Genomic DNA, 136,753 nt, shown 5'->3' on the forward strand with positions numbered 1-136,753 from the left:
AGAGATTTAATATTTCAGATATAATAAGAGAAACTTGCAGTCAGTGTTTATATTCAGCATTCATCTTATTACATTCGTATGTATTACCATATTCAAATATAAGTAATCTAATGAGCTGCTAGCAGAATTGTATAATAAAAGCCAAGAAATGTTGACAGTGTTCAGTAACTATATTCAGAATTGTCTATGTTTGCTGAAGATACATTAGAATTGTGTGCCAGAGCTAAGACTGGATAAAAATTTAAAAAAAGAATCTGCAAGTGTCTTGCCCCATCTACTAGCTGCTGCTCTACAGAGGGGATATACTGCCACGTTCATTGGCAGTTGCTCACATATGATGTGACACAAATGGATACAGAGTGGCCACTGAACAGAGAGCCTAGAGACTTTGTGGTGAACGAGTGGCATAGAAATGTGACTTCCCCTGTTGCCGTCAGATTGTGTGTTTCGGTTGAGTTGAAACCTGGCTTCACTTTCTGCAGGAACTCATAAAACCCTTGCTGGGTCAGCTGAAGCAACTGATAAGGATTCCACTCTCAGTTTTAACCCTTAACTTTTAGACATTTGCCTCTACAAAAATCTATTATGTGTTTTGGGATGCATGCATGCAAGTATAAAAACAATCGACAGCAGTGCAGATGCTTTCTTGCAAAAGTGAAAAGAAATGTGTACCATACCATGCCCCACGAATGAGCGGTTGGGAGGAGTGTGTTAGTGTGAACTGTGCCTGTTGGAATGACCTGTCAACACTATAGTCACAGCTTGCTGGTTCATGGTCGCTGCTCTCATTATCAACAAGCTTTCAGCATAGCAGCTTTTATCTGCAGCTCCAGTTCCGCTGTCACCCTGCTTCAGGTGTTAGACGGGAGCAAAGAACAGCTTCTCCAACACCACAGATTGCTCACTGAATAGACAAGTCTTGTTAAATCAAGCAGCAGCTGTGATACAACGCTAGAAAACACATGCATGCCATCATTTATTTAAAACTGCAAACATTTTTTTTGTTTGTTTTGGCCACTTGGGGGCACCAAAAATAGTTGTGAAGGCAATATTGGCATAATATTATTACAATTCATGGCAAACATGTTAGCAAACTGTTGATTATTTACACATTAGATATTAACATATACATACATATACACATTAACATATGGAGCCATGTTTCTGTCCATCTGGTCAATGTAAGCTTAATATTCATATTCCTTTAGCTCTATTTTTGATTTCTACCACCTCCTGAAGGAAATAACGGGTCGTTTGGCTAATATAAGCTCCATCATATTCACCAGCTAGTTTGTAACTGTTTTCGTCTGTCGTTTGGCGCTAGGATATTTGTTTATGTGATGAACTGACTCATGCAGGATACCGAAATACAATACCAAAGTAGGACCAAATGCTGGAGCCCCCTAGTGGCTATGATGTTCATAACAGGCCAAAATATTGCATTTGCCAAGCAGCAAAGCTTTCAAAGACATCATCCTCTGATGTGATAGTGTGTAGCGTTAGTAATTATAAACACTTTAAAAAAAGGAACCTAAAAAATTTGGCTATTTGTTTCAAAATGGCTTTCTCCTTCCTATCTGCTATGTGCCTGTTATGATTGTCAAAATCCCCTTCTCGATGGAAATAGGAACTACAGCCTCTAGACCGCAACCTAAAAGCTGAAATTTCAAGTTTTGATGAAGGCTTGGATCATGCAATAAGGCAGCTCTGCTAGTTTTTCCAGTGCACTGTCCATTTTAGTAGCAGTGGTCAACTCTGCATGCAAATGTTCCACCAAAACCAACCAAAATCATTATATTGAGTTTTAACTGTTGTTTAGCACCACCTGATACAACTGTGATTGGTTTAGAAAACATACAATATAACATTATTTTCCCGCTGTAGCAGAATAATAATGAGATGCTGGCAGACCATTCTACACAGCACTGTGTCAGTGATAGAGAATGGACTGGCTGTGTGAGAGGAATAGACCATTAAAGCCCTCATAGTAGATTTTGTAGTTAGATTTTGGGGCAATAAATAAATAAATGCTGACCTGATGGTGGCACCATAAAGAAGTTTATAATATCTTTGTGGAACCATGTAAACACATTCACTGCAAAGTTGCAAAAATATACTGTTGTGTATCAGAGTGATGGATGGATCAAACAAATGAAAGACAGACATTTTAGTCATTAATCCTGCACAGTCCAAAATAAATGAAAAACATTAAGCTTTAAAAGTGCTTAATATGGATGTGAAATCAAAAACTTTTCCACTCTGTGTGGTTTATCTTTAAACTTCTTTCTTTAAGCGTTTTTTTTTTTTTTTTCCGTTAATAAGCCACAGAGATAAAATGTGCCAAGTATACTTTGAATGTTATTTATGGACCCAGTGGGAACAGAGCTTCCAGAAAATCAGCAGTACTTCACAGGCTTCAGAAAGGAGCTTTTGATTGGAGATTCTCAAGTGCCTTCCTCCCCTTCTCCCCCCCTGCAGAGCGACTCATCTGTTCCTAATATTGCACACTTGTGCCTTGGAAACCTCTGTAACTAATGCATTATGCTAGTCCATCTGAAAAAATACTGGAGGCTTTATATGAGATCTATAGAAGAACAAACTCTGCAGATAAGTTTCAGGTAGAAAACATGTGAACGCTGATACTGGATGTAAGGGTTAGTTACTGTATTCACATTCTTCATTGGTGGCCAGAGATGTTACATGCTCCTTCAAGTTTAGTTCTTTTAAGAAAAGAACTGATAAAGAAATATGTTCTGGGGTGGACACTGTTTTTGTCATTAGTAAGTTTGAACTAACAGAGTTGCAGCAACTTATGTTAACACTCAGTCAAAACTGCCAAAACTACACTTGAATAATAAGGGATACTTGACACATTTTAAGAAAAATGTATTGATTTATGTTAATTAATCAAATAACAGAGCAACGCACCGTAGCTTCAGTCTGAATTCTTCTCTTCACATGAATGCAACATTATATGATGTTACAAGGTCAAATTTTTCTAATTAATTGATTTTTTTCAGAGACGGAAGAAGCACTCAGATCTTGTATTTAAGTAAAAGTACCAATACCACAGTATAGAAACAGCCTGTTGCCAGTAAAATTCATGCATTTAAATGATACTTCAGTGAAGTTACAAAAGTATTTGCATCCAGATCTACTTAAAACACCCAAAGTAAACGCACTCATTATGCAGAATGGTGTATTTCCATTGGGTTATTGTTAAAATACACTTCGTTCATCTTTAATAAGTGTCTGAATTTTCATTTTCTTTCCAGATGCAGAGACATTTAAGACAAGTTGTGTAGGAACTGGAGGTAAAAGTTGAGATATTTCAGCCATAATGAGCTGCTTTGTAAGTTTATCAGTTTTAATTCTGTTTTTCTTTCGGTTTTAGTACCTATATGGGAAATTCACTTTTTAGACAACTAATATAATTACAAGCTATCATAAATTATTCTTTGCAAACCAAACCATAAACAGCAATGATGTAATAGCAAAAACCTACTTGTTGATTCACGCATAACCTAAGGTGAAAAGGGCAGACTTCCTCACAATAATTATTATAACAACAGCAACATCTGCAGTATTGGCAACCGATATCACTAGTAATAGTGGAAATTATTATTTTTGTTTGGTGCAAAAGGGCAGTACAGTCACAATGGGTAAAGCCACAGAGTCTATAAAGTCAGTTTGCATGTTTCTGCCATAAAGATTTAATTAGCTACTGTATGTGACAGCAGATTTAGGTCAGATTTAGTTCCCAGACTTTGACTGAGTTCGTATAAGGTTGAGATTTTCTCTGCTTGTGCTATTTTGCTGTCGGGTAAATGTGGGTTCCACTGACCCACATCCTGTTTTTCACCTCCCAAAGAGAGAGTTCATAACAGGCAGCTGTGAGAAGCAAAACATTTATTGGCTTTTCTTCATCTACACATCTCCGTCTGTGATAAGGATCTTCCTCGCACCAGCAAACATTTTGCACATTGCAATCTCTGCTGTGGATCTGTTTCGTCTTTCTCCATTTGATTATCAATTGTGTTTAGCTGAAGAGTTGCTCATGTTGCACAATATGCCAGCAATCAATTGGGAGTGTCATGCCTGTATGCAATTAAGAGTTTACTTCAACCACACTGCTGTTGACACCTGCGTTGTGCAATTATTCCCAGTCCCAGATTCACATGTTTATGCCTGTGAGGATGTTGTGACGGTTGAGCTGCTGTTCTCTGTCATAACAGATCGACTGGGCCAGAGCTGTTGTTTGGTTCACACCATCTGTCAGTAGTGGAGGCAATCGCAGCCTCGTTGGTTCCCAGCCGCAAGTCCAACCTGTCCAAAAGGTCACCCTGAGACAGTTCCAAACAGCCTTTAAAGTTACTCATTCACTCAGGGTGCCGGAGCCACAAAACTCCAACTCCCCTCTGTGAAAAGAAGAATAAGTCACTGATGTTTGTAAGAAAAACAAACTGTACTATTGATGTATAAATCATTTTGGGGCTAGACTCAGTTTTGACAATATTACTGACTCCCGAGGGAGTTGCAGGCGCATGGGAAACCACAGCGAGATGGATAGTGTATTCCTTTTGTAAGAACATCATGTTTCAGTGCAACATGAAAAGACATCCCAAAGTGCAATAACTCATCTTTGCAGTTTCCCACATGGCCCTCATGTCTTTGACATAGTGAGGGAAGAGTGGTGATGATTACTAAATGGCCCGACTCCAAAGCCGTACACAAAGCACCCTCATCACACATGCTGAAACCTACGTCTCTCTGTTGCTTTACAACAAAGGCTTCAAGTAAGAGGGTTCAACAATGAAACCCAGGATCATTCTGCCCATGTCACTCACAGCACATTTTCTTTGCACTTCTTTTTTTTATCCAAAACCATTGGTGTTATTCTATATGTGAAAGAAGAAAAATGATTTTATCTTAAAGGCTTGAGGTTTGTTTTCTTGTTGAGTGTTGAAAATATTAATACTTTTATCTTTCTACATGCAAAATGAAGCCAGCACCCAATTAGCTTAACTTAGCATAAAGACAGGAAAAACAGCTAGTCAGCTGTAAAGTTTGGGAAATAGGCGTGTTTACTTTTTTGCTGAGGGTTAACAATTGAGTAGACAAATATGAAACTACAACTACTGGCAGCTAATTACATGGACTTTGCATGATAATTTTAAAAAACGTAAAAGAAAAAAATACATTTAACAACAAAAATGGGTTAAAAAAAAAAAACAAACAAACAAAAAAAAAAAACCAGAACTGCTTTCCTTTTATTTCAGGCTAAATCCAATATTTAAAAAAAAAAAATGCTAATTTTTAAATGGTATATGTAGAGTTAGAAACAAGATTTTTTTGGAAGGATAAATAAATCTATAAAATTACAGAAGATACTTGCAGTTTATTACTCAAAATTTGTCCTGTCATTTTAAAAATAGAAATTTTCTGTAAATTCATAGTTCTCCTACTGTAATTTTTCTTTTAACAGTTATATATAACATTATATGGTGATAATAACTGTTATTGAAAACTTTTCAGTGATTAAAAAAAACATTTTTATTAACCGATATGCCTTTCTGTAAAATACTAAAATAAAGTAAAAGTGTTTTTTTTTAAATAATCTCTAAATTATTCCAAGTTTGCCAATTCATTACATTGTCTCTTAATATCGCAAACAAACATAAACAAATGTTTGACAATTTCATCGACTGATAGCAATGCAATTTGAAGATGTACACGCATGTAAAAAAAAACTGTAAATCACATAATCTGGCGCATGTATGTTAAGATGTACACTCTTACAGCTTTTCATACACAAAAAAAGTAATGTCTTTTTAATGTCTAACGTCTTTTTATGGCATTTGTTTAATCAAAAAAACAACAATCAGACTGGAGGGAGGAGGTGACTGCATTCCAGTACAGAAAGCCACACACTGTAAAATATCATTTGTTTCAGCTGCCCTAAAATTCTAGTATACATAAAAATATATATGCTGGTTCTTTCATTACCGCTACATGTTGCCTCTCTTCATTTCAATGTAAGCCCCTGTCTTAATTTGCTTGATTTAAATGTATTAATTTCAGTTGTTTATTTCAGCTTAATTAAAATTTTCTGTTGTGTAAGAACCTTTGTCTTGCTTATTTTATTTCGTTTTTTTAAATCACCTTTATATGGCTGCAGGCTGTTAGCAGCTGCTTCCAGTCTTTACACTAAGCAAAGCTCACTGCCTGCTAGCTGTAGGTTCATATTTATTCAAGAGTTAAAATAACAGTATCGATTTTCTCATCTATGTCCCTGCAAGAATAAGTGTGTTTTGTAAAACATCAAGCTATTTCTGTAAATGAGAATCAGCTGGCAACGGTAAGCTTGTTTTCCTGCATGGGCATGTATCTTTCCTTGCTGTTTGACCTGCAGGTCTGGTGGGAGCATTTAAGTCCAGTCTGTCCTGATCCTTCACTCACAGTTTAGGTTGGAGGAGTGGGATTAACTCTTATCTCCGCTGGGATGTTGTCTGTCTTTTGGCTGGACCCAACATGGACTTGTTTAAGCCGCCCCTGTTGCCACTTCACGTTCACAAAACATTCCTGAGCAGACCAGTTCTGCAGATAGCATATCAGTTTTTTTTTTTTTTTTAACATGGTTCACCATGAAAATTCTAAAACTTCAGTCTGAGCTTCATGCTTTGCTCTGACTCCGACACAGCCCATAAAAACAACTGCTTATTTATTCTCACTCCATTTTGAGAGCAAACATTCCTCCGACTGAGGCAGACCAAACAAGCAACTCTCACAGTAATCAGCCAAACACATACAGACAGGTTGTTTATTCCCAGACTGAAATAATACATCACAAGCGGCAGGTTGGTCCAGAGGTCGAGGGGATGAGTGGAGCTCGCAGGTTGCTGGTTTGATTCTGAACACAATATTCTGGCGGAACACTTTCAAGGTATAACCCTGAACAAAGGATTTCATATGAACCTTCAGCTCTGAACTGAGAAATAACATATGGCCATATACACCTCAAGTGCATGAAAAAAATTCCAATTTCACTGCGAAAACTCACCAAAAAAACAGGTGCTGAAGTAAAACACCAGCCCTCGCTTTCATTTTTCATCCGTTCATTTTTCCACATCTGTTTAAACATTTCCTGACACACCATGTATTAAGTGTATTAAAAGTTATTTTTAAAAAAGAACAAGCCATGACCTCAGGAGTGCCTGCTAAGAAAAATACGTAATCACACAGTCGGACATGCTGTATATACACATTACCGGGATCTTTGAGGTGTTCTGCACAGCGAGTTTTTCTTCCACCCCATCTAAGCCATCCCATAACATCAGTGTAGGATTACCCACAAGCTCAGACTCTCTCTGTCACACTTTGTCCATGAAGTCTTTGATAAGCCCTTGTTTTTAGTTCTGGATAATGCACATATGGAAAGGTTTTATTGAGCATGGCATTGCATAAAACTGGATTTCCGAAAGAGGAGGCAACCAGTAGGAATGGGTATCTAATCAAGGCAGAGGTCAGGACAGACACACGATGTGTGTTTCTGCACTGAGGCTGTTCTTTCCCTCCACTGAGCACATCCACGTTGTGTCCACTGGAGTTTCATTTACAATTTAAATGCGTTCAGTACCAGACCCTCCTGCTGGGATTGAAAATGTGCTCAGATCAGTGTGTGAAAGTGGTAAAACAGTGTAATATCATGCTTTCTATCCATAAGGAGTGTGATGAGAGGTGTGTTCAAACACGAATCCCACGGTGGCACCTCAAATATTCATTTTCCTACCACAGTGATTGTCCCAACTTTTACCTGATCTCCTCCTCGCTCAGTGTGTTGTAACTTGAAAGTCTCACTTGGGGTTGTGCTGGTAATGCTCTCCCAAAGTTGCTTGTTTTTGCAAGTGTTGTGCATGTCTGAACACTCACTCACCAAGTTTTAAAAATCTAATATGTATATACAGGAATTTGGACATTTATCATCTAGACTATCTAGGACTTTCTGATATGCATGGCCATATAATTATCCCGATATAGTTTGCAGAATGCATAAAAATTGGAGATTGTGCATAAAAACAGGGCCTGCATTTGTAGGTCAAGATTATAACCTCTCATAGTAGTCTCTGAAAGTTGTGTTTGCAACTTTAAATGTAAATTCTGATGTTTTAGGTGGTTACAAGTAGTTAAACAAACTACTTTTGTGTAAAACTTTTATATTTCGACAGAAAAAAAAGGCCAAAGAAAACTTTCAGTTCACTCAAAGTTTATTGTAACTTGAAAGTCTCACTGGATGTTATGATGGTAATGTTCTCCAAAAGTTGCTTGTTTTTGCAAGTGTTGTGCATGCCTGAACATTTACTCGCCATGTTTTAAATAAGTAACATTTATGTATAAGAATTTGATCATTTATCATGTAGAAATATGAAGGATGGAGAGGAATGTGTAGCACTTCCTGATATGCATTGCATTACAATTACGCCTATATAGTAAGTGGAATGCATTAAATTCCAGATTGTGCATGAAAAGGGCCTGCATTTGTAGATCAAGTTTATAACCTCTCATAATAGTCTCTGAAAGTTTTATTCGTTCTATGCTGTGAGCAATAAATGTAAATTCTGATGTTTTAAGTGGCTATGTCGTTGTTTCTCAGATACTGCAGCTACAAGTAGTTAAACAAACTACTTCTGCATAAATATTAGAAATTTCGACAGAAAAAAAGGCCAAACAATTCATTTTCCCAAAGGCTATGCGCCGTTACTAAAGTAGTTACGGTAGAAAATCCATCCACACTTTCGCCCCGAGGAATGTTGCCTTCACGGACTCTCAGAAGTGTAGCTTTTAAGAGTTGATGTCACATGAAGGGAGTGTGATAGTTTGAATTTTAGTAGTTTTAATACAACGTATTATTTGAGTACGTAGTAGTGTAAAACTAAAATAGAATGAGTAATTAAAAACTACTCTCTTTTCAAAATGTCGCTTTTTTCTAATGTGTCCAAAACGCCTATAGCAACACTCAACCGTATCCAGATTTATTGTTCTTCATTTTACAGTTACATCGCAAGGGTGTTCTTGCATGACAGGATAACCAAAGCGTTTGTTTTTCAGGCTTGCAAACTTTCCGAACTTTAGAGGATAAAGTTTCGAGGCGCACCTGAAGGCACCAAAAGTCTCGGTCAATTAGTAGAGTTTAGACAGTGCGGAGAGCCTGTAGTCGGTCTCTGCGAGCGCACCACCAATGACCAGCTAAAAAACGCCCCACTGCTCCGACTCAGATCCGCGGGGGTGGGGAGTCCTCAAGTTTGAGTTCGGATTTTTTTTTTTCCCCCGGAAAACCATGGGATTCGAGCTGGACCGCTTCAAGGGGACCGTGGACCCGGATTTCAAGTGCAACTTGTGCAATAAAGTCCTGGAGGACCCGCTGACGACTCCGTGCGGTCACGTCTTCTGCTCGGGCTGCGTGCTGCCCTGGGTCGTCCAGCAGAGCAGCTGCCCCGTCAAATGCCAGCGGATCTCCACCAAGGAGCTGAACCACGTCCTGCCTCTGAAAAACCTCATCCTGAAGCTGGAGATCAAATGTGACAACCACGCGAGGGGCTGCGATGCGGTGGTGAAGCTGCAGCATCTGGCCGAGCACGCCGAGATGTGCGACTACTCCCCGGCCAAGTGCAGGAATAAAGGATGCAGCGAGGAGCTCAACCTGCGGGACGTGGATGCTCACATGCGGGAGACGTGCGACTACAGACCGGTGGGGATTTGCGAGAGCGGCTGCGGGCTGATGCTCACCCAGAGAGAGCAGAGACTGAACAGCCACTGCTGCCTGAGAGCCCTGAAGGCGCACAACAGCGCGCTGCACTGCAAGATCATCATCCTGGATAGAGAGTTCAAGAAGCAGACTATTAAAGCCAACAAGAGGGAGAAGTCACTCCTGGCGCAACTTTCCGCCGTGCACAGCGAGCTGCAGATGACAGCGCTGAAATATCAGAAGAAATTCACCGAGTACAGCGAGAGGATCGACTCCCTCACCAAGACTGTGGCTTTCTCGTGCAAGGTAAGCAACAAAGTTTCTGCTTTGAGGGAGGATAAGTAGCTCCTCTGTCTCTTGTGTGCAGTTTTTCACTTTGGCACAGGAGGAAAACTGTATTCTGCTTGTTTAAAGTGCTTTAAATGCAAGGAAAAGGATGAAATTACGCACGTATGACTTGCATCCGCTGGAACTGTTCTGACCTGTGCAAATGTTTCAGCTCCAACTTTATAGGCTGTTAAATATCTTCCTCAGCTTGCATTCTGGAGCTTAGTTTGTCACTTTTATTGGACCTCCATGTAGGCTGGGTTGCTACTTTTTTGCTTTGGTTCAAATTGCAGTTCAGAGTTATTGAGGATTTTTTTCTCAGTTTGGGAAGCGGAAGTTTTGAAGCGTTTTGCAGTCCAGAGGAGTTTGTTTCTTGTTTGTCTGCTTTGTTTTGAGATTTGGATGTCAGCTGTGCCTCTGGCCAGCTGGCAGTCAATGGGGGAGGGCCAAATATTTACTGCAGTTTTGTACACAACAAGAGCCAGGTTCCAGTTATATTGCCTCCTCACAGCATGCTTGTTTGAGGCTTTCTGTCATCGGATGTTCGCCCTTTCCCCGAGACAATCATAACAAATTAGAATCAAGACTGCATCAGAGTTGGAGCCACCAAAGTTGCACGAGCTAATCGCAGCCTCAACCGTGCCTCTGAAAATTTGTGCAAATGTGACATGCATTCCCTCCAGCCTGTAGCCATACAAGATGTAAAAGTACAGCTCGTTCTTTGGTTAACAGTGAATCTCAATCTGAGGGCAAATACAAGGCCCCTATTCAGGGACAAGCCCAGGAGCTGCTGGTGTTTGGATGTTTTATGGCTCAATTTTAAAAACCCAATGAGCAATTATCAGCATCATAAAGGATGCAGAAGTTCATAAGTTGGCTAATGAATTGAATTAGTGAATGATGGTGCACTGCTGCTGCTGTGATTAGCAGAGGGAGTGGTCAGATCCGGATCAGTGATGAGGTCTGTTCAAGAAAAGGAGGAATATGGGTTCATCAGTGTTGCATAAGGAAATGTAGATGAATGGAAACTTTTTTTTTCACCTTTGCACCTCTGAACTCTCTATTTCTGCCACAGAAGTTCATTACTAAATCATCTTGTTTAAGTGACACTTTCCTCTCTGTGTGTCTTTTATTTTCTCGTTTTTGCTGGGCAGTTTCATTTCGTTGTTGTGGACTCAGTTCCCAGCAAAAATGTGTTCCAGTAGACTGGGAAATTGCGCATCAAAAGCACCGATGCGAGGAAATCGTGAAATCGCTCATGCTGGTCTAAAGAAGCTTGCTGGGCCTGTTGCACAGCTAGTTATCGTAGTTCATTTGACAGAGGCATCCCAGGCCCACTCACTGAGATGTACTTACAGTGTGTCATTCCCAGTGTGGCTCTACTAACAGGAGGAATATGGTCCCCCACTTTAGGGTGCGCCTTGAACGTACATAAAAGACACTGGGAATTGTTTGGGAAATCATCCACATAAAAGAAACTCTGTGGATGATGCTGTGGTTGGCTAGAAAGCTTTTTTTTTTAAATCTAGAAAGGCTTTTTCATTGGATCCAGTGAAGCAGTGAACAGGATTGTTTGCTGAGAGAACCTCAATGCTCAGATGACAATATGAAACAGAGCTGCAGAAGTGGGATTAGCTGTCAGGGGGACGGAAGACTCGCACTCTCTCTGGGTCTCGCTGCTTTCTTGTGACGTCAGCATTCAGTTGTTTTTGAGTCTGATTGCATCTATGTCTTAATGGTTTCTCAGTGAGCCTGAAAAGCCCAGGTAATGACATGCATGATGAATCTGTTCCTTTGAATCCAAGCTTGGGAGCCAGCATTCCCCATACCACAGACGTGGAACAGCTAAATGGAGTGCATCCGTTACTGGGCGTGTTTCACAACTCAACGTGTCATTGGTGAAAAAGGTCTAATGCAGATTTGTTACGACATATTTTCTCCTCAAGTCACTGTCAAAGACTGAAAACAGGCCCATCATTCTGTGGGATTTCTGACGGGTAACCTACTTCAGTTTGTTTCTGAGTGTCCATCACTTCTCGGCTGAGGCTTCCGAAGCCAGATGGGGAATTTTTATGCCTTCTTTTAATAACCAGTCAGCAACTGTGAAGGGAGATGACCTGAGTGTGTGGAATAACTGACTAGAGCTTCCAATAATAGCACTTAATACTAAACTTCTTCTTTGAGCCAGGACAAGCAGTAAAACAAAGTAAAAACAAAAGATTCGCAGATCTCTCTCTCTCTCTCTCTCTCTGGTTCACTTCAGGACTGCTAGAAGTGCTGTCATATTTTCCATTCAGCCTCAGATCTCTGTTTTGAACCAAGCTCCTGTCTGGCTGCTATGGATGACAGTGTTTCTGCTTCTTGATGCGATGAACAGCATCTTTCAGAACCGCAAGACATCAAACTGATTTAGCTTCCGTTGAATTTGATTAAGATAATCATGGGCTCAGTCTGACTTGGCTAATTATGGACTAATATAAAGCATTAATCTGTATGATAATTTAACAGAATAATGTAGCCTATTAATGATTTTACACTGATGTATGTTAGTTGAATATGACAGAGATCACTTTAATAAAAGCCATGATGAAGTCTCTAAAAATGGCAGCTTCATTTTTTAAAAAAGAAATGCTTTAGACTTCTACTTCCTTTGTATATATGTCCCTTGGTTTTACTGTGCAGTTATCCTTTAAATGATTTAAAATCTTGAATCTTAACTAAAACAACCCATTTTGACTCTTGATCACATACCAATAGTCTAAATCAGCATTGCCTTATTTTGTTCTGCATTGCAATACCTTTGCTATAATTAGATCCACTAAGAGGTAGAAGGAGGGAAGGCAGCTTGATGGAGGACAGACTCGGAAAGTGTGACGGGTGCTGAGGTGAAGGCTCACCGTAAGGGTGCCAAGTCACCAGTGAGCAGCAGACTACAGTTTCACTGCCAGCATGCGTTCTTTCCTCAGTAACAAACTGCTCTGTTCTTTTTTCCATTATACCTAAACGTTTGTTTACTTGACGTACAGATGGTTGGCGAATTAAAGACATACCTCAATGAACGAATGGAGAAACATAATGAATGCAGATGCTTCCATACAGATGCACTGAATGGTACTGTTAAGTAATCTAGATCAAGCCATGCTCTGTGGCATGTATAGAAATGCTTAGCAGGGCCAGTTGATTCTGATTTTGTTAAAAGTGGGCAAGAGTGGTTGTTGTTGGGACACAGATGGCAGGAGCTTCAGTCACAAACACTGCTCAGCTGGCTGGAGTTTCAGTAGGAACAGTGACTGAAGTGACACCTGCATTTAGATCTATGCGAAAGATATCAGTTAACAGGGTGGAAAACAAGCAAAAACCTTTAGGCTAGAGAATAAAGCCAGTATTGATGTGACAAATACTGCAGTTCCTTGAATGAACACTTGAGGCTGGCTCCAAAAGAGAGTCAACCCCTACAAACCCTATTTTAAAATGCTCAACTTTGAAGCAGAAATGAAGATGTTTCCACCTTTGGCAAAGTGGTTTTGATTTGTATAGTAAATTTCCCCGTTCATGACAACTATACAGGAGGTAAACTTTTATGTAATATTTTAATTGGCCAGCAGTTACAATAAATCAGCTGCTGCCAAAGCCAATATATTGAGCTCCAAAACCATTGTTGGGGAAATTTCAGTGACGTTATGAAGGTTCTGTCCATCTCTATGTACAGTCTGTGTTTAGATATCATGGTTGCAAATGCACATTTCATGACTGTGATGCGTGTGCATTAGTCTAATATATGAGTAAAACAGAAGCAATCTCTCTTAGTGCAGGACTTCATCCGATTGCTACCAGTAACAGTCCACCAACAGTTCCATCGGAAGACATTACAGTTGGATTCCAGTGCATAAACCCCTCATTACAAAGATGAATGCACATTTGAGAGTTCAGTGGTGCAGAAATCATAGACACTGGTCTACGGAGACTTGGAAAAAAGTGATATGGTAAGATGAGTCATCTGTCCCCATATTTTTAACAAGTGGGTGAGGGCATGTGCAACATATACCCAGAGAATTATAAAGGGCTGAACGGTAGGCCACTGCTGAGAGAAGATCCAGTGGCTCTGTTATGTTGTGGGGGCAGTTGGCTTGTCTCCTCTGAGTGAAGGGTCAATGCAAATCTAAAGGAAATCCTACCTTTATGATGTGATGAAACATTTCTATCCTGATGAAAGTGATCTCTTCCAGAATGACAATGTTCCCATCCACTGGGGATGAGGGGTCAGTGAATTTGATAAGTATAAAAATGATGTGAGTCATGTGTTTTGGCCTTTACAGTCGCCAGGTCTCAACACAAATAAACACCTGTAGGAAGTTGTGGACCCACATGTTAGATGTTACTCTCCAACACTATCATCAAAACACTAAATAATGGAACATTTTCTGGAAGAATGGTGTTCAGTGCCTTCAGTAAATTTCTAGAAATTTGGAGAATAAGTGTCAAAGTGCTTAAAAAGTGTTCTGGTGGCATGTAATAGGCCCAATATCTTACTAAGACACTTTGTGTATTCTTGTCCTTTAATTTGTCACCTTCCTGTAACTCCCACCTGTTTCCAACATGTATGATCATGTTTCGTGTTTTTTGGTGGAAAGGACATTTTATTTTTTATCACCTAGCCACACCTGATGTTTTAGTAAATGCGCAGCCCCCTGAAGAGCCTTACTTCATCTCTTAGGGATTAGAGCTTTGCTAGAGTGTTCGCAGATGTTGGGGGCAGAAAAAAAAAAAACTCTCTAATTACTCTGAGTTCATTTTAATGGCTCTTGCAGATGAAATGTGAAAACACTTTTTAAAATCCATCTAATTTGTTCTGAGTCTTGTGGCAGGTTAAATGTAATTCAAGTGGATGCTGCTTCATAGCTTTTATTAGTCAAATGCAACTCAGTGTAATGCCCAACTGTCTTCCTGTTGACAGTGACGGCTGTAGTCGCTGTAATTCGGAAGCATGTGTCGCTAATGCTGCCGTGACATAGTGCAGGAGCGCACATTCCAGCATGGCCTGACATGCAGATGATGGTCTTTTTAGCCTATATGGCTGTCAGAAATACTGTACATGCCAGTAATATCTGCTTTATATTTAGTCGCTCTGTGTCACAGCATGCTGGAATGGCAGCTGAAATTATGTTACCTCATAACTCTCCTTAAAGTCCTGCTTTGAAAAAAATAGATTAAGGGCTGACTCTGCGAGTTTCCCAGAGGTTTTCATGTCATGTTGCCTCTCAGTAAGAGGTCTGCTGGTGTATTAATTTACAAAGGACAACAGCTTGTGAGAGAGAAGGGCTGTCGGCTCTTCTTTGACCAGGTCATTTCTGGCTGCTGAGTAGGTTAAGTCTCAGTGAATGGTGAAAGTTAGGGCTGGCGCTTCAAAGGCTTCATCTGATGGCATTTAATTCAAAATTAAACATAAAAATGGTCAACTTAACTTGTTTTCTATAGTCATTTAAGCAGATAATATATAATAAGTAATGTTACTTTAACAATGCAGATTCTTGTTGTTGAGGTCCTGTCAAGAATCTTTTTTTGAACAAGTAAGCTGAAGTTCAAAATTTTACTGCCACAATGGTGATAATGACAAATGGAATCCCACAGGTCAAGATGCAGAGCTTTTGAGATGACAACTTTAAAGAATAAATAGAATACAAAAAAATAAGTACACCCAAGTGTAATATCACTTAAATGTCAAATAATTAAAATTTGTAACATCTCCCAATGATTACTTTACTCTTTAGTTAAACAGTAGGGTGTTTGCTCTTATGTTTATTTAAAACTAACAGTTTATATTTACGATACTAAAAGACTAGCCCCAGAGGAAGAACTCAAAAGACAGTACATTACTTAGATTCAAATGTTTTATTTCTTCAGAACTTTGTATGTTCACTTTTATTTTTGATGACTGTGTTAGTCCTCCTCGGCATGGAGGATGCCAGTGTTGCACAAACTTATTTTGCCGTTCGGCTCCCTTACTCTTTAAAATACTCCAAAGGTGTTCTGTTGCATTCAAATCTGGCAACATACTTGACCAGGTCATCGTTTGCAATTTTTCCTTCTGTAAAAACTCTTGTATGATTCTGGCACTGCGCTTTGGATTGTTATCATGCTGGAATATTCTTCTTCTGCCAAGCTTCTACAGACTGAGAGTCAACTTTTCAGCCGGTATTTTGAGGTAGCCACTGGCATTCATGGCGCCACTTATAAATGTTATCTCCCCGACACCTTTTGCACTCATACAGCCCCATATCATCACACTCCCATATCTGTGCTTCACTGTCAGGACTATGCATTCACTGTGGCAGTCGTGGTCAGATTCATGCCAAACATGCAGGACCCCATCTGAGTCGGACAAATTTAACTTGGTCTCATCAGACTAAAGAATGTGCTTCTCTTTAGGAAAGTTTATTATTGCAGTTTTGTGCCAAAGAGTTGGCAAGAGTTTTTGTCTTGGATGCTGTTCATAGACGTTGATACTGTACAATGTTCTTTGCACTGTCTTAGCCGGGACACAAACTCAGATTTCTATTTATAACTCCTCTGCCAAATCCAAAGCACTGGCCCATCTGTTTTTCAGAGCTTGATTGTGCAAGTAGTGCACTGTCTGTGGCGTCATTTTAAGAGAAAAGCCACTGCGGCTGTGATTAGTGGTACTATGACTTGTTTCAGGCCCCTGATTAGTGCTGTAGATGTGTCTTGACTGATTTGGTGACTGATCTTGCTGTAGCTCTTTAATTTTTGTGAAGTCCTATAATCAAAGTTCTATGGAAAGTGTAGATTCATAATACTCAGATACACACACACCATTGATTGAAAACTGACAAAGTTGTGGTCTTTACATTAAATTTTATAATCATGTTCATGTAATGAGACTAATTGCAAATAACAGGTGAACTCAATTTTGTTTCAGTGATCACATATTCTCTAACTAGTGTGTCAGTAATCAGAGGTGTATTCACTTTTCTTACATAGAATTTCCACTTTATTTTCAATATTATCTTCATAAAATTTTTGTATTTGATTGTTTATGTTAGATAATAGTCTGTTTGTCAACTTAGAAGTGATGCGATCACTGAGAGGTGATAAAGTTTTAATAATTTTACATTTAAAGGACATCAACCAGGTTTGTCCTCACTTGTGTACTGTATCAAGTACGTCCACATTTAACTAGGAAATTTAAACAACTCTGCTGACCAGCTCTTTAAAATTTGAACTTGACACCTACTGAGCAATGTTTTCTGTTACCTACCCAAAAGACTTCGATATGACTTTTTAAAGTGGTGAGAGGTTGAGCTTGCTAACCGCAGAATCGGCCATAATTTAATTTTTGTTGTTTTGATGACAGCCCAGAACTTACAATAATTGGCTACAACCGAGTAGAATTTGCCAGCAGCAGTTGCAGAAAGTCAAATCAACAGCTGCATGTACAACCTGAAGTCTTACTGTTTCAATTCAGCTCTTGTGTTTTTGAAAGTTACTTTTTCAAATTGCAATTTTTTAATACAATCCAAACCTCGGAAGATGTGCAATGTGCCATTGAGCCAAATTTCGATGTTCAATCACCCCTTAATATGGAGAAAAGTGTTATTAACTTTTTGATACATCCCCTTTCATAATTCCATGTGTTTCAGCCCCCCTGCTAATATGGTCGCTAATCATTTTTTCAGCCTGATCTATTCTTCGTCTTTGAGTGCTCAGTTCAATCATACTGTCGCTCACCTGGAGTTAATAATGGATTATTAAGAATAATTATTCTGAACCTCCTGCCATCTCTTTGTTCACATGTCTTTCTTCTGTCTGTCTGTAGGAAGGCGAGACTAAAAGCGTGACGGTTGTCCTTCTTCGTGAGGGTGGATCTCTGGGTTTTAACATCATAGGAGGAAGGCCATGCGCGGTAGGTTGAAAGCCGAGCGTCTCGGAGGTTTCATCTCCCCCGGTGATCAGCCGAGTGTCATATGGCAAGCCAGGAATGAATAGCACATACTGGAAGCACCACAAGCTTCCTCTGTACTGACTGACACAGTTTAGACAGTCATGCATGTGTTTCTTAGTCTGTGGATAGATGGACCGCATCTAGCAAGTTTTATTGTGTTTATATATTGGTCTGGTTTAGCGGATTTGGCATTACAGATTAAAAAAACTATAATTACTTTTATGAGAGTTAAATCTGGGATTATGGCTTCGACCGCAGTTGTTTTGTCTCTAATTGAGGGGATTTTGGTGGTGAGGTAAACACAGAGGAGAGGAAAGGGTCTTTCATCCCAGCCTCAACCTTTCACAGCCACTTTTTTGCCTTCAGGCTCTGAAGCAAAAGTCATTAATGATGCCACACTCTCCGCTGAGTGAAGAGTTGAAAATATCCCAAGCTCTGTCTTCCATACATGGAGCTTCTTTCTGCAGCAGAGGTCCTATTGAAATGGTGCTCCCTGTATCTGTTTCAGCAGGACTGCGCTCCACTGTTACAGGCTTGTTTTTCCACAGCCACAGTGACGCACTTTTCTGTAGTGACATAGATTATCACCGTAAAACTTTTTATAGCAGGAAACTATAAAAAGATCTACACATGAAAAAAAAAAAAAGTGTGTTTTTTTTTTCAGCCGAGTCGACGGTCTCATAGATTTGCCACCTGCCTCGCCGTTGTGACAGAGCCATGCATCAAACTCAGCCGTACGACAGCAGAGATAATACTCGGCTTTGCTTTCCCAGCTAGCCTCAAATCAACAGTTGGTGTAAGAGGCTATTCATTAGACTGGAAATAGCTAATATCCCAGTAGACTTTGACACGTGTTTCATATGGCTGTCACACTGGTATGGCTTGGTAAGCGCAATCAGCTGCCAGGTTTTGTGGGCTAGTTTGTCTACAACTCATGAGACAGGGGTGGTGGTGAGGCAAAATGGGATTTACAGCAAAGCGTTGAAGTGTTAACACTGTACACGATGCCCCTGAAAAAAGGAAGCTACTTAATTAGCATCTGTGCCGTGACTTTCTTTAAGCATCCTATTAAATTGTACTCGTGTTGCAGAGCTCAGTGGGAGTGCAGAACACGTTTCATGCGGTTTTAAAGCGAGCGCTACGAGATCCGTTAACCCAGACTTAGCACAGACTCCGGGGTCATGTCCACAGCGTTAGATCCAGACTACTGCAGGTCGCTTCAGCACATCCACATGTCAACATTTAGGCCCCTTTTGTAGGCCGGGGTCATCCCTCTAGGCCTGGGAAGCATCTGAAGTTAAAGCTAAGCCATAAGTCCACACTCAAGGGTAGGGTTAAAGGGTCGGTTCACCCAAAACACAAAACGACACATTTTTCCACTTAACCTTGCTTTTGTCTAGCCTTCCAGATATTTTTGTTTTTTATGCACCCAGATTTAGAGACATCTGCCTTGAAATTGCTGTTTGCTGAGAAAACTGCAGACAGTGAAATCAGCGGATTATTCATTGCAGTCCTCTTTTAAATCTCCAGTGTTTTGAGCAGCATAAATTAAATGTCTCTCAGTTATAGGGATGTCAGTAAGCAGTTTTTTGTTATTTGGACGACTTTACTCTTAGACTTACAATAACTTTGGGTTTGTTTGCTGTCGGCAAACCATGTGAAAACCTACACAATGTTTCCAGGGTGTATTAAAGTACATTTTGCAACTTTTATTGAGAGATTTATTGAATGTTCTTTGTGTCATATTCTCCATATCAATCTGAGCAGTGTTGCGATTATTCTTCTTCAGAAAATAACAGTAATTTCTTCCACAGGATGACAATGACAGCACTTCAAATGAAGGGATCTTTGTGTCTAAGATCGTCGAGAAAGGTCCAGCAGACAAGGAGGAAGGCCTTCAAATCCACGACAGAATAATAGAGGTATGTGACCTACACTGTAGGGTTACAAGCGAAGGAGAAAAACAGAAAATTGATGCACTATAAAAGGCTGTCTGCACCATAAAGATGCGGGGAAACACAAAGCCATCACTCAATATTTATGTCGGTGACCTCTTGAGCTCTAGCTGAAAGCAGCAAATGTGACACATTGAATGCGAATTTGTATTTATTTCAGCTGCTGAATGTAAATCCTGCAGACAGCTAACATTTCAACATATATTTCTACCAATCAACACTCCGGCGAAGGGTTTGTTAAGTGGGGCATCACTGCAGATAGACCGAAGATAAATCTTTGGCTTTGATAGAGAGAGAGCCCTGTATTTGCTTCCTAGCTAACAAATCCCTCATGACAGAGCTGCCGTGTAGCATCCTCCTCTCGCCTTTAAACAGAATCTCGTGTGGAAAGGCCAGCTCACCCTGAGGTCAAACTTGAGGGATGCGTTGAAAAACTCGACATCACAAAGGTTGCTTTTATAGAACAGTTGTCAACCAGAATCTTACACAATGGCTGCATTGAAATGAGAGGTTTATGTGGATTGCAAGTGTGTATTACCGCGCGCCACAAGATGACAAATATGGTTTGTCGCAGGCTTTATTGTCAAACCTCAGCGAAATTGCCCCCTGAGCATTTTGACCAGCGCATTGCTCCCAGAGATGTTTGTGGAAAGTGTTTACAAGAAAAGAAGACTCCAACATCTGGACTGTGTTGATCGCTCTATCCTGTCATCCTTGCAGTCGGATGCTAAGTAGTGACTAAAAAATGCCACAAGTCCTCTGGCAGAAGCCTCATGCTATGGTTCTAAATGATGTGGTTGTAAATACAGCAACGCCATAACTAAGATGTTAGTTTTCAGTTATAATCTCCTCGAGCGTCTCTGCAGGTTTAGATTTGTCACGAGATTCCCTCACAAAGGGCAGGTTGAACCAGCAGTTCACTCAGATCTTGAGGTCAGAAAGGTACTCCAAGTGGCTGATGTGCACACAGAGATTAGCTCATATGTCGCAAGAACGTGTACAAGTGTGTCTGCATACATCTGCAATGGCTGCTTTTATGAGGTTGCGTGCGTGTGTTGGCCTGGGCGTGTGTGAGCTCAGGAAGGTTGGGGAATCATGTTAATGGGCCAGATGTTGCTGTATTTGGTTACTAAAGAAGGTATCTTGTGTAGGGTTTAATGCTGAGATAGCCATTCAGTCTTTATTGGCCTCGGAAAAAGAGGGTACAGATTTTGCTGTAGGACAATGCTGCACTTGTGTTTGTCTTGTTTTCAAGCTATTGTGAGTGAAGTCACGAAATCTCTCCAATGAGGAGAACACGGACGCGAAGAGCCTAAGGAGGTAGCAAAGCACCCTATTAAGTAACCTTTTCTTTTCAAGAGGTGAGGGATTAGCAGACAAAACCAAACAAAATAAAACATTCAACCATTGAAATGGAAATGTATAGACAGTTCAGAGTTGATATGACACATTGGTGCTTTTCATCGGAGGGGAAACTTGATCGCGGAGGTGGTTCATGTTTCGACTCCCTCTTCTTTGTTGACTGGTTGAAGCAAAAAAGTTCCATGTCATGGTTTTTCAGGTCCAAATATGAAATGCAACGTCATAACAGAGTTTTCAGTTGTGTGGGTTGCATCTTTAACCCCAGGTGGTCTGTGAACTCAGTAATTTACAGTGACAAATCAAAGGAAATCAATCCCAAACACCTAAGGGCAGTTTCATGTTCATGTTTTGAACTTGTGGTTGAAACCAGCAGCCTGCTGCTGTGCCCTATTTAGCGCCCTATGTGGGGCACGTTGCATCAGAAATGCAGAAACTTTGAAATCTGGTTTCTCATCACAACTCTCAGGAAGCACTGCGGTCCAGGCACATACAGTATGACATGGATGACTATTAGAATGTCATAGACATACTTTTAGCAAGCAGCTGATGATCTTTTCATTTACAAAACATAATAGTTAATTTCATGGTGCTTTTCAGAATGACTGCTCTAAGAATGTGTGTAAATCAAACAAGATGTGAGTCCTTTGGTGGGATTAAGGCTACAGCTTCTGATTGATTTCATTATCAGTCAATCTTTTTTCCAATTTATCTTTTAAACCATTCCTGATTGTGAACATCTTACAGTTCAAATGAGCTTTCTCAGACTTTTACACTTTACAAAATGCAGGAAGTCCTGAAAAGCAAATGTTTCTAATTTTTACTTGACAGTTTACCAAATTATGAACCAAAACCTTTCATTTTAAATGTCAGAAGCAATTCATTGAATAAACAATTAATTAAATTATTGTACCAGCACTAGTTGTCATAGTAACAGTCAATTAAACAAGTAGCTTTTCATTTCTTGTCCATTGGATCTGAGAAGTTTGCAACGTGTCGATTTATTATTGGTCAGGTTGATATATGATCAATTAAGCATTTTTCAGATTTTTTTTCAGTTTAGCAAATTTATAAATGTATTTTAAATATATTAATTTAAAAATGTGTTTTTATGGGATAAATGTTGAAAAAATGTATTTTAATTAAACATGTAAAACATACATGAACATGAACAAAGGCATTTCAACAAAGTTTTGTGTTGCAGTTTTATTCTTAATTTCGACACCAAGATTTTCATTTGTACTGCAAATGTGTTTTCACCCCCCCAGATATTAGTTATTAGTCTGCTTGATTGCTGATAATAAGGGTTATTGATGTAGTTACTTAGTTTGCACTTCAAATTATTTTTAATACCAACATTTCTTAACCTTGAATGAGCCACTTTTTGTCCACCATTTTTAGAGTTAGCCTCATTTTAAAGCTGCATTATTATTATTTATTTCTTGTTTTTGCATGCTTGGGGAGGCAGTGGAGCAACCCGAAAATACAATACAGACACTTTATCGCCTTATGAAGTTGCACTTGCTAAATCCAGCAGACATTAGGTTTCATTTGGAGTCATGTTTCTGGCCGTCTATTCAAGAATGTAAATGCAGTATTCACTCTCCTTTTAGCTCCACCATGTAGCTCTTTGGCTTCTAAGTGCTCTGCTGTGTATCTTAGCTTGTCCCGGTCTTTGTTTGGTGTTTGTTGCTGTGCATGCAGCTTTCAATGGGTTCATCAGAGCTCTTTCACCGCTAATAGCTGCCTACTGCAGCTGGAATCAAGGTAGCAGAAAGCAGAGCTGCCGGCTGGAAAACCCAACCAGCGGGCAACACAGAGCTCTTCAGGTTTTTGGTGGTAATTCTCAACGGTTGTAACTACAAATGACCCCGTTTCACATTGCACATAGTCATTTGATCCACTCTTCAAATGAAAAAAGTGATTAATGCAGCTTTTATAATAAAACCTGCGTCACTACCTTCATTTTCCATTACACTGGAAAGAAAAATATTTTTTCTAACACATGAAATCCGGTTTACAAGCCTTCAGAGGCGATAATTTTGACAGCCATTCACCAGCCATAGCATAACTCTGCTATGGAGATCGACTGCTCTGTAAAAGGGCAATCATATTACATGGAGCAGTGAAATGCTCGTTCACCTGAGGAGGCAGAAAACCACAGCACAGTCAACAGCCACGGAGCTCCTCGCTCTTCCCGTAGTAGAGGTGTTAGTTCCAGTAAGTCTATATGGATGTAACATGTACATGATGATCCACGGCTCGTCCTTCTATAACAGGCTCTTAGCGGGGGAGTGTGATAGCAGATGGCTGTCCTCGAACTGAGCTACAGGCTGCTATGAATCAGCACATGAATACCTCCTTGTTCAGACAGACATTTTTCTCATAAAAACCTCGAGTTGTGTTTGCTTTCGCTTGCCCCTCTGCAAGCTGAAAAATCTTAGCACTCTGGTCAGGATCTGCTCGTGTTTACGCCAGGATTTGATAAATAAGTCCGGATTCAGTCTCACAGTGGGATTGCTTCGCTCTGTAGACCCGGCTTATTCTCTAATCATATCATTAGATTACTCATTGATTGATTATTTACACGCTACTTAGTGAATGTGTACCATGTAAATGTAATCCCAGCATTTTGTCTTCAGTCTCGCTTCACATTGCTGGAACTCAGGCAGGAGTCGGTCGCTGCTGTGTATTTTCCTACAAAAGTGACCTTCCACTTTCTTCAAGCCTCTTTGCTTGTGCAACATGACTAAGCCAATGTCGCATTCCCAGAATGGCCTGAGCTCTCGGGGTGAAGGGGATGTTTTCTGTGTGGGCTTCTAAGTGTGAAAATAGGAAGAGAGCGGAGACGCCCGGGCTGCTGTTGTAAATGTCGCCTTGTAAATCCTCAGCAAACATTCTTAGGTCGCAGAGGGCGAACAGCAACAACTACTTTAAAATAAACTGACACTGGGACATGCCAGTCTCTATATGAGGTGTGTGTTCTTGCGTCAGAGGGGTGGCGAGCCAATAGGAATGTGTCCCAGGTAAGGCAAGGTAGATATAAATATACCAACTAGGTGTCAGTTGAATTGAAAAGTGAAGAAAAGAAGGCTGATGTTGGACAAAACAATCTTTTCATCCAGGGTTAGCTACTGCATACAACAAGATTTCTTACAGCGTGGACCAAAAATAGCTGTCATGTTTGTGCCAGCACAGTTTTGTAACAGATGATGCAAGTTGCATTAGCTGGTCATTTAACCCGTTTTAGATGCATGTTTTTTTTTCCACAATATGCTCAAGGAAATGCAAAACAGGCTGCCTTAAATACATGTCACCTTTATTATGTTTAACACAATCTGCTTCAGTGATCCGATGGGTTTTGGCCTTTGCAACTAAAGTTAACACCATCGTGGATGTTAAAAACGTCACGTCTATATTTAAAACATGCAGCTTTGACACTATTTAAGGTAGCACATCTGCAGGTCTTTACTTGTCACTTGCTGCATGAGTTGCGAGGTTACCCACAGTGCAGCACTAAACACCTCCAACCTCCCTGCGGTTCCTTAAGTATCAAGTCACAAGGCCTCAGACGGGATAAAACACAGCCAGATAGTGTTTGATTGACAGAAAGGTGAAGTGAACTGCATTGGAGGTGGGTCAAGCATGCATGCCAATGAGCCTCTGTTCCTTTTTGGTGTCAGGAGTCACTATTCAGGGCTATAAGGAGTGAGATATTTGCACAAAGCTGGGAGAAATTAGAAGAAAAGTGCTGCCTTTTGTCGTTTGCCCCCCTGTCGTTTTTTGTTTTGTTTTTTGTCAGGTTATTATTGGCATTTAGCCTTTATTGGATGGCAGCAGCAGACAGGAAATATGTGGAAAGAGAGAAGGGGAATGACCTGCGGAAAAGGTCTGACTGTCTGGGAATCAAACCGGGGACTTACTGCTGATGGCATTTGCGCCTATGTGGTATGTGCCCTACCCACTCGGCTATCAGGTCACCCATCCTGTCAGTTATTTTTTCCTTTTGGACATTCTAGGTTATGACAAAAACTCAGTTTCATTGTCGCCAACTCGCTAAATGTTTACCAATATTCTATCTATATGTAAAAGCGTTTTGTGCAGTGATGCTCTGAAGGGTATTCTTGTATTTTAACACAATAAACAGGCTTTAGCTCTGAGTGAAATCATATACCGATGATCATTGCTCTCTTTTATTAGGATATGTAATGTCATCTGACAGTCGTTTTCATGTTTTAAAGTGCCATTAGCATGTCATCGGCTCTCCTGGAGAATAAACGCTAGCTTATAACAGAATAGTGTAATTGTCTAGTCCCCACTGTCACTAATAAGTTGTCACAGCACATGGCATCCTCAGCAGGACATGTGCCAAAAGTTCCTGTGGCGTTATTTCTGACCCGCAGGGCTATGAGGAACAGACATAGAAGTTATTTCCCTAAGGGGGATCACATGTTGTTTGGCATTCTGAGGCAAGAAGCAGGTCTTTGTCAGGCCCTTTATTGGATTTTGGCCCCTGTGCAGGCAGCGTGTTTATTCCCCAGATGGGCAAGCTGAATGTGGCCCCGCTCTGTTGCTCTTGACTGGCCCTAGACAGGATGAATCCACCCCAGGCTAAGCGGGCCAATCCTAGCAGCGAGCCACATTCCTGTGCCCCGTGGTCCAGCAGAGGCAGAAGCAGGACATTAAATCAAATCTAACTTTAAAGAGTCCATAATCAGCTTCTGGTGGTAGCCGCTGCCCTATGCGGAGCTGGTTTTAAGAAGTGAGGACAAGCACATCTTTGTTTTCCGCATATGAGGTGGGGAGGGGGAGGGAAAAAAAAGATTTTTAAGATGTGGAGTCGTCTCAGTATAGAGATGGTGTGAGGTGAGCTTACGCCTTGCTCCAACCAGAAGGCTGCTTTTGTCTGTGTTTTCTTTATTGTATTTTCCACTCAGTTTTAAACAGCTTGTGTCCTCAAAGGCGAGCGGGTGCCTGATGATTTTTGTGGAGACATACAGTCTGGCCGTACTGTAGATGTGTTTGCTCTGCTCCAGCACGGTCCCAGTCGGCTCCTTCTTCATCAGAGCTGGTGGGTTAATTTATGGCTCCTAAAAGGTTTTAGAATGGACAGAAATAGACAGGCGTAATTAAGGCCAATTTTCCTGCCAGTCAATCACTGGCCATGTGTAAATGGATCAGCAACAATCGGCTCAGGTTGCTCTGCCAGCTGCTTCTCATGTCAGCCCCTGACCCCCGAGCACAGACTACCCACCGACTCCTAATTAACTACCCTCAATTAAGCCCTAATAGGCTGATTAACAGACCCTTAGTTGTGCTGTAATGGCCCGTCGTTTCCTCCCAGTGCCCCTCTGAAATGCATCCTGACTCTAGCATGTTAATCACCGCCCACTCTCTCTCCGTTTCTCTGTTCCTAACGCTGTCTTTCTGCTTGTCTTCCTCTCTCTTTAGCTTTGCAGAGACTAAAAGAAGGGTGTTTCCATCCATCAGATAATCACAGTTGGCTGTCACATGCACCGTTCCAAAGTTTCCGATGACATAGGACAGCATCTTCTTGTATAGTCAATTTAAGATTTACACGTGATTTTCTGGCGTCATAAATACACCAGAAATTACACAAAGCTATTAGTTGTGACAGTAAAGCTGCCCTGTTACAAATAGTCGCAATAATTACCAACCAAAGGCGCAACCCAAACACAATAATCCAGGTGTTTTTTGAGCACTTTCTGTTCGTGTTGGCTTAAAGGTTATTCAACTTTTAAGCTCTAGAGCACATTGCCTTTGGGATGAGAGTCAAGTTCTTAGATTAATTTGAGTAAAGAATGGTGAAAGAAATGATTTTCCTACACATGTCTGTTCACAGTATACTTTATATACTACATCATGTAACCAAATTGACAAAAAAAACTGTTCTCACACCAAGAAACTCCACCTGAGGGTGAGAGATCACACTTTAATAAGTACATCGCTGCTGCAGTCTTCAAGGCTTTTGTTCAGCTGCTCTAAAAATAGCACCACATGTCAGTGTTGCTCTTGAGATGATCACAGCAGGAATCTCACAAGGAACAAAAACCAAAAGCAGGAAACAGTGGCACAATCCTTAAAACCATCTGCCTAATGAAAGTGATGACAGTTTTTACCAGATTTATCCCTCATTGCAGAGACCACAGTTAAAACTTTGTGTTACTGCATTTAAGGAGTTGTAAATCTCGGTTTCTGCTGCAGAGGAGCCAGAAATCTTGAAGACTTTTACTCAGTTCTGTGTGAGCTTTTAGTACCAGTCAGCAGAAATGACTCGAAATGACAGTAAAATACGTCACCGTGGTAGTTTTTCAAATAAAACAAGAGTCCTTAACATTAGGCCTCTATAGAGGTACTATATTCCACTTAAAGCTGATAGATAGGGGCGTTATGACAAACATAAAAACTAAATGGGAGCTGGTGAGTGAGGGAAGGCTCCATGCAGGGAAATCAATTAAGTGGAGAAACAAGCTGCCAAGCCTCAGTGGTAGACTTACGAATAAATCACAAGATGTTGACATGCATGCAGCTTGTTTGTTGATTGTGAACATTTTGTTGAATAGAAGTTCAGTTGAACAACGCCTACAGTTGTGTCTCGCCTGACACAACAACCGGGACTTGGTGAGTCTGTTTTATGACCACCGCCAACAGCGTGATGATACACGATGGGACTTTCCTGTTTTATTACAAGGATTCCTTCTCTCTCGTGTTGGCAGCAGACACTGGCACATGCGTGTTTGTTTCTATGGAAATTGCTATATGCTGACAGTAATTTAAACATGGTTTGTGTGGCACTGTGTGATCCGGCATTGCTCCCTACAGCAGATTATAGGCTATAGGTTTCGCTCATCAATCATAATGCCAGAGTGCGCCTGTCTTCCTCTCATATGGAACCATTACAGTTGTTGCTCCAGTGACATGATGAAGTGGACTTCATTTCATTTCCCACAGCACTGCATGAATTTAATCTCAACTCGTTGTTAATCATGTCCAGTAGGATTGACTCTTTCTTTTAAAGAGTAGCAGCAGCGCAACAGAAAAGTTTAACAAACCCGAGTTTTTTATGCTTCCCTGTCCCTCCCTTATGGTCTCCCTATATTACATTCTGAAGCACTTTATCTTATCTTAGCTTCTGAAATCATTAAGCTTAATGGTTCCCCTGAACTTGAAAAGTGCAAGACTGGCCATCAACAAGGGCAGCTGGATAACAAAGAGGAGTCCAAGATCAGAGCTAATGATTTGAGCATTAATTCTAGCTGCTTGCTGGCCTTCAGGTACTTTGCATTCTTGGCGAGCTAAGGAGGACGTGCCTCTAGTCGCTGCCCTCGCTGTAGAGCAGGCAATGACGGTCACATCACACATGATGAATGTGGCGCGGCGAGCTACGCAGTGCATTCAGCAGTCTAGTACACTCTATCTCAGCTTAATGCAAATGAATCCTACCAACCCGGTGTGTCTGGCTCACTAAGCTGAGATTAAACTGCCAGTCTTGACATTTCAGATCAAATTTGATTAAATTTAGCTATTGCATTGGCTGTTTATTAAAGAATATGTTTTCAGAAGCATTTTTAACTGAAGAGGGTTGGTGGAATGTGCGTAAGCCACTGTGTTTTTGCAGCAAGATCCCCTCTGCTTGCTGTGTGATTCCCCCCTAACAGTTTCTAGCACCTGCATAATGCACTGCTTCTCCTGATTTAAAACCACTGCAGTTCCTATGTGTTTGCTGTACTGACTGAACATATTCCAAAGTGCATTGAGCATTTGCTTACATTGTAATTACATCAGTTCAATATTGGGCACATTTAGATGCTTGATAATACACTTTTCAAAAAAGCTTTCCCAAAAGTATCCCTTCTGTTAAAGCCCGACCTTCAGAACAAATCTGGAGTGATTCTAATCACTGCACACTGCAGCACTGTGGCCATGGCTGAGGCTGCTGCCAGCAGATGTTAGGTTTCATTTTGTGAGGCTCCGTTAGGACTTAACAGATGCAAAACACACAGGGTTGACGTCACCGTATATAATTGTCCCTCCTGTACATGACAGATGTTCAGTAATATCTGGGCTAATTGGAATACATCAACACATGTGGACTTGAATAAACTATTGCACATGTGCCTTAACTTAACGTACAGTAGTCCTGCGGTGCAAAAATTGATGGCACACCTGCTCTTTTTCAACTTTTAAGATGTTGAGACCTTCTCTGGATGGTAAATGATGCTAGGTGCTGGTAGTGGTTTCCAGTTTGGTTTAGTACAGCTGACCCATGACTGGATTGGCAGTGAGGGGAAGCTACTAAGGACAGTGTTATACTCTGCATGTCTTCAAGTGTGCAAATCTGTGCAAAGGTCCTTGTGAGGTAAATTTTGTCATCTCCCGAAGTCCACATGCATCCTAAATGTGTGTTTGCATGTCCATCATGCTACAAGGGCTTGGCATTAGCATGTATATGTGGACGGAGTCTACTACACAGGCTAGATAGCAGTATAACAACAAATATGCATCCATGGTGTCCACGGCTGTCCATGTTTGCATCTGCAGCAGAGTAGACCTCCTTTATCAAAATGTTTTCTTCACCCTACCAACTAATCCTGACAACACAACCCACTTTAGTGTCACCACCACTCCAATTCTCCCCAGCCTCACTTGAGAAGGTCTCGAGCTTTCATGCATTCACCAGCCAACTAGTGGAACTGGTGGCTGCTGCTGTGCTGCCTTTTCTCATGCAAATGTGTGCAAATAGACAACATTGTTCATCAGCGTGGTTCTCCATCTCTGTTACGCCGCTTTGCTTTGGCCTTTCTCTTGTTCCCCAGAGAGAGATGTTCCCTTTCAAGTGTTACCTCTCTGTCTCATTCAAGACTTCCTCTTTCCTTTTGACAAACAGCCTGGAGGAATGGTCAGAGCCGGCTCATTGAGCAAGCTTTTCAGGGACAGGAAGAAAAAGAGAGAGAGATGTTCTGCAGCCGCCTCCCTCAGACACCCCTGCTCATGTCTTATTTTTTTTCTTTTCCTCAAAGGATGAATTATTCTATAGTGGGAAGTACAGTGTGCTCTCTCCCTTCTTTCTCTGAGAAAACACAGGTGCTCTTCCCTGTGAAGTACACACTTCACTGTGTTCTAATTCCACCTGTGTATATGCAGTGATATATGCCACATGTTCTGTATCACTGAGTGCAAAAAAAATAAGTTTTTTCTCATTACTAAATGTTCGAGGGCTTAGCTTGAACAAAGCTGCTCTAAGTTTCCGTCACAGTATTCGGAGCCCATCTGTGAGTAGCTGCTCAGTAATGCACTTAAAAAAAGTGGAATTTCTGTATTTCAGCTTGGCCTTGCTGTTCTATTAATCTGTTTTATTAAAAGCACATGTTTAATAACTTGTCTCTTGTGTTCACACCAATCCAATGCGCATATTGTCCTCTCCTTAAAATGGTACACCTTGTACCTGGGGTTGAATAGGTTGTGTCCACAAATTCCTGTAGATTATGACATACGATAATGCTCAGACAGAGAAAATAACTGGCAGGCTCAGGAGAAGCCTGGGACCACCGGCTGAGAGCACAGAGCCCCGTGCCAAGGTCAACGCCGAGGTGTCAATAAAGATACCTTTACTCCTCACTAACAGAGGGGTGCTTTGATTAGAACCTCAGCAAGAATATGTAGCATTTAATCAGAAAGGTATGCCAGCAGACACACTGCGGCAGCCATTTTGTCTGCATCTTGGAGGGAGATCCAAGCAGATTTTTTCCCCTTCTTCGCTCCGTATTCTAGCCGAGCGCTGGTGTGATTGATATGTGCAGGTGGTAAAGGATATCCCCCTGGGTAAGAGTTCCCAGCTAAACTTGAAAGAGAATATTTTCCCCCTTTGCCATCTTATGAAAACAGTAGTCTCGAAGCAGAAAGTCGGAGCAGGCCAAGAAAGGAGAAAGAAGTATAATTTAACGTCTAATGTCTCTAACGTCATGCCTGTCGTGGCCGGACAATAGGCCTTTGTAAGTCCATTGTAGGGTCTTTTTAAACGTTCATAACACCATAAGCCCTGCTGCTGCCTTGGGCTTACTTTTGAAGACAGGGAAATTAAGCCTTTTGTCACTGCAGTTTCCACACTGCCATCTTCTGCGACAGTTTACCTTAAAAGTAAATGGTGGAAAGCTGAAAGTGCCAAGAGGAAAGATGGAAAATTATCGCAGGCTGAGGCAGGCAGTGTTTTCTTCTGCAGTGTAAAGAAGTAATCTGGTTTGTGTGCATCAGGGAGTCCACATAGACTACAAATTAACAAAGTGCAGTCTTGTACCTTGCAATAATAAGCTCTAATTTTCTTCCACCTACGTCACAGAATCAGTAGTTAGGCTCCAAAATGAGAATAATTTTGGGTCCATATGCAGAGGGCCTTTTTTTCTTCTCATGACTGTTAACCCGACTAACCCCTGTTAAATTCTGTCTAGCTCTGCTAAGCACAAGGTCACCACCATCTCCCAGACACGACCTGGATCTACACCAGATATCCATTTCTCTTTTGTTTTCCTATCACATGGCATCATCTAGCCTTAATCTGCCAGGACACGCACTTTTGGGTGATAACGGAATAAAAAAACAACAGAAAATATGAGAGCTCAGGAATCCAGCTACCTGAAGCAGGACTGATGCAGATAAAGCAGATTTGGGCCACAATATGGGGGAAAGGCAAGTTTGGCTCTGAAATCTCTTTGTTTAAGTTAAATTTGACATCATTCCTCAATTTCTTTGTTTGTTTATGCTTTAATTGCTACAGCGAAACTATGAATGTCCTAATTTTTCCTCTGAGATCATTAAGGAAAACCATCTGTAGTCTTTCGTAGACAGAGAGAGAGAGACTGTGAACAAACAAGGCTGGTTTTAACACTGTGGCCTCTCTGCTATATCAGGCCAACAGCTGCTGTCTCTCAGCAAAGGCATGCTGACTGCCGGGACTTGGCTTCCACACACACCAGATCTTACACAAGGCCCTTTATTTTTGGGCTTATGATTTAGAAAAAAGCCTCAGCTCTATAATGGACTTTACTAGAAGAAATAAAAACATTTATTCATGTTGGACGTGAACTCTTGAGCGTCTACACAAGCTATAGCGTTTGCTGTGATGCACGGCTGCTGTCTGCAGTCGAAGATTCAAAAGAGGTATCTGCAGGTAAAGGGTGTGCTCCATGATTCAAATTCCTTGAATTGGAGCCAAAGAAATGTAAGCCCTCTCCCAGCTGTCCCTTGGCACATCAAGACAAGGCCTTTATCTGATTTTTGGTGAGTTGGTGCTGTTTGAACAGCACGGCTTGAGCTCAGCCTGTTCTGAGAAAACAGTCTTGCACAATGTGGGGCGAATGCCGCTGGGATGGCCACCCAGGACAAACTCTCCAACATCTGCACCTTCTCTATCAACACTATTGCCTTCCTTATCTTTTTTGCTTCTGGATTTGATGTAAAAGTAATATTTTCAGACATTATCACTGTGTGCTAAACTTGCTGTGAAAATAAGAGCCGCATGTCTGACGGAGTTCTGTACATAAAGGTAAAATGAAAGCGCCTCTGTCTCATCTGGACCTCCTCCCAGTCCCTTACCTCCAAGTAGCCGACCAGCTCCTGCAGACAAACCACAACCACACCACATAATGCTGACATCCTCTCCTTCCCTCCAGAAAAGCATTTCGCCTCGTGTAAGAAACATTTCCACTTCCAGAACTCACATAATTCAAACAATAATTAGGAAACGTTCATGGCACTGACTCCGGCCCCCAAAGTTCACATTTCAGGTAGGGGTTAGAAAGAGAAGTGGTTCCAGACTGTTAATGTCTGTCACAGCAGAAGTCGAAACGCTGTGATTATTTTAGTGCAAAGGTCCAAATAAACCCTGTGTGGGTCACGACCTTACTGATCTGAACCAAATGTGCTGCACTTTGTGACCTTTGTTGAGAGATTTACTGTGCAGAGAGCAACAATAGACAGTTTTTTTTTTTTCCACAGTCGCTCTCCTCCTAAGCTCTTCTCTCTCAGAAAACATTACGAACAGGGCAGCTCACAAGCCTGGCTTTATCCGCTCTCCGGTTTATTTACACAACATCATTTGTCAGGTAGTCATCAGTCAGGTTTTTTTTTTTTTTAGACAAATACCCAAATCCTTTCTTGAGCCAACCTTTTTAAGGCTCCTTGAAAATGTGTCCAGACAAATGGCTTTCTCATCGATCACTCTCCATTTGCAAGTGCTAAATAAGTGGATGGAGTTTTCAGTCTCGCCCACAGCTGCATGGAACCAGCGGACATCAGCATGTATGTTACACATCCATTCATGTGGGCAAACACGCTTTATTGTCATGGGATTTCTTTGAAGAGCGAGCGATTCATCAAGTGGTGAAAGTCAACACTTTTCAAACATGTTCAAAGCATAGAGGACCTTGTCGATCGCGCTTCAGCTATCTCTGCGCCGTTTTACCGCCGAGCGATTTACATGGCCCTCGAAAAATCCAGTCAATATTTATGTAAGCGTGTACATTAGGGGGCAGGCTGACAGCTCTGATCAAACATCTCTTTCATCTATGACCTTCCTCTGACTCGACTCACAGAAGTCTGTACCCAGGCTGGGGGTAATCAGATGTCAGGCTGGGTGTTCGCCAGGGAATTGTTTCATACATGAGGCCCCACCAAGGCCTACCTATCCGACTGCCCTCGACTTTTCACTTCACCCTGACACACTGAAGTGACAGAAATTAAATTCCTGTCTTTGTTCACCACCTAACAAGGAGTGAAGGATGGGATGGGAATAGAAGGATGGTAGCAGGATCGAAGTGTTCTCATCCATTGTGGAGACATGCTTCTCCGGAGATTCTCAGCTGTGTTTTTCTGTGTGGCCATGAGATGCCTCTAAATCAATTATCCAGCCAGATCATGTGCTGCCTCACACACAATGTAGCTGTAAGTCGTATGCCTTGGCAGCTGACTTCAGTTCTTTTTCTGTGCTCCTGTAGCAATCCATTTATGTAACCATAATGTCTCTAAGAATAGCCAAGACGTGGCTCGGCAGGACTAGGAAAACAAATCTCCACCTTTTGTGTTGAGAAGAACATGCCAGCGCCATGAAGTCAAGGGGCTATAAAATGGCCACCGCTGGTACAGGTATGGAAAAGGCTGAACATAAGCAGGTCGTAGTTTTAGCTCATTCGCCAGGATCCCTTGTTTACAGACTAGGAACAGAATTAACTTCGCTATTAGAATCAGTGGAAATGCTTTCTCAGATGTTTTTGCGCTCATTTGTCTGGCAGTAAAAGCACAGAATCACTGTCATCCATGAACGGCTGCTGCGCTTTATGTCTCTCTCCATCCTGTTTGAGGCTCTCTTGGTGGTGTTTTGCGGACCATGAGTTAAATTACATGATGCAGAAACTCTAGGGGGCCAGACTGGAGACTCCACTCACTCAGCGGTGAGGGGCAGCAAAATAACTCTTCAAGAGAATCCTGTGCCATCGTGCTGAAATGACAAGTAGCCGCTTTTGACTTTGAAAGCCTCGCACTCACTCCCTCTCTCTTTCCCAGCCCTCAGTGTCTCTTTTACTGTTTTCTCAGATGGTTCTCTCCTCATCTTGAGCACACGTTTATTCTCTCTCTCTCTCTCCCCTCCCCAACCTCTGATTAATCAAGTATGACTCTCTGAGGAAAAAATGCAACATGGTGGTTTTGATGCTTCGATTCTTGTCGGTGTGTCCAAATATGGAATGTTTGCAGCTAAATATTAAGTCTGGACTCTGGTGGGGGGGGAAAGTGAGGGTCATCCCTTTGGAGCATTCATCATGAATGGTGTCTTTGTAACCTTACATCCATGCTAGTTCCTGCAAGTCACTTAAAATTACACGGTGCAACCATAGCAAGACCATAGGGTTGTAGTTTGACAGACACATGACATGCAAGTTAGAAAATACACCATGGTAATGAAGTTCAGGGTAGTGAGATTTTCCCAGCATGTGGCCATGAGCTTGCACCTCAGGAGTCTCCATAAACTTTACTGTTTTACTTTTTGTAACAACTCCAGAGGTTCAAGTGCCAAAAAGGAGCTTTATTTGGGGAGAGACGGCGTTCATGAGCTGCATATCATTTACATCCCTTAAACAGGGATTACAGTAATCTACCATCACCTGGTTGTAGTGTCACCCTGCCCACCTCCCCTGTTGTCGCGTCTCCAGAGGAAACCGTCGCACATGGCTTTCACAGCTGACTGAGCTGTTTGTCCAGCTCCTACACGGGAGAGTAAAAGTCAACACGCAAAGTAAAACTGCACCTCCCCACATCACCAGAACAGGAATCATCCAGCTGGAATCAGAGGAGGAACACTCGCCCACAAACACATGATTCACTTTAGTCAATTAGCCTGTTTGTTCAACAAAGCTTTTTATACCTCCTCAAAAATATCCTGCCTTTGTGCCGTTCATTCCAGAGCTTAATCTGTAAATCGTAAACAAGTGCGTCTTGAAGGCAAAAGCCCAGGACCCTAACAAAAGAATGAGGCCCGTCAGGAGAAAGTGATCAAGAAGCTCAAGGGGACAAAACTTGGAGCTAAAATCCAGGAGCACCTGAGGTGAATTATATTTATAGTATAAATATTCAGTCAAATGAAGTAAAGCACACAAAGCTTTATCTTTTTCTTTGATGCATAACATTCATACCCTGTATTTAAGCCACATAGAGTCAAGCTTTTGCTTTGGTGCCAAGCAAAGACGAAAATCTTCACGTCAAGCTTAATAACTCACTTGTCTTCATCTTAACCCCAAGTATGGAAATGCTGTGGCAAGGCATGCTTGAGGAATGCGTCGCTTAGATATTTGGTTTGGTGAAACTATAAAGAAGCCTGTGTGCCTGGTGCAGGTTTGTAAGATTTGTTGGTTTAGAATAAACACAACTTTCTCAGTGTGGGAAGTTGGACAGCACTGGGAGAGTCTTGTTTAATCTCTCCTCAGATAATGTTAATGACCTGCTTAAAAGGTTCTGCAGTGGAGCATCCTTTGTGCGCATGGGATATAAATACTTTTGGCAGATGCTTTTCATGCACTGAAAAATCGGAGAGAACGCTTTTTGCAAGCCAAGTTGTTAACTTGTTTGTCTTTGTAGAAATTCTTAAAGTAATGCTCAAGTTTTGGAAGTGGAAATGAGGAAATAAAATGAGATGTTACAACTCTTGTGGGTTGCATGGTGCTCGCTCAAGATGTTGGCTGTTTGTCAGGAGGAACAGGAACAGGTTTTTTTTTTTTAAGGTGCAACATTTCCGCTGTGAAAGCTCATGCTAAACGAGCGAGTTGTACACTGATTAGCAAGTGTGACATCATCGGCTTGTCAAGTCTGTACAAAGATTGTGTTGAGGTACTGAAAGGAGCTTTGTATACTGTAAAACAAGAAGGCACAAAGGAGGGGATGGTGTGTGTCTGGTCACCGTAGAGAAGGCTTGAGAAAACATTCCTGTATAGTTTCCCATCTGGAGCGGTGAAAAAAAAAAAAAACAGCTGCAGAACCATATTGGCGAAAGAAAATATGAAGGAGACAAAGCAGGGAGTGGAATTAAAAGTCTCCCAATGCTTGCTGCTTTATTCAAAAGCTGCAGTGTTTGGAGGCTGTGTGCTGGCACCCTGTCTGCTGGATTGCTCTGAGGGGCAGATCCCTCCAGTTCCGCTTATCTAAGCACATCCAGTCTGGTCCACTTTTTGACCCACTGCTCACTTTCAGCCCTGATGTTTCCTCTTTTGAGCTGGATGTGTGGTCCATTGTGAGTGTGGTAACCGGCTGGCAGTGCAGGGACCACCAAAGTGATGGAAGGGCCTCGTGACCTCTGTCAGCAGGTGTGCTCCAGAAACCGAATTTCACAATATTGAAATGCAATTTTTCTGTCTGTGTGCTTTAAGAAGTAGGTTTACATTATCAATCCGTACATTTACAGGTACACCGTGGAGTTTTCTTGTTCTTTCAGTCGACATTTTGTGTCAGATAGCTATCCAATAATCAATATCAAGGGTAGATGTGACCAAGAAACAGGAGACAAATTGTGCTTCTCTCACAAAGACATCCTATGTTTTGCATTAACCACATAAAAAAAAACTGATGCAATTACTAGGCCTAATAATGGATATTTACATGGATCTGTTTGGCTATGCATCAAAGTTAGTAACTTAAATTGCATGTTCTTTACTGTAGATAAGATATTTGAAATCTTAAAATGTTCTGTCTTGCTTTTTAGTGCTTTGTTATGTGTCTTATGGCAGTTGTCAAAATATAAATCTTACAGATGTTGTGTCACCCTCTCTTCAGCCGATAGACGTGGCTAAACTTTGAAGTATATACCCTTTTCATTTCATATGAGTGATTTGACTGATAAGATAATTCCAGACTCCGACTGCACAGTATTTTGCAATTTTGAGGGGGTCACTGACTGTCAGAGTAGGTGAACGTAGGGTCGTAACTTCTTGTCGTGACTCGTTGGAGATGCGGCAGACTACATTCTGGATTCCGTCCAGTCCTGGCTTCACATGTTTTGACATACAGCACATAGGAGGTGTGGAAAGGAGGTGGCAGGGAGCTGACTATACTGGTCTGTCTGACAGCACCAACAGCATTAGTTTTCTTTAGTTTCGCCATAGTTAAAGCTGTATACAGAGGAGGCTGCAACAGAAATTTCATGTTAGGCAGCTGAATGTGAAAAAAAATTGGCCTAATGTTGTGCAGGGTCCAGAATTAACACCCGGCAAGCATCAAGCAGCGAGTAGATTTTCCGTTAAGAGACTAAACAACGGAAGGCTATCTGTTGCACTGGTGGTAAGGCGTTTACACCAAAATAGTCGTATAAAAAAATTGTGTTGACTGGGAAGATTATGTGCTATATGGCTATAATATGTAGCTATTATTGTAAAAACTATGGACACTGGAATATATATATTAGCTCCAAAAAGTCCTACAAGAAAACAAATGAAGTGCCTATAATAAGTCCTGGACGGCAGGAACGGATGAACCCAGTTACACAATAACCATCCCTCAGGGACGCCGTAAGAAGTACGTGTTCTTGCAAGGAAACAGTGATAGTTGGTCAATGTCCTTGCATACTGTTGCCTGTGGACTAAAAGCTGTTTGTTTGAGAGCAAAAATGTGAGAGTAGAAGTTTCACGAGTGCTCAGAAACAGAGTACACCCAAGTAGGGGCTGTTTGGGAGAGAGGCGAAGGCTTTGACGGAAAACATTACAAAATCTGAATGTAAAATGAAGAAATAATTCTCTTCAACTGAATAAAGATTGGAAAGTAACTCTAGTTCATGGTCATTACAGAGCTGATATTGCTTTGTTAGAGTCTGCCAGAAGATGACCTAAAACACTGCATTAGTTGACCTCAGATAGCTGAGGTTTATTGTTTGTTGTTTCCTGTATTTTATAGGATGAATCCACTGCACAGGACAAGACTACAAATCATGTCATCTGGGTGTTTACTCATTTTCATATCGCAGCCCTGGTGAGCCAAAATTCCACAGGGTTCCTTGAAGCCACACTAGGGAATATTAAAAAGTCATTAAAGTAAACCCATCGTACCATATATCAAACTTGAGTCTGCAGACAAAAAAACGTGTCTCATCTCTGCTAATGGAGACATTGTAGATAATCTATGACATATCATGTTTAATTTCTAAGCCTGAAGGCATCTATACTGAATTTCCATAATAATGTCCATGCTTGTACATTTTGGTGGTTATTGGATCTTAATATGTCAGCAGTGAACTTGGCAAGGTTATTCTCATGCTCTGTGACAGATCTGCAGCCATATTCATTTTCTTCCAGCTCACATGCTGACTCATCCGGCCTCCTCGGCTCTGGATCGGAGCAGCTGGGAGGCTCACATGTCTCCAACACATTATTAATGTGTTTGAGCAGAGCAAGACTCACATTGCCAATAGAGAACTCAGTTATCACTGTGTCTATATCCTTGGTGTATCAGCTGGATCTCTTTATACTTTTGAGTAATGGGCCTGAGACTAATGGATACAGTGCAAGAAAAAAATCATGTTCTGTTGCCTATCCAAACATCAGTTTTCAAACTCAATATTGCTGCAGTCTGTTCGCATTTCATCAGTTTGATGTCAGTGGTTCTTGATGCGTTCGTGTGATATCAGGATCTGGAGTTTACATTTTTGGAAAAGAGACAGTTTGGCACCAAGAAAAAAGGAATCATATTTTTTACAAGATTCTTTAAAGAGATCTGTTTTCAGAAGTGCGTCCCATTTTTCTCCCCAATCTTATTTACAAGTGTGCGTCTCACTGCTTTCCGAGGATTTTAGCACCATAACAGCTGCTTTGGTTGCATTAATAGCTGCACACAAGAGAAAGTTTTTGCAGAAAAGAGAAAGAGAGAAGAGAAAGTTGTTTAAGTTTTACACTGATGGTTTGCCAGTTCTGGTAATTTACCCTCAAATTTAGTCTTATCTCACTTATGTCTTGGAGTTTTCCACATAGTAAAATATAATAAAGCAGGATAATCAAAGAAAATTGGGGCTGTTACTAGGTGCTGAGTGTGCATGTCACCCTGCATGCTCTCCCAAATCAAGTCATCAGTCCTGGACTCACATTGACGGCGGTGATGACACAGGCCCATATGACACCATACCAGCCTCTGATATGCTTTTTGTCCACAGAACAAGAGAGTGTCATTCCACACATTCCTGAGCCGAGCCTCTGTTCTCTCAGAATGACCTTCAACTTATCTCTCCATCAGAGCATGTCTAGGAGGGAGAGAGTAGTGGGAAAAGAGAGGAGGGGTTGGGGGGGATCTCACACAGAAACACACACTCATTCATGTACACACTCCAAGAACTGGTCTGGCTTGTTGGTGAGTGAAGAAAACTAACAGGATTGCCTCAGTGTTGTTCTGCTGGACCCTTTGTGTGTCTGTAACCGTGAGGAATTAAGGCTTCTTTGTGTGTGGTTTATGGCTGTATGCGTGTGTTCTTGTATTTCTGTATCTGCGAGAGCCAGTTTAAGCTGTTGACCTTTGGAGTTTTCGAAAATGAAGTCATTCTGGCCTGTTCCCATCTCTGGAAGGTTCTATTTTAGGATTAAGCATTGGGTTTACCGTTGAATGGGGATTTCTTTTGATTATTATTGTTTTCCAGCAATATTTCACAATTTTTAAGGTTATTGTCAACACCTATAAGCAATGTCTCACATCATGATGTAATATTAAGGTCCCAGAATGGTTGAGATGGCTCCTGTGGATGACTATCTCATCTTTCATCTGGTCTCTCTGGTCGCTCCAGGCTTCCCACACAGGAAGCCCACTTGAGAACTTGGTAGTCGTTGCCAAGATTGTCTCCCTACTAATATTGCAGCTCAGTCCCCTTCCAGTGGAAGAGGGTCCTGACAGTTACCGCATGTACTGTTGTCGATCAGATTCTGGTGGTTTTAGCGGCTCTGCACACTCACGCACACTTTGGGCTGGATAGGAAACAGTCCTGGCGTCCCTGCTTCAACCTCTCAACTTCAGGCTTCCACTTTTGTACTCAAAATGTCAGCTGCACTTTATTAAGCCATTTCGACCGAATAGGATCCAAGAACAGCACTAAATCTGTCACCCGTACGCGACGCATGCCAAGAAAGCATTGAGCTCTGTTGCTAGAATATTACCTCTTGTCACGGTAATGGAGTCATTTTGAGGATGTGAATCAAGGTGGAGAGACTGCTGCTGGACTTGCCTCTATGCATTTTGATTCAGCAATCTGATGCAGTAGCTGTTTTCCTGCGTGATATTGAACATGCCCTGCTTTTGCTCTGTGCTTTAGCAGATATCACATGATTTACTGCAGCTGGATTATCTGTTCCCAGTCAGAACAAAAGAGGAAAAAGCATTTTGACCATTTTCTGACAAAAAATTGAAATCAAAAAGCCCTGTAGGGATGTCAATTTTAGTGAGTCTGTTGGTCAGTCGGTCCACAACTTTGATCCGGTGGCTTTTCATCTCGTGCCACCAGCAGGCTAGAGTTCTCAAATAACCTGTGAAATGTCACAAACTGTACACAATTAATCTGTACCGCATTTTGTGTGGACATCCATTGTTACCAGGTGATGTATCCTACAGTCTTTGATTATTCCTAGACTTTTCTTACAGTTCTACCATGAGCTTAATAAATGTTGCTTAGAATAAACTTGATTCATGACACCTGAAGATGAACTGCGTCAACTTTACAAGATCCTTATTATTTAGTCAATACATTATGACCAAATAGTTGTTCAGCTGGTAATGTTCAGACACTCAACAGTGCTCGCCTTTTAGTGCTAGTAATTCAATTTCCCCCTGTCTAACAACTTAATAAAAGATGGTCAACATTATTTCTACCACTGCTGGGCCTAAATACAGCCTCACAGAGCTGCTGGCCTAGCTGGTAGTTCTCCTGCATAAATCAAATATAATGTTACATTTTTAGTAGAAATCAATAGCATATGAATTGTTGCATTAAAGAAAGATACAAGATAGTGAACATGCACTATAGTCTGGTAGGGTGAGTTAATGTAGGGCTGCAGTTAACAATTACTTTTCTGGGTGAAATATATAATATATGTACCAACAAGAAACGCTTCATCAATATCAGTAAAAAAAGTTATTCAATGGAATGTCCAATAGTTTCACTTTAGTGCACCAGATGCAAATAGCCTTGGAAGCACATAATGAAAACACAAAGTTGAGTCGCATGAGCAAACCCCAAGCGTTCTCCCTCCGTGGCTCATGAACAGTCAATCACATCCCTTAATAAAGGAGCTCCTTCACCCATTATTCCCTGTTGGCTTCCAAAAGGTCTCCTGAGGCGAGTTAGTTCATGGCTACTTGGGCTTCTTATCGTCCGTGCCTGCAGATCTTCCCTTCTGGAGGCTGCAGCCGATGGGGACGAGGTTGCCCCTGTGAGATGGATTTTACAGTCTAAAAGTATCCGTGATTCCCTGTCCTGAGAGACTTGATGTTGCATTGTGTGTGGAGGTTGTTGTGCCATCTGGAGATACTCCGTCCTGGCCAGCCTCTCTGACCCTTAACCTCAGTGCAGTGCAGCAGCTTCACCTCCAGATTTCACTTGCATTCTTTATTTAATGTGCATGAAGTTGACATAATTCCCTTATCCTTATTATTTTTTTATGTATATGTGCATCTGTATTTATTTGTATGTGTTGCTCATTGTTGTGTTGATACAGAATTCATTACCTGTGTACCTTAATAAATAGGCTAAATTGGTTAACTTCAATGTAAGGTGGTGTCTATCATGATCAGTTTTTAACCCAGCATTAATCTGGCACATATTTATACAAGAAATGGATTATTGGTTCATAGTATTGTCTATATAACCAAAAGAATTTTTTTCCGATGTTGGTACCTTTAATAAAGTCCAGTGTAGCTGCTACTAGTAACAAACAGCTGGCGAGGTGGGTTTTATCACATAGTGCTTAGCCTTGTCTTCTTGTTGTTTCACACCACGACTCTTGAGTGGCGGATTGAATTACTTCACCCTCCCAGCCACAGTATGGCTGGAAAAACAAAGTTCCCAAAGAACAATTTTGCTGTTATGAGTTCATATTACATTTATGTAGGGGATAAGAGCAGTTCAGTGGGGCGCTGTGAAATATGTAATAAAAAAAAGAGAACACCGTGCACTTATTATCCTGTACACATCATTAGCTGTGGAGTTTTCAGTGAAGCTTTAAGTGGCTGCTTACATCCATGAACTTTACTGCAACTAACGCTCTAAGTTACAGCATTGCTTCTTCCACACATGAAGTTTGCATGTGCGGCTATGCCTGCTTGTGACGATGTGTGTGTGTGTGTGTGTGTTGCTGTAAAGCCCTACAGACTTTTCACATAATTCCCTCTAATGGCCTCCGTAAAGGCCTGATAGCCAAACGTCACAGGGCTAATTGGAGAATGTGTGTCTTAGTAGTAAGCTGCAGCCAAGGTTGCAGGGTGTCATAACCCAGCTAATCAACATCAACTGCTTGCAAATTACCCACACATGCTGCCTAGTTAGTGTAGGGCGGGCGTGAGTTTGGTGCTGGAGATGGGGACAGCCTGAATAATGTGCCTTTTACCGGGCAGGAGTGTGAAATCCTTATCATTTAGTTTTGATTGGTAGCGCTGATCGTTTTCATTTTAATGCCATGTTATGAACCAGCCAGGCGTCTCAGGTGGCCTGTGGCAAGTACTGTCCCCAGAATCAAAACTAAACTTTCTGGAGAAACGGCATTCAATTTTTATGCACCACACATCTGGAGCAGACTCCCAGAAATCTTGCTCAAAGTCTCAGTTCTTTGAAAACAAGGCTGTCTGTTTGCTGCTGCCTTTGATTCAATACAATTCAGGATTAATTAGTCATATTTTGCACTAAACTCTGAATTTTTACACTCCCTTTTTATATTTTAGCTTTTTTTTTTAATCTTATCGATTTATGTGTTTTATTGTCTGATGTTTCTTTTATATCATGTCTTTATCCTGCCTTTTTTGTCTTTGTATTGGCATGTTGTTGAAAGGTGACGTACAAATAAACCTGCCTTGCCTTGCAGACTGATGTGTAATCAGTTAATGGATTTATTTCCTCAGAAATTCTTCCCACTTCTGCAAGATCTGCCGTAGTGCAAATAAAAACAGTTTTCTGCTCCTCTCAGTGGTGTAGCAGAACTAAAAAGAGGCCCACTGCCATTTAATATTATGCAGATATGAGTCCCAGTACACATAACTCATTTTTCTAAACCGTGAACAGCAAGTAGCTCTGAGCTCTCTGGGTGGTGCTCTGCCTACTGAAAGCTGCCCAGATGGCTCCGTCACTTTCACCAGAAAATCAGACTTGGAGGTGACTCAGCTCTCTAGTTCCAAACAAAGCTCAGCGTGGATTTTAGCACACTTTACACTGCTACTAGCTACCGATCCTGCTAGAGAGAGAGGTTTTGTTGTACAAGGCACAATGCTCAGTGGTGGACCTACTGAAAACCACACAGTCCCCAGACTGCTGCTCCACTGCTCTCCTAATTAGCTCCTCATAGTTTCAGTCATGATTTAGGTCCGAACCAAAAATCCCCCCAGTTCCCCCACCGGAGACCATAAATCTTCTTAAAGCCGACCCAGTCAGAGAGTGGGCAGCCCGCCGAGGTCCGTGTACTGTAGCCGTGTTCACGTCCACACAGATGAGCCATTCTAATTTCATTAGCAGACTACATACACAGCCTCTGTTTCCCTCGTCCACCTATCCGGCTGGAATCGGCATACCAGTGAAATATTGCGTCTTCGAAGGAGCGTCGCTGATTTAGAGTGGTTGTGCTTTAGGTAGTGTAGCAGGCAGCCATGTTAAACTTGGCAGGGCAGGTCTGTGCTGAGCTGTTCTGGGCTGGGGGAATGGCTGACTGAGTTAAAGCCTGCCTCAGCATCCAGCTGGAGCTGAGCTCATCCCTCTGGTCTGACTCAGGTCTAAGTGAAGAAGCAGATGATGTGTGTGTTTCGTGTGTGTGTGTGTGTGTGTGTGTGTGTGTGTGTGTGTGTGTGTGTGTGTGTGTGTGTGTGTGTGTGTGTGTGTGTGTGTGTGTGTGTGTGTGTGTGTGTGTGTGTGTGTGTGTGTGTGTGGGATTGGACTAGGGAGAGGTGTATTTACAGACATTAATATCTCTCTGTCCTGTGTGGTCACATTGTTGGAGTTAGACATCATCGGTCAGATTAGAGAGAGTGATGTTTAGTGGCTCTAGCAGTGACCTAAATCTCTTTTAGCATTTTTGTAACTGTTCTCTCAAATTATGCTCATAACTACAAGACAAAACTTCAGCTTCACTCAACTCTGTTGCCGCTTACAGACTGAAATATTGACTCTCTGGGTGCAAATCAATGATTCAACATCTCAGTATAAGTGATGAGCTCTCACCTTAAGACACTATTTTCTGCTTAAGTTCAATCAATCTTTCACATGAGACAGTTATCTTCTTCTGAGAAGAACATTAGCATTCATTTAAAGTCAGCTTTTTGTCCTTTGGAGAAATAGACGTCCAATATTCGCTCATGTTTTGGTCTCTACTGACTCCTGGGGGAAATATCTAACTGTTTAGCAACCAAGTGCACCAGTTGGTTGTTAATTTAGTTTGACTGTTGTGTGGTGGTTGGCAGGTACAGTGGGTTTATCCGAGCTTTTTGTTTAAAAACAGTTGCACGCTTCTGCTGGAATAGACTGATGAGAGACCAACCAACCAAAACCAAAAGAATGATCAACGGCTAAATAAGCATTAAAAATCCTGCACGCAGCTGCAGAGTTTGTGCTCTGTTAGTTTCTCACCTTTCACATTACACAAAGTCATTTGACCCATTATTGATATAAAAAATATTGATTAGCACAGCTCGGTGTTGGGAATGTCTGCTTCACTTGAACTGAGCTGCAAATAATGGACTGAATTTCCTTAATTAAGGCCGTCTCCTACACCAAGTCTGTGTGTTTTGCTGAAAAATGAGTCACTGTGACCACAAAGTGACAATTTAGAGGTAATGGTAATTGCAAAAACACAGTGTAAGAGCACATATTGAACAGTCAGTGAACTGAAATAACATAGCAACGCCCGTCTAAAGTTTAGCTGCTGTTTATACTAGACAAAGAGACGTGTAGCAACAAAACCCCTGAGTACTGAACTGAACAAGGCTGTGTTTTATTGATTATGAATTCGACATTTTATTTGAAAAACCGTTCTTTTAAAGGTTGCTTTAAAACATGACATGACATTTATGTGCCAAGTAGTGTGACGTCTGGGTGCTGTTCTGTTTTTGGTGGAGGCCCCTGGGGGGGGGACACCTCACGGTTTGTTCCCACCCACTAACAGGTGCCACTACTATTCTCAGTGTACGCTGCTCCATCATGACCAGTCTTGCATGTTACTGCGCAGCGCTCTATTAGTCCCTGGGTGTGTTTTTTGTCATCCTCAGACTTCAGTTATCTTCTAGGGATCCTGAAATTACTAGTGTGCGGCTGGTTCGCACGCTCTCAGCCTGGCATTGATACTCTCGCTTGGAAAGAGGAGCCATATATCAGCCTTTAATTTGGCATGAGAGAAACCGATCTGCTTTATCGCTGCGCTTGGACGGCACGAAGTGTCAAAGCAATCAGCGTTGGTGAAACTAATAGCATTGATGAGCACACAGCCGTGTAACTTCATCTCCAGCCTGCACATGCCTCCATGTGGATTTACGCTGATAACCACCTGCATAAACTGGTGCTGAGTGCATAAAAAACACATACATATCCAAGAGGCAGCGTGATGGCTCATAAACAGTCTGTATTAATAGCCGGCACTTTCAGATGTTGGTATTGCATTTGCACGGGGAGCAACCAGGAGGTATTCTGGGTAGTTTGCCTCCTAAAACACTGGCATGCTGTTCACTCCATGGTGCAGACATATAAACCTTCTTCTCTACCGCCCAGCTATATGTTTATCCTGGATTAGGTCATTTGTATCCTTACACCTTGGAGGCCTGCTTTTAGCAGCAAGACTTAAAGTGAGAGAAGCCTCTGTCTGAACGTTTGAAGTGTTTTCTCCTGCAGATTGCTGTACAGTGTGAGGCGCGCTGTGCGGTTGCACTCTCCCATCACGGCTCAGGTTCTACTTGCGCTGTTTGTTTATGTGATCCACATGAGTGACATGCTGCTCCCATCCAAACATCCTCGGTGTGACATGGGGTTTTAATTATGAGAAGTCGTAGCTGTCTTTTGTATGTGCGCACTGTTTTCCAACTGTGTGTGCGCCTTTCTGCTTACATTCATGCCTGCCTGTGTGAATGTGTGCGTTCATGTGTGTGTGGTTTACGCTTAAAGGTCCACATTCATCCAGTGAGGCCCAGTGGTGGCCAGGAGCTCGCCAAGCGTACAACAGAGCGCCTGTTGTGTGATTGGTCTGAAGCTGCGTCAGCTCCTTCAGGAGAGACGTTCAAAAATGCCTCGGTCAAGAATCCAATTTCTCTGTGCAACATTTAGTCCACCCTAAGCCTGGATTGTGATGATTCTGAGTCAATCAGAAGCAGTCTGAATGGCATTTGCACAGACTAGCCAACAGCCTGGAGCAAAACAGTAGTGCTTGTTTTTAAGGACTTTTTTCAGCTGTAAAAATAGCTATTATTATCTCAAAAAGCCTGTCCTTCCACTCATCCTGCTGCCACCAGGCCTGAGGACAACAAGGAACACAGCTGATTTACTGATTAAGTCTTCTGCCACTACTGTGATTGATTAGATTAAGGCGACATTTAATTTAAACTAGTTACATGTTTTGAAGTGGCTAAAAAAGCTGTTGTTCACCCGCATTTGTCATTGATTTCTCCTTTTTATTCGCTTTAACAAGAACGATTTATTGCAGCAGCGATGTTTGTTGTCACTGCCCGCTATGTTGTCAAGAAAGCTGAAGGTAATCTGAATAAATCTAATTATTTACACGCTGAAGATCACGCGGAAAGCGAGATGTTTTTAATCAGGTTGTGTTTACTCTGATAATGACCTTCCTTAGATGAAAGCACCAACATGGCAATCAAGGTAATTGCCTTGAAGATGAAGTACATAACTGCTCTCTATTTTTATTTTTTTATTTTTGGAAACGGCACGCTGAAAACATCACACCGTGGCAGGCAGCTTAATAGAATACACATTGTTTCATTTTGGCAGGGAAGTAACTTAATTTGAAGTCGAGAGAGTGCAGAATCATCAATATACTTACATTGAATTTGCAAACTTCCATCCACAACGTAAGCTTTGGCTGACACAAATAAAGTATGGCAAGATTTATAGTTTTTTTTTTCTACCATTTTTGTAGGAAACATGTCATAACTTTATCCGAAATGTCTGGCACCATGCTGCCGTGTCAGTCTTCTGCAGCTGTATCTTAATTTGGTCAGATTGCTCATAAGATGGCTGAACAAAGGCAGTAGGAAAATAAACATGGGAGCAAAAGCAAGGAAGCTGCCTGTGCTACTTTCCATTTTTAAGGCCAAGGGAAGATTGAGCACGCTGCAAGAAAAAAAAACCCTGACTTACAGTTGTAAAACAATTTATTTCTTTTTACAAAAGAAGAGAAAAGATCTCCCTTTAAGGGCACATTGAAAACTTATTTCAAGAACTTCTTTATGTAAAATGACATTTTCTTAATACAACAGGCTTCTTTTGCCTTGTTTCTAGCTCCCTCAGTGCTAGAAAATCCCCAAAATATGTGGCACTGGATTCTTCACGAGGGAATTATCTGACCTTCTCACAAAAATTTACAAAGTAATATTCTGTGAAATGGGACTGAATATGAAAATATTAACTCTAACACATTGTTGCAGTTGCCATCGCATGCCTGTTTTCCAAAAGGAAAAAAAAAATCATGCATTATTCAGCGAAATGTCGCCTCAATCCTTAATCAGATTAAGATCAAATGATTCGAATGCATGCAAAGAAGTCAGCACGTTTTACATGATGCCTCCAAATTTGCAGCTCCCACAGTTTTTCCATCTTTGTTGCTCTGCTTTTCTTTCTTTCTTTTTTTTTTTTTAACAAGAGCAGTTTTTCCCATTCTTCTTCCCCTCCAGGTCCCTCTAGGTTTGATTTATATTATATCTCCCAAATCCACAGCTCGCTACGATGGCATAACTCTTTATGATGGCTGGATTTGGACTAAAGCTGCTGTCAGAACAGGATATCTTGCTAATGTGTTGAGCAGGCCTTGTCCCGGCACAAGAGAGGAAGAGAGGGAGTGGGTAGAAAAGAGAAAGAGAGAAAGAAAGAGGAGCAAACAGAAGTTTGAAAACACAACGACGAAGTCAGGAGTGTGGAATCTGTCGGAGATGCTGATGATTTGATCTCGGTAGATTATTGCAGGGCATTCTGGCTGTTTCATCTTCCTCCCTCTATCCGTCTTTCTCTCTCTCTGAACCAGCAAACTGGCCTGACAGCCGTGCACAGCTGCACCCACAGCTGTGTGACGCTCTACAGCAGACCCTGCTCTTTATCAACTTGATTGGTCACATCTGGCATCATTACTTCCACCTTTGGGTTGTCCAGCGTGGAGCAGGAACGAGGGAACAGGGGGCAGTGTGTTGGTGGACAGGGGCAGGATAGGCTCTCGGAAGCCATGGAACTGGAGGCTTTAGCTAAAAGCAACATGGCTCTGTTTGTGTTTGCTGGCTGGGCCTCCCTGTTTGTTTTTACCCTCCGTGCCCTCGAGGTCTTCCAGCACACTGGGCTCGAGGTTTGTTGTCAGTGCAACACTATTTTCTTTGCTCAGAGGTATCTTTTCTTGGACCGGCATACACAGAGAGCTGAGGGGAAACTGCCAATTGGTGAGCTTGTGAAGTGATGAAAACACAGAGGCCACATTAGTCCTAGATATCCAGCAACCTTTGGATAGGAAGGGTCGAGTGTGGAACCTCGATGCCTTTGTGGTATCAGGAAAAATGTGTCTGTTGGAGCAGAGAGTTGGAAACTGCCAAGTACTGAAAGCTGGCATAAGAAGCCTGCTCAGATATTCATACTTTATTAGATTATTTTGTCAGACAGAAGCCAAGTTTTCATACAACTGCAGCATAAATTTGGGCTGAATTTCAAGACAGTCAACAAAAGAAAATACTAATTAATATGTGTTTCTAGCAACGATGCACTGAGATAAATAGTGGCTTTTCCACTCAGATGCCACTAAATCTTTGCAGAAGAAGAGGATGCAGTGAAATTATGCAGATAAGAGCACCAACAAAACCTCAAACGTATGCAAACATGACGGCCATATGGCATTTATTTCTCTCAAGCACGTAATCTGGGAAGTTTATCATCCTCTTATTGATCCATATCGACTGGATGTTTTCATTTTCTGCCACGTTTCTCTATCAAACCACCAACTCTTCCACCTCAGCCAGGCAGGAAGTGGTTTCACAATGTTTAATTGCTTTTATTTTCTATTTTACATATATATTTCAATATATTGCTTTTCAAAATCTTACATTTCATTTTTTTTAGTTCAGGTTTTTGTGCTTAAATTGATAAAGTGCATACAAACAGGATGGAAAGGAACTCAGTGTGACTTGTACAGCTGCCTGTGTTTGGACAACATTTAACATTTGGGAAGTTTGGTTTATTTTGTCAAACAAAAAGGGTTTGTAAAAATATGTTCATATTTAAATTAGATTCATTCATATTTGAACGTCTGGTTGCGTCCCAGTCCTTTTTAAATCTTTGATCAAATAGTTCTAGATTTAAATACTAATTTGGTCATTTTAATTTGCATCATCATTATAGTCTGACATTTACTGACACTGCAAAGTTTGCCTTTTTCACAGAAACACAACACATTATTATTCTTGACATAGCGCCTGGATGATTTATCCATCTAGCCCTAATTTTCTTTATTTGTCTGCTTTTGTTTGAGCATTTTGCATTTGAAAAGTTTTGCTTCATCTTTGAATAAACAAATGGTTTTTCTAGATAAATCCATTTAGATTTCTCAGTGTGAAATGTGAAGATTGTAGTTTTTGTTTTGATAATAAAAGTCAGCTATCTGATTAGTTTTGAACTTTTTCCAACTATATCTGCACCTGATGGTAACTTTTTGCTCTTGTGTTTTATAATTTGCCTTCAAAGTGCGAGAAATTAGAACTCGGAGTAACTCTTGAAAAGAAATTTAACACGAAACGCGGTACAAAAACAACAAAAGCAAGAGACTACTTGCTCTGTTTGTGTAGGAATTGACTTTCCTTTGACATAAGCCTCTGACATCTTTCGTTCTCCCTCCCACAAGAGTTTCTTCATTTTTGAGGAAACCTCGTCATACCTCACGCCCCTTTGAGACACAAAAGCTTTGTGTTCCATCATGTCCATCTCCTGTTTTCCCTCTTGTACCACTTGTAGATGAACCCGGCCCCCACAATGAAGTGCTGCTACCACCAGAGCACCGTGGAAGTCGCTGTCATTGTGATGCTGCCTAGAAGCAGTAAAAACAAAGCCAGTGACAAATAAGATCAAGCCTGTTGTACACATGCGGAGTAGCGTGTTACATGGAGGCTAAGTAACAAAGGGTTTTTAAGCCTCTGAACGCTGTGTAGCCAGAGCTAATTCCCTGCACATGTGCTGAGTAGTATCCCTCCGGCTCTGCAGCAGTGAAGGAGTTCTAGTGGAGATCCAGATGCAGATACAAGACTCTGAACTGAGCTGACCTCTGTGTGGCATAAGGATCAGCATCAGGGACTCGTGCCGTAATCACTGTGAAGGTGTTGCCAGCAGGGATAGTGCAGATTGCGTTGTATAAGGGTGAAAATAAGCCACCTACACAAGTGGTGACAACACATCAGCCATCATAGCCGATGCCTGATGTGCTGTCTTCTCTCTAAATCTCGTCTCTCTTTTCCCTCCTCCCCTCCCCCAGAGGAACCAGTTTCCTGCCATGCCTCCATGCTGAAATCAGATCCCAGCGTCGCTCAGGCCTTGTTTTTCTTGGCAAGGGCCGCACACAGACACTCACACAGAACTGAGGCTCCCAACCATTTCCACCCACTGTCGTTGCCTCTCGTTTTTCCCCCCTCGCTCCTTCTCTCCACCTCGTTTACATAAATTTACAAGGAAGCAAGGCCTTTATCTGCTTTCCCACTAAACCAGTTTTTACACCACTGGAGCCTAAACTGATAAAGCTGTGTGCAGAGACTCTGGTTGACTGTTGGAAAAGCTGTGATGAGGAAAGATGCTAGACTTGCATGTTTCTCCAGCCATTTTGGGGCTGTAATATGAGCCCAGCCCGTTCAGCCAGCACATATTTTAATGACATTTAAACATCTCCAGATGTAATTTGAAATAGGTCCAAACAAATGCCTCATGAGGCTTTTAAGATGATATTTTTCTCTCTGCAGCAGGCCCATGCATCATTCTTTAGAGATAACTTTTTCAGTGAATTTGCTCTCTTTTTCTGACGCTGAAAAACCCCAAAGCTCCTCAAAGGCTTGTCTTTGTCAAGCAGGGCAGCATTCCACTGAGTTCACGCACAGAAGTTTTTTTTTTCCCCTTCCTTCAGTTTGGAGCTTTACTATCCCCTCGGCTTGGCCCAAGTGAGTCTAACTTGACAGAATGTGAGTGATGCAAAGTAAGAGTATTGTTTTCCAGCGCAGTTCTGTGGCTTGTGGGAACAGGGTTGTAAAGAGGGTTTGAATGACAGAAGCGTGCACTCTGGTCAGTCTGCTCATTGTCGTCTGGTGTTTACATGCCTTTGGCCCTCACACTACTGCCATGGCCTGGGGCAGTTTAACTGCAAACCCATGAGTTAGTGCTGTCTGTTGAAAAGGTGCTCTGTTTCAGGGCCCAGCGGTGTGGAGGAGTGCTGAGTATGTGTGCCTTTCATGGATGGGTACACAAGGCTCGCATTCCCCCAGCCTGTCTGCTTGTGTTTGTGTGGTTATGTGTGTGTACACACATATGCATGGAGGGGGTTGCTACAACAACAAACTGGGCTCATCATGACATTAAACAGTCCCATATTTCAGGAACTGGAGCCTGCTGTTACACCACATTTGCACTTACAAGTGCATGCAAATCTACTGGGTAGTTAAAGAAAGCATCCTTCCCACAAGGACATGAAGTCCAGAATCCAAAGTCATTGATGGAAGATTAGCAATCTCAGGCTATTAGCTCCTCACCTCCCTCTGTCCTTCTCCCTTCTTACCTACAGCAGAGCACAAATGAAACCCAGATGCCAATCACACAGGCATTGTGAGTTACCGAATCAAAAAATGACCGTATGCTTGGATTTCCATCCGTTCCTCATGCGATGTTTTCCACTGAGGTGCTCGACAGGGAGGGAGGGTGAGGGGAGACAGACAGACAGAGGGAGTCGAGGCCGTCCTGTACTGCTCCACGTCACCACTCTACCCATCCAGCCGATGGAGTTATCACATAATTACAGCTGTTTAAATACATAGACAGGCCTTGTTATGTAGCCAGCATACACTGACCTCAGGCCCCCAACCCTCCCTCTACCTCACAATCACGTGTCGGCCCCTCTGCTCATTACACAAGTATACAGCTGAGCCTCCCTTTTTCGCTCTCTCTCTTTCTCTCTTCACTAATTTGATTATAGGCTCAGCGGATGTTACAGCTTGATTCTTGCACTTCACAATGTCTTGTTGTTGTAAAATGTTGTTGTTTTCCCGGCCTTCCCGTGGCTAGTAATTAGATGCGTGTGATGTGTGTGTACTGAAGTCGAAGGAGGTGGGGTTCGGGGATGCGACGGTGGGGATGAGGCAGGGTCTGTCTCTTCCTCCTCAGCTCCCACCCTAAAGCTAAGCACCCCCCCTAAAAAACCCCGTCCCAACCCCACCAGCCCGGGGTGTCTGTCTCTCAAGCCAAGGCCAAATTAAAAGCCTTTGCAACTTGCATTCACATTCAATTAAAAGCTCCCCTCTGCGGCTGCGGAGAAACAGCTGCAGAGACTCCACGCTGTCTGTTCTCCTCCCGTTGTTGTCGAGGAAGGTCGGAGGTTTACGCCCCCCCACCCACCTCCCCGACGTGCACACACACACACACACACACACACAAAAAAAAGACACACATTAGACACCGAGAGAAAACAGCTAAGATAGCACGAGGGCCAAAATTACATCCAAATGTTTACATGAGAGGCGGTGTCCCCGTTTCATCATCTCCTTATCACGCCGGCAAAATGAGGCACAATTACAGAAACGATAGTACAATGTGGGCAACAAGCAGGCAAGAAAGGGAAGTGAGTAATAGCTTGTAAACAGATACTCTCCGGGCTCCGTGTCCTTTGATGGGAAAAGATGTGTACCTCAAAAGATGTGAATGAGCCCGTCCGCAATTAAGAGTTATTTGCTGATTTGAATGCCGGTCAGACTTTCCACATCAGAGGAGCTGATAAGACATCTCACTATTATCATTACCTCTGCATGAACTGCTGCTTTGCATACAGCTGAAAGAGAAGGACTTGTTCATTGTAGTGCGACAAAGCTTTGCAGATTTTTTTTTTTTTTAAATTCTTTTTTTTTGCGTGTGTTGTCAGAGTGAAAACAAATCAAATCTGGCAAGAGAACCACCCTGTGTCTGTTTATATATACAGTGGAATTATACTTGGTGGTCTAGAACTTAAGACTATAATGTATACAGTATATTAGGATTTTGATTTGTAGGTGGGAAGAGGTCTTGCTGTTTAAAAGCATTAGTCCAAACGAGACAAGCACATGTTCATCAGCTGTATACACTCGCTGTCAGAGCATAATGCTGAATTAATCGCCTCTTTATTCCTGAGATCCGGCGTCCGTCAAGGCGAGTTTGATGTTGGGTGGTCGCATCTCCCTCGCGGAGAGGTGAGGAGAAAACAGTGATGCGGTCAGCGATGGCTTCCACAAGTTACTCGCCGGCTGGCTGCGAGGGCGAGGGCCGAGGCGTCGTGTCTGATCCAGCCTAAATTTAAACCTGTGGACAGACAAGTCTAGCCAGCGGCCAGCCTCATTCCAGCCACTGATCATCCATGGCATGGAGAGAGAGAGAGAGCCCCAAGCCTTTCAAGTCTGTCCTCCTACTCCTCTCACTCCCTCCTCTGCTCTCTTCATCTGTTTTCTCCCTTGCTTCTTCTTTGCACTCCTTTGAAATTATACTTTACAACTTCTCCAGCCTCCAGACCCTCCATAAGTGGGCGAAAACCTGTATATATTTGAGTACTTTGAGCATTGTTGAGGTGAGTTATAGTGCGCTGACGATTCATTTACTCTTCAATTTCCTCAGTATCGCCTTTTATGTTGCAAAGTAGTCCATTTTAAGTAATTATTCACAACATTTTCCTACAAATATATCTGCCTTCTGTCAGCTGCTGATGGATGTCACACAGCAGTGATTCAATTTGTACCAAAGCTGTTTTCCATTTGCTGTTATGAACACCTGGGAGGATGGGATGTCTCCTAGCAAAAAAAAAAAAAAAAAAAGGAGAAAAAAAAATACCTCAGGCGCACTGGAAGTGATGTGTTTTGTACTTTCAGCTGCAGCACAACTTGTTTGTTTGGAATACTAGTAAATAAAGTGTGAAGGGGCAGCAGTGATTGTCACCATGCCTGAAGAAAGAAAGAACAGACTGGTACGGAGAGAAAATCAGAAACAGACATGATGAGATGTACCACAAAAGCACAAACAAAGCATGTGAGCATTTTACAATAAATCCTTCCTCATTAACACATTATGGGCTTAGCTTGTTTCTGCCTTTTGAATGCAGAGTGGATTGAAACGCAGGTAGACAGGGACACATTGTACTGGACATTCTTGTTTGGGGTTATGATAATAGTGGTCTGTTGTTCAGGAAAATGTTGGCTCACTCTCCCTGATGCACTCGTGCAGCCGCTCCTTATCTCGTCTCTGAATGCATTGGCTCCTCAAATCATGTAATAGATGGGAGAGTTTAGACAGTCTCAGTGGAGGATTGGAAAATGTTCAAAAACGCAGATGTTCGCTGAAACAGTACTGCTATTATGCTACATTTGTCTACTTGGTTTTTATTGCTGCACTGAGAATCAGTCTGCCGTTTATGTGACAATGGAAAAAGAGATTTCAGTGCATGTGCCCATGTGCACCTCATACCCTCAAATGCAGCAGATTTGAGCAGAGTCCCACATGGCTTGTGCCTTTCAGGGCTGAGCTAAGCCGGCGAAGAAGCATCAGCCGGGAGCCAAACAGACCCCACAAGCCAGACAGCTCAGAGACAGACTAGATATGTTTCCATTCTGGCTCGGTCCACCTTCCTTTCCTCCTTCCTTCCTTCCTTCCTTTTATCCCTCTGTCTTTCCATCCTATCCTCTCTCTCTCTCTCTCTCTGTCTCTCTCCCTCATGCTTCATTCTTCTCCTCCCTGTAATCAGGGCCCTTTGAAGTGGGCCGAGGAGACGGATTAGAGTGGGACCTGCAGGGTCTTTGACCTGGGGTGAGCTTGGGACGAGTAATTAGACAGGGAATTAAGAGGAAGCCCAACCCCTCTGCTGTATTGTATGCCTGTTTTGGAGCCATGTTGTTACTCTGCACAGCTTTTATTTCAGTTTCTTTAAAAATAATTTGCAACAGTGGCTGTTTATTCTCAGTTTTTGCATCTTTTCTTTAACCCTCTAAACCAAAAAAAAACTCATCGGTGGGTTTGAAAGGCATGTTATTTCAGGAAAATTGCCAAAATTTCAACCCATCTGATTTTCATTTTGCCAGGAAGAACATCTTAATCTGAGCCTGAGATCGAGATATTTCATCAAAGCCACTTTTTTGCACAGGTCTCATTTGAAAATTTGCCAAAAGAACATTTGCTGGAACCGGATGCTATAAAAAATGACAAATTCTAGTCACCTCACTGCAACAGGGAAACCATTACCAACTTAACTGAGATCCATAATCACTTGACAAAAGTTCTAAAACTTTTTCTGATGAACTGCCAGTCGTCTTTATACAGAGCAGAGAGGAGACAAATATGAAAATAAAATATAAATGTAGTTTATAAAATGCACTTTTTTCCAGTATTGGTAACACATTTGGGCATTTGCTGAACATGAAATATTGAACATGTTGATTCCAGTTTTTTTTTGTAAAATTAATTATGGATGAAATCCCATTCATTTATCTTCATTTTATGATTGTTGGAATTATAACTTTCCTGTACTGCACAGAAATGATTTTGCACAGTCTTTCCACTTTTACCTATAGTTGTGCAGTTTCCATAGAGATGCAGAAGTTGATATTACAGTGGAAAAATTAGCCTAAAGTGAGTAAAATGTGACAAGAGCAAAAAACAGCCAGAAGCTGTTTGTTGGTTTAGAGGGTTAACTAAACCGATGTACACTCAGCAATCGGACATTGAAACCAAAAACATGCACAAATCCCATATTCTCTAAGGAGAAAATAACCAAACTTCAACAAAACATGACAGAATAAGCAACATTATCCAAAAGCAACATAGATCTATTGACAGCAGCGGTCAATGCAACAAGTTGTAAACCCAGCACTGACATTTTTATAAATGTGATATAGCAATACGGATATGAAATTGTGGCCACTTTGCAAATTTAGGCTCAGATTTCAGTCTTCTTTTGAATCTTGCTTGTGAGTCCAGCAGCTCCCGAGGATATCTGAAAATCTGGCTCTTTTGCAACTAAATTCTCCACCGAGTTCACTAGCAGCATAATATAATAATATGAGAGTCAGTAAGTCTGTCAACCAACTTTATACAGGGATGTATTTTGTGAAGAAACCTTGCATGTATTGATTTTGTTTTACAGTCTCCACATAATGCTAGATTTAAGTGACATGTTGTTTAGATTAGATTCAACTTCATTGTCATTGCACATGGTACAAGAACTAAGACAACAAAATGTAGATTAGCTACTAACCAGAAGTGTGAAAGCAGCAAATGCAATTTTTACACAGCATGGTATATACAGTATGTCACAGTATGAATAGGATTTACAGCAAGGACACACTAATATATGAAATGTATAGATATATGGATATATACAGGTTGAGATAAAAAGTGGTATGAGCAGTATAAACAGTGTAAACAGTATTAATGCTATGAGATATTTGCAGTGAAGATGGCCTGAAGATGGGAGGCACATGCAGTTTATACTCATGTTTAAAGGCCATTTCTGCAGTATAGGTATTAGTAACAGCAGAAAAAGTAAAAGCAGTGACTGTTTTAGCAGTAGCCCAAGCAAGAGTGGTGGTATGGTGGGACAGCGGTTACAACAATTAACAAAATTAATAGTAATGTCAACAAAACAACGGCAGTAACTGTAACAGCATCAATACTGCTTGACAGCGTATTTACTTGTGTGACTCGTGTACATTGGCCTGTGGTGTCTGTGTGTATGTGTTTGCTGAAGATAAGCGTTAACTGTGGAGAGAGAGGAATTATGCCCATCAGCGTAACCAGCTGAGACCAGGCACTGTGTTATTAAACAGAGACCGTCTAGTAGAGCGCCCACGTGGCCAAATATGGACATCCAGTCATTCTCCGTCTCCCCGAGGGAAGGAAGAAAGAACCCAAACCAGCCAACCAGCAAGTGACATGAACACTCTGTGCTGTAGAAATACCCTAAACACTCTCCATCTTTGTCTTTTCTTTTTTTTTTTGTCTCTGCAGGTAAGAAAGATCTCCTGTGCTTAAAATAATAAACCCTTGTGATTCACCAGGTAAGTAAAAATGTCATAATTTTAGACTCTATCCCGTTTCTCCTTCCTGACATCCCTTTTTTCCTGGGTCTATTTGGCGTCTGTGTAATATCCCCGGGGTACCTGTTGTTGTGACAGGCTCTTGACTTGAGCAGTGTTCGAAGATAATGTGTAAATTGTAATCTGGGAGCTCCCATTCCTTAGCCTGTGTCATACTAATAATGCCGCACGTCAGTCAAACGTGGCCTCTGATTGCAGGCGCAAGCTGATGCTATCTTCCCTCCTCCTCCTCCTACGCCACAAAAGAGCCACTTACTGACGGCAGTTCAGTGCCAGGAGGAGGAGTATCGGCTGTGTGATAATAGAGACTTAACCTGTATTGACTTGCTCGTTTGCATAATCCTTAAGCTAGTGCTAAAGAGTAACTTCCAGTGGGGAGTTTGTGATTATTACCAGTTAACAGTGCTGAGATCAACAGATGAGTGACTTTGGCTGCAAGATAGAAGAGAGCGAGGTGAGGGATTGAGTAGAAAGAAGAACCTTGATCTTTATGTTGTCCATCACACATACAAGGGAGTTTAGATAGAGGTATTCAGGACAGAAGAAATCTTTATCTGCAGCTCTCATTGTGCTCTTTAATCAAGAAACTTCATGTGAATGAGAAAAGTCATCTGTTGAACTTAGCTTTTGATGAAACAGTCAGCTATAAATGAAAAGGGAACATTGTGAGGAGGGTGTGTGAGGGGGACACGGTGGTTGTTGGAAGACCACTAAGAATCGCAGACTGAGACGCACCTCCCACACATTTGCACACTTCTCCGTAAACCCGTAACTCCTGCTTACATAACCCACCTGCCTTTCCTCCACCTCGGCCACATCCTGGGAGCAACAGGGAGCGGAGGAGGAGTGAACGACGAGGGGCTGTAAAAGATAAGAACGTTTACTCTAACGTTGTTGGAAAGTTGTAGACATCCTTATCGTGTAGAATGAGGAAAGTCAACAATGGGGGTTTTTCTGTTATCTGCTAGAGTTTCAAGGAAGAGACAAAGAAGAAGCAAACAAAGATTGCAATTATAAAAGAAGTGCATAGAATACATACATTTCCTCTTCAGTTAAGTTGTGTTTACAACAGCATTAGATCACCGCAGGACAGAAGTCAAACTGAATCAATTCCCAAATTGGCATACAAAGTGTTTGCGCAGCACAGAAGCGAAGCTGGTGAATAGACAAGGATGACGTAGTGGTGTGTAGTAAATCCCACTGTTGGTGTCTGCGCGAAACCTCAAGAGCAGAAGCAGAAATTACAGCTCTACTCCACTATAGCACGACTTTTCAACAGGAGTAGCAGCAGTGCACTTGTGCAGTTTAAGATTCAACATTTTGACCCCTGATCCCACCACATTTCAAACCCTGGGACATTCCTTCGTAACCAAATTCTGTTCTTGCATGGCCTGTGATGGCTGACGTCAACACTGTGTTGCCCATTTGGTCTGCCTTTCCTGAGAAGAAACAGCTGCGTCACCCAGAGACCACGCTGAGGGTGTATTTCGGTTCCTCGGTTACATAGAACATTTGAACTCGGTTCTCTCCAGCACCAGCCAACCCGACCGTTGGGACTGGAGGAACAGAGCGTGTTGTGCAGTCTCACATTCAACCTCATTTCCCTTCCAAACCTTCATCCACTTTAGCCAGACCACACATCCTTAAACGCTGATAGTTCTGCTGGCTTGCTCATATTCTCCTTTACACACAACCATGCAGTCACGACCTCAGATAGGGATCAGATTCAGCCTCGCTTGGCTGCTAACTACCCTCAATTGCATTTAGGGTTTACAACCGAGCAGAGCTTGAGGTACCCCTCAGTATTTATAAACAGTTATGATCGCATTTGCTCAATGAAATGATCTGAAATTAGTATTTTTCTGGAGGATCAACAGAAACACGGCTGTCGAGTCGATCAAATTTGCACTGCGTGTTCTAAACCCGTGCTCTTTGTGCGGTTTGATGTTGGCCTGGCCGCCAGTAAAAATGCAGAGTGGATGGGTTGAGCAGGAGGTTACGAAAAGCTGCAGCAGCCATGATAAAACATCATGTGGGCAGCTGCTAAGGAGCACAGCCTGGCTCTTCTACGACTGATAAATCCAGGCCTGTTTCGGGCTGCTTTGTGCAGAGAATGCGAGCGGCGAGCAAGGTCATGGTGGGATCAGTTAACGGAGATCCTGTTGTGACAGACTTTCAAAATTTGTTGTATCCTACGAGGAGCCTTGCATTGCAAATGCTAAGGCAGTGAGAAGACAGAAACAGATGGCTGAATTCATAAGACAAAACAATGTCCAACCTCACATTGGATTCTCAAAGTAGTAAATCACATTTGATGAATGAATTATTGTCCTCTTAATTGGTTTAGGCACAAGAATTGGTGTTGGGGAGCAGGTCAAGGCTCCATGCTGTTCACCATAAAAGCAGAGAGGCCATAGTGGGGGAGTGATTCACTGTTTGTTATCAGACACGAAGCAGGAAGGAGGGGTTGGTGTGCCGTGTGATGCAGAGAAAGGTGATAATGAGCCTTGCCTTACCCCTCCACACACAACCCTCCTCCCCAGCACTTCCATGCTATCAGTGCCATCTGCTGCTCTGATTGTGCTTCATTTCCAGTACCAGTGACTAACTTGTTGGCAGCCCTTCCTCTCTCCTCTGGGTTGTCTCTGTGAATAAGCATGTGTTCTTCATCAACCCCTCTCTCTCTCTTTGTACCCATTGTATTCCTTCTCAGTTTTTCTTCCGTTATTCTCTGTCTCTCAAAATCCCCTCAATCAGCACAGAGTCTGTGAAGATGCCGAGGCGGGGGGTGGGGGGGGGCAGTGTTCGCTGATCAGCTGATGACTTTCACAAGAGGTCAGAAGTACGGGGATTACAGCTCTGGCTCACGATGAGCGAGCAGCTCCAGCTCATCAGGGCGAATGATGGCAGCGTCTTGGCATCTGTGGATCTGGGGGGCCGTCAGTGTGAGATGACTGCAAGTTGTAACAGGCGGGCAGCATACTGACATTTACTGGCTCAAATGCCACTTTAGCCATCAAAACTGCCAAATTCAGCTTCTAGAGCCAGTGAAGCATCTCTAGTTAAAGCTTTTTGGAAATGAATATGGGGTCACTGACATTTATCTGGGAGAAGATCATTTGAAAATGAGCCAGGTTGTTGTAACTGAGAGATCCTGGGTTTAACAAGAGTGCCAACACAGCGAGCTGTGTAGCTTACGTTTAATTTAACCCCGTTGGGCTGCTGCACAGCTGGAGGGAGCGCTGTTCGCTGGATACAAATCCTCTGCTTGTGTAGACCCCCTCCAGAGCGACTCACACTCTGGGGTGCATTCCTGTCTTACACAGGGCAAGGATTGGTTGGAGAATCACCCTATTTAAAAGCCTTCAGCTGAACCCAGCTTTGGATCAGGTGGAGTTGCTCAGAGAGAAAAATGTGTTTGTGTGTATTCATGTTGTTGTCTGCCTTTATGGGAACCAGATGTCTTTACAGAGATGGAAAGTTGAACAAATTCACCCACACTAAAGTCTTTTCCTGTAGAACAGACCAATATTAGAGTTTAGAGCCTGATTCCAAGTTTTAAGGAGTAAAAAAATCCTGATATTGGCCAATATTCTTTACACATTTGTACATAAAAATGTTAGTTATATCGAAAAGGGAAAATTATGATGTCATTGTATATTTATTTTCCAGCAATTAGTCATTTTAACAAACTAGTTAGCGCCTTTTCATGAAGACACAACTTGACTTTCCACAACTGTCTGCTCAGCTGTGATATACATAGAGAGATGTTGTACAGAGAGTTGTACACAATCGAGTCAAAGCTACTCTGCTGGACCAACTATTTAATGGCATCATTGCTAAATTTCCCATTATCTTCATCTGCATTATGTTATCAATACATATATCTGCGATAGAACAATATCAGGCAATAATATTGATCTGGTTTTACTTTCCCACCCTCACTTCTGTTGGTGATCTTGTGGTCAAGACCTTAAGTTAAACAAATTTGACCATCGGTTTTCCACATAATATAACTGTGAATGCGTTCATAAATAGCATTAAACAGATAGTCTATCAACAAAACACTAGATCATTACCCATAATGCACCTGGGTAACATCTGTCAGTAGACTCCAGACACTCTTGTGCCTTTCAGATTTTACAGGCCCAGTTTGATTATGACTGAAAGCTTCCATTTTTACAGGTTGGCTAATACTTGTTATTCCCAGGTTCAGCTAGATTTGTAACATTTCAGATGGTCTTCAGAGTTGCAGTCATTGAGAATTATAGCAGCATTACAGCTACAGCATAGACGCGTGTGTGTGTGTGTGTGTGTGTGTGTGTGTGTGTGTGTGTGTGTGTGTGTGTGTGTGTGTGTGTGTGTGTGTGTGTGTGTGTGTGTGTGTGTGTGTGTGTGTGTGTGTGTGTGTGTGTGTGTGTGTGTGTGTGTGTGTGTGTGTGTGTGTGTGTGTGTGGACAGAGGATGACTGCAGTCAGTAGAGGATTCTCGCAAGGATAGATTCACAGTAATGTGTACGTGTTTGTGGGCTATACAGTACATTTTCAGGTGTATGTGGTTCAGTGTGTGTATGTGTGCTGTGCTGCTCCACAGGCTGCTTGTTAGTACAATGTCAGACATGTCCATCAGTGGCATCCCTCGGTGCTCAGCAGTCGAGCCCCAAGCCGCAGCTCTGACGCACATTTCACCTTTCTCATTGTGTTTAGCTCCTCACCCCCATCCTTCCCCCTCTCTCTGTGCTCCAGGCTACTTCTTTTCAATTATCTTCCCAGTTTCCCGTCTTCAGACTCCCCTTGCCCCATGTCTTCTTAACAGTACTTTTTGTAATGCTTATTTAATGTGTGTGAGCATGCACTGGGTGCATCTTTCCTGACCTTCACTTCATGCCTGCTTTGGTTTCTTTTTGCTGACAAAAATTGCAGCAAATCTTACACATCCAAACACTTTCTTTTTTTCCCCTGCATCACCCCCCTAAAGATAAGTGGTCTAAGCTGACCTTCTGTAACTAGAAAATTCAATGAAGAGTGAAGAAAGTTAAGAACAAGCCTTCCCTTGTCACCTTTGACTGTTTGGGAGGCTTTTGGTCCCCACATGAGGAATCAAATTCAATTAGTGGGTGTGAGGGCAGGAAGCCTGTAAAGGGCTGAGTGACATGAGGGGAAGAGAAATCAAGGCCGGATGGTTCTAATCCAGATCCTCCTTATCAGCGCTGACCCCTGGGAGGTTGTGTGTGTGGATCTTGATCCTCGAGGGGCTCCGTTTTGGGAGGTGGAGGGGGGTGCTGACTTTTATTGCCCCGTCTGATCAGACTTCAAAGGCGAAGCGGGAGTGGCGGTCATCCTTTCTTTCATTACCAGGAGCTTTTCTCCAATCTGCGAGGGCACACCTGACACTCCTTCTCTCTCTGAACCCTCACCGACTCTGCCCGCTTTCTTTCTCTCTCTTTTTTTTTCACCAGAGGGCCTAAAAGCTGTGTAATCTGGGTGTAAAGGAGCCTTAATCCTCAGCAGTCGGGTCGTGTACTCTTGCACCGCTACCTGAAGCCTGGATAAATTCCCGAGCTTGTTAATTTGTTAATCAGAGACGGGATAGAGGGAAGGCCTTGCAGGGATCAGAGGATGAGTCACAGTTGATGTTAGCTGTAGGGGAAGTTACTACCTCTGACCTGTACAGAGGGCAGACAGCCACATTTAGTCATGGATTACTCAAATGGAACGACATTTGGTTAAAATATTCCAAACCCTGCCGCTGTGCTAAGCTGTGAGATTAGTTTATTGGGCAACATTGGAAACATCACCTTGAGCTTTGGAAAGAATTTTATGGACTAAAAAATAAAGTTGGCTCTGCAAAACTCTAAAGATATTTGTGTGATTTGTTTTTTGCTCCTTGTAACACTGGACAGTCTTTGAACTACTCAGAGGAATGTTTGACAAAGGGCATCTTGTATCATTCACACAGAAGTTGTAACTCAGAGTTAAAGAGTAACCCGTAATTCGCAGCTATAGAGGCGCCTTCAAGAAAACAACAGCGCCCTGAGTGAGTTTCACTTGTTTTTCACTTCAGATCAAGGTTTGCATGCTGCAAAAAAGTAGCCGCTAATTGGCCAACATTGTAGGGTTTGTTAAGAGGTTTTTGTTATAGGAAGAGACAGACGGGCAGAAAAACATCAACAACAACATAAGTGCAAAAGCCGGGCGTACTCGTTAGGTCTGACTGTCGATGCTGCACTATGAACAGCTACATCTCTATCTCCTTCAAGGGATATGTTCTCTTCCTGAAGTTAGCTTGGGAGTATTCGAAGATGCATCTGCCATAAACCAACATGGAGCTTCGTTTAAGGCACTTGAGGTCACAGGCAGCAAAATCATGAGACAAAACTTGGAAAAGACTTTCTTTTCTCCTTCTTTTTTAATGTGATTCCACTGTAACAGGAAAATGAATTTCCACTAACTTCATTTTCAGCACCCTGGCTCTCCGTAGCATTGTAGCTGATTTGCCAAGGGCCTCTGGAACGGAGAATGTAACAAGAAGTGTTTGACTTCAGACTGCAGCGCTGCTGTGAACTGCGCTCCCTGCCCCGGGCCTTCTTTTCCTGGGAATCTGTGATAGATAAAGATCGATGTGAGGGTTGGAACCATGCTCTCCCCCCTCCTCCCCTCCAGCCCTCATGCCCCCATTTTCATCCTCCACCTCCTCATCTACCTCTTCTCCTCCCTTTCTCTAAATCTCTATTCATCTTCTCATGACCAGGAGTAATTACAGCAGCTCCTCGGCCTCACCGCCAAAATGAGCTGTTTACATTTGGCCACTTGCCTCTGGCTGGTGTGGCCAGCCTCTCATCCCCCATTGAGCCCAGCAGGAGCAGCCACACAGTCACCAAGTCTTCACCAGGCCAAGCTCACCCAGGCTCCCATCAGCTACTTGTGCTCCGCCCAGAACTCCACAGAGCTCCATCAGTCATGTTCGTCATCTAAGCCCTTTTCCTCCTCTTTCTAGTGGCAGCTCACTGCAGTTTGCATTTCCAGCCCAGCTGAGGGAAACCATTTAATTCGCTGAAGGTTTTAGTGTAAAGAGGCAGGTCTTAGAGTCAACAGTTCTACCACATGCTGTTTTCTTCAGTATTTTCTGTGCCTGAGGGTTGAAGCAGAATGAAAGAGCCCTACTCCCCTGTGCAACGTACAGAGACGGCGTGTTTGTTTACACACGGGCAACCAGGGAGTCCTGTTCAGAGCTACGGAGGCTGCACAGGACCCTTGCAGTCGAGCTGATGATGTGTTGTGTTGGGTGGAGCCGGTGGCCCCCGCCACTCTCGGGCCCCTGGACCCAGGTGCTTCCTGTCTGCCTGCTGGAAAAGTACGAAAGGGCCCGTGATGGGCCAGGTCAACCATGAGCCTTGTGCCGTTGCTGCTCCTGCAGTACCCCATGGGACGAGCAAAAGGGATTTAAACGTCCAACTGTTCTTTCTCTCTATTTTTCTGCTCTTCCAACTCTCAAGCTCTCTGCTGTTCTCTTGATCTTTTGCAATAAAAGAAAAGAATTTGTCACCGAAACCTGCCGAGGGAGTTAAATGTTAAACAGGGAGCTGTGCATTTCTCATCTTCCTGTGTGTGTTTCTCCATCTTCTCAGGTGTGGTTTGGCAAAACAAACAGATATCATACTTCCATACTAATTCAGCCTGACAGTGAATTGTTCTATGTTTGTTTCACATTTGTATTGTTCTCCAAAGGAGCCCTGGAGTTGTACTTCAGTAATAATTCCGAGACAAAGGAATATTTTGGCAGATATTTTCTCAAATGCGAAGAGATCTACAAGTTTTTAGTGCCAGCTGTGCCAGTTCCATAAAGTATTTATATGCTTCCTAAAATATGCATTTTATATGTAACTGGAGCTGTTGTCTGTTGAGAGAGTGCAGGTCGACCTGCTGGAGCTGCATGCTCCTTTAAATCTGAATAGAGGCTCAGTTCTATGAAGACTGTTCTTGACTCCCATCCAGCTGTCCTTGCCCTCATGTGCAAAACACCGGAGGGATGGAGCGACCCCTGGTGGCCTCCATGCGCACTTACACATTCAAAGCCATTTCAGACTTCAAAGCTGTGTGTCAGAAACGATAAGTCGCACTGAAAGGAGCATGTCACTGGTAGTTGCTGTGAATTTTTAGTCAGATTACTCTCTACCGCAGTTACATTCATTCTGTCCGTTTTACCAGCTGACTCACTTTTCCCCACCTGTCACGCTCATGTTTTATGTCTGACACAAAGGCATTTAACCAACAAGCTCTGATTTATGACTCCTCCGAAAGGTGTAATTTGAGGTTTCTGGTGGAAACTCAGGAAAAAAATCAAAACCTGAATGTCTCTGTGCTGTCAAATCACGCAGGGACCAGCCGGAGATGTGAATGTTTGCACCCTCTCCCCCGCTGACGCCCAGAGGTTCAGGCTTTTCAACCTGCGGTGAAGTGAAGAGGTGACAGAATACATTAGCAGCGGCTCTTCTTCTTCACCTCCTCCTGCTCTATAGTAGCGTGAGTCATCAGATGGGTCTGTGTGAGAGAGCTAAGTGAACAGGGGTAGTAATGGACAGCCCTGACAGCGGCATGAGAGTGCATTAGCCGCTCGTAAAAAGGAGCTGATGGCACTCGCTGGCAGGCTGTTCTCCTATTGTCAGGTGTTTCATTGGCCTCCTCCTGAGTGTATTGCCATGGCAATGGGTGCAGTTTAGGTGGTGTTTATTTCAGGCTACGGCAGCCTGCCCCGTCCGACGCCAGGAGTCTGCGTCTGCTGATAAGGCTGAGACTGGCTGGGAAGAGACGGGGACTCAAGGTTAATACCCACAGTCTGGGAGACGTTTGCTTTAGGGTGAAGTTGTGCAAGAGAAACTTTGTTCACGTTTGTCCAATGGAGCAACAAAGTACATTACTGTATTTCCCTACAGCCTTGTAAACTACTTTATGGCAGGGAATCATAAAAGTCAGGTAACAAATCATTCACAACATAAAACATGTTTTTTCCCACTTCCTTTTAGAGAATCAAAACGTAACAGGTTGTGTTTTTATGTCTACATAAACAGCCGATTGTTTTCGTCTAAAAATGGACGGAACACTGCTATGAGGTCCGATGGGTCACACCTGAGAGTCATCCAACACCTCAGTGTGAGCAGTAACCTGAGCAATGACTGGCCAAGGTCGGTCACAGTTCACGTTTGTCCCTGTCCCCGTCACTCGCCGCCCCACTGCCACGGCACTCTGTTCAGGACTTCAACCTCTGCAGCACCGCAGAGGGTCAGCCGGTTCTTTCGGCGTAAAGTGGGCTGCTGAATAACTCCGGTCGCTTTGGAACATTCAGCCGTGACCCACTTTTAAGTTGGGTTGCATACCACAACTTTTATAGACATGTATGTGACATACTGCAGAAAACATTGACATTTAACACTTTAATTTTCCACCTGAATGCGTCGAGGGATTTTTATTTGGTTCTGTGCCTGGTCTAGATGTGCAGATAGGCAGGGAGAGACGCTCCTGCAGCCAGCTGTGGAAACAGAAGATAGCGAGCGAGCCAGCGAGGAAGTGAAAGGGATTTGGTGTGCAGGATCTGCACAGCTCTGCGGAGATGGAAGTTTTCATTTCCTCAGGATAGCTGTGGCTGTTTGAACAGGTGGGCCATACCCCCCCCCCCCCCGGGGCTGTAAAGGCTCCAGCCCCTCTCATGTTGTCCAGTTTGCTGCTCTCTCTCCTCCTAGGCGTCGCATTCTTCAGTCTACAGCACAGCAGAGCCTCTAGAGCAGAGAAGCAGCCTCACACAGATCATTCTTCTCGACTCTCTGTGTGCAGGGAAGCTCAAACAGACTCTACACTAATGCTTTTCCAGTCGCCCTCCTGTCATTGCTGTTATTACTGCACCAAGCAGCTGGGCTAAGAGACATGGAAATGCTTGTTAAATGGGGGAAAGTGAGTATCTGAACACGCTGATTACAGAGGGTGAGGAGGAGGGGTGGGGGTAGTGTGTTTTGCTACTTGTTTTGTGTGTTTTCCCCACGGGCATGGATGCACCCAGACTGAGTCATGCTAGACTGGAGCCATGGCCCCGGCTCCCTAAGCTCCTCTTTCCCTGTTTTTCCTTTTCCCTCTCCTCCCACTGCCGACATAACCAGCTGGGCTCCCGAAGCATCCAAACACACACACATATATACACACACATGTTGGAGAGGTGCTTGATGGGGGGACAGAAGGGGGCAGGGAGGAGTGATGAAATGCCAGAAGGAGTAGGGGCTGGCGGTGTGAGGCCCACATTGAGATTGATGAGCTGCTGTAGAATCTAGCAGGTAAACACCAGTGTGGCTCCTCCTCCCCCGCAGGCGAGCACTCTGGGATTAGGCCACTTGTAGAAGCTGTTTCCACAAATTCTCAGTTTGCTAAAAGCCACACTCTGCCTCTTACCCTCACTTCATGCCTCCTAGTTCTGCTCTTTCGTTGTCCTCTGCCTCACTGGACGCTTGTGCAAATCATGTGTCTCATGAAAGCTAGATGGAAAGCTTTGGAGGTGAGGCTCCTCTGCAGCTCAGCATCACTGTGTTGACTCCCAGGCTTTTAAATATGACCAGTAGGTGGCGATGTGACTCTTTAGAAGTTCACTGACAGCTCTCTTTAATGAATCACTTCTCTTCCTTGCCCTTATTTGATCCCACACCCCTTCAGCAAAACAATATCTCGTTACCGCTGTGTGATTTTTAGGAAAGAAAAAAAGCCTGAGCGTTTCAAAAAATTTCCCACCTGCTTTCATTTTTTTCCCTTCTTTTTTTCAGCTGTCTACTTGTAATGAGAATCATGAATATGTATTTGGCGGCGGTGCGCATAGGATGCTTTGGTAATCTTTTCCTCAGCAGAGAGGATAAATGATGGTTTGGTTTTTCGGTGGAGAGCAACAGAAGAAGAAGAGGCCAGCTGTGTTTGGGGACAAATTACCCGCTGGATCTCTCACACTTCAGCACTCGCAGCACATTTTCACAGCGTAGCTTATACAGTTCACACATCTTCAGGTCAGCTGTATTGACAAGTTTCACTCTGAAAGAAGAAGTTCTTTGCTGTTTGGAGAATGAAGGTGGCTGCCTATACGGTAGGTTAAGAAAAACTTTTAGAATTCTAAGTATGAGGGCAAAAACAGAGAAAAAGACTGCTGTTGATGGGAGACGATGTGACTTAAGGTCAGGAGATTATGTCACTGTCACTGACTATTTCATGTACTTTCTCTCTGTCTTGCTCCCTGAGAATGATCTGATCTTGTGGATGTAACCCTGAGGTGGGTCTCCTTCTGTCCCTCCCAAAATTACAAGAACCTCTCAGTCAAATAGGAGTCGGTCAGGTGATCACAGCTCTCTAATGGTTGTTCGGTCTGAACTCACAACACTGGACAAGCTGTTCGTTATTTCCCCATCGCTTTTGGAATGGGAGTGAACGTGCACTCCTCTGTGTGTTTGTTCATGTGTATCATCACGGGTGGGTTCTACACTCCAAATCTCCTTGTTGCATGTGTTGGCAAAGGGCAGCGGCTTGGGGCAGATTTGTGATGTAATCAGGAGTTAATCTGTGCCCTGCTGCTTGCTGATCAGCCCCTAGAGGCATGGCATGGCAACCCATGCATGCATGCACCCCTGAAATACACCCACACACACACACACACACACACACACACGCGTTCTGTATATCTGCAGCTCTGGCATCCTTCAGCCCCTCTAACTCCCATCTGAACCACTAATCTCATTACCAAAGCGAGCGCACTGAGAGAGAGCAAAAGCTTCAAATTCACCTGAACCCTCGTACTCATTACACATCAAGAGCGGCATTAGAGTCCACTGGATGGAGGAAATGGCATTCTCGGCCCGGCTCAGGTTGCATAACATGACTGTGTGTGTAGCTGAGCTGGTTGAACGGTCACCAGAGCTGGAACTCTTAGTCAGGCGCCTAATGTAGAGAGAGTTAGACTGACTGGCCAATGAGCATCAGTTTTCAGTCTCACTTTAGGAGGAAAAACATCAGAATTAGCTTGTGTTTTTTGGCACATTTGGTGATATTTCAACATTTAAAGTGTTCCCCTGTTAATAGGAGAAGATTATCACAGATTAGTATGCAAATGAAAGAGTGGCGTGGGTGGTGTGACCTCAGAGGGTTGGCTTAGTTTATGTAATCTTTGTTCATGGAGCATTTTGATGTAAAATTCCATTCATTCTTCCATTCACTGTACAGCATTATATATGTACTTTGTAAAAAGCACTTTGATTCTGATTGATGTAAACCAATAACCTCTAGAAAGAAGTATTTAGCAACGGGACATCATCCCTTGAAGAGAGCCTCTGACACTTTTGGGATGCAGGTTGTCATGGAGACAGTGAGAAACAGGTTGCGTTTCCTTGGCGACTGGGGTCTTGCCCGGCGTGTGCATTAGCTTCATTGTTATTGTCCTCTCAGATGCTGCCTGGCTGACAGTCTCTTCTTCTCATACACAGATACAGACACACACACACACACACACACACACACACACACACACACACACACACACACACACACACACACACACACACACACACACACACACTATCCACAAAGGTGTTCTTAGAGGGAAATAGAAAAGGCTCACCAGTCTCATTACTGCTGCAACTCCTCATTTCCAGCCTCTATTAGGCTTCGTGGTTAAGTACATCATATATTCTCCTCAGCTCTTTTTTTTAAAAATTTGTCTGTCTTTCTTTACCTTCATCTGTCTTTTGAGACGCCGTCTTTAATGTCTTTCCCTGCTCACCTGTTTTCCCCATTAGGAGCCTCTGTGCGGTGAGGCGAACAGCATCAAAGCAGAGGCGTTACTGAGACACCATGTCAACCTGTGGCTCTCTGTCTTAGGAACGAGAGGGGGTATTGCCCTGGGATAGCTAATGATACCCCACTGGGACCTGGGAGGAGCAGGAGGGGAGTTGTAAATCCAATTATCCTATATTTTTCTGGTTTGTTTGATTTGATTTAGGCTTTTTTGAAGTTTATACTAGCTTGTCATTCTGTACACTTTGACATAAGGTTGTGCTTAAAGTTCTTTTTCTCTGTTAAAGAGCTACAGTACTTAGACTAAAAGAATTAAACTAGGTTTCGGTGTAAAACTTTCATGGTCTTGAAAGCTGCGTCAGAGGATTCTTTTCCCTGACAAATGTTCAGTTTTCCTGAAAAGACTCAAGGATACACCAACCCACTTATTTCTCTTTAGTTCCCACTTTAACTCTACTCAGGGTGTCTGCTAATACAAATACCTGTCTGATACTCGTGCTCTAAAACAGATAATGTTAAGTCTGTCTATCATACTGCATAGAATTCACTAGTATATTTTTTAGGTAAGGTAACAGCAGTTGTGCTCCCAACTGGATGAACTTAACTGATTGTACCAGAAATCTCTCTTTTAATAAAGATATTAACAAAGAAACTACACTGAAAATGAAATGGCTTGTGGTGCTAGATTTGCTTAATTTAGGTGCCAAAATTGATTTCCTGCATCCTTGAAGCTTTTATAACATTGAAGTTGACCTCAAAATATTCTTAGAATCCCAACTTGCTAACCGCTTGATCATTTTTCATCCCTGATATGCTAAATATTAAAAGGTTTGTAGACATGCACAGAATCTATGTATCTATACGTCACATTTCAGCTTACTCACTGGACCAGTTTCACTGAGATCTTGATTGTAATCACAATCTGGTAAGCTAGAATCTCCAACATTTAATAAGCCATCCTTAGGTCCAGGAGTTCTTTACATTCAGCTTTAGGTTTGTTAGGGTTATTCGTCGGTCTGTGTGATCTTCTGCCCGCGGCCGCTCGCTCCAGCTGGCAACACAGCCAGCCGTGACTGGCACATAATACCTCCTCACCTCCGCCACTCAGCTGCAAAAAATCAATCTTTTTGTTTTTTTTCTCTCCCCGGCCGAGGGACGTCCACTGGCTCGGAAGCGGTCTGAATGATGGTGTGTTGGCTGAGAGCGGTAGATAAGGAAGTAGTCAGCGGTGGACTGAGGAGGGAGTACTTTGTAGTGAGCGGCTTTGACAGAGATAGATGGGGCTGAAAGAGTGTGAACTTCAGTGAAAAGGAACGCTCACGCTCCTCTGGCAGCGAGTGGTGCATTTGGATACAGCAAACAGGGATGGTTTTAGCAACACTATCTTAAACTGCAGCAGGAGAAAAGAAAACGATTGTTGGTTAGTTGAGAGTTTGTGTCATCTGACATATTTTAAGACCTGCACTGTGCTGTAAATAACACTGAACGATCCCCCTGTATGCTTTTTAGTGCTGTGTAATGACATAAAGTTGCTCAGCCAACAATAATAGCCCTTCTTTAATTGCTGTTGTTGAGATTAGTCCTTCCCAACGCTCAGCTGTTGTGCCGTCTCAGTCAGCTGCTCTGCCTTTCTTATTGTTGTGAGGTTTTTTCAAGGCAGCGGGTGGGGGTCACCTGCTGGTGGGGAGGCTGCCCCTCCGTTGGAGACCTCTCACCTCGCTCGCCTCCTGGCAGACCGTCGGTGTCACAGCTTGACTGACAGGTACAAAGTAACCACTGTGTGCTCCGAGGTCCTAAACTCACCCCTGTCACTCAGCTGTTCTCAGGACAAAGCCGGGCCACCCCACCCGGCCGACCCGCCTCTTTGTGTCCTTATTGAATCACAGCACAAGTCGGTTCTGTGCACTCTCAAAGTAATTGAAAACATGTGATTAAAAAAGGGCAGGGATCTGCACCAGTGGACGAGACCACATCCAACAGGAGTGCCGGTCAGATGGAGCCTGTGAAAGATGATATCGGCATGTGGCATCCTCATTATGAGGACTTAAACGTCCCCTTTGTAGGTGTTAAGAGAGGAGCCGGGATCTTTTGAAGCGATTGAAGTGGATCGCGCCGACCTCGGAATGAAGTCATGTTCCACCGGTCGGCTGCAGATGGAGCGTAACCTTTAAAGGTGCCTCCTCACCCTTGGCTTTGTCATGGTGTTTGCTAGAATACAGAAAGGCTGTTATGCTTCTGCTTGCTACTGTACTGAGTGAAAGAGGGATACATCTCATTTTATATTCCCATTTTATATTCAGGACAGATTTTTTGCAGGAGATATTGATTCTTCATCTTGTAATTTGCAAATCCCCAGTCTAAAACACAAATAGTGCTCCTATTTTAGATGGTAAAACAATGTTTTCATGGTTTTCTTACAAAAGGTCAGTTCATTTTTGCCTGCATTTTTCTCTGCATATTCCTCATTTAAATTTATGGAACACATCGAGCATTCCAGTTTTCTAAGGCAAAAACTGACCATATGGGGATGTGCACAATTACATTTTTATGAATCAAAAAAGACATTTTTATGATGACAGGTATGTCAATTTTAGCATCTGTATTAGCTATTCAACGAGAATAGAAGAGAGACTATAAATCTGTGGACATTACCTTTAGAATTGCAATAAAAGGTCAATTAAGTAATTTTTCAAATAATAACGACAAACCATTCTTGGTTTATAATTATAATTATTTGAATATGTTTTGACTGTTCATACAAAACTAAATAATTGGCCACATTTTCTATTTCTCTACCAATTTATTAACTGAGGAAATACAAAAAAAAAGCAGATTTGTCAATAATGGAAGTTGTTCAGTTGAAGTATAATTGGGCGAAAACAAATTATTCTCATTAAAAATAATACCTTGATTATTTTTGTGTGATTTTTTCAGTCCGGGAAGCTTTAGAAAATGGTGAAATATGTCTATTGAAATTACACAAGCACCAAGTTGATGTTTTCAAATAGCTTTTTTCCAACCTACTGTGAAATGTTAAAATATAAATATACAAATTGTCAGGAGTGCAGGAGCTGGAAGTGGCAAGTATGTGCTAATTAAGTGACTAAAATGCTTATCTGATTATCATAGAGTTTGGAGATTTAGTTTTTTTTCATTATTTGGAGAGATTTTTTCTCAAACATCCACTTCACAGTAACTCATCCGTGTCATGTTTGATTGACGTGCTGTCTGCAGCAGCAGCAGCAAAAAAAAAAAAAAAAAGAAAAGTGGGACAAAGGCTACGTATCCCATTAATGGAGGGATGGGGTTATCCCTGGGCACTATTTCATGCATCTATATCTGTCTGCAGTGGCCCCCTTCTGTCACGCTGAAGGAAACCACCACAGGCAAAGATGATGTCTTGGTACCGGCACAAACTAAGGAGGCTAAGGTGCGTAATTGTTGCTTTCGGGGGAGTGTCCAACCTCATGAATGTGTGCTCTGTTCGCATTACTACCCTTGATTACCTTAATCCTTCGTCTGAACTCAGGCTTGTCACACACACCGAGGGATCTGAGGGGTCAAAGATCAAACCATCCCCCCTCTGCTCGCTCCCAAAATCACTGTCTCCTCATTAAACTCCAGCCTCCTCTCCATCTTTCTCCTCGCTGCCTCCTTTTCTCTTCATTTCCACCCCCAGTCTCTGCTCTCTATCATCTTCTGTCTGTTGCTGTTTTGTCTCTCTCTCTCTCTCCTCTGCTCATGTTAACAGAGAGAAGATGGTACTGTCCCCCTCTCTCCCCTTAATGGACTCTGTCCTTTCAGCATCACTGCAGCATTGTGTTCTGTAAAGGCAGCATTTGCAGGGTACTTCAGCGCAAATGAAGTTGGAACTGGATGGAAATTACAGCCTTCCTTAAAAGCATTCTTTTCTTCTCTACCATTTGGAAGTGGAATGGGGTGTAAATGGGGAGAAGCGGGTGGTGGCGGGGGTGGAAGGCTGAATTTGCAGTTTTGTGTTATTTTGAAACACATACACTCTCTTCTAAAGATGTTTTAGTGGAAACAGTGCTCAAGAAATTACATTTGGGTTGATGATGCTCAGAGCATCGAAGAGAAACCAGCACTTTGGGGCCATTTTCCAATTCCCAGTTAGATGTGAAATACACTGAGCCCACTGGTCGAATCAGAAATGAAATGTTTTCAAGCCGCAGCTCTTATTGACATTAGTATTTTCCTGTTTTCCTGGCAGCCAAGTGTGTCACCATAATTGCTGCGTATAATGTCTTTCATTTTTAAAAACATACAAGCCAACAAAAGGCTTCATTTTGATCCACTGAATTGTCTGACAGAGGTGCTAATAGCTTTGCTTATTTGGAAAATAAAAATAACGTCTTTTTGCAGTGACCATTCATAGATCCAATTTATTTCACAACCCTGCTTGCTGATTAATATATCGACACCCTAAATACTTGTATTTGCATTCGAAAGACCACTTTGCACGATCATATCCATGCATGTATTGACATCTGTCACAAATTAATTTTCCATTTGGGCTAATGGAATTAACATTTCCACTGTTAAAAGCCTCCCAGTTTTGGATAATGACAGCATTGTGCACACTTGGATTTTCCAGGGAGTTGATAATTAAATTTACTTTGGGCAAACCTGGTTTGTATTGTCATGAGCAGATGTGTCATGGGAAGCATTAGCAAGACGTTTATTGGGGAAAAGCAATTCATTACAGACTACTCATGACTATTTACATAATCAGTGATTGAGGATCCTGCAACATTCAACCTCAGTAGTCACAGTACTTTTCCTATCAGTGCTTTTTTTTTTTTTTTTTTTTTTACAAATTTACAGTGAGAAAGGTTATTGTCCCTGTTCAACATTGTGTTGAAATGTTTAACCTTGCTCATCTTACATGTCACAATCTGCAAACCCTTTCTTCCCCAAATTTAATTAAGATTACTTTAATTTGAAATCAGTTGCAGGCTGGGCTTTACAAGCTGTTATTTTTTTATCCCCAATCAGAACACTTCAGTCTTGTAATTTGTAATCTTTTAAACCCTGAGGCTGTGTGGATACGATAAAGGACAGATAAGTCAAATTCACCATATCAAATGTGTTGCTCCGAGACATTTTAACTTTCAAAGCGGCTGTGACTGAAAAAAGAAATCTTGTAGTTCATCTAATCCGAAAGGTCAGCCTTCATCATCAAACCAGATTGTCTCGGGTATCTTGTGGGATTTCTCACTTAATGATGGTATTCGGTGTACAACTTGTCATTTCACACCTCTTAAAATATCTAGAATGCTTAAAGAGACAGCGCTCATCTAAACCAAAATATCACCACTTACTGCATTCATATTTGAGCCTTCTAATATTTGGATTTACCTCAATATTTTTCCATAGCATTGGGAACATATTCTTGTACAGAAAAGAACAAAAATGTATTGGTCTCAGCTGTTTTTCTCTGTGATGGAGAGTGGAGATCTGTAAAATGGCTCAAAACTCCTACATCTTCTCTCTGTATTACCTCTTTTTATGCTTATTCAACCACATATGAAGTGCTAACCATCAGTTAAAGTGATGTTTAGAATGTGTCATCTGGCAGCCAGTGCAGCCTGACACATCTGAAGAGGAGTGGACGTCTCTCTTTGAAATTGCTCACTGGTTCAGCAAAACCACCAGGGAGGCTACGAATTGGTCTCCACTGCCCATAAGGCCTTTGGGGTCACTGCCTCGGCCTGACTAATGGGCCGGGGGTCAGGTAGGAAAGAGATTTACTGACTGGTCAAGACATCCAGTTAGCATCACTAGCAATTTCATCCAATTTCCTGAGGAGTGCTAAAGATGGGAATGTGTGTAAAACGTAGTATTTCCCCCTCCAGGGCGGTGGACTCATTTATCACAGCAGGCTCTGGGAGGTTAAACTCGGCTGTCCGTCTGGGTATTGAGACGTTTGAGTGATGTCAGCCAACATGTCAGTCACTTACCGCTCAATGACCTCAGCTCCCACTCAGTGCTTTTCATTTGGAAGAGCGCCGTAATGTAATGAGATTAGGCTAAAGGCTATAACTCAGTCTTTGGAACCTCTCACTCAAACAGGTTGACGTATTCCCTATTTCCTCTACAGGAACCAAACCAAATTTACCGTAACATGTTCACATTGCTAAGGGGTCTGCTATTATTTCCTTATTTCCTTTCTGCTGCTAAAATCTGCCATGCTCAAAAATCCTAAGTAAATACAAGTAAATGATGGGTTGCAGGTTCCTTTTTCAGCGTAGGAAGTGACATCAGTGGTGATCGGTGGAGCAAAGGTGTTGAACGCATGTGGAGATAAGACGTCATTTAATAGAAACTGTAATCAGCTGTAAGAACTAAAGATTCTCCCAAATAGTGTAAGCCATCCATCCATTAGCTGTACTGGCTTTACACTGCACAGGATTGTGTGGGGCTGGAGGCTTTTAGCAAGACATGAGGTTCACCCTGGACAGATTCCTTGACCATTACAGGTCTAACGCAGTGATGAACAACCATGCACGCAAACACTCACACCTACAACCAATTTCGAATCACCAATGCATGTCATTGGACTGTGAGAGGAAGCCAGAGCACTCAGAAAAAACCCTTGCAGATCCAGAAAGAACATCGAAACTCCAAATGGAAAGGATCCAGCCAACCACCAGGTTCAAACCCAGGGCTTTCTTGTTGTGAGATGTGAAGTGAGCATTTACCACATGACAAATACAGATAAAACTAAATTAAAGTATGGAAACCCATTAAACAATAAAATGAGTTAATGTGAATGAAATTAAAATCCAAGGGAACCTCTTGCCGAAGCATCGCAAGTAACAAAAGCACTGTGGGGTGAATGTCTGCCGATGAAGCTCTAAGAAAGTATTTAACTGATTCTTGGACAGCATCTAAAACCCTCTGTATTTCCTGACACTGGAGCCAGGGTTTGTGTTTGACAATTTTTGTAACTCTCCAAGAGCCAAATCTACTTATTTCATACTGAACCGAAATGTGAACACATGGCTTACCAGCCTACGACGTTTGTATAATTGGGAAAACTGGGCCCTTCATGTTAAACATAAAGATGATCCTGTTTGTCCGTCAGGAGTGCCTTCTGTTTCCATGGTGTTGGGCAGACCACAGAGCAGGTGTGACTCTAAAGTTGTTGGTAAGGTAAATGGACTGCACTTCTGTAGGTTTAATCTAAAGGGCTTTACAGTTTGCCTTTCATCAGCCATACAAGACACTGAACCTCACCATCGGGAGCAGTTAGCGTTCAGTGTCTTCAGAACACACTGGAACACAACAAAAGAGAGGCATCAGCAAACTTCTAGCCTGAAAGTAATGGACTGCCCTCTCCACTTCCTAGAGCTGAACTTTAACGTCTTTGGAGAAATCCTCAGCTCTAATGTTGTAAAGTGATCTTTAAAAAGCGAAAGGCTGTACAATCCACACAGAAAACCTGCAACATCTTTTGTCCAAGTCATCTGACTGTCTCTTTTGAATCTCAGTACAGAGCTTTTTCTTCTTCATAAGCTCCCAGCTCTGGCTGCTGTATGAGCGCTGTGTGCACCCACGCTTTCTCACTCTGCACCCAGTGTAGCTGGAGGCTTTTGTTGGTGACTTTGGCTGCCAACATGCTGGAGCAGCCAGGAGTGATGAAGGCTTGGGGAATTAGCTGGTGACAGGAACCCTGTGTGGACTGCAAAGTTGGCAGAGGCCTACAGGGAGCCTCAGAGCAGAGTCACATCATCATGAAGACCTGCTCTCTCAGTACAGGAGAGGGGATGAAATATGAACTCCTTTTAATATCCCACCTAATAACTGTGTTGACAAGCACCATGAGTTACCTTCTGCAGGAATGTCGTGGCATTTGGATAATTAGCGCGTAAATAGTGTTTTGTTATGCCTCGTCATCGCACGGCAGTGGAGACGTTTTTATAGTAGCAAAGGTTAGGTGATAATTTTACTAGCCTCATTATGGAGCTAAATACAGGTCTCTCATAGGTGGTGGCAGGTTGCAGGGAAGTCAGGCCAAAAGATTCACTGCAGGGGTTAGTTTCTCTGCACCAAGACCAATTAATTTACACTTAAATCCACCTTGGCCATGCCTGCATCCACTTGGCACTGCCTGTTTAGAAAGCCAGAAAGCTGCACTTTATACGCCTTTGTGTGTGATGTGAAAAATGTGACAAAAGTTTCTTCAGAAAAGTGGTGAATCTTTCCAGACGCTGGCAGAGACACACAGGTCCCACTCTGGTGAACACACTCAAAAACTGATAATTGCTTTTGTGCCGTAATGTTTGTGTAAACCACCTCAGTGGCTGCACTACAACAAATGCCTGAAGCCGTTGTGCCAAGCTTTGAAAAGAGAAGGTGATTTCATACAGCCTAGAGAAAATTATGTGCATTTTGCTATCAGGCTGTTGATAATGGGGAAAACAGCCCTGGGGAGCGGAACAAAGGAAAACAAAAATATCCACTGTCATATACGGGTGTTTGTGTGTGACAGAGGCGTTATCATAGCATTTTTGCATATCAGTCTTGTTAACGTCCCCTCGTACTTAAGTAATTACAGTGAAGAGATAGTGATGGCATTATTAGTTATTTGAGTCTCCAATTAAATTGTTTCGGGGACTGTCATTCCTGCTGGCTGGGGTCCCTGCTGGCACAGGATCTGGCTCGAGAAGTAAATAGGAGTACAAAGCTGACAGCTGTCTGATAAATTATGCACAGCCCAGTGTTTCAGAGGTGGATATACACACACACTCTATCTCGCAGCCACACACACACTGATCCTCCCATGCTCAGGCCCCAGTGGTACAGTTGAGAGGAACTGGAGACTCATTAAACTCCTCCACACATTTACTTTCTGTTTCTGCCCCGTTTCCTCCTCTGTGGGTTCTGTCCGTCTCGTGATTTTTGTCTTCTTCACACCTTCTTTTTGTTAGCGCTCGCTCCCTTTTTTGTCGCTCCTGTCTGGTCATCTGGCATCTCCATTAACACGGTGGCATTACAGCTCCCTTCTCCTCTCATATCCTCTACAGATTACAGGGCTGATATGAGGGGCTGAAGATACAGTCAAATAGAGGGGGACTAAGCTGTAGCCAGAATTAGTAGAAATCTTCCAGTCGCTGTCTGTCAGGGATCAAACCTGTTGACTGTTGCTTCAGAAAGAACCTGTTTATGTACAGTCCAGCGTAAGATTTTGCATGCACACACATTTTGCTTGCTTCCACTCTCTAAAAAAAGCATCCTTTGTTATTGAGTTCCAACCAAATGCTTCCTTATTGGTTAGCAAAACATACATAATAATGCTACGTATCGATCATTAACAGCAACTTTTGGGTTACAAGGTTGTAGAAAGCCTTTGTCTGTTGTTTATCCTCCTCGAAAAAGACATTTTGCTTTTGCAGGTTCATTTAGCATGTCCATTGAGTTCTGGGATGTGAACCAGCAATCCAGAGTTCCCTTTAGATTGTTGGTTTCAGTTCTCTGTTTAAAATTCACTAGGTCTTCACCTTACTTCGTGAAGTGCTATGAAATGGGCCACAGAACTTGTACACATTCTACAAACTCCCCAAACTACTCACTTCTACCGGGTCTTCTACCCTCTGTAGGGGCTGAAGGGCAATCAGACTGAAATCCATTTACTGACAACTTAATACCAACTGCAGTCATGATGGACTTATCATTAAAATGCTTTTTAATGGCCTATTAATGAAACACTGTGACATTTTTAACCACTTCTACCATTTTGAAGCGGAGTGGGTCCCTGTTGTGTTTGTCCTGGATTCACATTCATGCCCTTTACAAAGTAGTACCCTTTGCTTTCAGTAGCACTTTCAATGTCCTGAGGAGTCTCCACTCATGTTGGAAAAGGGAAAAATTTAAGCATCCTCCTGTTTATGTTAGTCAGCATTTGTGGTTTCTCGCCACAAAAGTATGAACAGTTAGGGACAGCGGAAAATCTTCTGACCTCAAGTAACATGGCATGAAGTGACGTGAATTCGGCCTCCGCTGCTTTACAATATGTAGACAGTTTAATTTTCCCTGTCACTCTATCGCTCCTCATCTTCCAGCCCTCCTCCCTCTGTGCTCCCCTCATCCTGCTGTCTGGACGGTGCATTAGAGTCGTATTAGAGGAGCTGGACATGGTGCTTTTCCCTCGTGTTATCACTCTCAGCCATCAGTGTCCAGTTTCTTTGCATGTTGCCACGTCGTCACCTTCTGCAGACTTTGTCTCCACGCCCTCGTAAGGCCACCTTTTATGAAATCCTGTCTCTGCTCTGATGATTGAGAGATAAGTGGCCTGGCATTTTGCCATATCGAACCTTGAAACACTGCAGTCAGGTTACAGACATTTCAGTGCATCTGCAGTGGTGCATCATGTGGACTGACAACCATCGGGGTCACATATACTGGATCCAGTTACTCAACTTAAACATATTTAATGCAGTGTTTGGCATTGAATAAGAATCTATTCAAAAAACTAATATGAAAGACAACAATTTAAAATTTTAGCTTCCCGGAGTTTCCTCTGGTTGGCCACCAGTTGGGTTCTTAATTGGTAAATTGTGTTTACGCTTAGATTTTAACTATATTTTTAAAAATTAGATGAAGCCCATTAATTATGAGCTTTAGGAAGTCTGGCAGGTGGATTAACGTACAGACATGAGAGTGGTATCGATCTGATCATCTCACTCTTGGCAAGAAGCTATACTTTTTGGCTGATTCTTCAATCGTTTTGGCTTTTCGTTAATTATAGACGACCAGCAGATCCTGGTTCTCAAATGTCAAGCTCCTTTTCTCCATTTTATATGTCAAGAAAATATTTCAAATCGTAATTATTCACAGTCCTGGTGGGAGCTGTAAGTTTAGTTTTTTTGCTTTAGTTGAAATTGTCCATCTCTGAAGTTATTTGAGGGGAATCAAGCAGCCCAGAGGGAGGGAACACGATGCATTATGGAGTTTTAAACCACACAGGGATGTTGTACGCTGCAGCGATCACCACCTGATCCCACTGTGGCTCTAGTCACGACTCTTAAACTGGCCCCAGTGGGACAACGACAGGAAACCTCCATGAATATGAATGATTCAACTGAGCATAGATCAAATGCACAGAATCCACACACTATGAAAGCACCACGGTGGTAATTGGGAGGGGATGTGTTAACCTCCAGCCCTCTTGTCTGCATAAAAAAACACCCAAATGTTGATGTTTATTGTAACAGACCGCATGACATTATTATTGTTTGGTCTCAGTCCCGCTGAGATGGGATCTTCTGATACTGTGTCACGTCTGGACACAGTAATGAATAAAAGCCGAAAGCATGTGTGTCTTTCTGCCGAGCCCCCGGACCAAACCACAGCGGGGCCGGAGGAGAGAGGTTTCTGTCACCGGAGAGGGCAAGAAATTTAATCAGCATCAGCAAAATTAAATCTCTGAACACATGTCAGACAGTGTGCAGACATTCACCTGCTGGCTGTGGAGGAACAGGTCCTCAGTTGACTTCCCTACTCTATATTTTACTGATCGTTTATTAACATGCAGTGTTTTTTCTGCTACAGCTGCCATAACCTTTAGTGCAGTTGACCATATCAGAGCCGCTGTCTCCGTTTTGACTTTGTGAATGGGATAATCTCAGTGTGAAAGAAAGATTAGCCCGGCAAGAGCGCCGGCTAAAACTCTGCACTGATCCCAGCCCCAGGCACTGCAGTACGGCTAATGTGAGCGTAGAATTAGTTTTCATGCTACGCTGGATGAAAGTTTGAGCCTATAGCACCCAGACAAGCAAAGCCCACAGTAATAATGAGTGACTGTTAAATTCACTCAGATACCTTCACAGTTCGCCCGAGGCAACTTTTTGTCTCCATCACTTTTCCTGCCTGCAGTATCTTGTTTTAAAATCTCTCTTTTTTTTTTTTTTTAGTTTGTCCAATATTCTGTGCTTGTCGAGGTTGTGGGAACAAAATGGATCTGAAGAAAAGCTTTGTTGCATTCGGAATGAATACAAACAGAGAGATTAAATGGGAAATTGAAATCTTATTAAGCAAAATCCCCTCCAAGTGTTCTTATGTAAATTAGAAATTAGGGGAGCTGAATGGAAATGGAAAAATTTTGATAAAATTGTAAAGAATAAAAGTTTGCTTGAGGCTGCTGGAATAAATAAATGAAGCCTTTTAACAAAATAATGTGGCAGTGTTTGTAGTAGAAAATTGCTAAATATGAAAACCTTTTTTAAAATGCTGCAGACACACTCACTCTAATGTGTTTTTTGCTTTTATGTAGTTGTGATGTGACTTTCTTTTATAAATTATGACATGTTGGTTGACATTAAAAAACAGATATTCAGCTTGATTTTTCGGCTTCACGTTGTCCTTGCTGTAGCATTTGAACAGAAATTTACATGAAATTTGCTTGACATTTGACTGGAAACCTTTTGCTCGTAATGCGGCAGTCTTGGAAGCTGTGAAAGCGCTGATAGATATGGATCAGAGGACACATCTGGCAGGAGGAAATACCACTATCACCAGCGTTCAGGGTTTCTCCCACAGGATCACTCCCTCCTCCTTCAATGAAATATATCCAGGTATGTGGCTGAGCACCGGGGACTTAATTGAAGCAATTCTTTCACAAAGACAAGAGGCGAACAAAGACATCATATCATGAAATCCTGCCGTGACTTCACCACTTTGTCCCATTGTCTACCTGTAGAAGTACAAAGCTTTCTATCTCTGAAGCCTGCAAACCAGCAGATTGTGACCAAAAGCTTTTGGTGCTGCCCATAATGGACATTTATCTCTGGTTGGCTGCGTGGTCCGAGAGCAAACAGCAGGACAGATGCCAGTTCTGGCTTATGGAGCCATCCCTGCTGTCGGACACCGTGAAGGACCCGGAGAACAGTATATCACTGGCTGCTCCGCTGGGTAAAGTTTGTCTGGCCACGCTGGAAAGGACCAGCATAAATATTTATCTGCTGTATTTGTTTTCTCTGGCTTTGGGCCTGTGTATTTGGAGAGAAATACATGAGGAAAGAATGCTCAATGTCTCTTGTTGGATTAGTATAGCAGAGGTCACCAAGTGCTAATTTAACCGGGACACAGAAAGAGGTTTGCTGTCGTGCAGCTGCAGGGCATAACTCTGCATGTATAAATCACAAATATGTCACCTTTAAACCGCTGTCACAGATGATGCCTTTCTTTGAATTTTCAATTTAAAGTCTGTAAGCGGTAACAAATAAGCTTCTGGAGCTCTTTAAAAGAAGCATATTTATCTTGTCAAGGAATTAAAAGCCTTTCCGTCATTCAGCTTGTTTCTACACAATGGGTCTAATGAGGCTTATTAATTAAGAAGTCTTCATCCAGCTCCTCTTCGGTGAAACCCCATTCAAGAGGAAGCCCCCCTTCATGAATAATCAATGAGCGGCTGCTTAATAAACATGAGGGGGGTGTATAAAGCCGAGCTCCAGCACCGGCCTCCAGAAAACTCAGCAGAAGGCTGGAGAGCGACGGAGAGGGAGGGAGCATGTGAGGCGAGAGGAGGAAAGAGGGGGGCAGTAGTGTGAGAGAGGGACGAGGCTGAGCAGAGAGACACAGCCACAAGCTGGGGGGAAGTCAATCCTGTCAGCCAAAGACACGGCGGACGTAGAGAGGGAAAGAAAAAAAAGCCCAAGATATCTGCTTCTTCTCTCTTCCTGTGTGAGTGGCTGAAGGGAAGAGCCTGGATGTTGTGATCTCCTCCACCATGGGATGCAGCCTCTGTACCCTGCAGAAGCCTGAGGAGCAATACAAACTACTCTATGAAGTCTGCCAGGTACTGTGACCTCTGAGCTTCCTCGACCCTCAGAAGGAGTTTTTTAAGGTTACTTTCAGGTTTTTTTTTTTTTTCCAAGCTCCATAGTCCATGTTAGTGTTTTCACAGACTTGTGGGAGTGCTGCTCAGTTTGTCTCTGGGGGTCACCGGCTCGGCTGAGAGGGACTAGAGTAAAGTGGAGTTGTTGCCGGCCGGAGCTCTCGCAGCTGAGCAGCCTGAACTCTGGCCGCAGGGGTCAGCGAGAGGTGGTGCGCTGTGCTTAAAGGAGGGGGTGATGGAGAGGTGACAGCTCTCTCAATGTGTCTGCTAGTGTGTGCCGACCGCTGCCCACCTCCTCATTGTCGACTGAATGCTGACTCAGAGCTTTCCGAGCTTTAACCCCTGTTTGACTTTCACCAAAGTTTATATTTAACACTCCGGTGCTTGTTTGGCACATTTTCTTCCCAGCAAAGAAAACAGAAGAGGCATGTTGTAGATGCATCATTAACACAGGAACACAGAACTTCTTCTACAGTTTAAAGTGGCTTCTAAGCAATAGTTGAGTACAATCTTGGTCATGTGCTGAAAGAATTTGTTAATTAGGCAAAAAATGAGTAAAAACATCCTGGTTCTAGTTTTAATAATTTGAAGGTATGCTGTTTTATTCTCTTTTATTTTGTTGTAAATGACATATTTAAGTTTGTTACTGTTTTTGTCACAAAACAAGGGAATCAAACTAGACTTTGGGGCTGAGATAGACATTTTTTGACAGTTGTACCACTCAGAAAAAGGACACTTTCATTGCTTAAAATGTTGATTAGTTGATTCAATCTTGATATTGAAAATGTTTTGTAAAACTGGAGTTTGCATGTTGGATTTATGTGGCAAAAATAAGTAAATCTTGAGTGATCTAGTAAGCAGCAAATCTTCTACTTTCCTTCCCCTGCCCTCACATGAACTCCATATGAACTCACCTTCTCCAAGTCTATTTCCAGAAATCATCAATCTTTCCGTATTGTCGCATAAATAAAGAAGATTTCCCATGTTGAAGTCAGAATGCAATTTAGCTGGATGTAATGTGTTCCTTCAGTGGAGAAATCGTTGGTATATCATTTGCTCTGTGACAGACGTGGCAGGCGCACCAGAACAAAACCTCCAGCATGTTGCCATTCTCTGTTCTTTGCAAGCTTTGCTGCAGTGTCAGCTTTAATTGAGACAACACACTCAGAGCGCCGGTTTATTCATCTGTGAGTGTTTGGATTCAAGTGCCAGTCTGGTCTAATGAGTGAAAACACTGACCCGTCTGACAGCAGACACTGTATGAGTCTGACAGTGTTGTGTGTCTTTGAGGACTGGTTTCTGTAACACGCTCAAATCTGTTTCTTTTTTTTTTTCTCCCTCCATCTTTTCATCCATAATGGACCCCAGCCAAGAGTTATCCTCCTATCACACCAAATTACATCTCCATTTACTGCACAGGGTGCCGGGTGGCTTGTGGCTGGTTTAAATGACTGTAATGATCAAGCTCTCTGTGGATCTCCCTCATTATTCTCCCCTTTAGAAAAAAAAAAAAAAAAAAAAAGCTCCCAGGGAAGATAACAGGGGGAGTCTGACATTGTGCCTCCAAATAGTTTGGCTTTGATCAAGTCTGTTCGAGACAAAAAGACTACAAAAGAGGGTTTTGGTTGTTTCAAAGAAAAGCTGGGTGTTGTGCAGCAGGATAATAAATTGATTATGGTTGTTAATATTGGGGTCAGAAAGCTTGCACTTCTCAACTCCCAACAAAAAACAGCCAAAATATGTTTTCTGGAAGATATCTGTCTCTTCTTTTGTTCTCTGCGCTCACAGTATCGTCTTGTCTGTTAGTTGCCAACTCTCTTCAACAACTTCTCTCTTATCGTTTTAGAGCAGTTTATCCAGTTAATCCATCTGTAAGACTGTGGGGAAAGTCAGTGAGCAGGGTTTAACATTACAGATCATTTGTCATTTTACTGCATTCCTTCATTTCACAGCAGAGAGAACACTTCTGGTGCACTGTGGCTCTATACTATATTGCATTTTAAATTCTGAGTAATACTGATGCTCTTGGAAGAGTCGAGTCGTGGCTTTGTTTTAATATTTCCCAGGATGTTTTTCAATAGTGGAAAGCTTAAAAAATGTCTTCTTTAGGGCTGCATTTTCATTAAAATGTCTGGAAACACTGTAAAATGTCCATATCCGTTTCCTTTAATGTTATGTATTTACTTACCAACAGTCCAAACCCCAAAGAGTTTCTTTTCATGTTCCATAAAGCAGAGAAAAGCAACTCGCAGATGAGAATTAATCAACTAATCAGTTATTTAGTCTTATTGGTCAAATAAAAAAAACAAACATCTAGTTTCATTGTGTATTGTTGGAAACATCAGACAGAGCTATAGAATGGAGACTGTGAAGTGACTGGATTGCTGGAATTACTCAACTAGAAGTTTCAAACTATGAAGTGTAATTTAGCCAGAATTGGTGAGCAGAGTTAGAATAGGGAGTTGCTCTGTCAGTTTGTCACATATTACACATTACACTGACACCCTTTGTATGTTTAATCATTACGTGTGTCCTACTAGAATGTGAATCACTGGCCTTAAACTTCTACTACAAGCATTAGTTAGTGATGGTAAAGTTCAGTCTTACTTTGTGTGATTGGGCAGACTAGCAGGCTTTCGAAAGGGCAGGGACACATTTATCTGGATAATTTTAATAAAAATACCATGATCCTGAAGTTTTATATAGGAATGTGCTAGAGACTGACCAAGCCTGACCCATTGGTACTGGCATAAATGTTGTGAACATAATGTAAAAAAAGATGCTTGAGATGGTTTTCTTACATAGTTTGTCCAGCAGAGCAGCTCCATTGTTTACTGCACTGTCTGCAGCACATGTAGCAGAGTATGTATCGGAGCTGAGCAGATGGTGATGAGGAGTCAAGCTTTTTCTTCACGTTCAATCCCCAACTAGTTTATGTAATACATTGTTGGAAAGTTAATAAAAATGACCCCAATCGTTTTCTTTTTTCAGTAAACTTGAACATATACATAAACAGTAGCGGCCAATATATCGCTAATAGAAGTTTGTACTCCTTGAAATTGGTATCAGCCATAAAAATTCAGTTTCTGTCTAGCTATAGTATGTAGCATGTCTTTTTTCTGGAAGTTAGTTTTGACAGTGTGTGGGTTATCTTGTATTAGAACTAGAAAATTGTGTGTTCAGATATCATCTTTGAGTACTGCTGTAACATAGTCATCCACATTTGTAGCTCAGGCGAATGTTTTCAGTCACTTTATGATATGTGTTTCGGACATACAGGTGTTTTGTCTGTCCACTTTAACCTTCCGGAGTTTCTGAGGACTTGTGTGACTTCTTTTGCCAGCACCGAGGAAATAAATTCATGACAACTTAAAAACAAGTTTATAGCTTCCCCGACATCTTTACTGCAGAAGTGAACCAGAGATAAAAATCTGTCAAACAGCCAAGAATTATGAGTGTCAGAGATGATGAGCTCCAGAAAACAGTCTGAAAAACTGTCAGGCTGTCAGAGAAAATGATTCAGACTACTTCAATATTGATTCAGTGATTCAGTACGACTCTTCTCCTTGGATTAATGGTATCTGGGGGAAAACTTCCTCAGTAGACGACAAGTGATTTTTTTTTTTTTTTTATGCTCAACAGCAGGTGCTGAGAAACAGGTCAACCTATATTTCAGAGAGATGTTTTCTCATATTGTCATCTCTGCAAAAGCAAAGTGCATGGGGATAGTAGCTTCATTTTTTCCCCTTTTTCGTACCCAAATCTTCATATTTTCTTTACAGTATCTAAAATGCATTGAAGTTTGGTCTCTGAATGATTTGTGTCAGCTGCATTGTGCCTCAGCAGCTCCATTGTCAGGCTGAGATAAGAGATCTGATCTCATGGTTTCAAGCTCATTTACCACCAACCATTAGGCGTCATTCCCAGTGAGGCGACCAGAAAGCGTTGTTGTTTGGTCACAGCACTCGAGCCATTCAATGAAATGAATATGTAACATTTTTTTCTGTTCCATGTTCCTCCGTGGCTGGTACAGTAGATAGTGATGAATGGAATTTCTGTGAGTAAAACTCTATCTTATACCTCTGGAAGGATTCTGGGAAGTATTTTTTTTTCTTCTCCTCACTGATAATACCGACAGATCCTTCTGATCGAAGAGCCTGACACAGCGCCTGCCCTGCTCTCATCATCTCTCCAAGGAGTTAATAATCCATGAACACTTGAAATCTTTCCAGTCCATTAAACACCTTAGCTGCAACTCCCATGTTGGAAGCATGAAAAATATGGTTCCATAAAAGTCAACAGACTGCGCATAATTTTTTCTTTACCTGGAGGCATTTTCTTTGGATTAGTAACACTCATTTGACTTGGTAACTTTCTGTTTGGGTAGAATTTATCAAGGGCTGCATACATTACTGTCTGCAATTTTTTGTTTACGGCGCAGAGTGTGAATAGAGCCGTGCTAGAGATCAAACATTGCTAAGGTCTACTAAACTTAGCCAACATAGCGTTTTAGATAAGTGTTTTCCATTTTTGTTATGATCATTAAAGGCCTGAGCTGCGGCTCCCTTTTAAACTTGACCCTCCTGACAGCGGTGAACCTCTCGGCCCTTTCTTCAAAGCTAAAGGTAAGCACCATGTGGAGATGTAAGCTCAGTTGCTTTTGTCAGGGACTTTAAGGTAGAGGCCTTGGAAACTCTGTTTGACAGTCCTAGGGCTCTTAATCTCTCCAGAGGCACTCTATAATGGCTGTGGCGCCGTGCTGTGGTTCATAGAAGACCCAGAGCTTAATTAGAGCCTCAGCACAAGCCAGCTATTGAGGCTCTGATCCATGCTGAACTGATCTGGACTATTGTTTGTCTGCTAAATCCTTTGCTTTCTTAGTTCTCTCTCTCTGTATCTCTCTCTGTCGATTATTTTCCCATCGTCTGTTCCCTGCAGAGCAACAGCATTTTAAACGATTGATCCGCTGAGCAATGGAAGTTTACAAATGAGCCCGCTGGAACATTTCCGATCCGAAGTGACACTGCCTAATTAGCCATATTTCTGATTCAACGCTGCGAAGATGTCACGCTCGGCTCAAGAAGCCAAGTTGTCAAAGCGCCAGATGGTCTCAGTGTGACATCCTGTGGACCAGGCAGACAGAGAAATGATATGGAAATATTTGTACAAGAAAGTTCTTCATCCAGGCAGTCATCTGCCTCTGTGTCCCGCTGTCAGAGACCCCCCAGTCATCAAAGCGAGCTCCCTAAAAATACAAGGGGTGAACCCGTCGAGATGCAGCTCGACCTGCTCGGCCTCAGCCTCCGTAATGAGGCTTGACACAGACGGCGTAGAGACAAAGCAGGGATCACCAGCTCCGATCGCAGCCACTGGAGCCTGACACTGTGTGTTTTTAATAATGGCTAAGATCGGCCCTGGTGCACCGTCACATCTGTTAAGCACTGGAGCAGGTGGCTGGCTGCCACAGGGGAGCACTCACAGCAGCCCATGTACTTACTGTCTGTCCAGAGGAAATGACAGAGAGGATCACAGGGACAACAGAGACATAACAAGATCCTGACAATACGGCAGGATGAAAACCATGAAAGAGCTTTGACATATTATTGACACATGTTGATGATGCAGCATAGAAGGACGTTGAATCAGTCAAAAGTTACATTTTCTCTGCCATTCTCTCCCCAGAATAAGATTTTCAGCTAAACTTATTGCATTAAGCATGTGGTGATTGGCATTTCTTTCACTTTTCCCAATTATCCTGATATCGTGCTCTTGTTGACTGATGTTTTCGTTGATCTGGGGAGGTATTTTATTTTGTTTGGTCATAATCCGTCAATAGCAAGTCACAAATCTGCCCTGCCAACATCAGGTTTAATTGAAATACAGTCTACTGCACAACCCTATTCTTGTTCAACAGTTTGTCCCACCAGTGGAAAGAGTTGTTCAAAAATAAAACACATTTTTGACATACTGAGCAAATCAGTGACTGATGCAGTAACTGTGCCTTTAAAATCTTTGGCTGTTTCTAAATTTGCATGATGTTAAAGCCATGTTACAAAATACCCTATTAGACAAAGACTTCCGCATCCATTTCTAAAGAAGCTGTTGCCACTCAACATATATCTGTATTACAATGTGAATTTGCTGCCATACAGCACTGCAGAGCCAGTGATTATACACTATAACACAGTATAAACTTCATTGTATATTTTTTTATATTAAATTATCCTTTTTTTCATTTTCACAACACATTGATAAATTTGAACCATTTAATCAAAATGCATTCAGTTAAATTACATTTAAATCAGCAGAAGCACTTATGAACGAGTTTAAATTGTTGTGGACAAACAATGATAAGTGACATGGTGTTACCTTGCCCTGAAAAGTCCTGGTCAAATTAGATTTATGTTTCCTTTAGTGCAGTGCAGAGATTGACCAATGTGTTTTTTCTTATACTGATAGTTTGGTAGCAGATAGTATAGTAAATATAACTATTACTATAACTGATATACATTGCCATTCAAAAGTTTGGGGTCACTTAGGAATGTCCTTATTTTTGAAAGAAAAGCATTTTTTTTTCACTGTAGATAACATAAAATTAACCAGAAATCCAGTGTAGACATTGTTAATGTGGTAAATGACTATTCCAGCTGGAAACGGCTGAGTTTTAATGGAATATCTCCATAGGGGTAGAGAGGAACATTTCCAGCAACCATCACTCCTGTGTTCTAACGCTACATTGTGTTAGCTAATAGTGTTGAAAGGCTCATTGATGATTAGAAAACCCTTGTGCAGTTATGTTAGCACATGGATAAAAGTGTGAGTTTTCATGGAAAACATGAAATTGTCTGGGTGACCCCAAACTTTTGAAAGGTTGCAGTGAAAATGAATATTATGGTGTAAAAAACACAAACTCCAACACAAGTCTTGGCTGAAATACCTTTGTCTGTTAGTTTATTTTACTGGAAGTCAGTCAAAAGAAATAATGATTCTGATAATTGGAAAACCTGATAGTCTCAGTAGGTACAGGATTAAGGGTTTGTTAATTTCAAAATAAGTCAGTGTTGTAAGTGAGGCTTTATTTGTTTATGTCCAGTATATACACACTGTACTGAATGAAACATGCACCTCATGTTGTCTATGTGCAATTATTAGATTCAACTTTAAATGATTAGGGATGATTATTTGTCATTATCCACCTCTTGTAGCAGAACGTTGACTTAGAGCTCCTCTACTGTTCCTTCATTAAATACATAGTTGTTGCATGAACTTGACTCTACTATGGACAACACCTGCATGGAAAAACTACAAATCCTCAGTGTTGACATCCAGGAAACTTTGGTTTGGCGTATTTAGTTTTTAGCTCCCTCCTCCTTTTAGCTGCTGTGTTTGATCACTGTAAGAGCAAACTTGACTTTGCTGACTTGGACAAACAGACTGGTGCTCAATGTGCTGTTAGCCTTGACGGGAAATCTCTGTGTGTGTTTATTGTGTTGGTCTAAGTCTGTGTGGCTGGACAGCCTGAGGTAGTGGTGTGAGATAAGGGTATTAATGAAGCATGACACAACCCCGGGGTTCAGCCCGATTGCTGATATTTTCTTCGTCGTGTACTATAACCGTGTTCTCATATCTGTGCTGAGGGGCAGATAATGATGTTCTTCACTCTCTGCTCAACTCAGCTTCAGGAGCACATGATGTAAAATGCACTTTTAGAGCCTTGTAGAGGCTTATTTATCACAAAATAGAATCACGTCTGACATTAATGTTGGGAGTTCTTGGGGTTAAAATATTATACGCGACACTTTTTTGTGTTTTCATCTCTTCATGTTGGATTTTTATTCCAAATCTTTGTTTGATTCAAGGTTTTTGCACGTTAATGGTGCTGCAGGATAGATTTTTTTTCTGAGCTCATGCAGACAAACTATGAAAGAGGTAATTTTTTAAAGAGCCTAAAAGTATAGGTCAGTTAAAGTTCATCAGCTCCTTCAGACACACTTCACACCTTCTTGGGGCTCATTAGACTTGAGAGAGGCAGCGGAAAAACATGCTGGAAGTGATTTGGGTTCTTAATTGATCAGCTGTGAATAACAAAATGTCCCATGCTCGAATCAGATTAGGCGAAAGTAAACAGCGGTGTCTCTTTCAGCCCGCATTAAGTTTTTAGCTGTTTGTTCTGTAATCCTCTGTTAAGCTCGCATGCTGCTGTAAATAAAGACTGCTGTGTTTTCGAGCCTCCCACCGCGGAGAGTTTTCTGTCGGGTCACTTAAAAGAACAGTATGAGCAAATGTTTTTAAAGACACACTTAAAAGCGCGCACTTCCACATAGAGAAATCATTGGCTGCTGCTTGAATTTTATTTCCTTCTTAATATAAGAATGGTTGAAAGTGAAAGAAAAGAGGGATTAACGGTGCTTTTCAAATAGAGTGACCTACATTCAGACTGCCACTCAAACGCCGTATAGGCCCCCCTGAAAATAAGCCTTCAAGTCTCGGTCTTGCTCTCCATCACGTCAGCGCTCTGCTCTGTTCCGAAATAGAGATTTTGAAGAGTTCGTCTAAGAAGTGTATCCGAGCAGAAAGAAGAGGCGAGCGCCCCGGCTTTAAAAATGCTTGTGTATAGAGTGAAGTTCCCAGGGTTTCCTCTAGCAGCCTCTGAAAGGCAGCCTTCGCCTGGCAGAGTTTCCACTCTGTTCACCTCAGCGCGTCTCCCCGAGGAGCTGAAACAGTGGCTCTTTAATGATGTTCCTCTCCTCTTTATTAAAGGATTACGTGGTGATTGAATGGCAATATCAAAGACTAATATTACCTTGACTTAATATCTTGCAAAGCCCTTTCTGTATGACAGTGATTAGAACAGGGGGGTAGGTTACTGGTGCAGGGGTGTCTTTGAAGGCAAATTTGGCCCTTAAATTTCTCAGTAGAGTGTTTCAGTGTTGCCATTATCCTTCTGCTGCTTGACTACGATCTTGTTAGGTGAACATTTCCCTCAAGCAGCAGTTGCCTAGTCTATCAAGCTTTAGATTTCTCAGAGTTGAAGCAGCATGCTGTTGTTTGGCTGGTGGAAGAAAACCAAAAATACAGGAGCAGAAGTGTGAGGAACTGACTAAACATTAACATTTGCCTGCACAAGCGTAACTGACTAGTGTGTTATTTACTTTCAAGGCCAGGGAGTGTTATTATGTTAGGCATCAATTTGTGTGGTCTCAGCTTCTGTTTAATGAAAGCCCTCTTCACAACAACATATGTGTTGTGTATTTGTTAGAAAAGTGGTCCTGGATGTTATCAGAGTGTCTGTGTACCACATTTATCAACTGAAACATAGTATTAGCAAAACAAACGCGCACTAGCTGTATGCTGCACTGTAATAACGCTGCTGTTTACCCATTTCCATAGCTTCTATTATACATTGATAAGCAGCTGATGGAGATGGTGCCTTTTGTGCTGGCATGTGTCAGCCTTTAGCCTCTGTGTTTTTGCATGAGACCATGAATTATCACTTTGGACTGTGGGAGGAAGCCAGAGCACTAAGATTAAACCCATCCAGGCAGATTGAGAACAGCCCACCAACAGATTCAAACACATTACCTTGTAGTTGTAACTCAGCAGTGCCGAGCAAGAATCAACTGATGTGGTTTTTAATTAAGGAGACCGATAACCAGTATTTGGATATGATATAACTTTGCAGCATTAGTGAAAATTTAAACAAGACAAAGCTTTGTTTACGAAGACAATTTTTCTGTTTCTCCACCAGTGTTTGTAGGCCTTGCTGACGACATGTGACCAGTCAGAATGGTGACTACAGATACAGGCAGCAGCATTAATACAGATTTTAAATGCGCTTATTTTATCATGATCGATGCAAACCGCTGTGCCACCTTTTATGTACCAAGAAAATCCGTCTTGAGATACTAGAAAAAAGTACATAAAATTGTACCAAATGGTAAACATGCTAGCACACCATCAGCAAACCTCCTATAATTTGCAAATGAACATTTGCCAAATGTCAGCTACAACCGTCTTCCAGGAAAGCTGTCTTTGGCAAACAATCAGAAGTGTTTTCCACTAATAGTAAGCGTGTCACCAGCAGGTAACTAGAAGGTTATCACTACCAGCAAACTGTGGTGGTAAACCACTGGTGCCCGCTTGTTATTGTCAGAATATTTCTGGAAGTTTGCCCCTGGTAGCAAAACATTAGCAACATTCTTTTGAGAGGTAGTCACTTTGCTGGAAGTCAACAGTAGCATGCTAGCTACAGTGGATAAAAATCAAGGATTGTCAAGCGAAAATACTGGTTTTTGGTTATTTCCTTCCTTTGTCTACTTGAAATCAAAAATCCTTTGTCTTAAAAAATATTTTAGGATTCTTTTTGCTTTTTTTTGCATGAAACCTGCCACTGTTGTTATTTTATAGGGCATATGGGGCAGATACACTGTAAAAAATATAGTGGTCAGGCCAAACAAGCAAATTTAGCTGACAGTTTAGGGCTGTCCTACTGTTAATATAGCACATCAAAATGATTTTAAAAGGCTAATTTCAGTCAGTGTAGTTAAGCCTGGTTAATGAAGCCCGTAAGTAGACATGGTGCTTGTATTTAGCTAGTATAAGATAACTCAAAGAAAGGCAAAATTGCTTTTCAAGACACAAGTGACATTTTGTTGATTTAGATTTTATCCATTTATGCAGAAATAAAATCAAGACCAACTATATTTAAAATCTAAATATAATGTCTTTAGACTTGGTTACATCTGCAGGTTTTGCAGTGTAGGAACAAAAAAGCTCGACAGGCAAAACAACAGCAACTAAGCAAGGCAGAGCTTAGCGAGCAGTCACTTTCATTTTATTTATCATTTTTATTACGATTTTCATTAGTTACTTTTACATTATCAGGATTCTCATAAATAATCAAGCTCAGTTTCAATGAGAGGATTAAATAAAGAATAAATGCAAAAAAAAAAAAAAAGTGAGGCTGTCTCACCACCATTATTATACAAAGATAAGCTTTTTTGGCAGCAGGCTAGCAATCACTGACACACACATAGACTCCTACATCAACATCTCAGTCCGGCTTGATTTGCACTCCAGAGAGGATACCGCACCTGTGCTCACAGCACAGCTCACCCCTGCTGCCCCTAATTATTACCCAGCAGGATGAAGACTGACATAGCTAACACATGGAGCGTCGAGGATAACTGAAGTCCTAAATTGTACTGAATCAATCCAAATCCAATGCAGGGATATAGGCTCCTCAAATCCACTGTTGCTTTAGAGGTCAAATGTGATATTTTAATTAAAGAAAAAAACAGGCCGCAAATAACATGGCCACAGCTGTGTAAATTCCTCACCAGACACCTCCACAGTGGACGTTTGATTTAGACCTAGTTAGTATTCCTTTAAGGAGGGCCTCGCTGTCCTCCTGTCATTAAAATGAATTTATCGGAGACCCCTCTTGGAAGATGCGCCGGAAGGTTGACAAGTAATTTCTGCGCGTCAGTCATCATTGTGTCAACACAAAGAACACCTCGAGTGTTCGGTGTTTGCAAAAGGCAAACCTCAGCCGTCCATTTCTGGTATTCAGAGCACTAAATCTGTTAACGTCTGGTTTCTTTGGCCGCGTTTTGTAAATTGAGTCGTCTGTTCCTCATAAGCAGCTGAACTGCGGCCGAGTTAAGGCTCAGGTTTTTACACGGCGTCGTCGGGGAGCTCAGCGGTGGCCAGGCATTGTGTATTGTGTCATTGGAGTGTTGTGTGTTTTTTCCCAGTGTGCTGCAAAGGGCCGCTCAGTGTCAGAGGTGAGCGACGTGAATGGAGGCCGTGGGACCCCCTCCACAGCTGGGAGGAGACTCCCTCCATTGAGAGCAGCGAGGCAGAATGCTCCAGGCTCGACAAGAAGGGGGCTAAAGGCTTTGTCTTTGGTTCACTGCCTTCTAGTAGCCCCGGGATTCCTGGCAACCAGGTTTGACTGTCGGAGCCGACATGCAGAGAGAAGAAAGCACAAAGGCGCTTGTATTCCTCAGCAACATCATGGCTCACTATGGGAAACAAAGATGGCTGTGGATGTGAGATCCCGTGGGGCTCATTCTGGATGCCAGAAATGTAGATGTTGCACATGAGCATAGTGGTTTTACATTTCTTGCTTGTTTTTTTTCAGCAGAGTTTCTTGCATTAGTATTCTGGGACATGATAACTCGCTTTTCTCAGTGTCAAATTATTCTGAGCAAACTGCACATAGATGAGCTTTTAATTTTTTGGCCAAGTTTTGATGTAGAAAAGTTTAAGTCCAGTGAGATGATCCAATTATCCAGCAGACCCGGGATTAGCATTAATCTGCTCTGGTTATTAGCGGGCACATAGCCTCTTCTGACTTCCCCATTAAGTTTCCTCCTTTTTACTGACTTATTTGTCCTTCCACTAAAGCACATGCACACAGGAGCTGGCTGCCTTTGGTTTTTCTGTATTTATAGAAATATGTGCTCAGTTTTCACATTGTACGGGTCAAAGTCAGGTTTTGTATATATACTGCCATCATTCCCTGGAGGTATTTTAATATTGCTGCTACTTCTGATGTGCAGGACCACAGCTAAGTCTGCAAACTACGCCATGAATTTGAATGAGATCATCGTAGCCGGAGGCAGGCGCAGCCAACCAGCCACGTGTTTATCAGAAAATTAATCCGCAAAAACGGACTTGCGTGTGTGTTAGATGTCAGGGGGAGGGAGAAGGGATGGTAAAGATTCATGACACGCCTAATGACCTGCAACACTACATGCTACAGCTAGACGGTAGCTCCATTCTGAGGAGGATGTGAGCATGTGTGTGTCTGCGGTGGAGAGGCAGGAGGAGGAAGCCTGTGAAATGAGAAGAGCCCCAGGCTGAGATCCTATCAAAGCTCTCAACACATCCAGGAATCACAAACCAACAAATGCCGTATGATGTGGAGATTGAAAGCAGAACAGCATCTCTGTGTAAACCCAGATAAAGCTGAGGGCCACTGTGGTGACCCAGGACGCAGTGTACATGATGTTAGTAAAGTTCAGAAGGTTACTGCTTGTTTTTGGTCTTCTGCTTCCTCTATGTTTTGTCTCTCATGAACTTCCTGTGACTTGATGGCATTCAGTCTGCAGCGAAACATCTCAATTTTAATCTGTATGTTCTGCTGTGACATTTTGGACAGCATAAATCTGTGTGCAGACTTAAGTCTCCTTTATTAAATTTTAAATCTCACTGGATCTTTTGACACATTCTGATGTGAGCAGGCACTTCAGATGGTCTGAGCTCATCCTTCATCAGCACACAGAGGCTTTAAGTGGCTCAACCACACTTAATTAGCCTCTTCTCTGTGACATGCCACGGCCTTTTGCTCAAATTAATCTTCTCAGGTTAACACTCAGCACCCGCTCCGCTGTCTGTGACAGGAGGTTGAATTCATCCTCTGCTGAGAAATTACTTAACTAAATGAGGGCTCCTTCATGCATCCACCGCTAACGACCTTGATTAATTAAAGAGAGTCTCTTCCTAATTAAGGTCTTATTCTACGTGGTCCAACTATGACCCTGTAAAACAAGCTGAGGCAGTAATGAGTCATTTCTCAAGCAGAACATCGCTTCTGAATTTGTGTTGCTTCATATGAGGGCGTAATCATCAGAGATAATGATTACATCAGTTTGGCATAATGAATATCCTCTTCACAGGGAGAGATCTAAACACAGAGAAATCTTCCATCTTCTGCATCGTTGACATGATTTTCTTCAAAAGACAGGAGATGCTGATTGGGTTGTGTGTGCTTCTTCTTCCAGGTCAATGGCAAGGACCTCTCCAAGGCCACCCACGACCAGGCGGTGGAGGCATTCCGCACTGCCAAGGAGCCCATCATGGTCCAGGTTCTGCGCCGGGCCCCTTACCCCAAACTGGTCGGCCCTACCGCTGACGCCCAGGTCTCAGACATCAGCACCCAGACTGACATCACCCTCCAGCACATCATGGCCCTTACCAAGCTGCCTCCCTCCTCGCCCCCCATGACGGAGCTGGAGGAGTATCTGCTTCCAGAGGAGTAAGTACCAACTCATGAAGAACTAGATGGCTGCAGATTCACGTTCAGTAAGTGCTCATGTCTCTTCCACCTCCTCCAGCAGATGGCTGTACAGTCTACTGTCTCAAGAGCAAATTAGATTCAATACTAAATCCTCCCTTCATCATGGGGAGAAGTGTTGCCATCATTTAACCTACACTCACCGTTTTAAATTGGGTGGACAAAATATTAGAACTGCCAAACAATTACACAAACTGCAGCCCACCAAATGGCCATAAAGTTGAAGCAACACCTCTCTGAAACCGTTTCAACAGAAACTGAACATTGTATCTTTCAACCATGTAGGACTTAGTGCTGGAAATACCTAAAAACAAACTGCATGTACCTACTTATTGTCATTTTAGTCAAGAGGGGGAAAAAAACTGCTACCAAAACCCCCTTCGGATGTCAGTCATCTATCATGACACTACCTAGTTGTGCACCCAAAATTGAACCTGGCTCACTTTTGCCACAATGCGGTTCCTTTGCAATGTTTACCATGCGTGTGTTGCAACCACAGATAAAGCCGGTGTTGCTGGGATAACTTTCCAGTCTGTCTTATAAAACACTGAGCAGTTTTTTTGGTGTCTCATAAGCCTTCAAACCAAACCAGACTTCCTGGAACATGTTTTGTCGTCTTAAAGGTTTCTGAAGCAACGTGTCCCCACCAGCACAGCCCCTTCCATTGTCTTGCTCTGAACAAAGCTGGACCAAATGCTTTTGAAATGGATTTGGAGGCCAAAAAAAATCCAGTCTCATCTGGCAGCAGCTGAGCACGCTGACATTAAGCTGCAAATGGCCTGGCTTTACTGGCAACCCGCTTGGTAGAAAGTTGTTCTTGCAAAGTTTTACATGCTACTAGGGAAAAAATGTATAACTTTTTAATTGCAGTATTGCTGTGGTAACAAAAAGGATTACTAATTCCACGAAGTTCACTTTAAAAAGAGAAGCTCCTTGAAATCTTTGGTGTCAGAACTTGAAGTGTTAAAAAGGTCACGTCAGTCTCAGACACAATCCGACCTTTCACCTGAATAGTTAATTAACAGAGGGAAGACTTATCTTGTTCTCCAGACTGCACCGCTGTGATCACACCAGACGAGTGTGAAGTTTGAAGGGAAAATGTCCCTGTCACTTGTGGGAGATGACGGCTCCTCCAGGGCACACAGCCATATTAAAATGATGGGTCTGTTCATCTGCATTTGCATATTCCCAAATTGCATCTCTTGTTTCTGTGTGTGTTTTAAACCCTGGAGCTTGCAGAGTCTGGCTACATTTTACACTCTGTGGCAGCAGCAGTTGCCCTTTAATGAATAAGAGTGATTTCTTTAATTGATTTCCGAGTCAAATTAATAACACTGCATGTTAATTCGCGATTAGCCTCCGGGTGTAGCTTCAATATATCTGATTCAAGAGTCATTTCTTCATTGGGTTCCTATTACATCCGCTCTGCTTCTCATTTTATTTCCAAACTCTGGGGCAAAATTAAATCCAGATTGACGAATGTGTTAGTACGTTTTGTCTCCGCTTTTAATGTGTGTGTGTGTTCAATTTGCATTCCACTCTTTAACAATTTATCTTATCCTCTTTTTCTTTTCCCAGGCACGCTCCTGGGCATGCGTACTTCGACCCCAATGATTTCCTGGAGGGCATACAACAGGACATTGAGCGTGAGGAGCTGGAATATGAGGTAAAACCGTAATCTCCGTTTTTACTTACCTGCCGTCTTCTCAATGAAGATGTACACTCAGATAGAACTCCATTATTGCTTCATAAGCAAACCTGAGGTCGCCTCAGTGTCTCCAAGCCAATGGTCACAAGTCCTGATATATCACTGTTATTGATGGAGCACTCGCCCTGCATACAGACACCGAGATGTAAGCCAGACAGGAATCGAGCTGCTGGTTTGTTCCAGCAGATGCACAACGGTGACATCATTACTTATTCGTGACAGCGCCTAATAAGTCTTCCTGTGCTCCTACGCAGTAGAGATGAGGCCCGGTGGATAATTAGATGGCACAGATAATAGGGCTGCGGTGATGAATCTGATGATGCTAATAATGGCTGGATGAGGCCATGATCAACCCTCTGTTGTGCACCTTCAGTGACCTTCAACAACTCCGACACCCCCTCCCATTAAACCTCACCCACCTACTGATATATTAATAATATTAATGGAGGAACTATGAGGTGTGCAGCAGAGAAACACTGACTGACCCCAATGTCCTTGAAGAGTGACTCTCCATCTTAGAAAGAAGTGTCTGACATGATGCTGGGATTCTCTGTTTGGGTCCTGATCAGTTTCAATTTATGCTTTGTTACAAAATTCACAATAATAAATTAGAGCAAATAGGATGCCTGACTACTAGTAGTGAACATGAGCAAGTTGGTTAGACTTGAATGTCCATATAGTGTTTTTTTTTCCCCAAACACTCGCATCTTTTATTTAGTTATTCCCCATGAGGAGTGTGTATGCAGAGCACTGAACACCACATCTTTTTAAGTGCAATGTGCTTCCTGTTGAAATACTGTGAAGTTTTCAGAATGCCGCTGGTGTCATCTTTGTGACTCTTCTGCAGGCAACTAATCATATGGCAGGCCTCATCACCCTGATAACCAAGAAAATGGAAGCGAAGCTTGTTCTGGCCGTGACTGTCTATCTCGAGCTGTATGATATGTCACACCGAAATTATGACAACCAGAGGCAAGGCTAGTCGATCATACAACAGAGGGGTGATATGCTGTCAAGATATTGTTGTCATAGAAACAAACTCATGAGCAGCATGTTTGATGAACTGCTCCCCGACACCCGGGCAACTTTTCTGCTGGAGAAAAACGTTATATGGACACACACATTTAGTTTTTCTGTGTGATTTGATTAGATATTTTGATTTGAAGCAAATTATGAGAATAATCAGGGTTTCTGGCAATTATACTTATTTGTAGTTTTTATTGCCGTAAGGTTTCCTTCCAACCAGCAGAGACTCCAGTTGCACCAACTGTTCCTCAGTTTAGCCTTAGAATAGTTGCAAGTGTAAGTGTTGATAAAGTTGAATTTTTTTGCATGTCTACCAAAGATGTACATTGCAATCTTGCTGTCACCCATTGGTTTGTTGACCACCATTGTGAAACCTTGAGAGTGTATTTTGGCAATCGACAGTTTGCTCTTTAGAAACCCGTAGTCCCGGCCTAAAACATACCTTAATGCATGATGTAAGTTATGGTCCCATTAACAGCAAAATAAACAAAGCATTCAAAAAGTTTTGAAGTTAGTAAATGAGACCCTGCACTTACTAGTAAAATGTTTACTGAAGTAACAGATTAAAGACAGAAAAAGGTCATTTTCTCATAGACTTCTATATGTAGGTACTTTGTACTTTCTACTGTGTTGGTTTTACTTTTCAGACTCAGAGGCTATGTCCATCTTTTATATAGTCATTGGATACCTTCCCCTCAAGCTGAACAGTGTGAATACTACAAATTCAAAATTATTTTTGGAAGTTTTGATCAAGTATGTGATGCTACAGTAAAACTACAAATGTTTCCCCGCAACGTATTTACCCAAAGTCCTCATGTTACTTATCCTGCAATGATGCAAGCTACATAAACCAAATAAACTGACTGTATATAAAATAGGGACAAAGTGAAGCCAACACAGAAGTGCCTTAAACCTGCATTCTCTCTAACATGCCACAGAGGGCGACTCCACTGTTTGCTAAAAGGAGTCTCACTGACAGAAGTCTATGAAAAAACAATTCCACTTCTCACTTGATTTGTTACCTCAGGAAAAGTTTTCTAAATAAGTTCATGGTCTTAATCACTAGTTTCATGACTTTTCAAATATAGCATGATGTTTATTTTGTAAATTATGGTCCCATTTAGAAAAAAAAAACACAATGAAGCACAATAAAGTACTGTATCACTGTGCGTTGTGTCCTTGGTTTCCCCGATCCGATCCACTGCTCTCTGGTTATGACTGGTTTCAAAAGACCAAGATGGCGACGACCAAATGCCAAAATCAAGGCTTCAAAATGGTAGTCCACAAACCAATGGTCATGATCAATACATTAGCCTTTCATCTATGCTTTGTTATGTCCTTTGGTTTTTGTACAGATATAACAGATGATTTGTAATGTGTTCATTCATGAGCTTTAAATGCGCTCTTACTTTTGGATAACTGTTCCTCCTTTCTTTATCTGCTGTCTCGTAGCTGTATATTCACAGAACAGACATTGGAATGGTATCTTCTCATCTAACTTTTGAGAATGTCCTCATTTAAGATGGTCTTTAATATTCAGCTGTGACCCAGTTTTTCGGGCTAAACCCTTTCAGAGCCTGTATTCTGCCCTGAAAGGCCAGGGCTGCTCATATCTTTATCCGTATCTATAAGATTACAGGTGTTGACAAGTGAAAAACGGCACTCTGCCCATCTGCAGTCCATTGCATCATCTCTCATTCTGTCAATAGCCCCAAATAAAGCCAATGGACTCCCTGCGTCCATCTGAAAGATTCATTACAGTGATTGATGGATCACTGTTGCCCTGTGATCCCATTTCGTAGTCAATGCGTTCAGTTTGTTCCAGAAACACATACTCTAGACACAAATACACAGCAATGTTCCTATCAGCTGTGGAAATATAAGTCATTTCAGGTGTATGAGATATGAATTTGTCTCTTACCAGGAGGTGGATTTGTACCGAGCCAACATCCAAGACAAGCTGGGCCTGACGATCTGTTACAGGACAGATGATGAGGATGAGGCTGGGATCTACATTAGTGAGGTATGTGTTGCAGGGTAGTGCCTAAATCTACTTAAACACAAAGAGAATAGCAACCGCTTGGCCTGTCACCAATGATAATGGTCACTTTGACTCATAAATGTAACACTTTCTTACCTTAGATTGATCCAAACAGCATTGCTGCAAAGGATGGCAGAATTAGAGAAGGTGACAAAATCATACAGGTAAGATCTGATTATGCTTCTCTGCAGTTCTGATCTCTTGAACTCATTTGATAACATAATAAATTACCAGCATTACAAACCAATCAGAATTTGGAAATTCAGTTGTTTAGGATTGTAGCATTTGATTGCTTCAAGATGTAGCTGTTAGTTTGAGTGATTGTAAGAACCGATTTTGAGTAGTTCATTATGTGTCCATCCAGATCAATGGGGTTGAGATCCAAAATCGAGAGGACGCCGTAGCACTGCTGACCAGCGAGAGCAACCAGAATATCTCTCTGTTGGTGGCCAGACCAGAGATCCAGGTAATGAGGATGTCATTATGGTTGTGAACTCAGTAAAGCTTAAAGACAACAAGATATTTCAACCTCATATGGTCACTTTTGGAACCAAATAAGATGTCCTTCAGAGTGAGCTCTGTTATTGAACCCAAAAATAAGATTCAATGGCAGATGTTACTTGTTTTTTGTGTTTTCTTGTTTTTTTCTCTTGTGGGGGGAGTTGAAGAAAAACTTGAGTATTTGCATCTAATGAGGCGTGTTCTTTCTCTCTCCGCTGCGTCTCAGCTGGACGAGGGCTGGATGGATGATGACAGGAACGACTTCCTGGATGACCTCCACATGGATATGCTGGAGCAGCAGCACCATCAGGCCATGCAGTTCACTGCCAGCATGCTGCAGCAGGTACACAGACATGCGCAGGCGTGCACAGCGTGAAGACACACAATCAATCAACACATATGTTCATCTATAGATTATTTTGGCCGAGGCAGTTCTGCTGAGGGTGACATCTGTTCAACGATTTTCAGTGTTTTTTTTCTATTAACAGAAACTGACTTTGATAATGAGAAGGTCAAGTTCATTGACAAGGCCTTGGTTATAAGTCCAGTTTCAATTAAAAGGTTTTATGAATAGCTGTTAATGACGTAGATTTAGTATTATTACCAGATAAATTATCTCATATAACTGTTTATTTGCTTCTAAATCTTAACCTGTTCTGTAGCAATGTACATTATCTCTACAAAAAAAAGACTTAACCCAAATATAAAAGCATCATATTTGGTGTGCAAGATTTTGTTGTTTCCTTTTGTATTTTAATGCAAATAGTTTACAGTCAGTAGCTGCATTTTGGACACATTCACCAAATCATCATCAGTCCAGTTGCACTGACATTTGTCATAAAAAAATTAAAAAACAAGACTTACACACCCTAGCATCCTGTGTTTTTAAACCATAAAGTATTTTTTCAATAATGCTGACTGTAATATTTTAGTGGATTCACTTTGTTGTCGGCTGTCTGTCTTGCAGAAGAAGCATGAGGAGGATGGAGGCACCACAGACACAGCCACGCTGCTCTCCAACCACCATGAGAAGGACAGCGGTGTCGGACGAACAGATGAGAGCACACGAAACGACGAGAGCTCGGAGCAGGAGAACCTCTGTGACGACCAGACCACGGCCTCCAACACGCTGGGCAGCTGCAGAAAGCTGACGTACAGTCAGGACACCCTCGGCAGCACCGACCTGCCCTTCAGCAGCGAGTCGTTCATGTCCACAGACTACGCCGACACCGACTTCCTGGGCATCCCGGCCGACGAGTGCGAGCGCTTCAGAGAACTGCTGGAGCTGAAGTGTCAGATGAGGAGCAGTGGAGCTCAGGGCCTGTGCTGCCAGGTCGGTGGGGCAGGAGGTCAGGACCAGGAGGGTGTGGACAAGGAGCTGGAACTGCTTAACGAGGAGTTGCGCACTATTGAGCTGGAGTGCCTGAATATCGTCCGTGCTCACAAGATGCAGCAGCTGAGGGAGCAGTGCCGTGAGTCCTGGATGCTCCACAACAGTGGATTCCGCAACTACAACACTAGCATAGATGCTCGCCGCCATGAGCTGTCAGACATCACAGAGCTGCCTGAGAAATCTGACAAGGACAGCTCCAGTGCGTACAACACTGGAGAGAGCTGCCGCAGCACCCCTCTCACTCTGGAACTGTCTCCAGATAACTCACTCCGCCGAGGCGCAGAGAACCAGGGTCCAGCTGGAACATCTGGTTCCACCAGCTCCAACGGCCGGATGCTGAAGCCTCTTCTGTCCCCTGTCCAGGAGGCTGGTGGCCCCAGCCGGGGCAGAGGCTCCTCCAAGGACCCAGATGGAGCACTACAGGCAGAGAGCAAGGACAGGAAGCTGGGAGAGTCCAGTAAGAATGGGCGTAGCTTTCCCCATTCACCTTACAAGCATGCTCACATCCCTGCCCACGCCCAGCACTACCAGAGCTACATGCAGCTGATCCAGCAGAAGTCAGCTGTTGAGTACGCCCAGAGTCAGATGAGTTTGGTCAGCATGTGCCGGGACCCCATTAGCCCCAGTGACCTGGAGCCCAAGATGGAGTGGAAGGTGAAGATCCGCAGCGACGGCACACGTTACATCACAAAGCGGCCTGTCCGGGACAAGCTGCTGAGAGAACGTGCCCTTCGAATCCACGAGGAGCGCAGCGGCATGACCACAGACGACGACGCCATAAGTGAGCTGAAGATGGGCCGCTATTGGAGCAAGGAAGAGAGGAAGCAGCATGCAGTTCGCGCCAAGGAGCAGAGGCAGCGCCGTGAGTTCATGAAACAGAGCCGAGCCGATTGTCTGAAAGATCTCTCCGGCGCGGAGGACAAAAAGGAGCCCAACATCATCGAACTCAGCCACAAAAAGATGATGAAAAAGAGGAATAAGAAAATATTTGACAACTGGATGACCATCCAGGAACTGCTGACCCACGGTACCAAGTCACCAGATGGCACAAGAGTTTACAACTCACTCCTGTCTGTGACCACAGTTTAAGTCCTGCTCTGAGTTCAGGTGGCAGGTCAGTGAGTGGACAGACTGTATTGGACTGTACATAGGACGCTACCAGCTGGGGTAGAGATTCCTGCCTCGTTCAATGTGGCAACATTGTGTAAATAGGAAATAAGCAAAGTCTTTTCTGGACGAACATTTAAATGATGGCTGGACGTGACATGAATCGGACATGGCTACTGTAGGAGGATGATTTTGAAAACATTTTACAATAACCTTTTCTACTATTGTGCTTGCTCTTTTGGATATTTTTGGAAACAAAAACACAATATTTGACTTTTTTGAAGGTTTTGAAAGTGTGTAAAGACTGAGTGCCATACATAAACAACCAGCATTTACACTATTTTACTTTATTTTGTTCGTACTATATATATATCTTATCAGTATTTTACTGTTACATATACTTAATGCTTTTATGGAAACAATGCTATTTTCCTGCAAGGTAGAACACGTAATCCTTTTCAAAAGGACTTTTGTAAATTAAGAAAATACAATTTTTGTATCAAATTCACTTTTTTAGTTTTAATTTCTCTCGAAAGGTGCTGATTTCCCAAAGTTAAACACTACCAGCGATGTACCATCTGTTACATAATGTAGAGATCATCATAACATGATATCATTGTGTGTGTTCGTATATTTAGAGAAAGATGCTTCTCACATTGTTGAAATTGAAATGTTTGTGTTTGTTCAAGCACAAATTGTAATCGCTTTTGTAGGGTTTCATGTATTGAACAGAATAACAGCGTAACAAATCCTTAGTTAGCCACACAATTTGATGTCCTGTAAAATGAGAGAAATAATAAATTATTGTTTTATATATGATGAGCTTTGAAATGTTGTTGGAATTTGTCATTTCTAAAAGAGGTTGGTAAAAATTTAACCACACGTGCAACGGAAAAATCTAGAAGAATTCTGCACGTAATGACACAAGTGTATTATATAGAGTAGATTCGTAGGTACAGTTGTTGCTAGACTTTGCACTGCAGGACACTGGCTTTATTTCTAACTTTTTGTATTTATAAAAGCATTGGAAATGTTTGTAGCTACAGTTACCGTAAGTTTAATCATTGGTAGAAGCCTTATCATTGACTCATTTGTTTGAAATATTGAGCATTTGCAAAGTTTTTTTTGATTATCCTTGGTTCATAGTGGATTACATTTAAATCACTTGTTAGTGACACAAAATGCAGCACAGCATCTCTGCTGGCTTTTTTGTAATAATACCTTTCTTTACAGTTCTACAGTTTCATTTAGCAGACACTTTTATACAAAGCGACGTACATCTGAGAGTAGATACAACAAATTAGCATTTTTCAAAACAAGGGTTTCCAAAGTGCTTTGACAGATGAGGCAAAAGCAGGATACCCAGGATGCTAAATGACATCAGTTAAGTTAAAACAAGAAGGCAACTGATACAGTCATGCAAAATGCAATATATCTCTATTAATAAATACAAATCAAATAATAGAAGCAGTAAAATCTTAATAAGCAATAAAAAGCGTAACAAGCAATAAAGACATTGCATTAAAGAAAGTCTGTAGTTGCCCATTTGAGGCTCTGACACTGCAAGCTGGCTCATATGGCATCAACATTTCTGCTATGTAACTGTGGGCCAGCCCATGGCGTGCATTAAAAGTGATCAGTAAGGTCTTAAGAATCAATTTGAAAATGAACTGCGGGCAAATGGAGAGAAGCCAAGACTGGGCTAATGTGATGTCTTTTAAAACCAGTAAGAAGCTGCACTGCTGCATTCTGAAGTAGTTTGAGGTCAGAGAGTGGTTTTTAGTTTGTGCCAGAAATAGTGGAGTTACAGTAGCCAAACAATGAGGAAATACAAAATACATGAATGACTTTAAGCAGGTCTTAGTGAGTCAGTTAGATTGTGGAGATGGTCCTTAACTGAAGAAGGTCAGGACTGGACATTTTTTTTCCCATCTGTGGTTCAAAGGTTACCTCTGAATCTAGTACATCCAAATTTCTGACAAGAGGCTTCAGGTTAACTGACTACAAAGCAAACTGTCCTCGCTGAACAGGGACTGAACAATATGATTGGTGACTGGAGTTAAGGAGGTCAGAAAAGGTTTCTGTCATCCAACATTTGACATGATTGAGAGAATCTAAAAAAAAAAAAGAATATCAGTGTGTCGTCTGCATAGCAATGAAAAACGTCATTGTGACATTGTGTATTTTAGCCGAGTGAAACCAAATAAATAGAAAATGAAACTGGACCTTAAATTGTACCCCGTGGTACGCCATGATTAATGTGATCTGTATAAGTTGACTAACAACCTTTGGCAACCGTGAGGGTGTTTGTGTAGGGCCAATAAGACAAAATGTGAAGTGTCTAATCCTCTATCTGCAAATGGGTGTTCACAAAAACGGCCTGTATTCCACAAATCATAGCTTTAACAGTTGTTTCCAACAGATACCTAATATCAGAGGGTGATTTTACAGGGATGTACAGCAAGACTTCAAAATGTAAAAGACCAGAGCAGTACTGAGATCAGAGCCAAATAATACATCAAATATCTGCCATAAGACTGAAATAACTGAAATGAAACTTTAATCTTCCCAAGATTAAACCCAATAAATCTTTGGATTCACTGGGTTTTCCATGTATAATTTTGTAAGTCCTTAACCATAATATTTTTAAGTAGTCAGGTTATTTATGTAAGTTTATAATATTAATCTTAAATTAATCAGATTAATTTGTATCATATATAGTATTGTGGGGTCTTAACCTTAATATTTAAATTATTAAACTTGAATACATAAAAATATCACAGGGTCTAAACCTTAATAATTATTTTAGTCAGGCAAATTTGTATTTTTTTAGAATATCGAAGGGTCTACACAGGTAGATTCACATGGCAAATCATACTTTAGTGTCTGAATTTTAATAATTAAACTAGTCAGGTAAATTCTCAACGCCAAATTATTTCTCTACTTGAAAGCACTTTGGTGCAACAGCTGTTGTTTTAAATGTGCTGTGTAAATAATGGTGACTTGGCCTGACTCAAATACGTTTCCTTCTGGCGTGCAGCTTAGTCAGCCTCACTATTTCAAAATAACATACTGCAGAGTATGGGTATTAAATGCCCTAGTTGCTCTTTTTGAATGCATTTTTAAATACAGGATACATAGCCTTGGAATCACAGAATCATCTGTTTACGTGTATCTGCCAATTTGTAATGATGGCAGAAGTCTTGAGGCGAGGAGTCCTTTTGGCTGCGTCTGTGTTTCATGTCAGAACCCAAGTAAGGCAACAGCATGACAGGCTGGCATTGACATAAAACAGACCAGTCATTGATCGTCTAGATCTGACGCTGCTGAAGTTTGACAAGATTTACATGACAGGGTTTTTCCTCGCAGTGGTGGCTTCCCTCCTTGATCTCCTACTGCTCTTCCTCAGCCAAAGAAAAGCAGCCCATCAGCTCATAACTAAGATCTGATATAATAGTCTGTTGTTTCATGTTGTCAGTAATGTGGCATTAGGCTCCGTCATATGGCGATACCCCTTGCTAGGCTAATGGTTTATTTATCTGACTCCAGACTCGTACCATCTGTTACGGGGACCTTGTACCCTCGGTCCCATATGATCCTTCAATTAGCAGCTCAGCGCCTCATTGCTGAGAACAACGGCAGCGCCGACGCTAATGCACTGTTGTCATTAGGGTTGCCACCCATCCCTTAAAATACGGAAACGTCCTTTATTTATTTACGGGACGCAAGTTGTTCCGTATTTTCATAAATGCCCCATACACGTCTGTCACACACTCATCAACACTGCCTAATGAATCAAATAAAACACAGGAAATATTAAGGGCAGCCAATTTCATCTTCGTAGGACCCACGTAGCGAGGACCCGATGCCAGGTCCAGTGGACAGACTTCAGACGTCTCTGTGTGTCCGGTCCTGTCCGGTCCTGTCTCTGGTTGCCTGGTTACAGACGCTGCTGCACCCGCACGTTTAAAAATGTCTACACCTGAAACTCCACCACGTCTAAAGAAGCAAAAACGTTTGCAAATGTACAGACTGGAGTGGGAAGAGTGGAACCCCTGGCATTGGGTACAAGGCAAACTGTTTTCTGTTGCTCATGGACTGGCTGAAGTAAGGCAGCATCAGGAGACAAACATGGAGGAAATATGAGAACAGAAAGAACCCAACCAGCAGGTCACAGTTTATCATCATCTAATCATCTCCTGAAGTCGATATGGTAAGGAGACATCATGATGAGATCAGCTAGATTTCCTACAGTATATGGCTGTGAATTTACCAGAGGATGCTTATAATAATGCTGATGTGGCCGTACACTCTACACTATTTTAGTGACTCAGTAAATGCCAAAGTTGGTTATTATTTTTTAATGCTTTTTAGTTTTTAATAAACATTTATTTAATAACCTATATGTAATCAAACATGGCCTTTGCCTAAAAAGAATAATATTTCATTGCACAAGTAAAAGTATAGTAATTTTTAAAACTGTTCAAATTATTATGTCACTAAAAAAAAACACATCATAGTAATATGTCAATTAAAAAAGCCTATAGTATAGCGTGTCGTCAAACAAACGTCATAGTACAGCATGTCGTTCTTAAAACGTCATAGTATAGCATGTCGCTCTAAAAACGTCATAGTTTAGCATGTTGTTCAACAGACGTCACAGTATAGCACGTCTCTCAAAAACCGTCATAATATAGCAGGTCGTCCAACAAACGTCATAGTATAGCTTGTTGCTCAAAAAACATCATAGTATAGCATGTTGCCCAAAAAACGTCATAGTATAGCCTTTGGTCTAAAAAATGTCATAGTATAACATGTCGCTCCAAAAACATCATAGTATAGCAAGTCGTCCAAAAAAATGCCATAGTATAGCGTGTCGTTCAAAAAAAAGTCAGAGTATAGTCTTTGGTCCAACAAACGTCATAGTTTGCATGTCATTCAGAAAACGTCATCGTGTCGCATGTCGCTCTAAAAACGTCATAGTACAGCATGTCATCCAAAAATGTCATAGTATAGCCTTTGGTCTAAAAACGTCATAGCCTTTGGTCCATCAAATGTCATAGTATAGCATGTCGCCCAAAAAACGTCATAGTATAGCCTTTGGTCTAAAAACATCATAGTATAGCATGTCGCTCAGAAAACGTCATAGAAAAGCCTTTAGTCCACAAAATGTTATGTCCCGGCTGTCTGAAGTAGGTGAGGAGCAACACAAAAACAGTCCAAACGCTGCTTTCCAGAGGTTTAGATGAGTATTTATTTGAAAGAGTAAGTTTACAACAACACAACGTGTGAGGGGGTTAAAAGCAAATGGGTGTTAGTAAAAAAAAATAAATAAACAGAACTAAAAGTGAACTTCATGTTGACATTGATGGGCATTCCAACCAGGAACAAAGTAAAAGATAATCAATACGAAAAAAAACTCTTCCTGTTCACCTCTTAAAACCCAAAAACACACCGCAGTAGCACCCTAAACTAAAACTACTAATGGGTTTCCTGTTTTCCTTTCTGAACAATTCAAAGGTCCCTCTCTATCTCCCTACACATCCACCAACCACAGGAACACATCTCCAAAGTTCTGCCGGGCCAGCTCAGCTTCCCCTCAGACGAAGTTCCACCACCTGCCACATGAAGGAGCCTTTTGAGAGGCAGCTGGCATCGTGATTGGACTGTACTTTGGTCTGTTCCAATCCAGCTTCAGCTCCAGAGACGGCAGGCGGGACGAGTCAACGGAGGCCGGGTGGACGAAGGCATGCAGCTGAGGACAATCCAGAAAACAACAGAGGAGGAGTGCAGGGCCCAGGGCCAGAACAAACAGAGTAAGTCTCTTAGAAAACATCATAGTATAGCCTTTGCTATGAAAAAATGCCATCATATACATTGTATATTGTACAAATAAGAAGTCAAAGGAAAGAGACATACATTGTAGAATTGTAGTAATTGTGGGCTGACTGATTTACTGATTATCAGTATTTTATTTTTTTACTGATTTATGGTAATAAATCAATTTAAAAATGGTGCTACTTTGGCTCTGAACCTTTATCTACCTGTGGTCGCTCTGTCTTCTGGAGTGATTTGATTGGTTATACTTCACGAATAAAACTCCATTCCATCCATCCATTATCTATACACCGCTTAATCCTCATTAGGGTCGCGGGGGGGCTGGAGTCTATCCCAGCTGACTCGGGCGAAGGCAGGGGACACCCTAGACAAGTCGCCAGTCTGTCGCAGAGCTAAATACAGAGACAAACAGTCACTCTCACATTCACACCTACAGGCAATTTAGAATGATCAATTAACCTCAGCATATTTTTGGACTGTGGGAGGAAGCCGGAGTACCCGGAGAAAACCCACGCATGCACAGGGAGAACATGCAAACTCCATGCAGAAAGATCCCGGGAAAGCCGGGACGCGAACCAGGGATCTTCTCGCTGCAAGGCGAAAGTGCTAACCACTACACCACTATGCAGCCCACAAATAAAACTCCTTTAACTTAACATCTGTAAACAAAACAAACACGTATCGACAAAGTTTTCTGTTAAAGTTTGTGTTCTTGTAAGTTTAACTCCAAGATTTTAAATACTTTCATTTACTGCAAATGAATATCTACTCCAAATGTCTCAGTAATCATCATTATCAGGCTTAAAAACCCACAAAACACCCCTCTATACTCGACCACACTTAGTACAGTCCAGTTCCCCCTTCTTTAAATCTGCTTGGAATCATCCACTTCCTGTTTGTCAAAGTGGCCTTCTACCTGGACAGGTTTTTTTTGGAGCTCATGCAACAAACATTTTGGGTAACTGCACTTTAATATGGATGGATGACACTGAATTAGAGTCTGTTTTCATGAGAATGAGTTAAGATGCGTAGCTCTGTCATTAAATAGGAAATTATTTCTCAGAATTCACAGAGAAAAGTCTAAAATGTTTGCTAGGTTCGCGTCCCACATGTTCTTTGGCTCAGCTAAAGCTAACTCTCGCCAACTTCTGGATCTCTTGAGTTGCTTGTTGTTAAAATATCTTGCTAGAGGTGCTGAAGCTCAGAAAGTCTGAGATGTTTGTTCAAAATAAGCTCATTCTCAAGTCTGATCTGAACTGTCCTCTTTTGTTTGAACTTTCCCTAAACTTAGGAGTTAATGACAGAGCAGCACATCCAGACTCAGTCTCATTTATGTAGAGATTAAACTTCAGTGTCATTCATTGATGTTAAAGTGCCGTTTTTCAAATGTTTGTTGCACATGCTCCCGACCAAATCAGTCGAGATGGAAGACGATGTGAAGAGAAAGCTCCAGAGGATGAATATCACACATTTACGTTGGCAATAAATGTCCTTTAATTAGACATTGTCATGCAAATGATGTTCAAATCTTTGAGTACTTTGCTGATGTTTGTTTCTAAATGTTTTTTGACACTCAGCCCCAAAGATTAAAACCTTCTACGGCTCACAAGCTACAACAATTCACACATTATCAACTATCTTTCTGACTAAACTAAGATAAAAAGTGAAAAACTGCCTGATTCCTGCATCATGAATGTAAATCTTTTTGGTTTTTATGACAGTAAACTGAATATATTTGGGTTTGACATTTTATAAACCAAAACAAGAAATGAATTAGTGGAGAAAACAATCAACAGAGTAATGGACAAAGAAAATGTGTTTTCCAACATATATGGCTGAATTACTCCAACATTACAAGATACATACAATTTGAATTCAATTTTATTTATATAACGCCAGTTACAGGTCAAATTGTCTCAAGACGCTTTATTTTTATATTTTTTGTCATATTTAAAATATGACAAAGTAAGACATTTAAACCTCTTGACTAATCCAATTTATTTGGTTTTTAAGAGACTAATCGACAACTAAAATAACTTTCTCCACTAAAACTAATAAACATGAGGTCAAATAGAAGGAACAGTTTTAAATACTGCAGTCCCATGATGACAAGAATAAAGTTTGTCAACAAAAACTAAATCTGCTGGTGGATTCCTTTAAAATCCTAATAAAGGATAATAATGTGTGATACTAAAGGTTTGTGGTGCTAAAAATGTCAAAGTAAAGATATCAAGTTGAACATCTTGATGGAGGTTGATAAAAGTTGACCTTCCTTCATTTCTCTGGAGCCGACTCCATGGATTTTATGGATGGTGGTTAAAGACCTGCTCTTCTTGTCGTCGTCCTTCTAGTCGCTGTAAAAAGTCAGTCCATCCTGGCCGACTTCAACACCTCTTCATGACAACTTGTTCTGCCTCAGACCTCGTGGAAACTCCAGAAACTTGGGAAAACCCATGGAGACTCGAAGAACTCGTGGAGACTCGAAGAACTCGTCGGGCGGGGGAAGGTGTGGTGGGAGGTGGGGGGAGGTGGGGGAGTAGGGGGTGGGAGGCCGCCACCCACCTCCCCGCCTACTCTCCGCCCTGACTCCACCCAGACTCCGCCTTGGCTCCGCCCATGTGGTCACTTCGGAAACTACGATGCCAAAGGGACGACGAATTTATTTCTTTTTATCTGATCTGTAGCTCAGTGAGTTAAGGATTTGCCTATGGAGCTGCAGGTCGCTGGTTCAAGACCAGACCCTTCTTAAGTTTTTATCAAAAGCCTGACAAAGACAAAGAAAGAAAACTGCCGGTGGCGGGTCTCGAACCTGCGACCTTCCAGTTGGTAGTCCGTCTTCTTATCCCCTGAGCTACTCGCTCAGATACTAATTCTTCCTTTTTTTGCGCATTTATCATCTATTTTTTTACGTTTTCGAGTTTTTTTTTTAACTCGAGTCTCGACTCGGCCGTTTTTCTCAGGAGGTTGGACTTCAGCCTTTGTGCTGGAGGGTTGAACCCTCAGTTCCAAGACTTTCCAAAGCCTCCACACCTCCCGAGTCCTCAGGACCTGAGCGTTCACACAGTCTGAGGGCTGAAATTTTCTAAGTCCCACAGTAGTTCTCTGTTAGAGTGAACTTTCAGACAGTCCAAGGACTGATATCTTCTAAGTTCCTGAGTACTTCTCTGTTAGTTTGAACCTTCAGACAGTCTGAGGGCTGAAATTTTCTCAGTCCCACAGTAGTTCTCTGTTAGATTTAACTTTCAGACAGCCCAAGGACTGATATCTTCTAAGTTCCTGAGTACTTCTCTGTTAGTTTGAACCTTTCCACAGTCTGAGGACTGAAATCTTAAAAGTTCTTGACTAGTTCTCTGTTAGTTTGAACCTTCAGACAGTCTGAGGACTGAAATTTTAAAAGTTTCTCAGTACTTCTCTGTTAGTTTGAACTTTCTGGTTAACAGAAGCCTTAAAACTTGTGACCATCAGTCTTGATTTCACATTTAGACCATCCATCTGAGTTCTTCTCAGACCTTCACCTGTGGGTTTTTTAGAAATCCTCAACAAACTTTGATTCTCTTCACTGAACAGTAAAGTTTGTGGAGATCAGAAGGTAACATTAGTTTGATAAATGCCTTCAGCTACTAGTAGACTTTATCTGGAAAGCAGTTTTCTGAAATTAGTTCTTAGTAAATCTATCCACAAAAATGTTTTTGCTCTTTTTGATCGTTTGTCTCTTCTGTTTAATTTGATCTTCTAAAGTTTAACTGGTGTCTTTTCAAATGTTTTGTCTTTAGTTTGATTCTTCTTAAATGTTTAGTTTTGCTCTTTTCTCACCTTTTATTCTTTTCTAATGTCTGATTTGATTTCCAAATGTTTTGTCTTTTTAAGGTTTAATTGTTGTTTTTTCAAATGTTTTATCGGCTTGTTTGAAAAATTTCCTTTTCTTTACCAATGTTTAATTTTTCAATTAAATGTTTAAGGTTTTTCTTTTTAAATGTTTTACCACCTTTTAATGTTTAATTTTCTTTTTAAATGCTTCATTGTATTTTCTGTTTAATTCCTATTTAAAGTTTTATTGTCTTTAAGATTTAATTTTCTAATTAAACATTTGATTTTTAATTCAATGTTTTGTCATTTTAAAGGTTTAATAATCTAATGTTTTGTATTTTTTAAAAATGTTTAATATTCTTCTTGTTTTATTTTCTAGATGTTTAATTATTTAAAATATTTCATCTTTAATGTTTCATATTTTGTTTAGAAAATTTTGTTTAATTTCATAATTACATGTTTTGTATCTTCTGTTTAATTATTTTATTAAAGATTTTGTCTGTTTAATATAATTTAATTGTATTTAATGTTTAATTTTCTTTTTAAAAGTTTTGTTGTATTAAACATTTTTTTTCCTTTGATTTAATTGCTTTTTAAAAATGTAGTTTATTTCTTTAATCTTTTCTTTCTCTCAAGACTTTAACCTCAACCTTAGAAATGAAACAAGCCCTTAAATCACAATGAAGATGCTTCTGTTGTCACAATCATGAGTTAGTCAATTATTCAGTTTATCAATTCAACTTTATTTGTTTAGCACCTTTCACACATGACAAAACTAAACAAGCAAAGTGAAAAAAACTATGCCAAAACTATGATTAAAACTCAAAAACATTAAAAAAAAAAAGATTTAACATCGTAATAAAACGTGTCCAGGGGATGGAGGGAGTTTATTGAAGTCTTCTTGGGCTCACATAGCAAATCATTTAAAATATAAACTTGATATTCAGTCTAAGGAAACTGCAGACTGACAGAAGAACCAACAATATCTCCTGTTTTCTCCTTTAATCAGTCGACTCTTCTTGTGCTTTCAGACCAAAGAACTAAAGACTCTTCACAACCTGCTCAAACTCTTGGTACAGGACCTCACCACACGGGTCAAGAAGGTTTCTGTCTCATTTCTACTCTGAAGCTCACCTTCTCCTGCTCAAACTGTTGACAAATGTTTCTGCTGCTCTAAAGTCTGGTCTCCAGAACTTCCTAAAAACTCTCAAAGTCTCTTCTGCTGCAGGTTGCTTTGTAGAACTGTTGCAGAAAACCTCACTAAACCACATGGAGGGGCCTCAAGATAGTCGTCCAAATGAAACCGTACAAAAACCAAACTAGCACAACCCAAACGCTAAAGTCTCCTGCAGCCTACCAGAGAACCTCTGAGAACAGACAATCAGGACAGGAACTCTTACCTTCTGGACAACCAACCTTGGTTCACAAACAAGAATACAGAATGTGTCCGACCAAACACCTCTAAAGACTCACTACAGCCAAGATAAAGACACAACTCAGCTGTACCAAATCCACTAATCACTGCAGACATTAGCACCATGTGCTAACTGTGGCTAAAGAACCACATTTACCAAGACAACTATCCAGTACAAAAACCCTAAAACACACCAAGAAACACATTAAAGACAATTTTACTGCTGGAAGCTGCAAGCCAATGCCTAAAGAACAAACTAAAGCAATGGAGCCAAACCCAGTTCAATGGTGAAGAGAAACAGAGGAAATGTTTCTCTGCAGCTAAATAAAGCAGGAAGACACTGAGCTGCTCAGGTGTTCCTGATAACACCAAGCAGCCACCTGGACAGCCAATAGGAACACAGGTTGGTTTCAGGAAGTATTCCACCTACAAGGTCCTCAAACATCCACCTTAAAGGAACATTCCACCAAAAATCCTTGGACATGCACCTAAAATGTTGGTTTAACCGAGTATTCCATCCAAAATCCTCAAAGAGACCTGAGGGGGCTGGTTAAAAGGAATATTCCACCTAAAACCTCAAATATAGACCTGAAAGGGTGGTTTAGAAAAAATCCTTCAGTGTAGACCAAAAAAGTTAGTATGGAGGAATATTCCACCTGAAATGTAGACCTGAGAAGTTGGTTTGGAAGAATATACCATCCTAAACATCCTTAAATGTAGACTAAAAGACGGTTTGGAAGAAAATTCCACCTAAAATCCTCCAATGTAGACCTAAAAGGTGAGTTTAATGGTATATTCCACCTAAAATTCACTACTGTAGACCTTGGAGGTTGGTCTGATGGTATATTCCACCGAACATCCTTGAACGTAAACTTAAAAAGTTCGTTCAAAGGAATATTTCACCTAAAATCTTTCAATGTAGACCAAAAAATCTTGGTGTAAAGGAGTATTCCACCTTAAATGTAGACCTAAAGGATGGTTTGGAGTAATATTCTACTCTAAAATCTTCCAATGTAGACCTAAAAGGTTTATCTGATGGTATATTCTACCCAACATCCTGGAACATTTACCTAAAAGGTTGGTTTAATGGTATATTCCCAGAAGAACCCTTGAACATTGGGCTTAATGGTATATTCCACCCAAAATACTTGTACATATACCAAGAAGTCAGTGTAAAGGAAATGTAGACCTAAAAGGATTGTTTAAAGGAATATTTAAACGATTATTTTCATTATTTAATAATCTGTTATCAGTCGGAACCCTGGCAAACTTATTTTCTTCAGTTTTTTTAGTGGAAGTCACAAATAAAGGAGCTCTTGGTTTTTACCAGTTACTGAAACAAAAGCTGCTGTTTCAACACAGACACGTTCACATGCATCCACAAACCTCTCAGCACTCAAACATCCACAGACAGGAGGCCGGCTGGGCCGAGGCTCGGTGGCGTCCTCAGACCCACGAGTCGGGGAGTCGCTGAACTTGTTGGTCCGGTTTGAAGACCTCCGTGTGGTCCAGTAGAAGTCCACGTAGTCGGTGTTGGCTTTGAACCGCAGCAACTGGCCGTCATCAGGTGGACCAGCTCGTCCTCGTAGGGCTCCTCCTGTAGCCTTGAGGGAACCACAGGAACATTCAGTAGCTGTTGGAGTTCTTCCTGTCAGGCTCGTGGTAGAACAGCTCTGAAGTATCTTTTACTTGTTTTATCTGGAACAATCTAACAGCCTAAACTGTTAACAGCGGTGTAAAGAAGCAATCACACAGGCATAGATTAGGACTCAAACTAGATTTATTTTAGGAAACAAATCAACTTAGAGGCTGAGTAGGAGGCCGTCCAATCAGATTCGAGGTCTTCACTCTGTAAGTTGTTTGTTCGGTGAGACTCTTGGACCTCCATCAGCTGACATGGATGTTTGATGGTCTTCTTCTCTAGTGCCAGATGATTCATCCATGAATTCAGCAGCTACAGACTGAAATGAAGCTCATGCTGCCGTTATTGAATTCCTGTTCCAGATCAAATGTTCAGAGCTCACCTTGAATGCAGCCGTCTGCTGTCTGATAGTTTTTCTCATTGTAGTCTTCAATAAAGTCTTTTTCCTCATGTCAGGATGTGGTGAGACTCTTTCTCAGTCTCTGCAGACGTCCCTCATTGTGCATCTCCAGAGAAGAAACAGAAAAAATGGTCACTGCTTCAGCATCACAAACGCTCTCCAGCATTGAGAGTGTATTCATTGTGTTGTGAACTTTGAAGGAGCAGAAACTTTACAGCTGCCAAAGATATGAGCTCCAATTCTGGATGTTTTAGGAAATGAAGTTCATCAAATGAACACTTGATTATTGCTGATAACGCTCATTAAATTACTGAAGAAATCCAACATAAAAACCTGTAAACTCTCAGGCAGCTTTTGTTAAAGTTTGTCTATAATTCTATCATCATGTTCTGGAACCAGGACTCTGCAGAAGTTCCTTCAATCAGATACTTGTGTGTTTCTATTTAAGGCCTCAGGTTTGAACGTACAGCAGAGGATTACAAAGAAATGATTTTAATATTTAAATCAGTCCAGCAAATGTTTGGCATGAAAATTATTAAAATTTTGATTTAGATAGATTTGTGTCAAATAATACTGTAGAGTCTCACTTAAATATATCCAAATGAGTTCAGTGTATTTACATTTTATAGAATATTTGATTTCTTAATCTCAATACTGTAGAGTCTGACCCTAAATATTATAATAATGATGTAAATTTAAATAATAAATAATATTTTAGTGCAGAGTCATAAACTTAAATCAGCTAAACTTACATAATAAATATCACTGTACAATCTTAACCTGAACATTCATATTATTGAGGTAAATTTACATAAATCATGGTATTCTAGAGTCTTAACTGGAATATTTCTAACATTAATCTTTTTGTATTGTGCTGATAAACAACAATAACCTTACTTTCAGATCATATTTATTCACTGTGTATTGGCTAGTACAGAAATGTTAGTACAGAATAATATCTCTTGTTTTATGTGTGATAATCGGCAGTAAACATTGTAAGAAGTGGAAATTGTCAGGGTTGTAATAGTGCTGTTCTTGCACAATATTTGTCACTTAATTGCCCTCAGGATGCTGTCGTTGAGCTACCAGTTTTACAGACAGGCAGATGTTGCAGCTAATGATGTTGTAATTCACATAAACAAGGAAACAAGTCCATCATAATTTGAATAACAGTCCAAAATGAAAAGGTCATATACAGCTTTCCTATTGGGTTAAAGAGCCAAAAAAAAACATGAAAAATACTTTGTAAAAGCGAGAGGTCGGTAGCAGCTTTCATTTTTTCTTACAACCCCCCAAAATATCTGTTGTACCCCCACCCTCCACTAAAATTAATCTGGATCCGCCCCTGTCTGACATGAAAGCTCGGATCGTTCTGCAGTTACTGTGCTCAACGAGCAGCAGGTGGCGCTGTGAGCTCCTCCCCTTCCCAAAGCACAGGTGGTCAGTGTAGTGACCTGCAGCATCGCACTGTCTGATTAGAGGAGACCCACTCTTTCCCATCGTTGTAAGGTAGACAATGTGCTACAAGCCCAGTTTTATCAACAGTAGCTGTCTTTGAAGCTGCACGAATACCACTGATGTCTATGGAGTGAACAGGGACCGTCTGCAAATTACAAAACTGCTGCAACAGCAAAGAGAGACACAAATATTCAACAGTTTCTCTCTGATACACTGTAGTGTCACCAAAATCACTGCAGCCTTCAACTGGTTCCTGTTGACACCAATGTTATTTCTGCAGCTTGAAAGACAGCTACTGTTGATAAAACTAGGCTTGTAGCACATTGTCTACCTTACAGCGATGGAAAAGAGGCATCGTTTATAATGAGTTATTGATGCTGGAATTCTGAATCTGTGAATATCTTTCCGATTTTACTGAACTGTGGCCCCAAGGAGCCGTGGTGGGCGTCCTTTATTTTCATTTCTGAAAGGTGGCAACCCTAGTTGTCATCTCACCTTCTGTATCTTTAATTTTTAATAAGGCACAACAATTAGGGCAACATGCATTTGTTGTTGTTTATTCTCAACTTCAGTTTCAATTTCATGCCCCAATCAGCATTCAGTCAAACTAGTCGTAATGATAAACCCAGAAAGACCTAAAGTTCATCTCAGCTATATGGTGCATTTGGTTGCAAATGGTGATATGGTTTTACAGATTGATTTTTTGTTTGCTATCATCCTCATTTTCAGACAGCATTAGTCAGCCTTCTCTAGCAAACCAGCTCTGATTAAAGGACAACACAACACTTGCTCAGAACCAAATAACAGACAAAACTAGTGATTAGGAATTGAACAGTGGAGCATTTCACAGCTACAGTGTTAGATAGTCTTCAGAGAAGTTGGCAAAGACAAAAAAAAAAAAAACTGAGCTAAGAAGTAATGTCATAGTGTTCAGAAACCCAAATGCTAATGCTAACCCACAAATGTTAATGTTGCCTGTGCATTGTTTACCTTGGGAAGACATGGTAGCAGAATGTAGTATGTAATGGAGACGAGACAGGGGAAGGTGTGGAATGCTCTGGGCATCACAGAACACATAAATCCCTTTATGACAACAGTTGTCAGTGCTGATGAGACAGTGAGTTGCAGCTGCAGGACCTGGGCAGCTGCAGCTAATCATCATCCTCTACTAGATTATCCGGCGCTAGTGTTGCTTTCGTCGACGAAAATTATGACGAAATATCGTCGTCAACGAACCTTTATCACTTGACGAAAACGAGACGAAAGTAAATGTTGGTTATGTGACGATAACTATAATAAAATATATCATACAATATTGTTGACGAATAAAAACGAGACGAAATTCGGTTTACGAAATAAAAACTCTGCTGAAATGTCTCTTCATTTTCGTTGACCAAAACGAGACTAGACGAAATAACATTTAAATGTTTAGTCGCGTTTATTATTTTGCAGTATTTCTGTTCCCCAGGTAGTGACGTCGACCTGCGCTGACGCAGGCGACGTCACTTCCTCAATCTTCACTCGCGGCATTATTTAGATGCATCTGCGGTGGGATCATGGCCGGGTGCTGTTTCCCAGCTTTCGGGCAGCTGGGGAGAAAACGAAGAAGCGATATATGGACATACTTTGTTTACATACAAGTGGAAAACAAAACGGAATGTGTCGTGGAAAAAGGCGGGGAGAAATGCGACCACAAAATAACGGGGAAAAACACGACATTAATTTTTTTTCTGCCAGTCATGTGATGCTATTTTATTTATTTATTTATTTATTTTATTTAAATTTATGTGTGTGTACCTACATGTTTGGTTGGTAAAATAAATGTGTTGACCAGAGCATCTTCCATGTCCGGAGTGAGTATATTCTTGAGTTTATAAGTTAACAATAATATAATAATAAGATAACCATGTTTAATTTGTGAAATGGGTTTGACTAAAAGAAAAAAATGGTTTTGTCTATACTATACAAGGAAATTATACTATATCGATTGGGTTAAATAGAATTGCATTACTAAAAAGAGAGTAAAACATAATTTTCATTTACTAAAACTAGACTAAAATGTCATCAGTTTTCGTCGACTAAAACTAGACGAAAATAGTCATAGGTTATTCTGACTAAAATAAGACTAAAATGCTCAGACTTTTAGTCGACTAAAACTTGACTAAAAAAACTAAACTGTCAGCTTGACACAACGACTAGACTAAAACTAAAATCAAAACAGGCCGCCAAAAACAACACTATCCGGCGCTGCACTGCACGCAGCGCCAGATCATTCTCCTCCATTTCCCGTCTCCGTGCTGGAGACAGAACTGAGCCGACAGAGCAGCCCGCGTCTCCCGCCCCTTAGTTGGCAATTTTGGTTATATTTTTGAGTGTTTTGAGAATAAAACACCTGTGATTGCCACTCTGCCTCGTGTCTGCTCTGTGTTGCTCTCACACTTGTGTTCAAAATCCTCACAAACTATGACAACAGTATTCACTGATGGCTTTTTGCAGGACGATGTTTCCTTCCACAGTGTAAAAAATTTTCAGGAATTGTTTGAGGAGCACGACCAAGAGTTCAAGGTATTGACTCGGCCTCCAAATTCCCCAGATCTCAATCCGACTGAGCGCTGGTGGGATCTGCTGGGAAAACAAGTGTGATCCATGCAGGTACCACCTTGTATCTTTCGCAACTTCAAAGATATGTGGCTAATGTCTTGGTGCTTCATACTGCAGGATAGCTTTAGAGGTCTTGCAGAATCCAGACCTCGACTGAAGCCATTTCCTATCAGGGATCAATAAAGTATTTGATTTCCGACAGAGAAGAGCTGTTTTGATGGCATGAGAGAACCTGTACATTATCAGGGGGGCAGTTTATTTTTGTGACTGATGGGTGTATGCATGAACTTAGTATTGCATTTCACTAAAACTGGAGGAAATCAAAGCACACACAGCATGTAATCTCTTTACATTTACACAGTCAGTTGATTTAATAATCAAGTTCAAATTCCCAAGAGTCCTATACTTTCCTTTATGCAGATTAATCGCATCTTTTGTCAGACCCTCCCTTGGAGGTCTTTGAACTTATAATTACAAAAGTTTGGCAAGCCTGAGTCATCGACGTGATAAAAGTTAGCAGTTAGCGGATCATCATTAGTAGTAAATATAGTTTGAGATGTGACTCTTTTCAAGGATTTTTGAATATTATTTTAGGGTCTTAATAAAAATAAATGCTGTCCAGCTATAACCAAGCACACTCCCAGGGCCACTACATCTTTTTAAATCTTCAGTTACCTCCCAAGACAATATATTATATCACTAAAACTGTCATCTGACTTACGGAGAACTAAATTTCTTTCATGCAAAAGGACTGTAATTCCTTTATGAATGCTGAGGTACTGTCTTCAATTTGTATTTTTTGTCAGGCTCAGTAGTTCATGAATTTATCTCTTGTCTGCGTGTTCGAGTCTGCATCACTTAAAGGGGATGATTATGATAATGAGAGCAGCCGGGGGTGCAAGCTCAGCCTCTTCCTTTATGTCTGCTAGAGTATAATTGATTACTTCTCCTTAAGCCTGACCGAACCCAAGCTTTGTGATTTATGTCTGGGTACAAGTCTCTGTACACACTCTTTTAATAGGAGATAACAATATGGCATGCAAGGCAAACTAAAAGCTCCAGCAATCAATCCTACGACGCCCCACCACACCGCTGGGAGATTAGTCGATCACACACTCGCTTTTGCTACCCCCATGTATTGTTATTATCTCTGGGATGAAAGTGTTCCTCTTCCCAACAGTCTGACAGTCCTTTGTTTGGGCTGCAGAGCAGGACTCATCAGTTTAAATGTCAGCACCGAGAACAGGCCAACATTCCAGTGTACTCGTCCATTAACTGATAAAGAGGCGACTCCTCTGCTGCCTGCTGATTTGATGCTGTCTCACTGTGGAGGTGCACTAAAAGGCTCGAACGTGCTCGATAAGCCTCGGCATTATACCACAACTCGCCGTATTTACAAGTAGAATGTCACAACATTTATTTTGACAGACGACAGTGAAACTCTCAGGAAACCATTTGTGATACATCTTAGTATAAACTATCGTGTGCAGCCTGGTTATGCCATGACCTAAATTAATTTTTCTTTTTTTATCTGTTGGTGCGATAAACCTCGGAGGCACCACATCACTCCAGCAAGTTCAGCAGGTGCTGAAACTGTGTGTGCACATCTCCCATCTCGGATTAAAGAGAAGAAGCTGCTGGATAAACAAAAAGAAACGCTGAACCACATGTTTATGTTATTCCATCATGTCTGAACATCAGTCAAAAAGACAGATGTGGAGCCCTGCCCTCAGAGCTTAGCTATTTCACAATAAAAGTTAAAGCCAAAAATATTGCTGATCTGAAGCTCAGCATGGAGAATGGAAATAATGCAAAATATCTTGCTTTTATCTAGAGGCAATACATTTTCAGATCACTACTTGAAATCATGCACATCTACAGTGTTTGTTTGTTTTCCATTATAATTTAAAACACAGATAGCTGTATTCAGAGCAATCATTCTAAGCTTGACTTGCATGACTGATCAATGGTGTAAAGCCCATGGTAATAAGATTATTGTGCCGCTAGATATCAAGAGAAATGGAGAGTAATGATGTCACTTTTCCCATTCAACATGCACCTAAAATATTATGTGCTGCAGAATGTCCCTAAGGGATGTGACCCATTTTCATAAATCAAACATTAACTCAAATACAGTTTTCAAAAAGCTCCCAGAAGATCAAAAGACAGTATACAGAAAACAAGTAATTTATTCTGTGGTTTCTTAAAAAGTTTTCTGAGTGAGCTGTTGAAATGTAAATCATTCTGTACCTTCACCAACTTCATCCTTCTTGCTGCCTGCAGTAATGTCAAACTTTGCAACAATTAAATACAAACGTCTGATCAACTGGGGACTGTTTTCAGAAGTGACACCTTCAGTGCATTTTACAGCTTTCTATTACTTTAATCCAGAACAATGTGTTGCTGTGAAATCGTACGTGACAGTTGTGAGGGATGAGAAAGCCTCCAAGGGTAACGGAGTGTACCAAGTGCATAAAATGAATGATAAAATCCACACGCTATTCTGATTTATCACAAGAACGAGGTGGAACAACGTAGAGACATTACAATGATTAATGGGAAAAGTAACGCAGGAACATGTTGTTTACCTGCACAAGATATTTGCCTTGGCAACATGCAGGGACCTGAAACATCAGTTCGATTGTAAAAATGTGCCTAAGAGGGAAATATTACAAAATCATACTTTTTTTTTTTTTTTTACATACATTTAGAAACCAAGCATTCATCTTTGTCCTGCCTTACTAAGGAAAGTACACAGATGCATACAGTTGGTGAAATTAAACATTTTTTCCAAACTTCAGATGTCTTACCATACCATAAAATAATAAATAAAATAATTTTTAAAAAAAACATTATATCGTAGAAATGTGTGTTCTTGAAAACAGAATAGTAAAAATTCCCAAAAGTTGGAAAAGAGGAGTAAAAACCAAACTCCAGTAACTCTAGCTATTATGGCTAGTGTGATATATCCAAGTCAAATGCACCCATTTTTTTCCCTCTTAAGTGTAAAACTCTGTTTGGATGCTCCAGTATCTGACCACATTTGATAGACCAAATCATGAAGACAAACCAAAGTTGCCTTACAAATGAAAAGATTTAGTCAGAAATTTCTGTCACAGCATAAAAATAGGAACAAGAATCGAAGTCATTCTTACTGAGCAACTACTGTTACATTATGAGAACCTTTTAGAGTGAGTAAGCTCGTTATGTCTAGGTATAATCCGTAAATTTGTTTGGCTCAGATGGGATCCAGCATATTTGGCACGAAACTGTTCAGGACCACTACAGTGAATTCATAGTCCTGACAGTGAAGCACGGTGGTGGGAGAGTGGTGATGCATTAGTGCAAAAGATGGTGGGGAGAGGACGTCTATAGATGGCACCAAGAATGCCTATGAACATACCAAAATACTGACTGACAGCTCACAATTGGACTTCTAACATGCTGATGTTTAGCAGGCTTAATGTCTACCATGGTCACCATCTTTGTTTATTGTGTTAGCATGCTAATGTGATAATTAGCACTAAACAGTAAAAGGTAATAAACATCAGATTCCAACGCTTGGAAGTCAGCAGAGATAAATGGTTGGGGGGAAAAGGTAAAACTGGGGTCAGTTTAGGCATCAAAACATGGGGTTAGAGAACAGATTCAGTTCAGATTAAGGTAAAGTGTATCAATGGGAAAACAGGCTTTTCTTGCCTCCGATTCTAATCCCAGGTTTTGGAATCTGATGTCAACCAAACTCTTAAGTGTAGCTGAGGCTGAGGAGAACACAATGCTACTTTTGCAAGGTCATAAACCAAAACACTGGATGAGATTCAAAAATACTAACAGTAATAAAATATTGTGGCATGGCCTGTTCTCACAAGAAACTCACAGAAAAGGAAGAGGGGGAAATAAATCAAAAAAAAAAAAAAAAAGAAGTCAGTCAGCCCAAGAGAAAATCATAATCGGAAAGTTTCACCACTGACTCTAGGCAACCTTTGCAGCGGTCTGAAACAAGTGTATGGTGCCACCATCATTATCTGGAGCTCCTGCTTCTGTCTGAGAGTCATTTGTTTGCACTTTGACTAAAAGGTCAGGACATGCAATGAGGCAGCAAGTAGCCTGTCAGCTAGAAGAGCAGGTGTGTCAGCCAACTTTTCCCTTAATCAGACAGAAGCCTGACAGGAGCATGGCTGACTTTCAGAAATGACACCTAACATCAGCAGTTAATGTCTTCACTCAAAAAAAAACAAAACAACCACTTTCGATGAAACAGTGTAGTGCACACCACACTGTAAGAAATGACAGATTTTTAAAGTGGGAATTTGTTTTTCCAGCTCTCCTCCTGTTTATACTTTTTTCCATTAGATGAATGCAAATTGTGGGCCAACTCTTTGAATGCCAAAGACACATTAAATGTCTCCAACTACGCATTTGACCCTTGCATGGTCTTGTTAGCTTCAAAAGCCCCTTTGCTTGTGTTTTGTTTATGGCCCCGCGGAGCCGTAACTCACCGCGGCCCGTCCTCCCACAGCTGCTTAACTATTCTCACAGCACAGTTTCCTGGGTCAGATCGCATGAACCTCTGTGGCTCCCTTTTCCGCAGATTTATTGGCTGACAGCTAATTTATCCATTATACACATTCCAAATTATAGGCTTCGGTCAGCAGGATGGCGGCAACAGAACAAGGACGAAGAGAAAGAGAGAAAGACGCCACATTTCCCACTGGATCCAAAGGATTTATCCCACCCATGTGCAGTGCTTAATAGCACCTACATCATTCTCTGGTAAGTATAGCAAGGCAACGATGGCTTAAAGGTCCCCCTGTGCAAATATCAAAACAGTGCTTTTGGTTTCTGTCTCAGTAATTTTCATTAAATCATCATTAAAACCTTACAAATACTCTGTTATACTCTTCACTGTTGTTGAAATCAGCTTGTTGCCCAATACGTTCATGAATCTAAGTCAAAGACCATTGCACAGCGATTCCTCCTTTCACTTGAAACTTAAGAGCCAAACCTGTATTTTATTACTTTATGCTTGAAGCTTATGAATACATTAGTCCAGAACCAGATAGTCTACTGCTGCCTAAATTGCTATTAATATGAAGACTCAAAGAATGGCTCTTAGGGTGCTATAATATGCAAAATCCAGCTTTTCGTAGTTTTTGAACACAATTATATGACTCAGATATGTCTACAGACCCATATCACGTCTCGTCTCCTCCAGAACACAACACAAGATATCAAAGGTCTTCAAAAGGGAAACTGCACATTCAAAATGGGGTTCAAAATAGAAATGGCTCTTCATTTTCTAAAAGGTGACAGGGAGATTTGTCCCAACTACCACTCACTGAACCTATCAAAAGGATAAAACAACTGAAACGTATGACCCAAAACACAACTTATGTGGGATTCAGTAGTTTTGTAAGGGGTTGTTTGAGAAGAGATTAAAAAAGAAGCAAAGAATAGCTTGATTGTCATATTTAGATACTCAAACTCAGTATTTGAAAGAAAACCTGCTGATGTTGCTGAATCTCCTGAGCCACTCTTCCTTCAACTGACAAGAGAGTCAAAAACCTCTCTTTATAAAGTCACCCATCCAGGCTGATCACCAACAGCCTACAACTGAGCTCCACTTCACAGGTGCAGCTGATCTACCTGATGAGCAGGGTGACCTGTGACCGGATTTTTGTCCCCCCCAAAAAACAAACAAACAAAAAAAACATGCAACTTTTCATGTCAATCCAAAATGCCCACAAAATAGATCAGAAAGTTTGTTTTCTGTAAGAGCTGGTCAGGTTTTGCAGCCTGTTGTGATGTGAGACATTAGTTAGGTGAGATATCACTCAGAGTTTGGAGTTAAGTTTTGAATAAGGGATTAGCACTGATTGCTAAGGAATGGTCTCAAAAATAGTTGTTTTTTGCATTTAGGGTTTATAAAAGAAGACACCACATTAGTGAGCTCCACAAGTGCTGCTAAGTTTATTTTTTAACTTTGGACAACTAATTCAAGGGACTTATTCACACCACTTAATTAAATGCATGGTTTTATTTGTTGAGATAAAACTTTTAAGTTGCAAACAGTATTTTAATGGGATGTGTTGACATAATAATGTTGGCCATTGCGTCATCTTAATATTGTGTATAGTTTAAACTCTAATTTCTGCATTATGCATTTTAAGATGAGGGGACTAAATGAAATTGGCATGATCATTTTTTCTTCAACTTGAGGTCCTGTCCCTATTTAACACCTTACACTGGAGCAACTTCTTCTTTTTAATGTTTTTTTTTTTTTTTTTTTAAGTAAACTTTACAAATTGTGTTCAAAATTATGCAAATGAAGCACATGACACGTCCAATTACTTTTGAATAACAGAAAAACTACAAACTTATAACTACTGTTTATAAGTAATCAGCTTAAAATCATCATTATTCATTTAATAAGTGATCATTTTTTAAAAAATACTTTTGATTGCAGAGAAAAATCTAACTCCTTGAACTCTGTATTTGCCAAATGTCGAACAACTCCTGATGGTACTTTTTATAGCATTTATGTCATTGCTCTACAGGTAAAAAGACTATGACGAATGCTTAAAACAGCAGCATTTTTGGCTTCCCATCACAGTTTTATGTAGTCTGCATAATGGACACTGCAGGCTGTTAGCAAGCCTTCAAACCTTTAGCTCACAAGGTGGCCTTCCCATCAATCCCCTCTGTTAGATGCCGTAGCTTTACCTAAAGAAAACACATCTCTAAAATGTAAAAGCCTTTATGATTCATCTGACCACACCAAACTTTATGTTGATCTGAGAATGAACATGCATATCTGAGAGTTCCGCAAGCTAATGATGTGATGTGCTAAACGAAGTGATGTAAAAATTAAACTGTTCCTCATTTTCAAAGGATCCCCTCCTCCCAAGGGCTCCACTTAGAGATCCACTGAAGTACGCAATTAGAATCTCAGCGTGATACAAGCTTTAATTGAAAGACTTCACTTAGACATCATTTTCAGCGGCTGAAAGAAAAACATGTCTAGTTATTGAAACAAAATGCATAAAAATGATTATAATCTTCTAATATCCATATAGTATATAACCTTAAAAGTGAGAAATGTGTGTGTGTGTGCTGCTTGTGTGTGCATGAGTTTTGTGAGGCTTTTATTGACCATTAGCTTTTACAAATATCCATGGAGAGCATGAGGTAAGACTGAGGTTTACGTATTTAAGAAAGCTTGATTCTTTGAAGTCAACCCTTTAATATTTATCTCCACCTACTGTGTCCATTTATAATGTATGTGCAGTGACGTACCACTAGTAATTCAAATCCTGCACACATAACATGCTGGTGTCTGGATCTTTTTGGCACCCCGACAGTCTGAGTGAATAACTCTTATTTCCTGCCTGTTGATTTATAATACAACAAGCTGCTCTAAATGTGACAAGAGGTCCACTGCTGTGTTGAAACAACCGTGCTTGTAGCAGAGGATTTTTTTCTGGCCTCCCACAGCTGCAATTCTGTTCTCACAAGCTACATATCAACTTTATGTTCCTCCAGCTGAAAGTCAAATCAATACAGCTTAAGTGGCCATAACAAAAGGGTTCATGACATTCAGCTGATACTGAACTATCCAAGTAGCTTATTGTGAAGAGTTCAAGTGAAGAGCAGTCAGTTTCTTGTTTAGCTTTGCTTTCAATGAAAGAATTGCTATATGTCAGGCTTTCAGGTATCAGCACCTCAGACTGAGACTCTCCTGTGTGTTGCCTCAGGGTGTCCTAATAATCCATTATCATCAGCTGCAGGAGGCACATCCACAGTAGCGGTCGGCAGCAGTGTCACCACACAAGCACACGCACACACACACACACACACACACACACACACACACACACACACACACACACACACACACACACACACACACACACACACACACACACACACACACACACACACACACACACGCAGGCATACAATCGCTGTAATTGCACCTTTATTAGTCTCCCATTCACACTTTTTACAACCCGACGCAAAGAGCAGGGTGCATCTCTGGAAATGGCCTCTAAAAGCACAGGACTGTTATAAACAAGACCCTTCAGTGCCATTAGACTGAGTGGCTGGGGGAAGCAGACGGGCCCTGTGCTGCCAACACGGTGAGTAAAGTCAATTAGTGTACTCCATTACAGTGTAGTAAACATGCGGAGAGGCCACAATCTGACAAACTGGCAATGCTTCTTACTTTAGATGGATATTTTAGGATAGACATGAATAAAATTTGTATTCTGTTGCTGCATAAGCATCAGAGATTTTAAGAAAATTGGATTCTTATGATAAAACATGACCTGGAACACCTATTTAAGGTAAAAAGAGCTGGATGAAGGCGGTGGAAATGAAGCAATACATGTAACAATGACAGACGGGAAGAAAATCTGTTATCACTTAAAGCATTAAAAGACATAAAAAATGAAATGTCAAAGAATTTCTTGCAATTTAACAATGACAACATTCTTCTAATTAGTGCTAAATCTTTATGCCAAGGAATATGTTTAGATTAGGTTAAATTACGATTCTTTCTGATAGCTATTGATGTTTCACCATAAATGTTGACCTCTTGTTGGCACTTAACAAAGTCAGGAGATCACTAAAGTCTTTCAGACTCCAGAGTCTAGATCTAATATGAATACCTGTACAACATTTAGTGGCAACCCATTGTGTTTATGTGAAAATAGTAATTGTATTAAAATATAACTGAGGCCCCCGACACTAGCAGAATATGCCGGTGAAAGTCATCAGGGTTCATCCTCTGGGTGCCAGAAATTCCTGTATGGCATTCAATGACAAAAGATCCAATAATTATTTAAATATTTCAGTCTGGATCAAATCAGTGAATCTACCTTAGACTGTAAATAAAGATGGACGAACCCTCAGTGGTGTTAGCTATTGTTTTTCTAAATGGTAGAATATATATATATATATATATATATATATATATATATATATATATACATAAAGAGAGTAAAAGATTTCTTGCTTCTTGTGATGCAGGGTGCAGGAATACTGCAGTTAAATATAGTTAAATGAACCACTTTGGTGCCTTTCTCATTGGTCTCTCTGAAAATACAACAGCCTCACCGCAGTTTATTTATGTTGCCAGAGTCTGAACAAGAGAGCTAATTTTAACTGATTACATGTTGTCAGATCTCTGCATTGGGTTCCATTTAGTCTGACTGCAATATTTACAATTTGCCCATGAAGGCCTATATGGTGTGGTCCCACTGTGCCTCTGACCTGCTTATCAAATATGAGACACCTCAGGTCATCTGGCAAAGGTCTTGTGGTTATTACAAGACCTCCATTTATAGTCCTACAGTAGCTGCTAGATGGAGTAACAGACTATTTCCCCTTTTTCTGTATTTTTATGTCTGCTACACTAAGATGCATGTCTTGGAAGCATAAGGTTAAGTCAAATGCACAATCTCTTTTTTTAACACTGACCTGATTTCCTCTGTCAGGCTTACAGCCAGCGTTTTACTGCCAACCATAAATGCCACCACTCCACATAATGTACAATGTCTTAGAATTTCCTCTCTTGGCATACTTGACAGGACTTGAAGCCGATCAGAAAGAGGAAGCTGATAGGCGCTGACAGAAAGGGACTGGCTAAATCAAAGCAGTCTCCCATCCACTGTCTGCCTGTGATGATGCCATTCTGACAGCAAAGTGGAAATACAAACAGCAGCCACCTGAGGTCGGTGCCTGCTGAGCGCGCCGCCCCCACACTGATCCGCATAAAAAAAAACACCCGGCAAACACACTGGAGCCCGGACATCAGAATAATTCAATCTCTACCTTTTTTCCACTCACCTTTTCAGAAAATTACACAGTATTTCTCACTGTCCACACTCTGCTAAGCGGTTCCTGTGAAGCCTGTCTGGAGGCCTCCTGTGGTTGAGCCGCCTCCATTTTTAGGTGCGCTTCTAGGAGTCGGGGGAAATGAATGTTTTTCCCTCACCGAGACTCATCTAGTCTGCCAACACACTGAACAGTATCCCACCCACTGCTGGTGTTTTCCATTTTGTCAGAGGAGTTCAGAATGTTAGACCCTGCTGTGTTCCAAATAATGCAACTTGACACTGACACCAAGCTCCACTTGATCCCGTCTAGAAATCCTCCAGAGAAAATCACTTTCTCACAGTTTATTTCCTCTCAAAATATTGCACGAGAGAAGCTAGTATTTGCAAGCAGCATATTCTAGATCATCCTGATAAAGGATTTTTTTTTCCTCCCGTGAGAAATGAGACACGTGGGAGTCGATCTGATGCCTGTGGTTTTTGAAGAGGCGTGATGAATGTGTCACAGGTTAAACCAAGTAGCAGCAGCAGCAGAAACAAACACTGCAACTGGCAATTGGAAAAATGAAGAAAAAGACGGTCATGTCATCTTAATATTCATTCACAAGCTTTCACAGGCAGCGTGCCCTCAAGTCCCATACCACAGAAAGAAAATTAGACAAGCGAGGGTTCATCCTGCGGTCAGCGCTCGATACAAGATATAAAATGCATTTATTCCCTCTGAACAAGTACAATTGAAGGAATCCTACTTTAGGGAAGAAGTAAAAGAAGTAAAGTATGGAGCTGAAGGAGGTCATAATGTCTGTGTGTGCTTTCTCAGGCGATTCAAGACGGTATATGAGGAGACTCTCTGACTGTGTCACCAGCAGTGGCAGCAGGAGGAGGACTCAGTCTGCATTCTGATTTCAGGGCAGGCTTTAAGCGTGTTTGGTGTAGCTCGGAAACTAAACAGTACCCTCTATTGGATGACACGGAGACTGCGTGCGGAGGGGCCTGACCTCTCAGAGAGGACATGGCTCGTGATGATGCTCCGTATGTGAACTTTCAATCCTGCTGAGCCACTTAAATCTCTCAACTGATGCATGTCAACTAATCGAGTGTGTTATAAAGACTCGCTTAAGAGCTGTTTTAATCCTGTTGCAGTCACCAAGTGTGTCCAACGCTAAAGTCACTCCACTTAACTTGATGCCTCAAGACAATTAGGTGGATTTGGTATGGCCCAAACCTTCATTAAAAACATACATCTAACATACTGCAGCCCAGGGGTCCAATGACAAAAGGGTCCAAAGCAGTCGCCTGCAAATTGAAGTAGTGCTAAATGTCATACTTATTTTACTGAGCAGCTCGATCAAAGGCTGCAGCTCTCACTCCTACGTCTATATAAACCATTAATCACACAGCAGCTAGCAGTGAGCCTAACTGTTTTCCCTCAAAGGTGTTTTTCTTTCACTTTTTATTGAATTTGATTAGATTTTTGCTTAAAGGGAGGCCAGAGGCAGCTTTTCTCATTGCATTTCTCATCTGACAGCAGGCTCCTGCATTTGCCTTTCCAAAATTCTATCCCCCGCTAACAGAGTCCCGCTCCCTTAGACGGCAGGCACGCAAGACAGACAGACAACGATATCAATTAGGGCCCAGAGCAAATTCTGCAGTAGTGACGCATAAGCTGAAAGCTGAAGAACAACTATGACAAAAACAATGATACAACTGCACAGAGTAAATCGGCCACCGATGCTTCTTAAAGTCTCTGAAATTCTTCATTTTCCTCTTTTCACATGATCTGCTGTTCATAAAACTGGGGTCACATTTAAAATCATCTGGTGTCAAGCTGTTTTTTAATATCCCTCCTGACCTGGCATTTGTCTCCCTGGAGACAAGTGTTCAAAGCCCAACGTTTAAACAGCGGTGCATGGATTAATATAGTCCGCTCTTTATTTCCTCTGAGAACCTGAGCAAATTTCAGCAGCCACAGATGATAATGTAAATTCGATGATGGGACCATCTCATAAGGGTTTGCGGAAAAAAGTGACAAGAGAAGTCATCTTTATTTAGCAGCCAAAGATTTGTTCCTTTGTGTACATTGATTGTGGTTGTGGTCTTGGAACAGCTGGTGAGCTTTTACTGATCTGAGTTCTTTAGTTTGGAACCAAGTCTCCTTTGCCGTCTGACACGCAAAGAGAAGACAACAGCAGTGCTAATGGGTTTGTTACTTAAATGATACGAAGAAACAAGTCAGTGATCAAGTAAAAATCTAAACAGAAACATGGATTTTCATTGTAAATACATAGAATTGATGCCTGTGGTACCTAAATACTAATTTTGCTTCATCTGTTTCAGGGGAACTAATTTGTTGATGGATCTCAGCGCTCATTACTATACAAATTACAGAAGGATTAAACGTAGTGAAATGACACAGGTGTAACTAATAGTATTAATAATGGCTGCATATCATTATAAATCATTGGCACGGTCCTGGTATTGTGCACGGAAGCTACATGGCATGTGTTACGATTAGTGCCACTGTTTATGTTATTAGTTACACCTGTGTTTTTTAACTCGTTTGACATGACAGATTGGATGTGCGGTTGGAAAGGAAAAGGTGTTCGGTGCTCCTCCGGAGTCAGAGACCTTGAAGCCTTC

General features: G+C 41.6%; 1 protein-coding gene and 1 long non-coding RNA gene across 6 annotated transcripts; one reads left to right on the forward strand and one right to left on the reverse strand.

The window, feature by feature from the left end:
- Positions 1–9,183: 9,183 nt before the first annotated feature.
- pdzrn3b (PDZ domain containing RING finger 3b) lies at positions 9,184–107,936 on the forward strand. Of its 5 annotated transcripts, XM_035943631.2 has the most exons (11): positions 9,184–10,048; positions 17,904–17,990; positions 19,844–19,951; positions 74,750–74,830; positions 99,049–99,302; positions 100,920–101,007; positions 104,000–104,098; positions 104,218–104,280; positions 104,481–104,582; positions 104,844–104,960; positions 105,585–107,936. In XM_035943631.2, the coding sequence occupies exons 1-11, from the start codon at positions 9,335–9,337 to the stop codon at positions 107,097–107,099; spliced, it is 3,228 nt and encodes a 1,075-aa protein (XP_035799524.2). In that variant the 5' UTR covers positions 9,184–9,334; the 3' UTR covers positions 107,100–107,936. The 5 variants fall into 5 exon arrangements, with proteins under 5 accessions (XP_035799524.2, XP_035799525.2, XP_023155480.2 ...); XM_035943632.2 differs by lacking the exon at positions 17,904–17,990; XM_023299712.3 differs by lacking the exon at positions 74,750–74,830 and having other exon boundaries at positions 9,185–10,048.
- Positions 107,937–119,938: 12,002 nt separating this feature from the next.
- Positions 119,939–133,068, reverse strand: LOC129348887 (uncharacterized). The gene is made up of 2 exons (XR_008601626.1): positions 120,201–133,068; positions 119,939–120,137 (listed from the first exon to the last, which is right to left on the reverse strand). It is a non-coding gene; the product is annotated as an uncharacterized LOC129348887 (long non-coding RNA).
- Between the last annotated feature and the right edge of the window lie 3,685 nt (positions 133,069–136,753).

The sequence above is a fragment of the Amphiprion ocellaris genome, chromosome 5 (genome assembly GCF_022539595.1).
Source record: "Amphiprion ocellaris isolate individual 3 ecotype Okinawa chromosome 5, ASM2253959v1, whole genome shotgun sequence".
NCBI classification, from domain to species: Eukaryota; Metazoa; Chordata; class Actinopteri; family Pomacentridae; genus Amphiprion; species Amphiprion ocellaris.

Excerpts from the sequence above, each read along its gene's own strand:
- pdzrn3b (XM_035943631.2), top strand. The coding sequence starts at position 9,335 with ATGGGATTCGAGCTGGACCGCTTCAAGGGGACCGTGGACCCGGATTTC. Across the intron at positions 10,049-17,903 it reads CTGTGGCTTTCTCGTGCAAG|GAAGGCGAGACTAAAAGCGT; the intron begins GTAAGCAACAAA and ends GTCTGTCTGTAG. Across the intron at positions 104,281-104,480 it reads AAGGTGACAAAATCATACAG|ATCAATGGGGTTGAGATCCA; the intron begins GTAAGATCTGAT and ends GTGTCCATCCAG.